The 104,048-nt window shown below is 35.5% G+C and overlaps 10 protein-coding genes, 2 long non-coding RNA genes and 1 pseudogene across 30 annotated transcripts; 6 read left to right on the forward strand and 7 right to left on the reverse strand.

Annotated features, from left to right (window-relative positions):
- Window positions 1-2,716: 2,716 nt before the first annotated feature.
- Window positions 2,717-3,801, forward strand: LOC140020935 (protein ARV 2-like; annotated as a pseudogene).
- A 94-nt stretch (window positions 3,802-3,895) lies between these two features.
- On the reverse strand, window positions 3,896-6,995 carry LOC140003765 (uncharacterized). 3 transcript variants are annotated; one of them, XM_072071589.1, is made up of 5 exons: window positions 6,430-6,995; window positions 6,326-6,359; window positions 6,154-6,191; window positions 5,746-5,920; window positions 3,896-4,666 (listed from the first exon to the last, which is right to left on the reverse strand). In XM_072071589.1, exons 1-4 carry the CDS (start codon window positions 6,479-6,481, stop codon window positions 5,769-5,771), a joined length of 276 nt encoding a protein of 91 aa, XP_071927690.1. In that variant the 5' UTR covers window positions 6,482-6,995; the 3' UTR covers window positions 3,896-4,666; window positions 5,746-5,768. The 3 variants fall into 3 exon arrangements, with proteins under 3 accessions (XP_071927690.1, XP_071927689.1, XP_071927688.1); XM_072071588.1 differs by having other exon boundaries at window positions 5,746-5,928; window positions 6,430-6,991; XM_072071587.1 differs by lacking the exon at window positions 6,326-6,359 and having other exon boundaries at window positions 5,746-5,928; window positions 6,430-6,987.
- A 1,793-nt stretch (window positions 6,996-8,788) lies between these two features.
- On the forward strand, window positions 8,789-13,653 carry LOC113717185 (uncharacterized). The gene is made up of 5 exons (XM_027241885.2): window positions 8,789-8,989; window positions 9,937-11,367; window positions 11,586-11,708; window positions 11,928-12,080; window positions 13,027-13,653. Exons 2-5 carry the CDS (start codon window positions 9,943-9,945, stop codon window positions 13,162-13,164), a joined length of 1,839 nt encoding a protein of 612 aa, XP_027097686.1. The 5' UTR covers window positions 8,789-8,989; window positions 9,937-9,942; the 3' UTR covers window positions 13,165-13,653.
- A 276-nt stretch (window positions 13,654-13,929) lies between these two features.
- LOC113716234 (cytochrome P450 CYP749A22-like) lies at window positions 13,930-16,297 on the reverse strand. The gene is made up of 5 exons (XM_072071586.1): window positions 15,979-16,297; window positions 15,513-15,736; window positions 15,189-15,421; window positions 14,725-15,103; window positions 13,930-14,598 (listed from the first exon to the last, which is right to left on the reverse strand). The coding sequence occupies exons 1-5, from the start codon at window positions 16,241-16,243 to the stop codon at window positions 14,170-14,172; spliced, it is 1,530 nt and encodes a 509-aa protein (XP_071927687.1). The 5' UTR covers window positions 16,244-16,297; the 3' UTR covers window positions 13,930-14,169.
- Window positions 16,298-22,569: 6,272 nt separating this feature from the next.
- Window positions 22,570-25,301, reverse strand: LOC113716465 (cytochrome P450 CYP749A22). 2 transcript variants are annotated; one of them, XM_027240800.2, is made up of 5 exons: window positions 24,742-25,301; window positions 24,392-24,615; window positions 24,061-24,293; window positions 23,555-23,912; window positions 22,570-23,290 (listed from the first exon to the last, which is right to left on the reverse strand). In XM_027240800.2, the coding sequence occupies exons 1-5, from the start codon at window positions 25,031-25,033 to the stop codon at window positions 22,862-22,864; spliced, it is 1,536 nt and encodes a 511-aa protein (XP_027096601.1). In that variant the 5' UTR covers window positions 25,034-25,301; the 3' UTR covers window positions 22,570-22,861. The 2 variants fall into 2 exon arrangements, with proteins under 2 accessions (XP_027096601.1, XP_027096600.1); XM_027240799.2 differs by having other exon boundaries at window positions 23,555-23,915; window positions 24,742-25,299.
- Window positions 25,302-34,813: 9,512 nt separating this feature from the next.
- On the forward strand, window positions 34,814-37,353 carry LOC113716499 (cytochrome P450 CYP749A22). 3 transcript variants are annotated; one of them, XM_072071691.1, is made up of 6 exons: window positions 34,814-34,918; window positions 35,113-35,321; window positions 35,496-35,719; window positions 35,869-36,101; window positions 36,290-36,665; window positions 36,789-37,353. In XM_072071691.1, the coding sequence occupies exons 2-6, from the start codon at window positions 35,159-35,161 to the stop codon at window positions 37,218-37,220; spliced, it is 1,428 nt and encodes a 475-aa protein (XP_071927792.1). In that variant the 5' UTR covers window positions 34,814-34,918; window positions 35,113-35,158; the 3' UTR covers window positions 37,221-37,353. The 3 variants fall into 3 exon arrangements, with proteins under 3 accessions (XP_071927792.1, XP_027096666.2, XP_027096667.2); XM_027240865.2 differs by lacking the exon at window positions 34,814-34,918 and having other exon boundaries at window positions 34,928-35,321; XM_027240866.2 differs by lacking the exon at window positions 34,814-34,918 and having other exon boundaries at window positions 34,928-35,321; window positions 35,547-35,719.
- Window positions 37,354-38,937: 1,584 nt separating this feature from the next.
- Window positions 38,938-42,780, forward strand: LOC140021790 (uncharacterized). Of its 3 annotated transcripts, none has more exons than XR_011825772.1 (5): window positions 38,938-39,536; window positions 41,150-41,266; window positions 41,474-41,687; window positions 41,949-42,061; window positions 42,153-42,477. It is a non-coding gene; the product is annotated as an uncharacterized lncRNA (long non-coding RNA). The 3 variants fall into 3 exon arrangements; XR_011825771.1 differs by lacking the exon at window positions 38,938-39,536 and adding an exon at window positions 42,537-42,780 and having other exon boundaries at window positions 39,543-41,266; window positions 42,153-42,432; XR_011825770.1 differs by lacking the exon at window positions 38,938-39,536 and having other exon boundaries at window positions 40,301-41,266.
- A 4,495-nt stretch (window positions 42,781-47,275) lies between these two features.
- LOC113716526 (cytochrome P450 CYP749A22) lies at window positions 47,276-49,759 on the forward strand. Of its 2 annotated transcripts, XM_072071695.1 has the most exons (6): window positions 47,276-47,829; window positions 47,945-48,168; window positions 48,262-48,494; window positions 48,683-48,807; window positions 48,955-49,052; window positions 49,147-49,759. In XM_072071695.1, the coding sequence occupies exons 1-6, from the start codon at window positions 47,544-47,546 to the stop codon at window positions 49,573-49,575; spliced, it is 1,395 nt and encodes a 464-aa protein (XP_071927796.1). In that variant the 5' UTR covers window positions 47,276-47,543; the 3' UTR covers window positions 49,576-49,759. The 2 variants fall into 2 exon arrangements, with proteins under 2 accessions (XP_071927796.1, XP_027096707.2); XM_027240906.2 differs by having other exon boundaries at window positions 47,280-47,829; window positions 48,683-49,052.
- A 1,221-nt stretch (window positions 49,760-50,980) lies between these two features.
- LOC140021733 (uncharacterized) lies at window positions 50,981-51,844 on the reverse strand. The gene is made up of 2 exons (XR_011825678.1): window positions 51,618-51,844; window positions 50,981-51,530 (listed from the first exon to the last, which is right to left on the reverse strand). It is a non-coding gene; the product is annotated as an uncharacterized lncRNA (long non-coding RNA).
- Window positions 51,845-59,390: 7,546 nt separating this feature from the next.
- LOC140021132 (uncharacterized) lies at window positions 59,391-69,356 on the reverse strand. Of its 3 annotated transcripts, XM_072071899.1 has the most exons (15): window positions 68,999-69,353; window positions 68,711-68,845; window positions 68,413-68,569; window positions 67,355-67,434; window positions 66,846-66,905; window positions 66,546-66,758; window positions 65,954-66,082; window positions 64,639-65,280; window positions 64,092-64,284; window positions 63,768-63,961; window positions 63,531-63,635; window positions 63,114-63,253; window positions 62,478-62,756; window positions 62,056-62,381; window positions 59,391-61,816 (listed from the first exon to the last, which is right to left on the reverse strand). In XM_072071899.1, the coding sequence occupies exons 1-14, from the start codon at window positions 69,215-69,217 to the stop codon at window positions 62,117-62,119; spliced, it is 2,811 nt and encodes a 936-aa protein (XP_071928000.1). In that variant the 5' UTR covers window positions 69,218-69,353; the 3' UTR covers window positions 59,391-61,816; window positions 62,056-62,116. The 3 variants fall into 3 exon arrangements, with proteins under 3 accessions (XP_071928000.1, XP_071928001.1, XP_071928002.1); XM_072071900.1 differs by lacking the exon at window positions 68,999-69,353 and having other exon boundaries at window positions 67,355-67,429; XM_072071901.1 differs by lacking the exons at window positions 59,391-61,816; window positions 62,056-62,381 and having other exon boundaries at window positions 62,677-62,812; window positions 68,999-69,356.
- A 2,707-nt stretch (window positions 69,357-72,063) lies between these two features.
- Window positions 72,064-73,489, reverse strand: LOC140021626 (uncharacterized). Its single transcript, XM_072072897.1, has 3 exons — window positions 73,020-73,489; window positions 72,823-72,908; window positions 72,064-72,480 (listed from the first exon to the last, which is right to left on the reverse strand). The coding sequence occupies exons 1-3, from the start codon at window positions 73,342-73,344 to the stop codon at window positions 72,193-72,195; spliced, it is 699 nt and encodes a 232-aa protein (XP_071928998.1). The 5' UTR covers window positions 73,345-73,489; the 3' UTR covers window positions 72,064-72,192.
- Window positions 73,490-79,155: 5,666 nt separating this feature from the next.
- LOC140004014 (E3 ubiquitin-protein ligase At3g02290-like) lies at window positions 79,156-82,360 on the forward strand. The gene is made up of 5 exons (XM_072071793.1): window positions 79,156-79,288; window positions 80,035-80,083; window positions 80,490-80,883; window positions 81,086-81,195; window positions 82,129-82,360. The coding sequence occupies exons 1-5, from the start codon at window positions 79,215-79,217 to the stop codon at window positions 82,150-82,152; spliced, it is 651 nt and encodes a 216-aa protein (XP_071927894.1). The 5' UTR covers window positions 79,156-79,214; the 3' UTR covers window positions 82,153-82,360.
- A 1,562-nt stretch (window positions 82,361-83,922) lies between these two features.
- LOC113716486 (agamous-like MADS-box protein AP1) lies at window positions 83,923-100,180 on the reverse strand. 9 transcript variants are annotated; one of them, XM_072071792.1, is made up of 15 exons: window positions 99,658-99,851; window positions 99,244-99,460; window positions 96,031-96,109; window positions 95,680-95,741; window positions 95,016-95,115; window positions 94,483-94,524; window positions 94,369-94,410; window positions 94,117-94,244; window positions 86,403-86,481; window positions 86,130-86,194; window positions 85,916-86,015; window positions 85,758-85,799; window positions 85,053-85,094; window positions 84,645-84,760; window positions 83,923-84,293 (listed from the first exon to the last, which is right to left on the reverse strand). In XM_072071792.1, exons 1-15 carry the CDS (start codon window positions 99,785-99,787, stop codon window positions 84,194-84,196), a joined length of 1,344 nt encoding a protein of 447 aa, XP_071927893.1. In that variant the 5' UTR covers window positions 99,788-99,851; the 3' UTR covers window positions 83,923-84,193. The 9 variants fall into 9 exon arrangements, with proteins under 9 accessions (XP_071927893.1, XP_027096636.2, XP_071927890.1 ...); XM_072071789.1 differs by lacking the exons at window positions 83,923-84,293; window positions 84,645-84,760; window positions 85,053-85,094; ... (3 more) ...; window positions 86,403-86,481; window positions 99,658-99,851 and adding exons at window positions 93,439-93,927; window positions 99,858-100,180; XM_072071788.1 differs by lacking the exons at window positions 83,923-84,293; window positions 84,645-84,760; window positions 85,053-85,094; ... (3 more) ...; window positions 86,403-86,481; window positions 99,658-99,851 and adding exons at window positions 93,439-93,927; window positions 99,858-100,142 and having other exon boundaries at window positions 94,117-94,247; window positions 99,244-99,432.
- Between the last annotated feature and the right edge of the window lie 3,868 nt (window positions 100,181-104,048).

Consider the following 104,048-nt stretch of genomic DNA (forward strand, 5'->3'; position numbering starts at 1 on the left):
TTTTTGGATTGTAAAGTTTTCTAAACAAAAATTTTTACGTTTTCCAAGAACATACGTACATTTTTCTACAAATATTCTAAAAATTAGCAATCCAAGTGGGAAGTGATAACCAAGGCATTTTTCAAGCTCAACACATCTGACAACTATATGTTAAAGAGCCTAAATCCCTCTGGCCACTTCTTCTCTTGAAATCTGTCCATTTTCATTACTTTTACACATTTTTTGCCTACGTTTGTTCCTTAACAGGATGGTCCGTATCTGTGGTACGGAAAGGGGCCGCACTAGAATAGGAAAAGCAAGCTAATCCATTTCCTTTGACCGAACAGTAAAGTGAAGTGCAACTTTGGAGAAGAGAACACAGGAAGAGGAGGAAAAGAGAGGAGATTTGCATGCAATTCAAAGTTCAAACAAACAAAATATAAGAAAGGGGTTGTTGCTTTGCCTGAAAGGGTCCTCTTTTCAGTATATTTTGAGTCACATAGGGCCCTCCTCCACCTCCACTCGCTATCCGCATCTAATTTAATTTCCTGTTGTTTCTTTCAATGTGTCTGGGCTAAAATTTGTATCCGATTCAACGCCTATGTGATTGGTATATTATCATTATTGGTTAGTGCTGAATGGTGATGATGAAGTGGGGTGCTGCCACTTGCCTAGTTGTACATGTGGTGCCACCTCAGACTTAGTGGCAGATAGATAAATGACAATGGGAAAACACCCATTGTTCCTAACTCTGAGTATTTTCCTAGTTCGGGACTTCTGGGTACATTTCCAAAGCAATATTAGCACCATGCACGCAGTTGAAAAATAAGCATAGTGATGAGAAAGGTAGGTGAGACTTGAGAGGGGTAAAAGCAAATATCGTATCTGTTAAAGAATGGTATGATGCCTTTGAGAAGTTGAAGAAGTTATGGTATGCCATGTTTGAGTTTTGAGATTTTTAATATGATGGAAACGCATTGGGTAAAAAAACGAGGATGATACAAATAGATAAATTAGTAATATAGGCTAACAAGCAGCAGATACATCACAGACAGACCACAATTATCTGCTTAGACTAATCAATGGTCAAATTTTTTGCATATTAAAATGGAGATTCTCCTTGCCATTGCAGTTTCTGCAGAGGCTCAAACTCATAGATGGAACAAGCTAGTAGATCACAGTCATTCATTAAAAAATCATTTTTAGCAGATGCCATGAATTGTTAACCGTGATAGAGATAGAATGCTTGCATTTTGTGTTTGCTAATAAGCATTTTCATAGGTAGATAGCTTCAGTTTTCTTATCATACATTAATTTGGTGGGATTTTTGCGTTGTGTCTTATGAACATAGCTAGACACTCGAATTTTTGTCTTAAGGGTTTATTCAGGGAAGATAGGATTTACGTTCTCTTTCTCTATGCTGACCGTCACCTCTGATGCTAATGCAAATAGTACTACTATTTTTTCTTTTTTAATGCAAAAGGTTACTAAAATTTGGCAAAACATTGCACAGAAATCGTAATTGAGCATGGTCATGTGCAAGTTCTGGTTTTCTGTCACTTTAATATGCTAAGATAAATACATAATTATGCAGAATGCAGTATATACTGATTCCTTGCTCACATGACATGCAAGATATCCTAGCCTTTTAAATGGCAACAGAGCAGTGTCCAGTCTCCCCTCACATGAATTGAAGATCAAGAGCTGTTCCTTTTTTTTTGGTTAGCAAATAAAGAAATGATGGTGCAAATTTAGATAAAAGATACCAAACACAAGGGATCATTCGCATTCGCAGGGATTTCAAGTTGCTATATGCTTCAACACAAACTCATGGGGCCATACAGGCTGGACCATGTTCTTATCTGATTAATTTGTATCACTGGATAACAGAGTGCATGAGCAGATAATTGAGAGTTATACAATACTAAAAGGAAATCTATAGATGGTTCTAAATTCTAAGTTAAACAGCCAAAAAAATTAAGCACCAAAACGGTGGCAAAGTCAGTTAGAAATGGCATATAAAGTAGTGCTTGTTGAGGCATTATTCAACTAGAGAAGCAAAAGCAGAAATGGAGGGCTCTGATGATAATGAGTTTCCTGGATTCCAAATCTTGGTTCCTAAAGAAAAAGACGAGTATTTGAAGATCAAAAGGTCTTTGAGTCGACTGCAAAGGCGAGCACCGCGTCCTCTTCAGCTAAAACCTGCTGCTACTGTTGCTAGCTCCATGCAATGCAGTGGTGCAGCAAAATCCACTGCATATACTGCAAATTCTTCAGCATTTCCTTCATCTTCATTTGCTTCTTGTTATCACAGTAAAGATCCCATCCCTCTTCTTTCTCCCCTAGTGTTGCCTTCTTTCTCCCCTAGTAAAGAACATGGACATCATGTTCAAGGGGAAAATACTGCTACATCTAGTTCATTTTCTTGACTTCTCGGAGGAGTAACATGTAATCAACATTGAGGTGTGGTTAACACACCGTATTAAATTGAGGTGTGATTAACACTTCTGATTGTTCATAAGCTTAGTTTATTAGCAGGAAAACTTTTCTGTTTCTCTCCTTCTGTTTTAGTTAGATGCTTTTGAGGTTCAGGGAAAATCGCTTGTAGCATTTTGAGAAGCATACTAGGAGGCATGGGCCGCGCGTTGCGCGGCGACAATTTATAATGGATGCCCATAAAGAATATATAGTGGGTATATAATTTGAAAAATAAAAACGTGATATTATTGTATGTAATAAGTGGGTGCCATAGATTCTTTCGGGTGGCATGATGCCATGAACCCGGTTAAATCTTCCTCTAATTCTTTCAATTATTGCACCCGTAAGAACAAGGAGACACTCCAGGACAACCAAAAGTATAAAGTGCAATGGAATAGTTCTTACTTTGAACCACCAATGCCAGCCCTCAACACACCTTTAGACAGCATCACAGACCAAAAGGATGGAGGAGAAGAGCGATTTTAGATGTGTTGAATGTTCTTTTCCCATCAAGAGTCTCTACATTCAGTATTCTCCCGGAAACATCCGCCTCATGAAATGTGGGAATTGCAAAAAGGTGGCTGATGAATATATTGTGTGTGAAGTCATGATTATTCTAATTGATTTGATTCTGCACAAGCCTAAGGCATATAGACATTTGTTCTACAATATGTTCACCAGGGACATTCTGGATTCTGAGTGTTTAATGTGGAAACTACTATTGGGTTTTTTAATGCTGGATTCTTACAGAAATTGGGTGTTAAATGCGAATGACTCAGAAAGCACTTCGTTAATGAGCTTTGCTGCAGCCTGCAGTATTGCGGTTCTGTAAAGATCTTGATTGATGTTGTTTTGGGAAATTTCTTGTTTATGTCTGTGGTACTCATCGGTTCTGCAAAGTTTCTGAATGCTTCAGTTGGAGTTCTGAAGGGCAAAGATACAGCCCTTACCATGCTTGTTTCCAGTTACTTTAAGATCTTTCTTATCGCCATGACGGTATGGGAATTTCCTTCTTCCATGATCATCATAATTGATATGTTTGTTCTGTCATCAAATACAGTTGCTTTAAAAGTGATCGTCAACTCAGCTACCATTAGATGCTTTGGGGCCTGCGTCGCTGCGCATGCTGTGAAATTTTTTGTCAGTGAAGGGCTCAGAACACTGCATTTGAGCTAATAATATTCTTATAGGGACTCTATTCCATCTGAACATTTGGATCCTTATTAGATTTGAAACCAATCGAGAGCAACCTGCTCTGCAATCTGATTTGAACACATCAATGCCTCAGATTGTTGACCACAGTCGTACCTAGCAGTGCTGGCTTGCATCCGTTGCTGGTCATGAGGGCATTATTTGAAGACACTACAATTTGGTCCTCTCATAATCTGCTTCCCTGTAGACGTGGTTTTGATGATGAATTGAAAGCGGGAAAACCATATCCCAAATTCTCCTGATTTATATGGTAACTCAAAACTTACTGAAAGCGGAAAAACCATGAAGGGTCTACTACAGATTTCACTAACAATATAAATATCAATAATCACCATGAGGTGGTATAGTTTCTTAGTATATATTTTTTTTCCGAAACGATATTAGCCATATATTAATCATCAACTAACCTTTACACTTGGAGCAAAGGCCCCTAATTCTATACAAAAGTGCTCAATAGCACAGAGGATTTATCCATTCCTCATCATGCAATATACCTAAGGCATACTCCCCAACTGTAGTACTAACATGATTATCATTTTTAGATATATTACCAAAAGAGCACATTTGAAACAGCACTCTCAAGCTAAGAATATCCTCCACAAGAGTATGCAGCTTGATATTTGATGCACTCCCCGCACTAATTTGCTGATGCAGGTGTTTGTTGCAGCTTTGGATCTTGACTTTTCTCCAACCTCTGACAGCCAAGTTTCTTAGTATATAGAATCTGACTAAAACTAAATTTTGAAGCTAAAATGCAGGGTCGAAACTTTTCTATGCCTTTCCAAGCTAAATTTTGAAGCTAAAATGCCTGGGTTGCAACTTTTCTATGCCTTTCCTGGTGAAGATAATAATAGCAAAAGTTGTTCTAGATTGGGGAATCACCAACTTTGAGGGAGTGATTAGTAACAAATTTGTCCAGTTTTGCTATTTCCTCTTATAAGAACAAGTGAAGGAATCCTTGTTTCATGCAGTCTTTATCTGCATACTCCAATACTTCCTACAAACAAAGGATGCACAAATAGCAATTAGCTTTGAAATGAGTACTAATCTTTCAACTACTTGTACACAAGAAGTATGTTCTCACAACTTCCAACATCATAAAGGAAAAAGCTATGGGAAAATGAAAATGAAGCTTAGATCTGTACCAGCATAAATACTTCTATTTGCTATTTAATCCAGTTTTTTTTTCCTTTCTTTGCCTTACACTTCCCCGAGTGGGTTAGTTTAGAAACATTGATTTTCCAGTTACACATTTTAACCAAGAATATGACATAAAGTCCACAAATAATATTCACCTCCCAAAATTATCCAAAAAAACATTTTAAAGGTTAGCGTCTTCTTAATCCCAATATGCACCAATCCTCAGTGAACCTTAAGACTAAAACATTCTAAACTTTATTGAAGAATTACACTTTGGTAAAGCTTTTAAAAGCATGTTCAGTACATCCACAAATTCTGTCAATTTGGCGAGCACAAACTGTAAAAGTTACTTCGCATACAAGAAATCACTTTCTACCACAAGCAAAATGCAAAATCCTAAGTCAAAGTGAGCAAGGAAAAAAAAAGCACGAGATCAAGTGCATGAGAATCCAAACCACTAAGCAAGAAAATTGTATATTACTGGATTAAATATACTTCATCCTGCCTGACCCAAAACAATGGTAGAAAAACAGAGCATAATCAAGGCTTCAATTATTATTAGCCAAGGTAAAAAGGTCAAAAAAAAAATAGAGTTTGAAAAAATAAGAAAAGCAGTTAACTAAAAAGAAAAAAAAAATCACCCCACCACAAGACTAAAGCAAACACAAGCTTCAAACAAATCAGACATCTAGCGGAAATGCATTAAAGACCCAGACAAAAAAAAAAATTTTTAAAAATTAAAAATAAAAGATCAGTCGAAAAATCGTCAATTTAAATAAAAATAGAAAGGGACCCATACTTCATTTCCGCTGCGCTATATCAATTGGCGATAAGCAGGACAAGATCAGAGGCTAGGATGAAAATTCCCCCAAATTATATACATAGAAGAGACAGATTATAGATCTGGTGGGGGCGCAAAAAAGAAAAAAAAATTACCTGGAAAACAGGATAATTCGCGGCTATGGTCGAGAGGACGATCGGAGCGGCGATCGACGACGTCGAAAACACTTGATGACGCAGCGGAAGCAGCCGGACGGAGGAGGGGATTGAGAGACCGGCTGAGAAGGCTGCTCGATGAGACCAGCCGCTGAAGAGCTAGTGACAAAGCCATCTGATGATCTGAGTTAGCAGCTGATTAGGTAGTTGCTCGAACTCCGGGAGCAAGAAAGAAGGAAAGAAAAGAAACAATAGATCTGGGGAAAAATCATCAAGGTGTTCTCTCAGGCGAGACATAGGTAGAGCATATTGAAAGAAAGGCATAAAGAGACCGGTTCAAAGGAGAAGGAAAAGACAGCTCAAACGAAAAGGCGATTGCCAAAAAAAAAAAGGGGGAAAAGATAGTACCTCCACGCAGATTTGGAAGACAAATGCACAAGGCTATCCTGAAAACAACAAAATAACGTAAAACATAAAAGGACAAGAACAACATCTGTAAAATTCAGCATGCAAGCGAAAATATAACAAAAGAAAAGAAAAAGGAAAAAGGCACAGAAGAAAATTCCGACAAAAAATCAACCTCCGCAAGAACGCAAACAGCTGGGAGAGGAACCCTAGAAAAATATCACAATCATAAAGAGGAAGAGCCAAAAACTGAAATAGGAAGGAGAAAAAGAATCGTACCTCCAATTGTTGGGTAGAAGAGAAGAAATCTCAGGTAAAGGATGGAGGCCATAAATCCAAAGGATAAAATCCATTGTGTGATACGCCTTATTCCAATTAAGAAAGATTCTCAGCCCACCCATTCATAACCAGAGCAGACGAAGGAGCAAAAATGGAAAAGCATGTGCGTGCATTAATGAGATGAGATGAAAAGAGGTGAAAGGGAAGATAACGAAATTTTGGCTGCTATTGTGAGATGAGACGAGATGATGAGAAGAGCCGAGCCGAAGGAGGATGGCGAGCACGTGAGGACGACGAAAAAGCTTGTGAACAGTAACCCTCCTTCGGCTGTTAGTCTTATATGTTGATGATGGTTTGGAATAATTAGCTAGCTTTTAGTTATCCACCCTTATTTCAACAGAACTAGATTAATAGGCCATGCTGCAAATATTTGATGAAGTGAAAGATGAAGAAATTGATTTCATGATGAAATTCTCAGCATTAGCTTGTAGTGTGTTCCCACAACCACAAGAGTTTCAGCAAAAACTTTTTGTAATTCCTGATACCTGAAAAAATGGTTCTTCATATAAATGAGACTGAAGCCTTAAAACGAGCAAGCAATTGGAATTTTGGGTGCTGTGTAAGATGTCTTTTTTTTTTTGCTGACGGAGTGGGTGTCCGGATCAAGACCGTAAAGGCGGCCCGACTAATCCCACTCCGGCCCGGCCCAACGCCCCAACCAGAACCAAGCACGATAGATGCACGGAGGTACTGATGTTGCTGCGGAGGTTCGACCCCAGGACCTGACGGTCCCGAGGAAGAGGCACCAACCACCAGCCCATTCACGTGGGGGCGTGTAAGATGTCAGGAAAACTGAAAGTTGATGTTTGGGAAAAAATAAAAACATAGTCGAAGCGGCAACTAGTTTGCTTATTGGGCCCAAAAGGCCTAAAACTTCTTGACTCGCGGGCGACTTAACCTGTTGACTACCACATTAGGATATGAGGTTTCTTTAGTAGCTGAACTTCTCTATCAATGAATGTTAAGCCCAACCAAATGGTTTAGTATTTGACAACGGGCTATGAAGCACTTGCCTCAATGACCCAATTTAAATAGGAGAGACATATTAACCTTAGCAACTCAATTCAGTGCTTAAATTTATTAGATTCAAATACTAATACGTTTAGATGCATTTGATAATGTGTTCAGATCTTAATATGTTAAAAAATGTTTGATAAAAAAAAAATTGAATTAATTAAGTGACGCTTTATTACACAAAACTTGCTTTCTAAAAATTAAGTGATAAATTATTTATCATTTAATCATTTGATGTGATACACACTCAAATATATCAAATTTAGTAATTAATAATTTGATAATTTAATAGATTCAAATTTCATATCTCAAACACATCAGCCTTTAGATTCCGATTTCGGCTCTCAAGTTTTCTTAAATAAATAAAAGTATATGTAAAAAGTAACTTTTAAAAATAAAATCGTGAAAAATAATCTTTTAACATAGGCAAACGATTCTTAGGATGGTGTTGTGACTTATGACTTATGAGTGAGGTGAGGGGTTGATTCAGTAGATCTACAAAGAATGACGAAAGCACAAATTTATCCTTGAATTTAGCGGAAACAATGGCGAGAAGCTTACAAACCTTTTCTGGGAATCTACGAACCATTTGCGCGGGCGGCCCCAAGTCAACCAACGTACATTGCCAAGTTCCTTGGAATTTACAAGAGCAAATTGTATATATTTTTTTCGGCTAGTAGTCCTTTATGCTTAGTATCAATTTCACAATTTAGTCCTTTATGTTTGACCATCAACCGAATTGTTTCCCCACCCTTAAAAGTTTCAACGCGCTACTCCTTTTTTTGGTATATATATCCCTTAAGTTTATAGAATGATTGAACTTGATACCAATGTAAACAATTCACATTTGGATAATCAAGACACTAAATGTGTTAAATGCGAAAATTAAATTTGAAGAAAAGATGAAAATTATAGCAAGTCAAAATGTATTAAAGATGTTATATAAAAACTCAAAGTGAAACTTGTAATTGTAATTGACTGATTAGTTTGGTGAAGTGATTAGGGACTAATTAAACATTTATTTCCAACAAAAAAGTCGAAATACAAACTAATCAGAGATTGAATATCAAGTTTTCAAATTTAATTTCATTCATTAACTGATCATGCTAAACCCCAAGAAAATTTAGATTTCATTAACAATTGATTTGATAAAATCTCATTGGACCAATTTATGCAAAGAAAAAGAAAGGGCAAAAAAAAAAAAAAAAAAAACTCCGTGACCTACAGGACAACTCCCCATTTACGTCATGACCGTGTCCAACCACCGGTTGATTTGCGCACGTCAACACCCCCGCACCCAATTTCATTTTTCTTTCTTCCCCCAATTTTCGACATTCCAATTTTAGCACACCAAAAGATTTTCAAACATAAAAATCCCCCTTTTTTCCTAAACCAAACAAAACATCAAATTTCGTTTACGAACCCGCTTTCTCCTTCCCCCTCCCCAAAATTATTGACGAGGGTTTTCCTCAATTTTGTTCCGCAGGTAATTTTTTCCAACAAAAGCACTGATTTTTCTGAAATTAGGGTTCATATCTAGTAGTATAGCTGCTTTCGTGTTATGTTGATTTCGATGATTCTGACTTGGGTTCCATTTATCTGCATGCGAGCTCCGATTATGGATGGTTGACTTCGGAAAGATTACTACTTTATCAGTGATTGTGGAATTAGTTGATTTTTTTTCTTGCTTTTCTAGCTGCTGGATAGGGATTTTTTTTTTTTTTGGCTGCTATTTGCAATATTTGATTGGGGTAACTGATAATTCACTGATAAAATGGATATGTACATACCTAGACGTGTGTATGGGTTGGTTTTGATCAGTTGTGCGTTAATGAGTGTCAAGAATTCTATGGGCAGGGATCATTCTTGGATATTAGTTAGTTGACTTTTAATTTAGTTCTCGATATCGAATAGGCCTATTGATTGGTAGGGGTTTGTGTATGTGCGTCTGCGTGTTTTAGTGTGGCTATTTCATCTCTCTCTGTGAGTGTGTGTTGTTCAATGTGGCTTTTAAGTGGTGCAGGGATCATTCTTGGATATTATTTAGTTGGCTTTTTCTTTTTTAGCATCAATTCAGTTGGTCGAAATTGAGTAGGCATATTCATTGGTGGGGGTATATGCATGTGTGTCTGCGTGTTTTAGCGTGGTTGTTTCATCTGTGTGTGTGTGTGTGTATGTGTGTGTCTGTTGTGCAGTGTGGCTTTTAAGTGGTGCAGCAATTCTTATGTGATTGCTGTACAAACACACATTTGCTTGTGTTTTCCTCTCTGTGAGTGTGAGTATGTGTGTGCTAGTATGGTTGTCGGTTGGTGTATTTCCTCTGTGTACGCTAACGTTGTAATATGGTTGTGAAGTGATGCATTTGCTTTCTGTTCAGTTGTGAATGATGTTTTAAAGGAAGTTAATTTGTGTCCTTTGTTTTTGCCATTGCAGTGACATATGAGCGGGGCATCTGTGGGTTGTTCTCAGCCTAGACCATGTTCTGGGGTGAAGACTGTGAGAAGGTGTAGAAATAGAAGAGAAACAGATAATGTTGTCTTGATTGATGTTGATAGTGATAGTTTTCCTAATGTTATTATCATTGATGTTCCTGAATCTTTACAAAATAAGCTTCGAGGGTCCAGTGTGCTAAGAAATGATAGAAAGGGTCCTTGGGCAACAGTTATCTGCTTAGATGATGATGAAGGAACTGATGGCAATAACGCTCATCCTGGGGTAGAAGTGGATGAGAATGTAAAGAATGGTGCCTCTTCTAGCAAGAGGGATTTCTCTGCACCTCGTAACTATGCAAGCTCCTCAAATTCAGTTGCTGATGATTGTCAATTTGTTCGAGAAAATTTATCTCCAGTGAAATTGTCAAAGGGCAAAAGAACCTATTCTAGAAAAGGGCCTGCCAACCAATATGGCCTCAGTGCTGACTCAGAAAGTAGTTCATCTGACAGTGATTATGTTGATTGTGAGTTGATGGAAGGTCCTTCTGGAAGGCTACGAGAGCAGTGGGAAAAAGCCTCTTCAAAAAGGAAATGTGATACTCGCAATGGTCGGTCTGATACTAAAGATCCTGAAGTGGTCTTTAGTGGAGCTCATCGAAATGGTAATTTAGCTAATGGACATGGTGAACCTAAAAAAACTGCGGAAAGTAAAGAAAAAGAACCTCCAGCTCATTCAATTCCGAAAGAGGATGGTGATTCGGGCTGCAGTTATTCCAATTCCAAGCAGGCAGTGGTTGATGATGATGATCTTTTAGAGTCAGTTTTAAAAACTCCATTTCCTGGCAGCAAAGCTGATCCTCCTTGTAGGAGAGAACCTGTAAATGGAGAACGTCCATTTGACAATGCTGAACACCATAGTGGCCAATTTTTTGAGAAAGGTGGTTCAAGTTTTCATAATGAGGAAGAGCAGGTCCCTCGTGGAGCGGATTCTGTTCCTTATTCTGACTGGGGCAGCAGGAAAGTTAATCATGTGGAGAAGGTTTTGCAAAATAAGAAAGAGCCACATGAAATACAGTGTCAGAATCCAGTGAACCAGGATTATGGAAAATCTATTTCTGGAGACAAAGGAAATATTTCTCAGGAGACTATAACTGAGAATACAAGCAAAACCACTAATGATCTCATTAACAAAGTGCAACCTGTACGATCCCATTCTTGTTCAGTGAGTGCAAATGAAGAACCTATGAGGTTGGTTTCGAACAGTCAAATGGAGGACAAAGGAGTTGATTTAGTGCACAGTATGGATTGTGATGTCACACTTAATCTGGAGGGTTGCATCCTTAGTGAAAGAGAAAAACTTAAGGAGACAGATGAATACAAAAAAGCAGTGGAGGAAGAATGGGCTTCTCGACAACGAGCGCTGCAAATTCAGGTTTCTCATATATTTCTTGTGTGGCGATCGAGGGTTTGAGTGAAACTGAATTTTGCTGATATTTCCAATTTGATTCAGATGGCATTTGGCTAGTTTTGGTTTTTGCTAACGCATTAACTGTTACCACTCTGTTTTTCTGGCTGATTACTTCAAACTAGGTTTCAATTATGAACATTAATTGGATATTCCAATGTAATGTTCTTTTTCTTACTTTCCAGGCTGAAGAAGCACAAAACTTAAGGCGGCTGCACAAGAGAAGGAAAGCTGAAAGCTTGCGTTTACTGGACATGGAGAGAAGACAAAAACAACGTGTGGAGGAAATAAGAGAGACTCAAAAGAAGGTTCTGGAGATATATTTCATTCTCTCTCAATATATTGATATAGATACCTGTGGTCTTATTTTATAACCAATTAATTATCTTCTATCTCCATCTCTTCTCTGGCTATCTTCTTTGCTTTCTTCCTCCTCCCACCCTTTCTACCTTTGCTACTTTTATATCCCTGTTTTAAGGAAGATGTCAGTCTTAAATTGATGATAATTCTCCTTTGTATCTTTTTAGGATGAAGAGAACATGAATTTGAAGGAAGTCATTCGTGCTGCAGTCAGAAAGGAGCTTAATCAACTAGAACTAACGTGCCATGATATGGCTTCGCTGCTGCGGGGCCTTGGAGTTCTTGTTGGTGTTGTTGGGCAATCTCCATCATCTAATGAGGTTGGTTGCCTTTTCAAATGCCTCTACTTTTTACCTAGGATGACCTGAATCACAGATCAAGATAATTATCTTTCCCACTACTTTTGGTTGAGCTTTGGGACAAAAATATAAAGTGAACTAATGTAAATTTTTCATCACTTCACGGATATGTGGAGACAAAAATGATTACAAAAGGCTAGTTGGATTATAGGAACAAAATTTGTAAATGGATTTTTGTTATTATTCGTAGAATTATGGACAATATGAGTTAGATAATTCAAACTGTACCATAAATATAAATTTAAATAGAATGTTCCTAAATTAGTTTGTTAAAGTCCAAAGGAACAATCATCTTGCAAATAACATAATGCATTAAAAATGGAAGCAATCAGACATGGCAAAGAAGCTGTCAGCTCTAGTGCCTCCCTGAGATAATTATGTTTTGCATGCTTTTTTCTGATTTTATTATCTAAAATCAAGAAAATGATGGCTTAAGACAACAATTGTAAATTAATTTTGTACAGTACTAACCCAGTATGTCATCTTTTCTAAGCAAAAATTACGCTTGAAGCACATGCTTTGCTATGCTTAGTAAAGGAACTATGCTTTAGATGTCGTATAGCGTGACCCATTCGTTGTTCTGTATGGTGCATTTACTTCATTTTCGGTAACTTGTTTGGGTGATATATTTTCAGTTTTCTGTATGTGATGCTCAATTCCGTGTTGCTTGAGTAGGAAATATGATGGAGAAAAACATATTTAGTACTGCTAAACTAAGATTTTCTTTTGAAAGGTTACTAAGATTTTCCTCTAAAAATGTAGTAAGGTATTCTAATTCAGTTTTCTTATTTTAATTAAACTGAAGGAGGGAGGATATTTATCTTTGCCTGCTAATTTGCCAGCTAAATTTGTGTAGTTGGTTTAGGATTATCTTGATTTTGGTGCTCAAAGTTGGTGATCATTTCAGGTGCGCTTAGCTTATAAAAGAGCTTTGCTGACCTTCCATCCTGATCGAGCTTCAGGATCTGACATCCGTAAACAGGTGGAGGCTGAAGAAAAGTTTAAGCTCATATCCCGCATGAAGGATAAATTTTTGCTGACTTGACAGACCTTTTAGTAATGGCTAAGTTTGATATTCCTGTTGGAACTCTCTCTTGCTATTGGGAAATGCTTATTCAACACCAGTGCTTTGGGGTTTCTTAAGACAGAGAGCTTTGAGCCTTTGATTAGTCCGCTCGTACAATGGTCGGCCAAAATTTTTTTTTTGTAAAGCACAGTTCTTGTAACTTAAATGGTCTAGGCTATAGGATTTTGTAATCAATAGGCTTTTCCTTGACATTACCTCCCCCTGTGTTGCATAGGCAACTCCTCCGCCCCCCAACCCCAAACAGAGATAGAGAGAGAGAGAGAGAGAATGATGCGAGGGGAATGGATCCTGTTTTAATTCATCAGTTTATTGGGGAACTCGTTTGACTTTTTTGGATTTGCTGCTTGTAATATTTTAAGAATGATTAACAAAAAGAAATCTTGAATTGTCGGATACCGTATATACGGATTCTTGAAGTTAAATAAACTGTTTGTGAATCATGACAAAGTCAGAAGGTTCTTCTTTCTCGTGAATCATCCTGCAAAAACAGATTTCATTACCATGAAGTAGCCTGCAACTTGCGAACCAGGTTGCCCCCTAAACACCTATTTCTGTTTGAGAGATGTCCAACAATGAAGAGATTGCTGCATGTTTGGTGGGAGTTAATGGTGGGAATGTTTATGTCGACCTCGTATCATGCTACTTTTTTTCTCATCAAGTAGGATCCGTAAACAAGTCACCCAAGATTAAGTTGCAGATGATGACAAGAATAGAGAGGTAATATGAGGAAGAAGAACCCATCATTATACTTACAACTCTTCTTCTTGTTGCGTACACATGTATGTATGTCAACGGATGGCTTCACAACCGCCACTATTTTTTAACATAATGAAGCTTTTTGTCTACATGACCAACATTGACGCCTTCTTATGTGCCCAGAAATGTGGGAGAAATATAACATAAGAGTACAATTATTTGCACTATATACTCGGAAAGCTTAGTGCCGTTTTGAGTTGATTTGCGTCAGAGTGGATTCAACACAATCGGAACTCCTCGCTCGGGGCGAAGTGTAAGAACTGTAAAAGGCGAATGGACGTAATTTGGAGAAAGGGTGAACTTGAAACGCTGCAACATCATTGAGAGTGCGATCTTGACTTCATTAGTAGCAAAGTTCAACCCCACGCAAGTCCTCGGTCCAAAGCCAAATGGAAGATATGCCATGGTATTGTAATTCGTTGCTTTAGCTACCCCTTCTGCAAATCTCTCTGGCTTGAAAAGAAAAGCGTCTGCTCCCCATATCTCTGAATCACAGTGGATTGCACAAGGTAGAATATTGATATCCATATCAGCTGGAAGTGTCAGCTTTCCGAGTTTCACTTCACTTCCGACTCTTCTCACAATATTCGTTGCAGGAGAGTACAGCCTCATAGTTTCATTGATGATCATGGTCATCTGCAAGAGCATAATTAGAAATACAAAGATTATAAGTTAGATTGAAAGGTTTAAAGACTAAAAGAACATTAAAATCCAAACTGAAGTGTAAGTTGTGACCTCTGACTGTAATATAGTTTTGCTTACATTTCTTAGTCTAGCAATGAAGTCTGGTTTTGGTTTTTCGTGGCCAAAGAATTCAAACACTTCGTTTCTTGCTTTTTCTTGCCAATCTGTGTGGATTGCCAAGAGGAAAATAGTCCAGGTTAGGGCAGAGCTTATTGTTTCATGTCCTGCAAGGTAAAATGTCTTGCATTCGTCCACAATATCGTCTATTGTAATCCTGTATTTTATATCTGCAGCATGGTGAGCTTTAAGAAGTGAACCAAGAAAATCGTTCCCGTAACTGTCTGCTTTTCCTGTCTTTACCCCTTCTTCTCTCTTATTTACAATCGACATGATTGAGTTCCGAAGCGATTCTTCGATTTTTTCTGATGCAATATCATCAGCTGAGCGGAAAATTTTCCTGAGTTGTTTGACGCAATAGATAAGCTACATCATCTAATGAAAGTTGAGAAAAGTAGAGAGTACTGAAAGCAAGTTAAGCATACCAATCCTCGAGGAACCGAATTTTGGCATCATTTTTGAAAATGAAGAAACCAAGCTGCATCAACATTTCAAATATGTTCTTGCCTTCTAAGTAGCTGCTTCCAAAAGCTGTCCTGGAGATAACCTCTGAGGTCAAATGCCTGAATTCTTCATATACTTCAATTTCCTTGCCATCATGACATCTCCACTTTTCAAGCACAGTTTCCACACTTTCGATCATTGCTGGAACCATATCCTGCATACAAGCTATACTCTTTAGGCATTGAACTTTTAGAATTACTTGTAACTATGATTAAATTTTATACGCTCAACAATCCGGGATTTACCTTTAAGCTTTCTGCATGGAAAGCATGATTTGCCAGCTTCCGAAGCTTCAACCACTTCTCTCCTTCTGTCATGACGAGCCCATCCCCTATCAGCTTTTTGACAAGGCTGTTAGCTTTGATTTTTGGGTAGGCACCCTCTTTATTGCTTAGAATTTCTCGAATTAACTCTGGTTCAGTGACAACCAGTTGAGGTTTATTACCAATCCAGATGAGGAAATTTTTACCTGTTCAATTAGTTTGAGCTAATATAAGTGAATCATTTACTAATGTGTAAGTAATTAAGTCTATCATAGCAAAAATAGCCCAAAAAGAAAAAGTAAATGCTGCTTCCTGTTTCTTTCATTTGTCTTGGACTGGCATCTTGCAGACAACCTAAAATAGGAAACACTGATATACGAGGCTACCATTTTGACTATGTTTAAAAAGTTGAAAATTGTTAAAGTTAGTAAAAATAACAACTAGATACCATATAAATTCCTCCACGCATACACATGAGGCTGGATTCTGGGAAATATGTCATGTGAAATATCGACCATGGGGCAGCTCATGGATTTGCTTTTCATGCTAAGGATTTCTTTTGTGTTCCCATATAAAAACTTGTAAGGAGGACCTTTGATTCCCTGCGCCCTCATGACATATTGCATATGAATTGGAGCCCAGCAAATCTTGTAGAAAATTCTAAAAAGAACTAGTAAGAAAAAGCACAGAAAACAGGAGAATATGATTCCCATGGTTCCCAACAAAGTCAGAGACTTTTGCACACTATGATGTAGTAATTTGCAAACTAAACTATGCTTCTCGGGTGATATTTATTGTAGTGCCTCAGCCGCATTGGAATCTTGGGACACAACTATATTAGGGGGCATAATTATAGGCACTAATTGCCTGCTATATGGGGTTAAACTTGCAGGCACTGCCTGCTTAGTTGGAAATGGTGATAACAGCTCTCTACGATTTTTTCAATGCCGACAGCATGAACGTTAGTGCATAGAATATATTTTAGTTTGTGTGTGCATCAATACTGTGCAACTCTGTTAACTTCTTCCATTGTCGTCTATACAGATTGTATATCCAACCATCCATAGGGCTCCAACATTGTCAAATTCTTGGAAATATAAGCCAGGAATTGGGCGTTATTAGCTGGACATATGAACATAGATTTCTCGTGTTAGAAATCCGACCTAGCCATCATTAATTTCTTCGACAAAGACAACTTTCCCATAAGAAAATACTGGATTTACCCGTTTGTTGTATCAACTCTTTTGTCTGGCACTTTTGGCATAGTTATACATGCAAATGGTTCTTTGCCTGGAGAATATTGCATGTACATATGAATAATTCAGTAAGTTCCTTTTAATTGTGTTCTATTTGAGCAATATCATTCAGGTAAATTGCACTACGACTCCCGAGACACGCACATAAAGTTACTTATACTATTGTAAAATTTTGCCGACCAACAATCTGGAATTGAATTGTAGAACATCAGAGGGAACGCAGGATTACTTGAATCCCGGTTTGTGGAGTGAGGGAAAGGATATGAACCGGGGAATGAGTATATATAGGTAAAGTTCAAGCCAAGACAAGCTCGAGCTCCCCGATCAAATGGCAAAAATGCTGCTATGTTGGTATTGGTGGATCCAGCAATCCCTCCTTGAAATCTTTCTGGTTTGAAAAGATGTGAATCTGCACCCCATATTTGGGGGTCATGATGAATTGCCAAAATTGGAATTAGGATGTCTGTATTGGCTGGAAGAATGAGCCACAACCCAACTTCAGTCTCTTTGTTAGCTCTTCTTTCAGTGAAAATCACAGTAGGACTCATTTATAATCATGGCCATCTGTTTTAGTCTTGCAATGCCTTCTGCATTTGGAGTTTTTTCACCAATGCTTCAAGAACTTCCTCCCTTGCCTTGCCAATCCTTGCCAATCGGTGTAAATTCTCTAATGAGCTCTGGCTCGCCAACAACTATCTTTGCTTTTAGGACCATGCCAATAAACAAAATTCTTACCCAGCAAAATACAAGGGAAAGAGATTCTATCAGTTAATGTTTCCTTTAATGATGATATTGGTTTGTATTTGAGTATTTGAAAATATTACAATTCAAGGTTCAAAATACTTATTTCACCATCCAACTATAGATTTAATCCAAGACTATGATAGTCAGAAGAGACTATAGGTCCTCACTCCTAGATTTTAATGAAACACATGTAAATGTTCTATCAACTCTATTAGACTATTACTAATCAACCACCAAAATGGACTGACCAAAAAAAAAAAAAAAAACCACCAAAATTGGGAATGGCAATTGGGCATTTGTGAGCCAAACGCACCTAAGCCCGAGCGCGGCTACCGCTAAAGATGGCCTAGAACGTAGCTCGGCTACCAAGCTTCTTGGGCTCCAAACCTAATTGTGGTCAGCTCAAACTCAATTTCTTTGAACACATTTCTCAATTCCGGGATGTATCATGTACGCTCCCTCTCGTCGTATCATCCAATCTATCCGTCCACTTCTAACTCGTTTCTTGCTTAAATTATGCTTTAACAGAAATACTTGTTAATGGTATAATTTATAGTAAACAAAAGTTGTCGCAGTAACAAAATAGATGACTGTTTAAACCTCAATTATCGGTTTGAGTAAAGATTAGCCTATTCAGTGTGCTGAGCTTTCTAGATAACTAATGACAATTTGAAGTGAATTGTTTTTTAAGTTGGTTGTCGTCTTTGTACCCTTTTATCTGCAAATACCAATCTTCCTGCAAGAACTAAAACTTTTTCAACCATTTACGTCAATTTAGTAGGAGGAGGATGATAATGTTTAAATTTTACATGGGATCCACGATTTATGTTATGTGCTTATTAGCTATGTTTTCAGAACCGGACCGGATAGCGACTCGGCCGAGGTCAGAGGTCAGGGGTCAATGGGTTCGACGGGGGGTCGATAGGGGTCGAACCGGATGACGTCATAAATAAAAATTATTTAAAAATTAAAATATTATATATATAATATCTAATAATATATTGATATTAATAAAGGTATATCCATATATATTTGATGTTTCAAATATATTTAACAAGAAAATACAAAGAAATTAGAACAATCAAGTAGCAATTTATATTATTTAATAAATATTAATAAGTTTAGAATTAAAATTACGAATTTAATTGAAAAATAACATCAAATTTTAGGACAATATTTATAAAGTATCAAATATTTGAGGTATATCAATAAATTTTAACAATTTAGGGGGTCAAAACATAATATTAAAAAGTTTGAATTTTTTTAAAAAAAATTACTGTTGAACAACCGGAAAAACGATTTTTTCCCAGTCAAACCCGATTTTTGACCGGCTTTGACCGGATTTTAAATTTCCGGTTTTTTAATGTGACTCGGACCGGCTGCCTGGCCGGTTCCCGGTTCGACCGGCCGGTCCAGTCCGAGTTTGAAAACAGAGCTTATTAGTGGTGCTTTGATTACAGTTTTCTATTAGAAAATTCTTACGTTCTTCCAGTAAACACATCTTTCAATCATCTTTATACTTTACATACATCAAATCGGTATGATATATTTTTCAATAGAAACTCTGCAAAAATACTCCGGCAAAGGATAAATTAAAAGATACTACTGTGCTAATGGTAAGACTACAAGAGTGCAACTAATATTTACCATATATCTGAGTCCATGAATATATATGGGAAGTATGTGGTGTGATATGCCAAGGGTCCTTCGTTGAAAATGCTCCCTCATCTTGGAAATCTCTTTGGTGTTGCCGTGAATGAATCTGTAAGGAGGTCCCTTTATGCCCTGTGAGAGCATAACACACTCTCCTTGGAGTCCACCATGGCTTGTGAAAATACTTGATAACAAGCGAAAACAGGTACGAAAACAAACAGCTTAAGAAAATGACTTCTAAGGTTCTCTCAGTGGACATCATGGACCATACTAGCTTGTAGCCAGCGATGTCCAGCTGGGAGGTACTAATATTTTGGCTTTTAGGGCACTATTTATACATGTGTTGTGGAGGAGATAAACCTTCGCTTCCATTTAAGACATTTTCAAAATAAAAGAAAAATGCAGTGCCGCATGAGTCTGCTACTTAAGAGTTGGAACATTTGCAGAAACAAAAAAGAACAAATGTAAAATATTCTGCATTTTCAAGACTTAATTACGAATGCCAACATTTCATTGGCTTTTTAGTTAGAAAAATTTGTTTAAGATGGGAATCCAAACTAAACCAAACAGACGAGGAAGGTTCAAGCATTACGTGGAAGGCATATGATTATTGTTTGTAAACTTGTGGTTCATTCCTCAGTTGTCCCCTCCATCCCAATGTTCCTTCTATCTAATGATTGCACGTCGTACTAAACAGGAGTGATACTACAGAACTACCACTAACTACTAATTCTTGTCTTTAGTGTTTTTGTTTACTATTTTACTTTTTATTCGGAGACTACCAGGTATAATCAGTGCCTTTTCAGCGGATTATTTATGACATTTTTCAAAGAATTTGATTAGTGAAACCTACTTATCTTGTGGAGTAGCTAGAAAGACCTTTATTATTAACAGTATCAGTGGTACTTAAGCTGATTCATTGATGCTCTGTTTCATGTTATTGTTCAGTAGTAATTGGTCATCTTTGCACAGCGGAAAATGAATAAACATTTGTGGTAGTTTCAAGTTGACTCTGGATTATTGCTTTAATTTTTTCTTTAGAACATCTTATGCATCATTAAACAGCATCTTTCTTAAAGGCCAAGTCCAAGAGAGTTGTAATAATAAATCTTCTTTCTTGTTCAGGGTGCAAATACACGAATTTGGCAAAAAACTTCGTCATTTGTTGTCATCTTTGGTGTATTTGTTCAGTAATCTTAGGCTAGAGCTGCCAAAAAAAAACGGCTAATTGATCAGAATATAGACGAAAAAAAAAAGGTCAGACAACTACGGTTCTGACATTGGATCTGTATAAATCTATGGGTGCCGGGCTGTGTCAGCCCGGCACCTGACACACCAATTTTTTTTTTTAAAGTTGTCAGGTGCCGGGCTGTCAGCCCGGCACCTGACAGCTTTGGAAAAAAACTTCATTGTCAGGTGCCGGGCTGTATCAGCCCGGCACCTGACAGCTTTTTAAAGCTAATTCAATTTTCTGTCTTCTGATTCAATTGTTAAGAAGCCGCAGAGTTTTTGTATTTATGAGATGTCGACTAATAAGTGGTGCTTCTTAGTTGGTGGAATCTCACCTTAGTATCCAGTTGTTTAAATTTGTTTAATGGATTAATTAAATTAGTTTAACTAAAATTGATGTATTTAGCATAACTTAAGTATAGATATTAGTGTTATTAGTTTAATACAATGTACTTTATTATGCAAATTAGTTGATAATTAGTTTATGTTATTTAGTAAACAATTATTTGAATTAGTTTAGTCGATTAATTAGTTGAATTAATTGTGGAATTAGTTAAATTTAAGAGGTTCGATTAAATGAATTTAGATGTATTTGGCGAGGTTAGTTTATGTTATTTAGTATATGTTATTAGTTTAATTAGTTTAAATGAATTTCGATTAAATGAATTTAAATGAATTAGTTTACTGTTTAGGGTTTAATGTTTAGGGTTTTAGGGTTTAGGGTTTAGGGTTTAGTGTTTAGGGTTTAGTGTTTAGGGTTTGGGGTTTGATCTTTTGCATGATGCAACATGTCACAAATTGGAATTGATAATTACTAATCATATCACAATTTCAGCCTTACGATATTTTCTTGAGAATAAAATGAGAAACTATAAATGAAAGAGGAAAATTCAAAATTAAAAGAATATGGATACTAGATAATTGTATTTCAAGTCAAGTGATTTGAATATTTTTTAATCATTTAAGGAAAAGATAGAATTCTACAGTTTCTCTTTTTCAATTTCAATCATTAAGATATCAATTTTTGTGAAAAAAGAAGAAAATTTAAAGAAACAATAAAGTGACAAAGAAAATATAATACCACAAAAAAGGAACAAAAAAATGCCAGAGAAAGAAGAGTTAATAATAGTATAGGTATAATTGTGTCCAATGCAAGATAAAGCGAGACAAAAAAATTGCTAGGAGCTACCGTGAAAAATGATATATATTTTAAGAAATTTAATTACGACGCCTGGATTTGCTTGGATTGTAAGTTATTTGGGATATTTTTACTGTAACACTTTTTGTGATGTGATGTATATGAGATAAAAAGGTAATTGGGAAGATAAAAAGGTGTATTGAAAATTGTAATGATGTTGTAAACAAATAAAATTGAAGAAATAATGCTCAATCCAAAATATTATAAAAATTTTTGTCAAGATGCCTTGACCCAAAAAATTTTTTTTTTTCACCTTTTGCGTGTTTGTAAAAGTTGAATGTCAAATGTGTTTTTTATTTTTATTTTTCTATACCGATTCAAATTTTGACTCATACTTATAGCAAAAGTTACAAGCACCATTCTCATTGATCTAAACTAAAATAAGCCCAGCTAGTAATTTTGTTTACTTTTCCTATTTGCCTCTTTTTTTTCCTGTGTATAATTTCCGGCTACCCCGTTTCCTGAATCAGCAGCAACATATGCAACTTGAGTTGGAATCCGTCAATACTTAGTTATGCTATAATAATATTGAACTCTGCAAGGGTACATACTAGATTCAATTCCATGCCAATTTTGACACTTTCTTTGTCAAATTTTTTATTTTGGTTGACCTTTATCAGATTATATAGTGCCCTATTCAAATTAATCTTCATGCAACACAACTTTTCGAGTCTCTCTCTTTCTCAACCAAAACACAAAATGGATATCTTTGGTTTGGGATGCTTTGATGGGCGCCGGGCTGTGACAACTTAAAAAAAAAATAAAGTGGTGTCAGGTGCCGGGCTGACACAGCCCGGCACCTGACAACTTTTAAAAAAAAAAATTGGTGTGTCAGGTGCCGGGCTGACACAGCCCGGCACCCATAGATTTATACAACCCCCATGCCAGAACCGTAGTTGTCTGACCTTTTTTTTTTACGTCTATATTCTGATCAATTAGCCAAAAAAAACAAATCGGGTTCCAAGTCAAAACTCAATTAGGTTCGACTTCTTGTCAGCATACACGAATAGATCTAGTGTTGCTCTAAAAATATGTCCAACCAAGTAATAATTGGGTATAACATCTAGAAAGATTTTTTTTCCCCCCTCAAAACTCTTATTGTGCTACTAAACTATAAATCAGATCATGTGAAAATCAATGAGACACATAATACCTTAGCATATTTTACAGAGTTAGTGACCTACCCGACCTCGATATTTTATCAACAATGTCTAAACTTTATGATTGGTATTTGGAACCTTGTATACATATTACCGAGGACGAATCACTACTTGAACTCCATGCTGGGGTCGAAGGGATAAGATTTGTACTGGTGAGTGAACATAGTTTGGGGAGAGTGTAAAGGTGTAGCGTTGCAAAATCATTGACAGTGAGATCTTGGCTTCAAGAGTTGCAAAATTTGCTCCAACACAAGTTCGAGGTCCCAGACTAAACGGCAGAAATGCTGCTGGATTGTTCTTGGTTGCTGCAGCAACCCCACTCAAGAATCTTTCTGGATTGAAAATATGTGCGTCTTTGCCCCATAGTTTGGGGTCATGATGAATTGCTAGGATTGGAACATGTACATTTGTATTTGTAGGCAGAATGAGCTTCCCTAATTTTGCTCCCTTCTTAGCTTTTCTTTGTATGTAAACTGAGGGAGGATATAGTCTTAAAGACTCATTAATGATCATGCTCATCTGTACCACAAGTGGAAAGCAGAAATTAGAGAAGGATCCCTCATCAGTTTTAGCTAAAACTATGGAGGATATTCCATTTGGAATTGCATCCAATGCAGAAATTCAAGCCTTAAACAAGTAGAAATGGCTGAAACTGTTTAGCTTTAGGGTGCAAACTGCAGTTAGTCCAATAACCTGCTTAGCAATTTGTAATTCTGACGAAAAAAAGAAAAAGTACTATTTGATCAGTATACCTTGTTCTTGTAGTAGTAGTAATTTGCTTACCGTTTTCAATCTTGAAATCCCTTCTGGATTTGGAGGTTGCTGACCAAACAATTCGAATACCTCCTCCCGGGCTTTTTCTTGCCAATCGGTGTGAATTGCTAGAAGAAGAATGGTCCATGAAAGCAATATAGATGCTGTGGTTTGTCCAGCGCTGTAAAAGGTCTTGCATTGATCAATTATTTCTTGCACTGTAATTTTACTGTTCCTATCGGAAGCAGAATGAGCTTTTAAGTGTAATCCCAGAAAATCTTCTCTAGAGCTGATCTCTTTCTGTCTTTTCTTCACCATCTCTAAAACAGAATCTCGAGCCCTTTTCTCTAGTTTATCTGCTTCCAGATCATATCTATCTTTGAAGACGCTACTGCCAGAAGAAGAATCGAAGGTCGAAAAATTCAGTTAGACTCTGGGCCTTAGTCAATAACCTATCGCCCCATCATACAATCAAGTCTATTAAGTTACTGATACCAAAACAGGACATTGTTCGTACATTAACGTTTGAAAGTCACCTGATGATTGGAAGCTTAGTTTTGTAGGAATTTTTGCTAGATAAGACCACCAACTTCCTCAACATCTGAAAGATATCTTGGCCTTCTAAATAGCTGCTCCCACATGCTGTCCTAGAGATAACTTCAGCAGTCAACACCCTGAATTCTTCACTGGCATCTATCTCCATCCCCTCATAATTCTTCCATCTTCCAAGCATCAGCTCAACGCTTTCAATCATTGCTGGAATCATATGCTGTAACAACAAATAATTGTAACTCTCGGACCATCAAGAAGGTTGATACAGAAAAGCTAAATGTCAAGTCCTATATACTGAAGATTACATGCTCTTACTCTTAAGCTTTCAGCATGAAAGGCTTGACTCGACAGCTTCCGCAATTTCAACCATTTTTCGCCATCAGATGTCAAAATCCCTTTTCCTAGTATCTTTTTCAAATGTCTATCGACATCTGATCTGCAGAAAGACTGTTCGTTGTCATACAGCAGTTCCTTTATAAGCTCTGGCTCTGATACAACCAATTCAGCTCTAGCACCAGGCCAGTGCAGAAAATTCTTTCCTAACCCAAAAAAAAACAACACCGCGCATGTAAAAAAAATTCGAGGGTTTTGAAGAAAATTCCATCCAGAAAAACATATATTTCTATTCTTGAAAGATGGAAGTAAGAGAAGACGACATGTAGTACCATATATTTTAGTCCACAAGTAGATGTGTGGCTGGAGAGTTCGGAAGATGTCATGTGATAACTGCACCTTTCTGTTCATGAAATTCTGCCTCATCTCAGAGATTTCTATGGTATTGCCATGAAGGAATCTGGGAGGAGGGCCTTTGATGCCTTGTGAAAAAAATACATGCTGAATCCGCCTTGGCATCCACCATACTTTGTGAAGAAAATTAATCAAAGCTACCAGCAAGCAAAACAGAATACTTGCAACAAAAATTCTCAAGGTTTCCGCCATGGAGAACCAGTTCTTCATGTTTTAGTTCTACCAGCTTTTTATTCATGCCAAAGTCAATAACCCCCTCCAATTGCTTATTCAACTAATCAATGCACTCAAAACTGATGTCATTCTCCTTGCTCCAGGCTTTTATACTAAGCGTCCCGCTGCCGTTGAATTTATCCATTGTTGGGCCAAAGTCAATTGGTCAATAAATTAGCAGTTAAACAATCATGATAATGAAGCACACCAGCGCTTGACCTCTACTTTCTTGATTGGCAAATGCTGGTGATGTATAATCTTGGTTGAATGGGTTAGCGGTCTAGTCAACAAGAAGTAATAACATATAGCCATTAGTCCTTTGTGGTGGGCTGATGATTCAAAGAAAGTGGAGTTAGATTATCCACGTTAGTAATTACCCACAATGACATGGCAGTTGACGTTTAAACCATAAGCTGCTCTTTTGTTGTTTTTAGGTGGGCTGGTCATTTGATTTCACCAACCAGTTCCAAATAGAGGTGCTATCGAGGCTAGGGCTAGAGCGGAACCAAGTAGCTTGGCTCGAGCTCGCGAGCTACTTGGTCAGCAGCTTGAGCTCGAGCTTGGTTGACCAAGCTCGATCTCGAGCTCGAGCTGCTCGTTAGAACTATCGAGTCGAGTTCGATTTTGGAAATATGATACTCGAGAGCTCGACGAGCTCTATCGAGCTTTTTATAATATATATTTTTATTTTTATTTTTGTGAAATGTCAATAATATCCTTTATTTAAAATTATATATAAAATATTAATTTTTATTACTTGAGCTTGATTAGCCTTGATTGAGCTCGAATAAGCTCGATTGAGCTTGATTTGAATTAATTACATTTAATTAAACTCGAGCTCGAGTTCCATAAATTGATGTCGAGCTCGAGCTCGAGTTCGAATTTTAAAAGCTTGACGAGTTCGAACTTAGTCATTTTGCCTCGAGTCGAGCTCGAATAACACCATATTCGAGCTTGAACTCGACCACAATTAGTGTTACTCGAGCTCGAGCTCGAACGAGTATATAAATTTGGACTCGAGCTCGACTCGATAAAATAAAATTAAACTCGAGCTCGAGTAAATATCATGCCCGATCTACTCGAGTTCGAGCTCGTGTTTTGAACTAAAACTATAAATATTTTCTCAAAATATATAATATAAATATAATATGAATATATAATATAAATATAATATGAATATATAATATAAATATAATATGAAAACTCGATTAAACTCGTCGAGCACTCGAGTATTTATTTTTGGAATTCAAACTCGACTCGTTGAATATAACTCGAGCACTTTTGACCAAGCCGCTCGCAAGTTACTCGTGATCGGCTTGACTTGATTGCACCCCTAGTTCCAAAGCATAAAAAAGGGGGAAAAAAACCTTTTTTTTGGTTCTGTTCCCGTTGGGCATAGGAAAAAAATACACAAAAATAAGAAGTTAGGAACTGCCATAATACTTTGATCTTATGAGTTATAATCCACCCCTCAATTGTGTTCACTTCCGCATTACCATTTCTTAACTATTCTCTGACAAGAATATACAATGCTCACCTTATCCCCTGCCCTTAGCGAGGAGTATAGAAGAACCAAAAGAATAAAAGGAAGAGAACCATTTTGGTCCCCTGCCCTTAGCGGATATTGTAACTGTCAGATTAAAGAGCAGACAATTTTTGTCTATCCCTTTAGTTTAACAGTTTAAACTTTAAATGTCCATAATTTTAGGATTACTTGCATTTGACGGAAGTTTTGAATTAGGAGCTCTAATCAAGGATTTACAGAAAATGGAAGAGAGACATTGGTAGAATTGCTATTGCAACTTATACAATTTGTATATTTGGATCCATTTTGTATCAAGAGTATCCATATGTTTATATCAATATATAGAAAAACGTTATTTACACTCTCACCGTTTATTTTCACGACATCACTTGGTACATGAATTAGAAAGGCCTTTATATATATATTGACATAAAATTTTCTCATTGATCATGGACCAGCTACTACCATGACCAGCAGTCAGTTGGATCGACATAAAACTTCACTTCTCCACGGCAGGAGGACTGGTTGTTGTCCATTGCGATCTTGCTGTCGGTGTCAAACACCACTTGGAAGCATTGGCTTTTCCACCGATCAACAAATTCGCCAAGAGTGATAGATAATGGAGCCATTATTGTACATCTCTTTGAGATTACCTATCTATCTAGAACTGCAGAAACGTTAAAAAGTTTGACGAAGACATTCACAGTAATGAATCAGCAGACGCATAAATGAATCAGCTTCATGTGACAAAGACAACAAATGAGAGTGAAAATTCAACCAATAATTGATTCTAGAGGGATAATTAAAACTGACTACTACATGGCACAATGCTTCTAGAATAATTTTTCCAACTAAGTACGACAAAGATTTGTTAATATTCCAGTATATATGTTAAGTTCTTTTTGCCACAAAAATAAGGACCAAGATATGATGGCTCTTAGTGCAACAATATGCTGTTTAGTTAAATCTTTAGTACCAGCCAAGAAAACGAATTTTTCTAGTTAGCCATGCAATTTTTGCTTTCTAGCTCACTCCGGATACAAAGGACTGCCTATGAAAATTCTGATGCAATTGTTTCATTGATCATTTATAGGAAATTACAGATATTGTACAGAAAAAAAAAGGCAATGCTGCTTGTCTCAATCTTGAACCCCGACAAGAAAGAAACTTTAATGTTCAGACCAAATTGACAGTCCCCGTTTTGTAAAGATTTCAGTGCATGAAGGAAGCATTACTTGACCACCATTTTGGGGACGAAGGCTCATAATTTGAGTTGGTGAGTGAACATAGTTAGGAGAAAGTGTGAAGGCAAAACGTTGCCAAATCACGGGAAGTGCGATCTTTGCTTCAGTGACTGCAAAATTTAGGCCAACACATGTTCTATGTCCCAAGCTGAAAGGGGCAAGATTGTTGTTTGTAGCTCTAGCAAGTAGCAACCCCTTGTGAGAATCTTTCCGGTTTGAAACAAGTGCATCTTCCCCTCATATGGTGGGATCATGATGAACTGCTAAGAAGGCGACGTTCATCTCCATATTAAAGGGAAAGATGAGATTCCCTAATCTGGCTCGCTTCTTGGCCTTCCTTCCTATCTTAAAGACTCGTCAATGATCATGCTCATCTGTATCAGAAGTGCAAAACAGAGACAAAGAGAGGATTTCAGCTATTTAGTGCAGCACCTATATGGTTTGTTATGAACCTGCAGACAACTGATGCGTTTATGATTTGCCTACCACTTTAGTCTTTAAATTCCCACTGAATTTGGAGTTCATCTTAACTCGTTCACCTCCTCTCGCACTTTGTCTTGCCAGTTCTTATGCATTGCTAGAAGGAAAATGCTCCATGAAAGCAAAATTGTTGTTGTCCCTTGTCCAGCACTGTAAAATGTTTTGCATTCATCAATTATTTCTTCTGCTAAGATTCTCTTAGACTCGTGAACTTCAGCATCATGATGAGCCTCTAACAATAGCCCAAGAAAGTCGGAGACTTGGAGCTGTGCTTTTTCTTGCTTTTACCTTTTCTCTTTTCTCCACAATTTGAATAATGTAGTCTCGAATTCCTTTCTCAAGCTCATCTGATTCTTTATCATTCCTACTTTTCCAAATGGTGAATGATCAGATAGCAACTAAATACTATTCAGCATCGAGCCCAAGCAACAATTTTTGACGTTCAAGGCTTTTGTAAACAAGATTTGTTGATCCCATTAAATAACTGTATCAACCATCGATTATTAGTACTACACTGATTGATCCATGATCAAAGGAACAACAGAATCAAGAGAACACATACCTGATGTCAGGGAACCTAATTTTTTCCATATTTCTGCCACATATAAATGTCAACTGCCTCGACATTTGGAAGAGTTGCTGCCCTTCCTCATAGCTACTCCCAAATGCAGTCCCTGAGATGACTTCTGAACTTAACATCCTGAACTCCTCACAAACTTCTATTTCCTTGCCATCATTGCTTTTGTACTTTCTAAGCATCATCTCAGTTCTTTCAACCATTGCAGAGGAATCAGGATCTGTGGGTGGCACAAATTATTTTATATTGAAGCAACTATTCAAAATGAAAATTTGTAGAAATCTCCTTAAAATCCGAAATAGTAGTGATAGTTACTTGATCTACATCTGGTTGTGGCAGAGCTTACTTTCGAACTTTGGGCACGGAGAAAGTTCCAATGTTGTTAAACTCGGATCGGATAGCGCCTCGACTAAATTATTGGGTTAGGGGTCAATTGGCCGGACCGTTTTCAAGAACCCGTTGACATCAACATGATGTTATAATATTTTTGTAAGTTTCAGAAATATTAAAATGGTTATATTTGATCAATCGTGAAAAATGTTCCAAAATATTAGACTTGCAATCAAATATACACCTAATAATTATATATAAAAATGTAAATTCGTGGTTAAAATATATCCATTCTCCAAAACTACTTAAAAAACTAAATTAAAACAAATTAATGCAAGTTGGAGTCAGTGATGCTAAATTAATGAGATCATATGGATGAAAACATCTTGATTTAGAGATCATTTAAGAAATTGAGTGATTTTGATATTTACACTAAGGGTCCGTTTGGTTGGACTGAAAATATTTTTCTAGGGAAAATATTTTCCATCGAAGTTATTTTCCTGGAAAATCACTTCCTTCCCCATAATTTTCCAGTGTTTGGTTATTAAGTGAAAATATTTTCCGAATTCCTTTTTTCATAATTTTCTGGTGTTTGGTTTGTCAATGAAAATATTTTCTGATATGTTTGTTGATATATTGCAAATATTTTTCTACTCTCAAAACATTCATTTCATTACAAGTTAATTTTAGTTTCTATCCATTATAATCATATTATCATTTTTATAAAATATTTATTCATATTACACCATGAATTCTTAAATTTTCCAACTCGAATTGGTAATAAGCTGGAACAATTCAATGCATACAGAAGCAAATATATGCCAAAATATAAAATATTACTCAACAAAAACGAAAATCCATCTCCAAATGGAAAACGGTCCAAAAAATAGCAAAAGAATCATTTTTTCTCCAAAAAAACTTCTAAAAGGCAAGACTCACTGTATATCTAGATTTTTCTGTATTTTCATAGATGTTTTTGTGTGAGAGTGTAGAGAAAAGGAATAAGATAGCAAAAGATAAAAAAGAGGGGAAGGTCGCCAACCATTATTACTTAAATTCCTGGCGGTTCACCGTTCATGCAAGGCATTATACGATTCATACTCCAGAAATATCAGTAGACTTGTGCCAAAGGAAAATCCTTTGTCGTTACATGATGCTTCTTGCTGATGATGGCATTGATGCAGAGGAGCAAACTGATCACCTTTTGGCTTCCCAAATGTGGAAGCATGGAAAGAAGCAACAAAACAAATGAGCCCCGAAGGCAAACATGCATTCAAAAGTTCCACCCCTCATTTCTCTTCGAACTTGAGGTAGAAGTGGAACACCGTAAGCAGGATTTGGCACCATGTATTGCTGATAGGAAGTAATGCTGGCAGCAGTTGGCATTGTAGGATATTGCGGTCTGGGTTGTGGAACCGAACCGAAGTCTTGTGGACCAAATGTGGGATCTTGAACTTGAGCTGGGTTTGATGAGGTAAATGAGATAAACTTAGAGTTTGCATAGACGGTGTCTTGAGCCTCGTGATCGTACTCAACCCATGACGATGAAGATGATGATGTTGGTAATGGTGGGGCAGAGGGCTCATACGGCGGACAGTAATATTGGTACTGACAATGGCATGGTAGTGGTGGTGGGTTATCAATGAACAATGCCTTCTTCTTTTTCTTCTTCTGCTTTCTTGACCAGAACTTGAGCTTCTTCACGGCCTTCATCATCTTCATGGCTGGCCTTCTTGTTTTTCGTGAAGAAAATGAAAAAAGTCCACTGGTGCTGTATTGTTCAGCAGAATCTTGTAAGTTGATTTATTCAAATAGAAGAGGTAACTTGGCTGTGGCAAAGTACGGATCTGGAAGTGGAAGTGAGATTTGATAGTCTTACGGAGGACAGTAGGACACTTGACAAAGCATTCAAAGACAGAGAAGTTAAAAAACTTCTACAACTCTCACCAGCTCCTTTTTCATGAGTCCTGAAGCCGTCGGAAATTAACTTCAGGAAAATTGTTGTGGAAGTCATTTTCCACCCGGTGGCGTGAAAACATTTTCCAGCTGAAATAATTTTCCAACCTCTTTTGCTTCCAAACACCAGAAATTCTGGAAAACCTTTTCGGGAAAATATTTTCAGTCCAAACAAACATACCCTAAATGGGTGATGTTTTCCTATTAATAAATGAAAGTGTTACAATTTAAGTAATTCAAATTATGTTTGGAAAAAAGAAGAAAGAAAAATTTGAGAACTGGGTCAATCAGTCGAATCGGATAACTAATTTAGTCGGTTTTTGATGGTTTTGACTGATTTTTGACCAAAACTGTTTTATAGTACAAACCAGTTCGGAAAGAAGGTCGGTTCACGGTCGAACCAGCCTGTCCGGTCCGGGTCTAACAACCCTTCCATCGCCTGTTACCCTTTTTTTTTTTTTTTGGAGATACTTTTCAGATTCAAACCTCGAAAATGAAACATCCTTTTTGTTCAACATTTGTTTGATCTGTTATAACTAATCCTGCTTTATGACCTCGCCAACGAAGAAAGTTCCTTCCTGTCAACGGAACTGCAAGAAGAAAACTGAACAAAGGAATTTCTTAACAAATGCAGCACAATAAATGCCAGAGGCTGATTGCTCTTGCCATATACGTTGATCCAGGAATAGATGTGAGGCTCTGAAATCCTGGAAACATCTGGTGGGACAATTCCATTTTTTTGGCTTATGGACCTCTCCCTTACCTGAGATATTTCTTTGGCATTTCCATGGATGAATTTGTAAGACGGGCATCCAGTGCCCTGTGACTGCATGAGATACTCTGTTTGCGAATTGGATTCCACCATAGTTTCTCAAGAAATTTGACGAAAGCTAAGAAAAGAAAGAAAGATATAGCGGTTAGTATAGAATGAAGTAGAATTTCCATATTTAGCATATTGACCACCGGTGATAATCCTGTAATGCTTTACCAACAAATTTACTATAAACAGAAAGAAGATTCACATATGTGTTACGCATAGGCCTGTCAACGGGTCGGGTCTAGACCCGGATCCGGACCGGATCCGTGAAATTATTGCGGGTATGGGTAGGGATTTAATTCCGTTTTCCGGATCCGGATCCGGATCCGTTTTGTCAAACAAAAAAACGGGTCGGATACGGAATATAGTATTCCGACCCGTATTAGACCCGGATCCGGATATAAATGAATTAATAATTTAAAAAATATATATTTATCAATATAATTTGATTAGGGTGATGTATCTTAATAAAATTAATTTGATTTCTTTTCTTATTTGGTTTTTTCTTTGCATTAGTTAGAAATTAATTTACAAATATATTTTTTTCTCATTTTTATTAGAAATTATAAAATTTGGTAAATTTGTTCGGGTAGACCCGGATCCGGATCCGGGACCCGCCGGATCCGGATCCGGAACATAGAATAAAAGACCCGTCGGGTAAACGGGTCGGATCCGGATCCGGTATAGTAATTCGGGTCCGGGTCCGGAATAATGAATTCCGGCCCGGACCCGACCCGTTGACAGCCCTAGTTACGCACTATCATCGGGGCAGAATAGAGAACTCTAGGTATCACCATGTTTTGATTATTCAGGGAAAAAAAGGGAAAAAAATGAAAGAAGATTTCTGTGTAATAAAAAGAATTTGGAGGTTTAGGAAGTGCATTTCCTTCAAGTCGATTAAACCATTGGATTGGACAAGAAAAGCAATGAGCTGTAGTACTTCATATGAATTCTTTGATGGCACAGAGCAAGAAAGTAGCAGCTAAATTTTTCTTTTGACTGCAGGGTTCATATAATTTTCACTTACATTCTAGGCATTAATGCCTAATTGTGAGAATACCCCAAAACAAAATGCTTGTATTGTAATACTGCAAAACTCGAATGGGGGTAAAAGCAATGGACAACAAATAGCATTTGGTACAGTTTTGGGCCTCTCATTGGATTTGGAATTGGCCCTGAGGTTTTGGGGTCATCATAATAATAACTATGGTTAAAATCTCCAATTTATTTTGTCTCATTCAAAGTGTTATATTTTTATTTTGGTCTGTGCTAAATTTTTGTCACACTTAACTTTTTATCTACTTTAAGTTTTTATAATGTCATCAAGGATATGCAATTTGATCCATAGTGTTGAGTAGTCCCACAATCATTTTAACCCACAAACTTGACACATGACTAAAGGGCATATGTGAAACAAAAGCAAGTTTCAAAGTGCAACAAAAATTATGGGATGGAGTGAGTAGGAGTTTTTATTTAGGACACTTACTATAAACATGTAGGGTAATATTATTTGCACTTCCATTATTCTATTTTTATTTTGATGATACCATATTACCCCCTCCCTAATTTTATCTTCTTGCCTATGAGTTAACTTTACTAGATTTTCTCTTACATTTTAAAACCAATTAATTATTCCATTACACATTAAAATGGCTAATATAAAATTGTCACTAATATGTATTATGCATTTTTCTACAAAACTTCACGAAATTATATGATGCCAAAGATCAATCTAGCAATGTAATATGAATAGATTCCAAACTTCTAGTCTAAAATAAATAAATAAATAAATCACAAGCTTCAGAGATGACTAAAAACTGAGTATAACTGCAATGTCTCATAAATAGGACAGTAATACTTCAAAAAATCTACAAAGAATAGTTCATATAACTATCATGGAGGGAGTGAAACTTTCTAGTATATTTCAACAAATGCATAACAGCATCTAGTATCTAGATGATGCAATGCAACCTCAATTGTGCTCATAAAAAATCTACAAAATTGAAATTGAAATAAGAATATGAAAAATAAATTAAAAACAATTATGTAGGTTTAGAAAAAGAGAAGCAAAAATTAAATTTTTTTACCTTTTGAATATGTACGACAATTGTGCCCAATTTCCTTGCATGTGAACACACGATAGGATAGGAAAAGAAATTAGGGTAGAAATAATATGGTCTCATCAAGATGAAATAGGATAGTGTGAGTGCAAATAACATTACCCATACATGTAAAACATGCATGTTTAGTGTCACAAGCACTAGAACAATGGGAAAACGTTCTCTCTCTGTCTCTCTCTTTTTTTTACCTCAATTTGGGAATCCGTGATAAAAAAGCATAATAAAAGGCCACTTTTTTTTTAGTAATTATTCATACAGACTTATGTAATAATTTGAGCGACATGGAATACAAATAGTCAACTCTTATCGTTTGGAAAAAAAAAAAAGGAATACAAATATTCATTTACCATATCAATCTGGTCTTGGAGTCTACCTAATAAGATTATCACTACTCCTAACACTAAAACACTCGAGATCATTGATGCATTTATGTCTAGTAATTTGTCCTCTAATACATATAGGATACAACTAATGAACTAAGCAATTCAATAATATGTGTGATCATGAGGGCGACCAAAAGTATATAAATTCTAAAACATATGTGAGGGCTGATGATGCATCAAGGTCTAGCATCTCGAACACCTGCAAGTCCTTTTCTACCAACAAAAGATTCCCCAAGTTGATTTATCTTGTTTGAAACAAATCCCTATCAGCTCAAGCCTTCCAGTATTTTAGTAGACTAATATATCTTATCCATTCATGACAAAGGTCAATTTAGCATTAGATATCCGCATTATATAACTAGTGTATGATTTCATCTCCAAAGCTAGGAAATGTCTCGAGGACCCCCAGTCCAGTAAGCATTAATAGTGCCCAACTGAAAGACAAAGCTGGTATGGACTTCTTATAGGCGTGTCTTCTTGTAATCATAGAACACTGATTTCCAGCTCCATCACAGTATAAAAAGCTCAAGAAAATTTATTTAGAGCTGATTATCGGTTCATAACTGAATCATGGGTATCAATGCGGTTATCATGTTCTGTCTCTTTAGTACTTTTCTAATCTACATCCTCTGGACTTTCTTTAGATTCCTTCATAAAGTATGGTGGATTCCTTGTCGAATTAAGAGGATCATGAGTTCACAGGGAATCAGAGGCCCTGCTTATAAGTTTCCCTATGGAAATACTGAAGAGATCACAAACATGAGAAATCAATCTATGAGCAAACCTATGGAGATATCTCATGATATCTTTCAAAGAATTCAGCCTCATGTTTACTTATGGACAAAAATCTATGGTCAGTATAATTTTCCAAAATTTCAACACGTAAAATGTATATTTGCTGATTTCTTGTTCCTGTGCTACAATAAGATTCGGTTAGCGAGCTTGTTTAAGTTCAATACTGATTTTTCTTCTAAAAGTAGCTCCATTTTTCTTTCTAGTTATGATGTTTATTCCTTTCTGGTTACAGGCAAGAACTATATCAGTTGGCATGGCTCACAAGCCCAACTATTTGTAACAGATACAGAGATGATCAAAGAAGTATTGACCAATAGAGAAGATGCTTACCCAAAAATGGATATGGAAGGCATTGCTAAGAAATTGTTAGGCGAGGCACTCATAACAAATGAGGGAGAAAAATGGGCAAAAGTGCGCAAACTGGCTAACCACACATTCCATGCGGAGAGCTTAAAAGTAAGTCTTCCATTATTCACATCACACGAATCAAGAGTATGAAAGTTTGTCGTCATCCTGTGAAAATGGGATTTGAATTTGGGACATGATATTGCTTGCATAATACCCCTAACAAGATTTGCTACTTATAAGATAAGCTTTTGGTACAGAGAATGGTTCCAGAGATGAGTGCGAGTGTTGAGGTGATGCTGGAAAATTGGAAACACCATGAAGGGAAAGAGATTGATGCATTCAAAGAATTTGGATTACTGACCACTGAAGTAATTGCCAGGACAGCTTTTGGGAGTAGTTACAGGGAAGGGAAGCACATATTTGAGATGGTGGCAAAGTTGACAGCAATAGATGTCAGGAATGTTTACAAAGTTAAATTTCCTGGCATCAGGTAAAACATGTTTTTTTTTAAAACTAAAATACTCATTTATTGAAGTATTTTGCATCCTGAACTCTATCAAACAGGATAATTAAGATGTCTTAACTAGTTCTCCACTCATGGTTGTGGGGTAAATCCACAAGAATGTAAGAAGATTAGTAGTTCTGCTCATCTATCTCGCCACTCAAACATTTTTGCAGCATGTTAATGAAATCCAGTGATGAGATTGAAGCAGAGAAACTTGAACGAGGAATCAAAACCTCCATTCTAGAACTAGTCAAGAAAAGGGAAAAAGGAAGAAAAGGTGAAACTGAAGATTATGGGATCGACTACCTTGGAGAATTAATGAAATTGACTCGTGACACTAACATAAACAAGAGGATCACACTGGAACAGATGATCGATGAGATTAAGGCATTGTTTGGTGCCGGACATCTTACAACCACCAACCTGCTTGGGTGGTGTGCTTTCGTCCTTTCAGTGCATGGTGATTGGCAAGAGAAAGCACGAAAAGAAGTCTTTGAAATATTTGGAAATAAAAACCCAAGTTCTGATGGGATTGCAAGGCTAAAAACAGTAAGCACATCATCACCTGAATACAAACATACTGTATTCATCAGATTATTTTCTAGTCCTCAAACAATCCTTAATAATGACTATTGATTCGATTCTAACTGAGTTCCTTCCTTTTGTGTACAGATGAACATGATCATTAACGAATGCCTCAGACTATATCCTCCAGTACTTACAATGACTAGAAAAGTTGGAAGGGAAGTTAGACTAGGAAACCTCAGACTTCCTACAAATATAAACATATACCTCCCAATTCTAGCACTACACCACAACCCTGAAATCTGGGGCAAAGATGTTCACCTCTTCAAGCCAGAAAGATTTGCAGAAGGGGTGGCTAAAGCAACCAACAACACCGCTGCAGCATTTTTCCCATTTGGTTTGGGTCCTCGAACTTGTGTGGGATTGAACTTCACCACCAATGAAGCAAAAATTGCATTGTCAATGATTCTGCAACGTTACAAGCTCACGTTGTCACCAAATTATGTCCACTTCCCTGCCGACATCTTTATTCTTACCCCAAAATACGGGGTTCAAGTGATCCTCCAGGCAATTAGTTAGTGGTTTGCAGCTTCAAGAAATAGATGTGGGGTGTTGATGTGTGATGTGTGATCTTATTGTAATTTTTACTCCTTATTATGATTGTACGTAGAAGAACCACAAGATTAGTACAAAGTCCTCATTATTTATTTTATCAGCTTGGTCATGCCCATAAGAACCCAGCTAAGCTAATGGCTTAACAAGCTGCAACTGATCATATGCCCTCAGAGGTATCTATCTATATGCAATTGCACGCAAACTGCTACTTGCAAAGAGATTAGAGGACCCTATTCGTTTATGAAAAGCAGATTGATTTGCGAAGATGAGGCAAAGGGATTTGGAAAATAGCTCGAAACAAAAGTTAAAACACAGTGAAGATGCAGAACTAGTACCGTCATAAACAATATATTTAAACAGGTTAAGTGAGTTGGTGTTTCAAGTTTATAGGTCGGCTGCTTTCAAACCAATCTTTTTCTAGAACTCTTTAATCAATGGTGGCTTTACACATTCAATTATTTTGTTTATCATAAACTGATATTGATGTAAAATCAAACTATTTTTTTGGTAGGTGTAAAATCAAACTATTACGAATGACATATCCTCCTCCGTGGTCCAGGAAAAAAAAATACAAGAAAAATATTACTATTTCGTACACAAAACTGATTTGTGATTGGACTATTGCAGTATTTTGCAAATATGAAACAGATGTTGGAAAGCAACAGGGCTTTCTGAATGTTCCTACATGGTTCTGTCCATCAAGGAAAATCTATCATCAACTCTACTGAAGTAATATACTACAATCTTTCAATCCAGCAACGAAACATCTTCTGTGAAATCATCACTTTCTGATCCAGCATCAAGTCCTTTCGGGATTTATGGACCACCACTGGAGAAAACGAGAGAAATGGTGATAATTAAGTGCCATAATCTCGTCACGGAGAATATGTCTATTAATTTATCTGATCTTGATAATGTGGATGAGATCATTGATGGATGAATCCAGGTCTAGCATATTGACATATTTGTCTTTTGCTACCGACTAAATATTCCCCAGGCTTATAGCAGGGCTTTATTAGAAGTAAAGAGATAGTTCAGTTTATTTGATGAGCTGATTAAGTTGGTTTTAAAACATGGTAGCGGTGTCGACAATAATTCTCGTCTTTGCTTGCTTTCCACTTCCATCTAGACGAAAGAAAATACTGAAAGGATAAACAACATCAGGTCGTGGTTCATGATTGAAATAATAAGAACGTAATGGACAAATACGCTGCCTGCTAATCCATCGATTAGGTGGCTTTAACCTACGAATTTCAGGATTCCCCAATGATCACGCTAGTTTATGGTTATCTTTTCAATTGTTTATTTGCTTTTTTTTTTTTTTGGCTATAGAAATTTATAATACGAAATTGTTACAGAAATTATTCACTACATTCAAATTGGCAACGTGAGTACATGAGTGAGAGATGCCTTTGCCAATTTCTTGTTTAGTTAAATATCAAATAAAGCCAAAATTACATCATCAATCACTTTGATGCCTACATAAGTAATATGGTGGTCCAACCTCAGAAATTGGCTCAAATGTTAATATTGATCTCTGAAAGATGCATCTAATTTTGGCTTTGGGTAGGAGAGGAACAACTAACAGGAAAACTCGATGCATATAAGCCTGCAACTTGAATAAGAAGATATTCAAGGGCATTTAATAAAACTATAATCATTATCATTATCATTAGGACAGTGCTACAGTGCCTATAGTTATGGTAACGATATTAGGGAAACCTGCTATTATAGGTTTCTATTACCTTTAGTGACAGATCAAATCTTTTAGTGACTTTTTAAATATTATATTAAAATAATTAATATTAACTTTAGTAAGTTTTTAATTAAAACTAGTAAGTATATGCCTGAAAGATAAGATTTAGTCAGAAATAGAAATTTACACTTTGAGTAATTTAATTTACTTATTATTTGACAAAATTTACTTATGTTTAAATTAAACTTACCAATACTGAAAGTAAAAAATGTACATATTTAAGTAAAAAAACGGTTTTGGGTATCACCTTTCTTTTTAAAGTTATCTACCTTCTTCTTATTCAGTTCCCAGTTCCAATGATACGATTGAATTCCCAGGCAAAGGTTTCCACTTTGATCCACACTTTCTCTTTGTTACAATTGAATAAATCTTCTCACTTCAAAATTTTCATCTTTAGTTCACACTTTGCTTCTATCCTTTCTCATCGTTCGGTTGGGTTTGAGTGCTGCCATATGCAAACACAACAAAAGGGTTAGCGACGGTGGTAGCCAGCCAAAGAGCATATGAAAAATAGCAGTGACGAGGTTAGATCATCATGTTCTCTTGAAATCGTTTGATTATATTGCTGTAATTTATTTATATTTCATTTGTTTTGTTTGTCAAGATTTTCTTGGGAAATCAAGGCTGAGAATTTGAAGATTTTATTGCAATTTTGGGGCCGAAAATGTCCGTTGAAACATCTAGGAAATGGTTGTAGTTTTGATTGTCTACGGGTAAAATATGTTTAATAGCCATGTGAAACATCTAGGAAAGGACTTGAGACCAGGCGTTTAAGTTAAATGTGATTAATTTGTGAATGCATATAAGATGTTTGGTGAAATGTCAAAGAGAAATTTGTATGTTGTGATTGCTACTCTGTGCGGGTGAGAATTACTAATATATTAGTAACTCAACATGAGCTTTATAACTTGAATTCTTCAGGCAAGAGAGGTTTCTCCCGTTTTGGAATTCTAAGTTGATACGCTTGATGGAGCATATGTTATTGAACTGAACTGATCTAGAATCATTGTTGCGAATCTGTTGTTTCTATGGAAATTTATTATCAGCCTCTTGAATTTTTTACTCCATTGTAACGTCTGCAATGCCACGGAAATTTGGCCATTATTACTCTTGTAAATCTGTGTTGCAGAAGCAATTCTTATTACCATCCTATGATACATGTAGATTTTGTAGAATCACATCTTCCCTCTTCTTCAGTCAGGAAAGGAGAGAAAATTCATAGAACAGTTTCCGACCATCAATCAATTATGGTGTTATACATACTTCATTTTTTTGCATTTTTTTGTTTATTTTTCTTTTGAATGGTGTTGCATGGGGCAAACCTGCGGAATCCAGTGGTCTTTGAGCAAAGGATTGTCAAATGCTGGTTGTTGATACATATAGACACAATCAATTATATCACCGTCTTTGCTCTGTCATGAGAAAAAATTTTGAATTTCATTGTAAAGAGCCAAAGGCATTCAACATAATCTAATCTACCGACCCGCAAATTTGTGACTTTCATTGAACTAAGGATTAGATTATGCTGGTTGTTTCGATATTTTGGACATGTGAATAACTCATCTTCCTCCTAAAAAATTACTAATACGTAAACCCTTACCGGGAGAGTCAAAATAGCTTGTTAATGCCATTGCTATATCATAACGATTAGACTGGAACATAAATCTGTTGAATGGGTTGATTGGAACAAAATTCAGATGAATGGTTTATATGAGAATTGAGGTTTTCAATTAGTTTGATGATGGTTTGTAATATAGAGAGAATGGAGTTCTAATCATAAAATACCTAGAAAAGAAACGGGTTGCCAAGTCGAGAAGATAAGTAAGTTTTTAATTCAAACTAGTAAGTATATGCCTGAAAGATAAGTTTTAGTCAGAAATAGAAATTTACACTTTGAGTAATTTAATTTACTTATTATTTGACAAAATTTACTTATGTTTAAACTAAACTTACTAATACTAAAAGTAAAAAATTTACATATTTAAGTGAAAAAATCACCGGGTTTCTAAAAATGATTTTGGGTTGCTGAAAATGGTTTTGGGTTCCTGAAACACTTTCGGGTATCACCTATCTCTTTAAAGTCATCTGTCTTCTTCTTATTTAGTTCTCAATTCCAACGATACGATTGAATTCCCAGGCAAAGGTTTCCACTTTGGTCCATACTTTCTCTTGGTCCAATTGTTGTTGCTACAAAGGGACAAAAGGCAAAACAGTCCACTCACAAGCGAAAGCGAAGACGATGCAAAAATTGCAAGTAATCACCTACTCTTAAAATTGACTTATTCTACGGTTAGAATAGCTTTGCAAAACCAGATATGAATGAGCAATGCTAAATTTCATCCACTCATTGGCTTTATGTTAGAAGGCCAAAAATGTTAGTTATATATGTACACTTCATATACGCCTTTATAAATTCAATCTTATTATTTATGGATTGTGCTTGGCAATTTTTTTCCCGCAGGTCATTTGGACATGATAGACGAAAATGTACTAAAGTGTGCACAGATGCATATGAAACTCACAATTATGATCATGTTGGGGCACCCAATAATGTTGAGAATGTAAATTTGAATCTGATAGGATCATCCGATGGCCTATTGCAATCAGATTCACAGCATGGATGCAATAAGGAATTAATGGATAGTAATTGGTTTCAGATCATTCCTCCTGGTCAGGTAATGTATAGCTTGCTTTTATTTATTTTTGTGTGAAGGCATGAAATATAATGGTGCTCTATTTGCATTTGTATAGGCATTAATGTGGGCATGCAATCCTTCATTAATCCAAAGTCATGTACAAAACACTAGCTTGTTAGGAGATGAAAAGTATTCAGGTACATTTTTCCTTCTTCACGCCTAAGTTTTATGTTATTTATTTGCTATGATTACGTGTTGTTGTGGCCTTTTTTTAATACAAATCTTGTGATGGTTTTGTAGTGAATGAACCAGATTTCAGCCAAGACCATTAAGGAATTTTATTCTTGAGAGAGTACAAATGTTTTTGCACGTCTTTGCTCAAAGCTTTTAGGATGATTTAAGTTTCTTCGAAGGTAGTTTAATGCGTTTTGATTTTAAATCTGAACATAATCTCCTTAGTTTGCAATTTCTGGTGTTTACTTGTTTTAATGTGAATAATTTCAGCTTGCTTGGAAAAAAGTTTGGTGATCAAATTTCAGATATTGTTAGCATCCAAGTGCTCTTGGGTTTGTAAACCAGAAATGTCAATCCAAACTGAAGCTTTTGATAGTGATATCAGAGCCCTTGATGCTGGTGATCAAATTCTCAAATCAAGTTACTAGCCTTTTGATTGCTTCAGATTTCTGAAGCCAAAGTCTTTGTGCTCTAAATTCAGTTCTTGGCCATGTAATCTTGTCATGCTTAGATAGCTATATCTAGTGTCCTGCCAGCTTAATTTTGATGCGTAAGTATCAATTATTAAAAGTTAGATTCATTCTGATGCTCAAAATGAGCCGTTTTCTCCTATTTTGAAATTCCAATTTCATATCAAATGTCTTGTGCATGTAGATTTTGCTGTTTACTTCAAATTGGACTGGCTTACTTGATGAGCAGAACTCGAAAAGCAACTCAAATACTCATGTTATACAATACTCAGCACACGGTTTTTTAGGCTTTAAAACGTCATTAATGAAAGTTACCCATTCGGTTGTTTAGGAATGTTAGGAGATTCGTCAAATTCAAATGACGATGCCTGAAACTTGTACTTATCCCCAAATTTGTGTTGTAGTACAGTATCAAGATCTTGCACCTATTCCATTCACCTATAAAAATTATGATTATCATAAAATGACATTTTATAATAATTTACATACTATTTGCCAATTAAAAGCAAGTTTCATAAAAAATGTGCATGTAAATCCATATTGTGAATGATACGAAATATATTTGAAACTCACGAAACTTAATATATGGGTAAATTTACTATAATTTTAAAAGATTACGCTACATTAGATACGATCACTTTACCTTTTATACTTGTGACCTAGAAAATAAATTTATTAAAACACATAAATTTATAAATGATGCATACATTTATTAAAATGCTTAAAACGCAAAACATTTATGAATGAAACATACAATCATTATTATACATTTATGTTACCAACAACTACTAACTATAATATTAAGTTTCAACCATTAATAAAAAAATCTTAGCACTAGTTTAAATAAACTTTTTAATACTTGTTTCATATAAGTTTCTTTAAGTAATATAGTAAATTTATGCCACAAACTAGTAAGTTTTGATGATTAACCAAATTATTATTCTTTCAACAAGATTTACTATTAATCTATAAAAACTTACTATTACTTGAACTAAACTTACTCCCCACAAAACTAAGTTTCGAATGTAGAGTAGTAATTTAATTTTTAAAAAAAGTAACTTTCATTTTTATTTCGATTTACTTTTTGAAACATAAATAGGATAACACTTATATGACCATTTTCGATTTATTTTTTATTTACTTTTAGCGGCCATTTGATTATTTGATAGGCCTATCCACCTAAATAGGATAACACTTAAAAATAAGAAAGTAAGTTTTCCATCTAAAATAGTAAGTTAACAGTAATAAATTAGTAACTTTTATACTTCAAAATGTAAATTGGAATAAATATTAAACTTACTTTTTAAATAAATAAATTACTACTTTATATCCCAAACTTACTTTTTATAGTGTAAGTTTAATTCATGTAATAGTAAGTTTTAATACATAAATAGTAATTCTTACTGATAACATGGTAAAATTGATTAATAATCAAAATTTACTGATTTATGAGACACATGTACTATTTTACTTTAAAACATATTTCAAACTAGTGTTAGGGAATTTATTTGAAATAACGATAAGATGTTTTATTAATGATTAATTTTTAGTACCTTAGTTAGTAAGTACTCATAATATACCTGTATAATACAAGATTATAGTTAACATTTAAAAAAATTTATTTACATATTTTAAAATACTATGGAAAAAAGTTTGACTTTTCACATAATCTCGTAAAATATGTAATAAAATTTTGTCGTATTATAAGTTTTTAATTATTTTCAATTTTTGAAAAGTTTGAAAGTTTGGATAATAATAACAACAAATCTTCCTAGTTATATATAGAATATTACTTGTTTATATATCAAAATTTTTATAAATTAACACCTATGAATATAATAAGATGATAAAGTTTTAATAAATTTACATCTGAGACACAAGAAATAATAAGAGTAAAAGCCTAAACAAAATGAGAAATAATATAATAACAAAAATTATAAATTTAGTATAACAATTAATATAAGAAAATTAAATTAAATTTAGAAGGTAAATTAAATAACAATGTCAAGGTTAGAGGTCATGGTAAATGTTACAAATTTTAGGAGAAATTATGTACTGTAAAAATGGTTTAATAATTTTCTATTAAGCATAACTATTGCATACAAAAGGAAAAGATATTTGATTTTATTTTGCTTTGATTAGAAGAACTTGTACTAGTAATAAAAGAAATTTCAATTCAACAATCAACGTGTACATGATTACAGTAATTTTTTAGTCATTTAGACTAATATGTGTCATAAAGTAGTCAGATTTAGTCGTTTGTGAATTCATAATTTTAACAGTTTACATAAAATTCATCTATTAAAAATTATGATTATTATAAAATGCCCTTTTATAATAATTTACTTACCATTTGCCAATAAAAAAAGAGTTTGATAGAAAACATATGGATACAAATCCATAATGTAAATGATACAAAGTATGTTTGAAAGTCACAAAACTTAACATATAGGTAATTTTACTATAATTTTCAAAGATTATTCTATGTTAATACAACTTTAATTTTTATACTTGTGACCCAGAAAATAAATTTATTAAGATTTTACCATTTTATTAAATTCATAGGCATTAATATATGAAAATTGCGTACCATTTTATTATATTCATCGGTGTCCATATATGGGAATTGTGATGTATAGATAAGTGCAATTCTATATATAACTCAAAAGATTTTTTTTTACTGTCATCCAAACTTTTTAACCTTTTACAAATTCAAAAATAATTCAAAATTTATAATATGACAAATTATTCTTACATATTTTATAAGGTCATATGCAAAAAAAAAGTTTTCATAGTTTATTTAAAATGTTTAAAACATATAACATTTATAAATGATACGTACAATTGTGTATCATACATTTACATTACGAGTAATTACTAACTATAATACTAAGTTTCAATTATTAATAAAAAATCTTAGCATTATTTCAAATAAACTTCCTAATACTTGTTCCATATAAGTTTCTTTAAGTAAAATAGTAAATTTATGCCATAAACTAGTAAGTTTTGATGATTAACCCAAATTTACTATTCTATCAACAATATTTACTATTAGTCTATAAAAACTTACTATTATTTGAACTAAACTTACTCTCCAAAAAGTAAGTTTTAGATATAGAGTAGTTATCTACTTCAAAAAAAAAATAAGTTCCATATTTCTTCAAATTTACTTTTTGAGACATAAAAGTTACTAATTTCTTGAGTTAACTTACTATTTTTAATGTAAAACTTACTAACCATATTTTTAGGTACTATTTTATTTAGATGACCAGTATAACAGGTAATCAAATGGTCGCTAAAAGTGTTTTTACCTGTTATATCAGGTAAAAACAGTTTCGTTATCATAACGCTCGTTACTTCAGACTTTTCCTTATCCATTACTATATAAAAAGTATGAATGTTGGTATTGGGTAGTGCAAGTGTAAGCACTTTTTTATCTTAGTTTTTGTTATTCCTAAATTACCCTCATGTCTTTTAATTAGAATTATTGCATTTTAATGTGACACTAATTAAAAGAAATAAAACACTCCAATTGATTACATTTTAATGGTATTGGTAATTATAATTAAAAATTCCTCATTAAAAACTATTTACCTACCCTTGAACTCCATCTCCTATTATTACACGTATCAAAATTTCTTAAGTGAAGCATGAAAAATTTCTCATTAGTCATTAGTTGAGATTATTAAAAAAATCAATTTAAAAAAATAGATACTCTCTAGAAATGGAGAAACATACAATGACAAGAAAACCCTTATTCATCTGTATATCTTCACACAAATATCACAAGTAAATTTTACAATTATGCACTTTTACCAATATGAAGAATTTTTCATGTTGCACCCAATGAAATTTCAATATACAAAAAATGATGACACCTTTATAACTGAAATAGCAGTATTAAACTAGAAAAAAGAAATCTAAAATAGCACCATACAAATTACTATTATCATTAATAGCAACTGATCAAAACAAGAAAAACTGAAATAAAATTGAAAACTATTTATAAAATAACATAAAGTAAATAGCAAATGAATTAAAAAGCTAGAATACAATTCAAATAATACCAAAGACAACATCCAAATCACTGATATCCAGGGGAAGACAAACATTGTTATTAACAATAATATAGTAATGCTTCATTTGTTTTGGTTTGAGCAAACCAAATCCATCCATCAAGTCAGAAACCATCTCCAATGATAAAATAAGGATTATAATAAGAGTAGATATAAAATGAAGAATGATAAAATGAAAATGATATCCAAATTGTTTTTGGTGATATCCAAAATACCCTTATTTTTCTAATGATTACATATATTTATTGTATTGCAATATTAGTGAATAATGGAAGCGATTATCAAATGAAAAGCTTTAAAATTAAGTAAATTCCATTTATGGTGACAATTGTAATTACACAGATTTAATGCATTCCAACAATTGATAATAATGATAGCGGTTATGGATTAAAAGTGGGCAATTAAAAACTAAAACACTGCAATATACAAAAAATTAATATTAAAATTATTAATTAGCCACAATTCTCATTCCAATTTCATGATCATCAAAAAAACCAATATTAAAACCAAAAATATTGTCCTCGTATGAAAAAAGTAGACTTGTTGCTCTTGCTTCGCATTGGATTGTGCAGAAAACATACTATATTATGATGTTGACAATCAAAATTTCATAAAAAATTTTTAGTATCTGAAAAATAATATATTTTAAGATATTACAATCACGTGCAAAGCACGTGATCTATTACTAGTGTTATAAATGGCATCAAAAGTTTTTTTATATTCAGACGCATCAAAAGTTACCAAACTAAAAGTTAATTATTTAAAGGGGCCAATCAATATCCACATTCATATATGTTCTAGAGTTTAATATCTAGTTGGGGTGTCTGTTTTTATGAGTGTTTGTGTATACATAAATGCATGTATGCATAAATTAGAATTACGAATTTATGCAGTAATTTGTCCTCCAATACATATTGACTTAATTTATAAGGTTACGATGGGCACCTGAATTGATACTATTCCACCACATGATATCATTAATGCATTCAGTTCTAGTATCTTTAGCAATATTGGTCTTTTTCCACCGACTAAAGATTCCCCAAACTTATTGAAACGCTTTAATAAAAATACAGAGATAGTTTGGATCATTTCATGAGCTAAGTTGGTTGGAAATCATGGTATTGGTTTGGAAAATGCTTTTGGGCTTTGCTAGCTTTCTACTTGCATATTTCCTGCTCATCCTGGTTAGGTTCCTCAAAAAAGTATGGTTGAATCCCATATGCATACAGTCCTTTATGAGGTCTCAAGGAATCAAAGGTCCTTCTTACGAGCTCCTTCATGGCAATACCAAAGAAATCATCAACATGAGAAGATATGCTACAAGCAGGGCCATGGAGGATATGTCACACGACATATTTCCTAGAATCCTGCCTGATATATATTCATGGGTGAACATATATGGTAGTGTATTTGTGAGAATAAATTTTTTTTCCTTTTGGCTTGTGTTTATGGTAATTTCTGAGTTTTAAATCATTCTTATTTGGATATTTATGGTATCTTGTCTTTCTTTAATTAGGGGCAACTTACCTCAATTGGTATGGTCCTCAGCCTCAGCTGGTTGTCACTGAACCAGAGCTAGTCAAAGAGATATTAAACAATAAAAATGGTGATTATCCAAAAATCGACCTTGAAGGCTATGCCAAAAAGCTTTTAGGAGATGGTCTTTCGGCATCAAAAGGTGAAAAGTGGGCAAGGATGAGGAAACTAGCCAATCAAGTTTTCCATGCAGAGAGCCTGAAAGTAAGTTGATTATTTGATTTGGCAGGACATTAAGGCTTTATTCACCTTCACTGAACTTCCCCTTAGTCAAAGAAATGGATCCTGCAAATGCAGAATACGTTGCCTGCAATGATCACAAGTACTGAAATTATGTTGGAAAGGTGGAAGGAGAATGAAGGAAAAGAGGTTGAGGTGTTTGAAGAGTTCAGGTTATTAACATCAGAAGTTATTTCCAAGACAGCCTTTGGGAGCAGTTACTTGGAAGGAAAGAACATATTTGAGATGTTGATGAAACTGACCCTGATAGTCTCCAGAAATGCCCGTAACAATAGATTTCCTGGCATCAGGTAAAATTGCTCATCACTGAAGGGCCACATGTTTCATTGTTTGTCCAATTAATTAGTAAAAAGCAAAATATGTTTCTAATTGTATCATGCTAGCATTAAAGCTTTCAACTTTTGAGGAGTAGTTCAATCAGCACAGTACAACTTTTCTCAGTTCTCTTAGTTACTAAACACGATCATGTGTTTCGCAGCCACCTTTTCAAAAGCAGTGATGAAATAGAGTCAGAAAAACTTGAGCAAGGAATTAAAAACTGCATAGAACGTATTATACAGAAGAGGGAGCAGGAGAATTGTAAGGAAAACGAAAGCTCCAAAGGTGATTTTCTTGAGAAACTCCTAGAGGCTAATGAAGGAAGTAGCAAATGGATTTCGATAGATGATATGGTTGATGAATGCAAGACTGTGTATTTTGCTGGACATGAAACAACAACTTCTTTGCTTACTTGGAGCATTCTTCTTCTAGCTGTTCATAAAGAGTGGCAAGAGACAGCAAGGGAAGAAGTGATTGAAATTTTTGGCCAAATGAAGCCCAATGCAGATGCTATCCCTAGACTGAAAACTGTGAGCAAATTCTGTGGTTAGACTTCATGTATCTCTTCTAAAAGCATATCCAGTTTTCATGAAAACTTATAGATATATTTTGATTTTCGTGTAGATTAACATGATCCTTGAAGAGTGCTTGAGACTTTATCCGCCAGTGCCTGCAATCATGAGAAAAGTTCACAAAAAAGTTAAGCTGGGGAGGCTAACGCTCCCGGCACATACTGAACTGTTGATTTCACCTCTTGCACTTCACCATGAACCTAAGATATGGGGAGAAGATGTTCACCATTTTAAGCCTGAAAGATTTGCAGGAGGTGTAATTAAGGCTACTAACAATAATCCAGTAGCATTTCTGCCGTTTGGCTTTGGACCACGAACTTGTGTAGGCTTGAATTTTGCAATGGCCGAAGCAAAGATTGCCCTTTCAATGATTCTGCAGCATTACAAGTTCAGTCTTTCGCCAAATTACGTTCACTCTCCAGTTCAAGTTTTCATGGTTCGACCACACCATGGAGTTAAGATCATTCTCAGTAGAGTTTGAACTGATATTAGGACATATGCACTCTGCTGCAGATCCATCGAGGAACGCATGAAAATAGCTTGTACTACAATTTAATGAATAAATTTGTAAATTTTGGTTAATGCAAATGTTTGTGTGTTTGTGTTTGTTATTATGACAATAAATTAATAGAGAAGAGTGCATGAAGCATGCTGATCGTTTGCAATGGAACAAGTCTTTCTTTCTTTCTTTCTTTTTTTTTTTTTTTGTTGAATTCAAGAAGTTGAGGGGGGGAAGGGGGATTTGAATCTAGAATCTATAAATTTTGGGATCTCAACCTTAGCCAATAGATTCAAAGCTTCTATAGGAACAACTAAATACGTGCTATTTGTCATTTGTTACGAAAATTTTATCCAACACAAATATTAATCGAAAATAAAAAAGAAGAGAACACCTTATATTTATTTGGCTTGGCATGTTGCTCTTCCATTCAATTACTTTTCATTCCTATATTATCTTTGAGAAATATGCCGTCATCTTAATCAAAGAATCAATTCTCTGTTTCAATTTTCAAGAACTGGGACAGGGGAAATGTAGTCAATGGGAGAGACCAAGTGCATTGGTTTGTTGGAAAACTAAAACAGAGTTTCTTTTTTTTGGGATAATTTCTCCAAGATTATCAGCACTAAGTCGCATCGTTAACCACCATGGAAGATGGAACATCATCTCATTAACTACATTCATGGTCAAGAAAATAATCTTATCCCTTCATTAGTACCTACGGTATCCAAGAGTCGAACAAATTTTGTCCATAAATAGGTAACAGATTGCTGCAGTGTGCAGCTAGTTTATAAGATCGAACAGTTCTAAACAGAATAACATAATGGGTAGTTGTGAAAGCACAGAGAATTCCGGGCATGTTGAGAACTCTACCGAGACAATGACTGAGGAAAGGGAAGAGAAAGCAAAGGAGATAGTCAAGGCAGTGGCTGTTGTTGCAGCTGGAGTAGGTCTTGTGGCATGGGGCATTTGTAAGATCCTGGGAGCAGCGGAAACATCCAGTAACAGGAAAATGATGAAAGCACCAGGAAGGGACTACTACATTTTCAGGGATGAGTTCGAGCGTGACCCTGCTAGTCATTTTCGCAGTCTGCGCGAGTGAATAGGGGAAAGACTAGATTAATGGTTACTCCTAGTAGTGAATAAAAGTTTTCTGTTTTGGTTGTTCTGTTGGCAGGAAATGGTAGCGAGTCCTATTTGGACGAAATGGTGAAAATTGATGGTAAGGCCTAATGAAAAATGTTACAATTATGAACTTAAGTCATATTTGTTATTGTCCCAAGAGGCAGCATATCAATGGATGGTAGATGCCGATCTTTGCAATCTGAATCTTCCCATTCCAATTTACGTACGAGGAAAGGAATCCATACAAACGGCTGAAACTCCATAAACAACAGAGGACAAACCTCAATAATATAAATTTCAAAGTTGTAAGCACAAACGCATTCCAAACATGAAGTTCACCAAACAATTACAAGCAATTTAAAAGGGCAGAAAGAAATTTAGGACAGACTTCAGAATTTAACTTTGCCAGCATGGAGAGCGCGGAAGTATCCTTTGGGGTTGGCCACAAAGACATGCCTAGGAATCCGAAAATTCGCTCCAGGGGCTTTCATCATCTTCAATGCCTTGGCTCCGCAACAGCAACGAATGCAGCGGCTAAAGCACCAATACAGCACCAGTATGACCAATCCTGCAAAAACAAAAGGTGCACCAACACGGATCCAGTGTTGTAGCCTCTCCTTTCTAGTTTCTGGTGGGAAGACCTCGTCCAACCTGCCAACCAGAAACAGACTAAAGTTTTCCAGCATCATGAACAGTTGCTTCAGCTTCTCTACCAGATTGTTCATCATTTCATCTGCCCCCACTGCTTTCAACTTTGCCTGTGTGCTGTTCATCATGATCGCGCTTCCTTCCCCAATTCCCTTCATTTTCTCCTGCAGATTGCCGATCATAATATCAGTTCTAAGTCCCATCTTTCCTTGCTTGATTCTCAAGTGAAAAGAGCAAAGATAATAACAGACCTTTGAAGGGTGGAAGTGTTATTAAAGGCGATTGAGTGCTTTAGCTTTAATTGCGTTGTCCAATAATTAAGGTAGTGGTAGCTGCCACATTCTTTTTCCCCGTGATAGACTAGACTTTATTAAGAGTAATTAGAGTACTAATACAAGTAGGTAATAGGCTAATAGGTGCTACCCAATTATCAGTCTAACACTAGTTGATTTTGATTATGTTAATTGGTGGGGACTGAACGGATTGGGAGCAGGGCAGGGATGGTCTAACAAGGTAGCATTTTTTAAACGTTTCGTAACGTTACGTAAACTTCTCGTACATCCTTATCACAGAAGTATGATATTTTATTATTGCTCATATGATATTTTATTATTGCTCATGTGGATCTCATATATAATAATTATATCTCTGTTGTTAAATTTTACAAATAGTTCACGTAGAATTACGTTTTATTCAAAAAATATTACATCATTCAGAACCGGTGCCATAAACAACCATTCGTGCCCTTGGTCTGCAGGGATTGATCATCAGTTTAACAGAAGTTATGGATTGATCATCTCATAATTACTGTTGCTATCAACCTGTCAGCTTACCATTTCCGCGCGAATTGGGAACCGTAGAGTCGAATATTAAAGCGTTTCTATCCATCCTTCCCAAGGCCCACTAATTGCCGGTAATGGAAGCATACCCAAGTTAGGCTGCTAAGTGCAGTAGAATCCAAATTCAAGTTACCTAAACCAGTATAACTTCTTCCAAGGCAGAGAGACGTTCGATAGAGATCAACATCATTAAGTAATTTCCAGGACCGCCCCATGGGATGGGAGCAGTAACGCGGAAGGAAATAACACATACTTGGGCATGCATGTTAATGAAACTGACTTTGCTATTCCTATTTCGTAGTATATTAAGTTATTGGCCAAGTATATCTATGCATTCTAGAAATGAATCTTGGATTTTTTATTTTTTTTTGCCAAAATAACCTTTTTTTTTCAAAAATATTCCCACAATGATTCAGCTCCAAATGTTATTACTAATCTAATCTTCTGACTTTATCCCCTAATAAGGTGCAACCTCCTCCATTCTTTCTAAATCAAATTCTTCAAACTCAATCAAATTCTCGTTACCACTATTATTAACATAAGAGGTTCCAAACTCACGAGTATCCATCTAAAATAAAAGCATAAGACTCCTTTCCTCGGCCCTACATGCAATTCCCCTTGTATTGCCACATGCACAGTGAGTTCCCGTTCAATGAAGTGTGACAAAATCAAAACTAAAACTCCGAAATGAGTTAATTGAATGAACAAGTGACGGAGAGTTATGTACAGACATACTAATAATTCCAATTTCGCTAGATTTGTAGTGAGTTTTCTTTTTTTTTTCTTTTTTATTTTTAATAGGAAAAAGAGCATCAAAAAGAGAAAATTACCGCAACTGGGATGGGGATAAACAATCGAAATTTTAAATTTTGCTTTCCATGTTTGGTGATAATTCCAGTTTCCTTGGATTTGTAGTGAATTTTTCTTTTTCTTAATAAGAAGGAAAGCAAAATTATTGCAACTGCAACGGAGATGAACGGTCAAATTTTAGATTTTGTTCTCATCTTTGGAAATATCGTCAGGTTTATGTTAAGTATTCAAGACTTTTTACTCTCATCTTTGGAAATATCGTCAGATTTATGCTAAGTATTCAAGATTTTTTTGGAAAGTAAAGTGACAAGTAAAAGCAAAGTAGAGTACTATAGTCAGAAAAGAAAAGATAGATTCAAAGTAGAGTATCATAGTCATGTAGGGAATTTTTAGACTATATTAATGGCTGATGAAGGGTTTTACCCTTTTTCTCATTTCCATTTGAATTTGATCCGATGGATAATAGATAAGGTTGCTATGGGAATAAAGTATGAAATTGAATCAATATTTTTTGTGAAGGGAGTTATACAGGCAAATAACTCCGAATCTTGGGCAAACTGCATCCATCTTCCCATTCTTATTTTCACTATTAGGAAAGTAGTAATTCATACAAAACAGTAGTGATATCCCAGAAATCACAAAGTTCGGAAACAGCTTTGTGAGCTGGGTCACATTTGAAACATAAAAATCCCAAAATGACTACAAACAATTGATCTTCCAGGACACAGAGAGGAAAGCAGGACAAACTTCATGTATATGCGCTACAACTAATCACGACTAGTATTTTTACGTTTACTATCACGAAGGCCCAGGAAATATCCTTTGGGGTTGTCCTGAAAGGCATCCCTACGGATACGAGAGTCCCTTCCAGGGGCTTTCATCATCTTCCAGTTCGATGGCTTAGTGCCGCCGCCGCCGCCGCGGCGAAAATACAAAAACAGCACAACTAACCCTGCTGCGACTAGGAACGGTGCATTAACACGGAGCCAGTGTTGTGGTGGGAAGACCTCTTCCAACCTGCCTAACAAAAACAAACCAAATTTTTCCGACAGCAAAAACAGTTGCTTCAGCTTCACTTGCAGATTGTTCATCATCTCATCTGCTCCCATTGCTTTCAACTTTGCCAGTGTGCTGTTCACCATAATCGTGCTTTCTTCCCCAAATCCCTTCAGTTTCTCCAGCAGATTGCTGATCATACTGATCATACTCTCAGCTCCCATCTTTTATTCTGTGTGCTACCCAGTGAAAGGACCCGGTAAAAATCTGCTTCGACTTCTAATTAAAAGCTTGAAGAACCTTTTGTGTTCGGCAAAATCCAATCAAGTGAGGGCGCTAGCCATAATAAGCTTGATCAAGTTGTGATTTTCTTTATACCCACGTGAAGGTGAGAATTTTCGGTGCACTAGTCGTAAAAGCGTTTCACTTCACTAGTAGCACTCACTCCTCAGTACTGCCACCAAAAAAGCTTCTTTATTCGGCACAGCAGTGTAGCTAGCGAAGCAAGCATTATTTATTGGATCCGCACATTAATCCGGGACCCAAGTGTCTCCTATCATTCATCGTCTTTGTTTATTTTATTCCCTAGTCACTTCTTACTTTTCAACCAAAGAAAAAGAAAAGGATTTAAAAACTAAGAAGACCAGAGAAGTCTTTCAAAATTCAAATACACGAGGTAGATGAAGAAAAAAGGCAGGGGGGAGAGTTCAACAATATGAGGTCCCATCTCAAGAAGAAGGAGAGCAGACTAATTTGTCCCCCAAAAAATTCTTATCAGATTATTAATCAGCAACCACGATAACCCAAACTACTATTAAAGTTAATTCTTGAGTATTTGGTTAGGGGTCCTTCCTTTTCTTTCTTTTTCTCTATTATACTTAAGGATTCTTGAGTTGCACCAAGATTTGGTTGGATAGCATAATGGAAGGTGATGTGACTAAGGTAGATTTATGGTGGCCAAAATCTTGGGTTCAGCCTATTGGTTCCAGTTCCACCCATAGCGAAAACGGTGACAATAAAATGGATTTAGATTAAGAATCAGAAGCTCATCAGCAATGAAAAGAGTATACATGCAATACAATGTGTGGAATCAGAAGATGTAAAAAGATGCTCCAAGAGCCGACCTGTTTTATTCATCATCAGGATGGCATCTGCTTGCCGAAACTATAGTATATATCCGTTGAGGTAGAGAGAGTAGCTTTTACTTTTTTGATACGTTGAGTAGGACTACAGAATTTGGAAATTAAGGAAATTGATCGATCCGTGAACTAAAAACCATTGATGGATTTGCACTTTGTGAACATATTCCTGGGAAAACGGCTCCTTCAAGCCAAGGAAATTCTGTAGCATCGACAGCACATTTTGGACCCAAATAATAATGAAGTGGGAATACGATCATAATCTTTTTGTCTTTCAAATGTTATGTCAATCTAAGTCACAAGTAACTAAATTCTGTATGACCATTTATTATGTGTTTAAAGATAGATAACGAAAGGCCAAGTCCTTATTAGTTTTGTGCTTCAACACGCTAGCTAGCACTTGCAAACCAGCTGCCGCTACTATATAATAAACAAACAATCTCAAGTGAACAAACGAGAATACATATTAGCAATAAAGCTACACAAAAAAAAAAAAAAAATTAAAGGTATGTCTTCCAGCCCAGGGGATGGGTCTAATACAAAGAAGAAAGCAGCTGCTGTTGTGGCAGCTGGAATAGGTCTTGCTCCATTAACATCGGGTATTGCTGCATTAGCATGGGGATCAGTTTCGGACGAACCAGAGCCGCAAGATGACAGAAAGAAGATGAAGGCACCAGGAAGGAATGGCGAACTCATCTACAAGGATGATTTCCAGCGTGACCCAAGTGGCTATTTCCGTCAGCTTCGCGTTGACAAAAAGAGCAAAAAATAAATCAGGGCTCACAACTATTACATATTATGATCATGGAATTGTTGCAGTGTGATTTGATGTTTTCGGGATCTACTGGTTGTGTAATTTCCCGTTTCCTAGTTGCTAATGATATTCTGCATATTTGTGTTTACTAGAGTTTGTTCAATACATATGTCAGATCAGAGGCATGCGTGTTCTCTGATATATATATACACACACACATATAATGGATATAAAATATAATGGAATTCTGTCGATGTTACAGAATTTCTTGGCTTGAAGGAGCTGTTTTCCCAGGAACATGTTCACGAACTGCAAATCAATGGTTTTTAGTTCAAGGATCAATTTCCTTAATTTCCAAATTCTGTAGTCCTATTATGAAGTGGCAATACAATCATGATCTTTGTCTTTCAAATTTTATGTTAATCCAAGTCACAAGTAACTAAATTCTGTGTGAACATTTATTATGTGTTTAAAGATAGATAACGAAAGGCCAAGTCCTTGTTAGTTTTGCGCTTCAACACGCTAGCTAGCATGGATAATTACAATTGGAACGAGTATTTGAAAGTCAGCAAGCCCGTGTGGGTCACCAGGGAAAACTTAAGGTGCAAGCGTGACCATAACTGTCAAATGATTGATGGCCACCATGAAAAACTTTTAAGTCTTAGTGGACGATGGAAGTTCAAGGATTCGGACTTTATTTTTCATTATTTGTCACAATATGTAATTTTCTCAAATTCATACGATAATACATCCTTTTAATTTGATGGACTGCAGTCCACCGACCAACCCAGCTGCCACTACTATATAATAAACAAACAACCTCAAGTGAACAAACGAGAATACACATTAGTAACAAAACTACATTAAAAAAAATTGAAGGTATGTCTTCCAACCCAGGGGAGGGGTCTAATACACAGAAGAAAGCAGCTACTGCTGTGGGTATTGCTGGAATAGGTCTTGCTGCATTAGCATTGGGTATTGCTGCATTAGCATGGGGATCAGTTTCGGACGAACCAGAGCCGCAAGATGACAGGAAGAAGATGAAGGCACCAGGAACGGGTGGCGAACACATCTACAGGGATGATTTCGAGCGTGACCCAAGAGACTATTTCCGCAAGCTGCATCGCGATGAGAAAAGGGGCAAAAAATAAGTATGGGCTCGCAACTATTACATGTTATGATCATGGAATTGTTGCAGTAGTGTGATTTGATGTTTTCGGGATCTACTGGTTGTGTAATTTCCCATTTCCTAGTTGCTAATGATATTCAGCATATTTGTGTTTGCTAGAGTTTGTTCAATGCATATGTAAGATCAGAGGCATGCGTGTTCTCTGATATATATAGACATATAATGGAAATAAAATATCTTAGCAGCTTGTGTTTTAAGTTAATTTATGAGTTCCAAAATGCATGTATAGACAGGAAACATAGCATTATTGTTTGGTGCTGGAAAACAAAAAATTCTCAAGGTCTCCCCATCTTCCTTGCTTGTGCTCCCTACTGAAATTAATCAATTTAAAAAGAGATGAGCTTCTTGCTAGTCATTACACTGTTCAAAAAACTTTATAGATGAAAGAGTAGTACGTTTTCCTCCCACAGACATACATATATGGTGTTACAGACTAGTTGAAGTAAAAAATGAACAATATGCATATGTTTAGAGGAGGAGAAGAGTCTCGTTCCATTTCTAGGTCAGGGCGATATCCTTTAAGATAACGATCGTTTCAAGTGATACTGGAACTCGAATCTAAGTACGTCCATTACTGGTCAAGTCCTTCCTACGAAGGACAAGTCGTTGCTGGTACGAGACAATTGCAGTATACAATCACTTCACTGCCATAAGAAAGTCAGTATACAATTTGGACTCGGGGCACGGACGGTTGCACGTCAATTTTAGTCATTATCAACTGCGCGTAACTTTCTTTGTACATCGTGTAACTTTTTTTTCACAGGATGTATTTTCACAACAGATAGTGGTGGGCCCCACACTTGACGCGGAAATCTTGTTACATGGTGTAATCTCAGCCGCAGAAAATTTTGAAGGCCAATCTTGGCCCTTAACCGTGCAGGACGGTCATACTGATTAAAAAAGTCCCTGCCCCAAATCCTATATTTCCGCGAGCTGGGTAGTGGGAACTGGGAACTGACAGCTATTCCTTCCTTCCCAATCTTTCACATTTACCCACAAAATGCAGTTGACTCTCGTTGACCAATTTCTTAAATCCCATCCTGCTTAAAAAAAAAATTTTTTTTTAAAAAAAAGAAGAGGAAAGAAAATAAATAATTTCTCGTAAGATTTGCAGATGTTTGTTACTTTATCCCCTAAAAAATTTGGCTGTGGGAGCTCCAAATTTGAGTTCTTAATTTTTTGACTGTGCAATTGGATTGTTATTTCTTGAAGTTTTCATAGAAAAATATACTATAATAATTTGATGCATGTGAAATAAAATAATACTGTAATTAAAAAATATGTTCATGAAAAATGTAAAAATTTCTTGAGAAAAAAAACCAATTCAAACAAGGCCTAATCGTTACGCACAGCACCAAACAACGCCAAAGTGACTTCTATCATCCGATGTAGTGCTTCTTCTTTTTTTCTTTTTCCTGTTTTACTAACTTTTCAAACAATGCCTAAATCGTACGCACAGCACCAATCAATCAGCGACAAAGTGACTTCTATCATCCGATGTAGTGCTTCTTCTTTCTTTCTTTTTTTCTAACTTTTTTCTTGATCTACTCTCCAAGGCAAGATGATTGATCAACAGAAGAACAAAGTTAAGAGAAATAAATAAATGAAAAGAAAAAGTTTGATAGCTAATGGTTACCTACTCACGAAGCTTCATTATAAAGAAAAATAGGAGAATCGATTGTAGTTTCCTTCCAAGGGGAACTTTTTCATGGTTGGATTCTCAGTATCTTTTGCTCCTCGTTTGTCCCCCCTACCTTCTTTCTACTTCTTAAGAGTTAAGAATCACAAAAGTAGAAGAAAAGGAATATGAGAAATGCAATGCTCCTTTTGACAAAAAAAAAAAAAAAAGAAGAAGAAAAAGAAATGCAATGCTACTTGAGTAGCTCCTTCAGAAGGTAGGGCCCGTAGGGGAAGCCTGATCAATTGCTTCCTCTGAGGTGATCAAGAATTATTTACATGAAGAAAGTATCAAGTCTTATTTACATCAAAAAAAAGGGAGAAAATAAAAAAGAATAATAATGTTCACCAGTTAAAGTTCCCGTGTGTTCATCTCCGAAGAGACTTCTTATATTTCCTTTTCCAAATTTTCATACTTTCATGGCTCTAGAATTTACATGAAGAAGATTTTTTGTTTTGCTTAAATGACAAAGGCTTGATCCTCTGATTTTTGCAGTGATCTGCAAGTCTAGTTTGTATTTTAGCTCGATGAAAATAGCAAATATCTTGCTAATTTTCTTGCCAATTTTGCAACTGATCAAAGATATGTACACAAAACTAAGAATATGTTTCTTCAAGAGTTTGAAGCATTTAAGGATCATATATATATAATCACGGACCCAAAGCAACATAATCATCATCATCATCGTCATCACACAACCATCTTCTACGACCAACATCTTGACGTTTGATGATATGAAAGAGTTACAGACACCAAAAGCCAGAAGGGATTTAAAAAAAAAGGCAAATCTGAGAAGAGAACCATAGCAAAGATTCCGTTATTGGTAGGAGGCAGGCTTTGTAGTTTATATAGTTGTAGTAGTGATCTCTTAGCAGAGTTGATCACCAGGATGTGCACGAAGATTTCTAAAATATGATTTGGGGTTGGCCTCAAATGCAGGTCTTGGCATCCTACAGTTTCTGCCTGGAGCTTTCATCATCTTGACTCTTCTCCCGCCTCCACATTTGCAACAGCACTTATAGCAGCAATAGAGCAACAGAGACAGAACAACTCCAGCAATGGCAATTGGTAAAGCAATCTGCAGCCAGTGATGCAGCTTCTCTCCTCTTGTTTCCGGTGGAAATATCTTGTCAAACCATTCCAAGAATTGCCCCCAAAGGTTTTCCATCGCTTGCCATAGTTCCTTCAGCTTCTCCACCACAAACTTTTCTACGCTCTCTATCCCCATCTCTGATCACTCCTCTCTATTCAGTACTCAGTCCCTGCTCCCTTTGATTGCTTCCTCACATATTTGTGTCATTAGAATAAATATCCCCCGTTAGTTGACTGCACTTGGACAATGGTCCACAAGGGGGAAAAATATTATATTGTAATAATTTTACGATGTTAATAGTTTACAAGCACAAAAAATGTTTATGAAATTTTGATCTAGTGACTAAAATTGTGATTTTCTTGGATTCAATTTTTTTTTAAAAAAAAGAAATGAAAAGATAATTACAAAACATACTTAAAAACCAAATTCCCAAAGGTTATATATTTTTTTTTTTCCAACCCTCTCCTCTCAGTTCCATACCCTTTTCATTTCCAATTATCAACCCAAGATTCAAACCATGAACCTAACAGTTCTAAGAGCAGAGTGGCTCCATATTAATGCTATATTGAAATGGGTAATATCCATTTTTCCGGTAGTATACGCATGAAAATTAAATGCATGCCAAAGTGGCTCCATATTTTCATTCGGTGATTACACAGCAATTTTAATGTAACAATTATAAATTTTGATATGAAATGAGAAAATAGTATGAAAGCATGCCCACCTCCATCATTCAAACACTTAAACCCCAAAAAAAAAAAAAACTCGAACATGGTAATATCCTTCTCGAATAGAATGTTTTCAATTTTTTTTTTCTTTACTACACAATTTATTTATTCTATTCTGAAACGATTTTTTCCTTGGATTCATTTTAAGTAAGTAAATCCGAAATCTTCATTCCCAAACATGAAAACAAGAGCCTGCACTTTCCCGATTAAAGTTGACGACTTGACCAAACAGTCTTGCTGTTCCTAGTCTTCATCATTAATCTTGTCAAAAACGAAAAAAAGTCTTCATCATTAATACGATGGAACCGCTGAATTTTCCCTTCCACAATTTTGTCGGGATATGTGGAAGATTGGGAATGATGGATTATTACTTCCAACCAAATTCCAAGAAATTCCCGTTTGGAAAAGTATGGGACTGGGCCCCAATCCATTTAGTGCACCACACTCCATTGACCCATAGGCAGTACGAAATTAGGAACTAATAATGAGGTTTAACAACCTCCCCAATTTTCCTAGAATTTTCCGTCACAAAAGCCTGGTAACCAACAATCAATTAGCTAGAAATTTCATGAAAAAACACGATTAGGAAACTTCGAAAGGGAATAAAAAAAAAAAAAAAATCTGCCATCCACAAATTCTTGCACTCGTCCTGACTACTGCCCTGACTACTGATTTCATGATCAGGATCCCAGAAATTAACTAAAAAGACTAGAGTTGTCAAAGAGCAAAATAACAGGAAAATTTCGATATTATTGCATTTGCATTTTAAACTTCTTTTTTGGGGAGTAACCACCCTCGTTTAGTATCTATGTATTGAGCTACTTAGCTCTCCTTGATAACCAAAAAAAAACTTCTTTTTTGAGCTCCAAGGGATGACAAAAAGGTGAAATCAAGAATTTTCCAGGAATACAATTTACAACAGCACCAGCTACTACGCATATGCATGGCATGGCACGGCGTGCTCTGTAATTCTGCCTTTTCAAGTAGAGACCTACAAATGGTAACTGTAACACAAAACTCACCTCCCATAGTCTATTTATGATGTGTCCTCAACATGGCATTTCTTCAATACACTCTCGCTAAAGCCCAGCAAGCAGACTAGTTTGAATTCTTGAGCTAGGCTTGGTCAAAAGACTCTGCACCGTTAAAGCTATTCAAAACTAAACTCGTGCAATCTATCCACATCTCCAACTCCAAAAAATGTTTTGCCACCTAAACGTTCATCTGCAAAAAAAAAGGGAAAATCACCATTAAGACAATTCAGTATATTTGATGAATAGCCACATGTAGCCCGTCATTTTTCCGGTCATATTCGATCAAAATTGTTTAGGAAAACCAGTTACTACATCACCAGGGTGTAAAAGCTAAACCAATGTGTGGAAAGGAGGGAAATACAGCTTTTCAACTCAGACCATAATATACATCCAATGAGAGACACACAGGAGGGAGAAGTTATAACATACCGTATTTGGGAAGCAATAATTTGGAAGCTAATAAAAGTTCTGACAGCTGAAAGCTAAAGTTCTATCTCCTCCTCTTCCTGCCTTTCCCCAATTGACCAGATTTAAATGCATGTTCTTGTTCTTGAAGGAAAGCCCTTACTTTACCATAATTCTCGGCTCTTTCATCCTCAAGTAGCTTCTTGTCCTTTTCCTTCACCTCAAACAAGAAGTAATTATCTTTCCGAAGTTCACGAGCAGCACCTTTAGCTTCGCGTTTTAAAAGTTTCTTCAACTTTCTCCTCTCAGCTCGTTCACGATCTGGATCATAATCTCTTCCCTTTACAAAGCTAGAGGATTGCGTCCAACAATTAAAAATCAGTCGGCAGCTCATACTAAGTATTATTTTTTAAGAGTAACAAAGACACAACTTGTCACAAACATACTTATCCTCAAATTTCGGATTAAGCATCTTGATTGGCACCGGCTTTTGCTTTCTCATTTGGAGTGGCTGACGCAAAACATGATGCTCATCAGCTTTCTTCTCAATGAATTGGGCCACATCTCTGAGCTTGTCTTTCAACATTTCTGGCATGCGATGTTGCCCTGCCAGCTTATGCAATACCTTTGATATCGGTAAAAATATTTCGGGAAAGGAATTGAATCCTTCATAGAGGTTGACAAATCCTTTAAGAGTTTCAGCAACTGCTGCGATAACACTAGCCCTGTCAACAAAAGCATCTGCCCTTAATTAATACTCATCAACCTCAAAAGGGAACATCTGTAGAAAAATATGCTGCATCAGAGGCTTAACAATCAGGAAAAACATGATTAAAAAAACAGCACTGAACAGGTATACACGATGTATCCAACATCAACATATAGTCATAAAGCACATATCTAGCTGCCACAATTTTGATAGCATTCACTGCAAGAGAAATGGCCCCTTTACACCAATTCTTTCTGAACAATTTATGCCTTTCCTTTGAGAAGTATATCAGTGATGTCATGCACTAGATAAATAGAGACGCTCAACTAACAAACACAGTGTACTATTAACTACAGCAAGAAAAAAGACTGACCTGAAATTATCAGAGTTGAAATGAGGAGAATCTTCTGGCAAGTCAATCAGCATAAGAAAATCTAAATGGTTGATCTCCTTCACACTACTCTTGATACAGAGCAGAGGTTTTAGGGTTTTGATTTCCATAAGATGGTGTAACTGCATTGAAAACAAATGCATAAAGTAGCCTCATCTACTGTACCTTAAAGGGAAATTCCCACTAATGATTGGCTAAAAGCAAGTCCAACAATAAGTAGTAAAAGAAATAGGCAAGAGTCCAAACTAACTTCCATGTTTGGGAGAAAACAAGGAAATCTTTTGCTATGTAGAAAAAATGCTTTCAACAGGAAGAACCCTCAAGGAAGAAAAATTATGTATAGGCCACATGGGAACTGGCAATATGCTATGAAAACCTAATATATTGATTGAGCCATACCTGATGGTCATCAGCTGACCCTTGAATCTTGTCAAAAGCCGCCAAGAGCAGAGTTCTAATGAATGTTAAAGCCTCAGGACAAAGTTTTCGGGATTGTTTCGTGACCTACAAACAATTTCACAAGCTGAAGAAAGTGTAGACTTACAAGTGGCCTGGGCGGTACACCCTAATAAGGTACATCTAATGGGAAAACAAAAAATAATAAAAAAAACACTAAGACAAGTTGAGTGAACCTACAGAGAGCACCATAGAGCATAAGAAGGAACCAACTACAATATCCCGACCAGACACAACCTGACACCGCATCAAATATTCACACATCAGCAAGATTGCTGGTGTCATGACCACATGACGAAAATCGGAGCACGGAAAGACCATGGACCACAGCCTCAAAAGAAAGATTGTTTTCAAAGAAGGCCAACAGCTTTTCCCTATGATAATGGAATAGCAGAAAATGTGAGATATATTGAAGATGGTCCAGATTATGCAGGAAAATCTTCGCAGAATACTAACAGTAATGCCAGAGAACTACAAAATTTAAAATGTCAATCACATCCAAACCTGTAGTTTTAATGTCCTCAGAGAATTGTGCCCGAGTATGTAATAGTCGTTGACGAGCACATATGGCAGCAAAGTATGGGATCTCCGCACTCATTTCCATTAATGGCTTCACAAGCAAATTCAGCAGCTTGAAGTTCAATGGCTTCTTACTTGCTAAAACAGCAAAGTATTGCAATAGAACACCATAAAACACCTGGCAATAACAATTGCATTGATTGATATCAGTTCATCTGGAAACAATATACAGAATGCCAGCTCCAACTTGCAAGTTCTAAACAAGAAGAATCACTACACGCATACTAGCACCATGCGATCTCTGTCACGGTATTTGACAAACAAACATATATGGCAAAGTTAAAAAGACAATTGATAGACATCACAAACATCAATCATACACTAATTTGTATATGGCTAAAGCAAATGATAGTCTCTTGTTTCAAGGGTCGTCAATGAGATGTTTCATTACAGAACAAGAGAGGAAAAAGAAAACAAACATTTCCAAAACCATAATCAATAAAATAGCAAATCAAGAATTAAAGTTCCATACTTGCATTTTCTTTCTGTTTTCTGCTGCAACATGGATCGCATTGAATGCACGAATTCTCCTTATTGCTTCAACAATTTGATCATCAGAACAGTTCTCCACCAATGAAGTAAATTCTTCCAGGTTTTTTGGAGCTTCAATAGTATACGGAAGTTCCCCTTGCTGAACCGTTTGTTGCTTGGCAATTGCTTTCTGGCCTTCAGTATCAGATAAGTTCATTTGCTTTCCCTTCTTTTCTTGTTCCTTCTTCTTTCTTTCCACCCTATCACCGTCACTATCTTCATCATCCTGCAGATTAGTATCAATTTTGTCATCATCACTCTGTTCCCAGTCTTTCACTGAATGAGTTTTGTCATGTTCATCATCATCCTCATCAGAATCTTCTTCACTATCATCTTCACTGCCCCCAGATTCCTCTGTAGAAGCAGCATCCTCACTCCCAAGATCTTCTGCATTTTCCCTTTGCAAGATCTGTTGAATCCATCCCAATTTAGTTTTTTTGTCTTCATCATGTGAAAATGAGTCACCAAGATCATCACCAGATAAAGATCTGAATTGTTTGGAGGATGCATCATTATCATCTGAACCATCAGGTTCTTCATCACTTAATTCATCAGCAGCAACCATTCTTTTCTGGCGCTCTTCCTGACATTGTGGAACAGCATGAAAGTTAACAGAAGTTCCTATAAGGTTTATTTTTCCAACTTCCTACAGTCTATATCGATGATTTAAAACCCTCCCTCCCCCAACAATTTATATATCCATGTCCTTTCCGATAAAGGAAAAGCACTGTACATAACATTTCCCCTTGTCTTCATGAAGTAGATTATGAAATCTACTGATATTCCAATCCAAGACATCTATATGCAAGCACAAAAATCACAATTGGGCAGGTGCTGGTACCATCATTGAGCAATACATACAAATATCATCAAATACAAATCATTACACAGCAAGGAAATCATGTAAACTACACTCTGTTTTACTCAAGTGCAACGAAAATTGCCAAAAGAGGATCTACTGCCAAATGGGAAGCCAAAAATGAATACAATACTATGACTGGTTTTGTAATGTTGTTAATTAAGATACAAGACTTCCATGACTTACTGTATTCTGAAAAGAAGAAGAAAAGGGCCAAGAGAATTGTATAAAGATAATTTCATCCCTAATTGAGCATATGCGTTGTGACATAATTTTCATCATAAACGACTCTCCTAATTGATAAGGAGAAAACATTTGTTCCCCTTTCTTTTTGGGCTCCCAAAAAAGAGACTTAGTATATAAGTAGTAAGATGATCTCATCAGCAACTAAAAATACCTCCAATTGCTCCAAGCGTTCTTTCTCCTCTTGTGCAATCTCTTCAGCTGACTTTGTACGGTCTGATGGGCGAGCACGCATATCCAGTGCCATCTCACTTACAAGTTTGTCATACGAATCAGGTTTTTCCTGTGAGGTCATTATAGCCATAATTATTCATATAAAGTCAAGTAAGTAATTGAATTGAACAAGAGATATATAAGAAAACCACACAATTGGAGGGAAAAAAATATGAGATTAAGGCCTTATGAAGAAGCGTGCAGTACAATAGCATCAGATGGACCAACATGACAAAGAAAATAGAGGAGCTTTAAGTTATCAGAAATTCATTTAACAGCAACATAAGTGAGGAACCAAAAATAAAAGACAGAAAACAGTACTGGGAGTGTTTGGATACAAAACTTATCCCAAATAATATTTCGCTTGCATCATAAACACATTTTCCAACCCACCTTTTTTTATTCCCAACCACCTTTTTATCTCACATACATCACATCACAAAAAGTGCTACAGTAATTATTCCAAATAATATTTCAAATAATACCCTATCCAAATAATACTCTACTTTCTAAGGGAGTAGAGATGTACTTACCAGTCGAGTAGCAGTTTTGTCCAGGGCTGGAGATGTGTCATGTTTCTTTTCTTCATTTTTAGAACTGCTCTTATTAACAAGGGCTCTCAATGCATTCATCTTGTTTGGTTGGGTCAACGACAACAGTGCCTCAGACTGCACCAATGATGTAAATTCTTGGTCCAGTTGATCAACCAACTGCTCATTTTCCTCCTTATCCTTAGCCTTCTCGGCCTGGAAGAAAGCAATGGAAATAGACATTATTGAGAAGATCAAGTAACCATGCTTTTAGACAGTAAACAAGTTACATAAAGACACAACCTTAAAGAATTTACTCTTGGAAATGATCTCCTCCATCACTTCTTTTTTGCTTTTCCGCCTCTGAAACAGAAAAATCACATGCATCAGGAGCACAAACAATTTCATAAATAATTTCCAAGAGGATGCTAAACTAACTTAGACGTATTGATGCCAAACTGCTACAAGTTAAATGCTTAAATGACATTTACATAACCTCACACCAAGCTGGCATGCATAAACTAATATGACAACCCAATTTAGGAATAACAGGAAGCCTCAAAACACATGTAGCCAAAAAAAAAAAAAAACATAGATACTTGTCTTTTTCTCATCCTCTCAACCCCAGGGGCTTCACACACACACAGAGTGTCAAGGCAATCAAAAGAGTTTATGGAAGAGAGCAACCAATCGTGATATTATGATTAATCATGAAAGAAACAAAATCTCTACTTTCTTGCATAAATCAGCTACTTGAAATACCATGTAAGAAAGGCAGCTAAAATCTATGAGATGGGGGATGAGAGTCTCACAGTTTCCTGTCCCGCTAAACCTGTTTGCTGAGCATTCTGCACTGCAGTGAAATTAAGCTCTCCCAAAATATCTGACTTCTCTGGCAGAAAAAGATTTATTGCAATTTAGTCATAGCATAGAGGATAAAAAATTGAGGAAGGCCAACATAGCTACAACTATCAAATTTATGGACTAAACAGTTTAGATGGTAAAACTAAGAACATCATCAATATCTTATCCTTCCCTATATCGTAGAACTGCAACAAAGGATGAGCACAGATTGCAGATGGACCAGCTATACTCCATAGAAGAACAGGATTGAACACAAGACAAGGTATCATATACTTAACATGATAGGGGCATGCTCAGAAGTAGCACTTTTCCACAAACATTAACAACATGCCAACACTTTTAAAACAACCATGCCACGCATTACTCAATACCTAAGATCAGAAAGATCTTGCACTTTAGATAAATAAAACACAAAAGAGTGAACATGTATTAATCACTATTATCTCAACAACCACATGAATCACTTATTACTAACATGCTCAAGTTCTAGACTTTTATCTACTGACAGATTTAAATCTGCAAGTTGAAACCTTTGCACAATTGAAATAGCTTTTAAATCAGGGATAAAAACTGGCCCAGGTTCTTCTGCTTTCACGATATTTAAAACAGGGATAAAAGCAGTGCCCTGATCATCAACAGTTATGTTCGAATTTTACATGTATTCACCTCCACTGACAAATGACACCCACAATCTTACAGTTGGAGATGTTCTTGAAATGAAAGAAACCAATAGGAAGAAGAATGGATAGACCTCCCACAATGGAGTTCTGAAAAGTCGCTCAGTTAGTGTGAGTCACATTATGTATTTGTATTCTCACTTGTGTTATTTTCTAAAGTCCATCTTATGCTCGTCTATCCAACTCAATCACAAGAGAACATTAACAAAACCACAATCCTACATTAACCTACTAGCACAAAAAAGAAGCAATTTTACTTCATTTACTAAAACATCACATGCATTTATACAAGGCATGCATTTGTAAGCCACTAAGGATTATATACATACTTCCATTTCCTGTTGACCCGTCATCCACATCCTCATCCCCATCAAATGGTATTTCGTCATCAAAATCATCCTTTTCTGGAAAAAGACCACCTTGAATCTCAAGTTCATCTTCTTCCCCATCAGATAAATTATACTTGCTTTTCTTGCTCAACTTCAGCTGCCATTGATGGGAAAAAAAGAAAAAAAATACCGGTCTTACACATACATAGAAGCAAGATACAATAACATTGTAGAAATTAAAAAAGACAAGCAAGAAAAACTTTAGGTTACATAACAAAACCTTTCTGATCCAACTCACCTGCCTTTCACGTTGAGACCTCATAATAGCCTTATCAAACTCCCCAAGCAATTCATTTTGCTCCCCAATTCGCTTATCCAGAAAAACAGATGACTTTCCACTCTGTTCATACTCCTTCAACAGCGTCTTCTTCCTCTGCATCCCAAATTAAAACCAAAAAAGGAAAATCAATAACAAAACATCCAAGCACAACACAATTCAATCCAAACAAACCAAAAAAATTTCTTTTTTTTGGTTTTGCAATTCACTCCTATTGAATTTATTGCCATAAGTTGTAATCAAATTGACCTTTTCAATGGCAAGGGACCGAGCTAGGCCTATACGACGTTGTTCGCCCTTGCGCTTTTTACCGAGGATATCGAATTTGCGACGGGACCAAATGGTCTCAAATGGGTTCGGTTGGGGGGCTTTTTGCTTCATTGCTACTGCATTTGGACCTGATCTTTTGCTGCTTTTCTTTTTATTTTTCTTCGTCTTTGTGCCGTCGGAGCTTGATTTCTTCGCCATGGGAGCTCTTCTTTACTTCTCAGAGGAATTTGGAACTGGATTAGAGCTAACCAGACGAAAAAGGGTTTAGGGTTTAAGGATTGGGGAGAAAGAAGAAGAAGAAGATGGCGAGCTGGGATAAATTGGGCTGGGCTCTTACACGCTATGGGCTATAAGATCTTTCAACATCCAGGGTTTTGTCCAACCATTTCCTTTAGTTCTTTTGTTGGGCCTTGAACGAAAGAAAGACCACATATTCTAGGCTACATGGATATCCTGTGGATATTCGCGTAGTTTGATTTGTTGTTTACGACGACTAATTCATATAATTTGTAGTTTTACTACTACTTAATTTGTAGTTTAGTGGGACTGTTCAAATTTTTTGAGGTTTAAGAGTAAATATTAGTCTTATAATCGATTTGGTATTACACAATACCAACGTTGAAGTCAAAATAGCTTGTTGGAATCTAATACGGTTCAGCCCGATTGTTATACTTTTTACATTAACTTGATATATAATTATATTACATTATTGTATTCGAAATAAAAGTAATGTACATGAATAAAATATTTGACATTATTTAGTACAATATTATGATGTATTTATATGTAAAAAAATTTAAACATGTACAAGAAGTGAACAGAACCGTACAAAACACAATTGTCCCGAGTCCTTGTCTAGCATTGAATGTGATCTTCCATCGCTTCGCGCACTATCTTAGTAATTTTTTTTTTTTTTTGTCAAAAAAAAGGACCTGGCCCCACTTCAGGCCCCAACCCTTATTCGGGTTGTTGGGTTACCCCATTTTCGTTACTGGGACTCGAACCGATGACCTACGGGATACTACCGCATGTGGTCACCGGCTGAGCTACCCAGGAAGGGCCACTATCTTAGTAATTCAATGGTAAGGTTCATAACATTGGTCTCAGGAAAAACATGTCATGAATGATAGTTTTATATACATGGTATAAAACATTCTTTTATGTGAATAAAAAAATTGAATTAGACTGACATATTAAGAAAAGTTAAATTCTGAATCTTACCCTATGAACATCATTTATTAAGGGTCAGGAAACAAAAAGTAGCCCTTTCATCCATGTACTCATGAATGCAATTATAAAGGTGTTGCCAAATTGCATTCATATATGGGAATGAAGAAGGATGAATGGTCAAATAGAAGTAATAGTCCAAAGGGATTGATTAATGAAACAAGTTAGGTAACATCTTTTGAGAGTAAAGGTAGAGAAGGAAATGGTTGAATGATTAGCAGACTACCAAACGCATAATCCTATTAGGGAAGTAATCCAATGTAAAAAAGGCTAATGTGCATGATTCTTTTTCTTTTTCTTTTTCTTTTTTTTCCCCGTTGCGGTTGCATGCAATATTCAAGCTCAAAGTCTCGAAGGGAAGAGTCAAATTGGAAGTAATTATTAGGATACGCAAAAAAGGTTGATGCCCCCTAGGTTGTCAGAGATATGTCGAGTCTACTTCTATTTTGTTTCCTTTCATCAAAGGTGCACCAAAATTATTCTAAAAATTTCCTACTATTTAATGTTTTATGATTCATGAGTAATTAATTACCTGACTGCAAGATATATTTTTTTTAAACATCCCAAGTTTAAGCTTGTGTTCAGTTGAAGTCATCCTCCATTTTTTTCATCGTATTGCTAGCTAATTCTGTCAGCCATGCATGCGCGATGCGCGAAGAAATTAAGAGAGAAAAAAAGGTCGTGTATTTTTTTTTTTTTTTCGACACAGGGGTGTCCGGATCAATGCTTACGGGGCCCGACTAATCACCTGCGGTCCGGGAGAGGAGGCCCCACTCCACACAGAACACGTTAACAGCGGGACTCGAATTCTGAACAAGCCAGGAAGGTCGCCATACCCTAAGGAGAAGGAACGGACCGCTCGAACTATCCCGTGGGGACAAAGACCAGCCCCGTAGGATGGCAAATTGTAGGAGGCAGGGATTGAACCCCTGACCTCCAGCATCCCAAAGAAAGGGATGGCAAGTTGTGTACTTGCTTTCAATATCTGTAGCTCGGAGCTGTCATTTAAATTGATCTCTCTTGCTCTTACATAATGCACTGATAGACATCTTTAGTGCTGTTGTCCCGTCTAGAGGGCAAAAATTTCAATACAAGGAGGGCCGAGATAAGTGGTAATGGTGGCAACTTCACCAGACACTGGTGCAAAGATTTATCTCAAAAATATATAATTTGGAGTCCCTCGTCATGATTTTGCCCTCAACAAGTGTCATTAAAGGATTCGAAGCTTTCTACTGCCATCAAAACATCTTACAGAAGATTTTGGAATGATCCCTCTGTTGAAATGATTCCATGGAATATAATAAGCTGTAAACTGATAATCATCTTTCTTTCTTTTAGAGGAATGTTGGAACCATGAATTTTACCGACGGTGGGCTACAGGCTGAGTCAAGATCACTTCAAGGTCACGTATTCATCAGTAGGACAACTTAAATATCCTCCGACATGTTTTCTGGCTTTCTCTTTAGTTATCCCCATGATCTCAAATAAAGTATGCCCTGGTTCAGCAATTGCACCATCCAAGGAAATTTAAAGTGGTCAAGGGATCCCTTCAACAAGATACCTCATGGCCTAGTTAAAGTTTTACAGTTGTAATGGGCTTTGTAAGTAGTTGTAAGTTGAGTTGAAGGGTTCAATTTAATCATATTATTATTTCAAATTGTAGTTCTTTTTACGTAATTTATATGTAGCCATAAGCTAGTTTCAATCTAACTCAAATTGACAAGTTGAGATGTTGATTTATGATGCAAAATTCTCTTTTTTTTTTCGCCCCCTTAATTAATTCTTTCCCTTGCCATCATAGTGCTTAATAATTAGTAGGATCGCAAAAGTTACATTCACCAATAAATAAATATTGCGCTACAATTACATGGATATTGCGAAAAGCAACTGTCCCATTAAGAGAAAAACTTCAAGAAATATGTATCCAAGTCCTCATTCAATCAGCATCAAGCCAAAAGCCAGAAATCTTTCTGTCGCTTAGTAGTAATCAAATATCCACCAAGTTTCTTGCTTTTCTTTCTTACAGCAAGGGCCATGCAAGTAGCATTTTGGATACAATACTCTACGACTCCACCTGCTGCCACCTTATTCCCTGCCCACATCATTAGAAGCCTCCATGTTGTGGAACGCTTCTTCTGCCCTAGAACAAGAAGTGCCACCCCCTGCTTTTTAGCCTCTTCTACGATTGCTGGACCTTTCTCTTTTCCTTCTGCCACTGCCACCTCTATTTGTACCTTTTCATGCATGGAATGTAACAAGAACTTTAAATAAGTAGCTAATGTCACCCCTAATTACGTACCCTCTTAATCTTGACCAGGAAAGTTAAAAGGGTCTCCTTCAGAATTACTTTTGTAGTCGATCAAATTTTGTACTAGAAAATCTCAATTTTATCATGTTCAAGTCTTATCAGTGTGTAAATTGTAATATGTCTATATACAAATTCGTCCCAAAAAGTGAAAAAAAGAAATTAAAAATGGGTTCCCATTATCATCATAAACCATATAACATATCGAATTAACCGCTCAGTTTTGTGATAAGAAATTGTGAAAAATAATACTAAGTTACTATTTATGTACCTCAGGTCTCTTCTGTTGGCACAAAATCTTCATGCAAGAAAGAAACTGGGAAACTCTTGGAGCCACCTCTTTGATGGCCTCTTCACCTGCCAAGAAAATGGAAAAATTCATTTACGCAAAACTATGCTCAATAAACATCAATGTAAAAGCTAAAACTAATCCTAGAATTACACAAAGAAAAGGTGAATAAGTGCAACCTGGATTTGAAGGCTTAGTTACATAGAGAAGAATCGCCAAATCTTGGCTTTGAACGGTATGAGTTAACGCCCATTGTATGGCATTCTTTGCTTCAGGACTTGAATCAACAACAATCATTATTTTCCTTCCAATAATCACACTTGCAGGCTTCACATTTACAACATCAACACATGACTTCTCCTTCTCTACATTCCCAGAATTATTCTTTTCTTCTTCTTCTTCTTCACTTTTGGAAAAATGTGAATGGTTCTTTGAACGAATTCGAACAAGAGGCCTGATCCTGTTTAAGCAAAAACTTGGCACTGTAGCCCCAATTCGACCCATATTTTCTTGATTGAAAATGGGACCTTGTAACTTAGTTCCAAACTCCTATAAGGCCAAGTGCTCAGCTTTATAGCAGAAGTTAGGAGAAGAAGAATCATGTATTCATGAGAAGTTGTTAGGCCTTTCGCCTGAGACTTTGCCTAGCCAAGTTCTTGCTCATGATGATCTGGGCCATTATTTCCCTTCTCTTTTCCTACTTTTCTTTGCTTCTTTTGCCGTTTCATCATTTTTCATTCCCTTTGCTTCTTTTAATTATTTTTTTGGTTCTGTGGGCTATGCCTGAACGTGCTTGTCATGAAGATGTAGGGCCTTGGCATTCAAGACCAGATGTTATTTAATTCTCGTGCGTATTTTAATTTGGTGTGTATATACATACATACATACATATACGCGTGCACATACATACAAATATATATGTTTTCGTGGGTCAAACTCATCAGATCAGACATTTTTCTTTTAATTGATCTGGTGGAAACTTAATTACCATGCTTTAATTTTATTACATTTATTGATTATCTTTAAAAAAAAAAGGATATCTAATATCTTTTACTCTGTTTCTTTAGCATAGAGTCTTGGTGTTGTATAGAATAATATTTTTCTCGTTTAGTATAAACAAGAGTAGGCTATCTTTTACTCTATTTCCATGGGATAGAGTCTTGTGTGTCGTATAAAATACCATTTTTCTTGTTCAGTATCTGATTAGTGATGCTCTAAACCGTGTTTTACTCTTTAAGCCATCTTTACTAATAACATTCACTTTAGTCTTTGATTGTTTTGAGGGAATATGAGTGAAGGGAAAGGAGACGACTAATGCGGAGAGGAGAGAAAAGGAGAATGGAGAAAAGCAAATTCTATCAATCATGTTTAGATTAATTAGGAAAGGAAAGGAAACATTGAAAACATTATTTGGATTAGGGAAGGAAAGGAAAGAAAACTATTTGGTGTTACCTACGTTTTTATTCATAATTTTAAAAAGTTTAATATGTAAAAAGATATGTTTTTTTAGAAAATTTTAAAATATTCACTAATTTTGATTTCCTTTCCCTTTGTTTCCACTCACTTTTGGACAAAAAACAATATGATAAAAAATAACTAAACCTTATCCCTATCTTTTCCTCCCTACCCTTTCCATTCCTTCCTCACAAACCAATATAAATATGAAAAACCATATCCCTCCATTTCCTTTCCTTCCCTTCTTATTCTATCTTTTCCTTTTCCTCCTCAAAGATCAATCTAAATGTAAAAACATCTATCCTTTCATTCCCTTTTCTTTCTCTCTTGTTCCCTCAAAACAATCAGAGCCTTAGGGAAGCAGGAAATACGATTGTTGGCACAGTTGTGTCAAATTGTAAATGCAAGATCTCTTATCCACAAAAAAGAATTTTATTGGTGTAGAAAACTACTTATTCAAGAATATTAATACAGATATATGGATACTAAATTTTGTTCAAAAAAATACACCACTTGAACACAACCGCTTAAAACCACCAGCCTTTGGGTTGGTGGCCACCACCAATGCATTAAAGCTTAATTGGTTGGCTCTGGTTAAAAAATTCAGGCGGGTGTGTAATGCATCTGTCTGATCTAGTAGTAGTTCAGTTCCCTCCGAGTTACCTTTGGACCTCTTCAGGTCCTTCCTCTCCTCCTAGTGTGAGATAATCTATCGTATCAACAAAAAAAAAAAAAAAACACAACCACCTAAATACAGCATTACACTGGCCCCAAGTACATGTAGTTTTTAATTTTTGTACAGATCCATTCTGCATGCCCTGAATGTCATCCTCTTTAAACCCTTTTGTTCTTTCTCCTTTTGAGTTGCGAAGAGGAGTTTACTTTTTAATCTCTATTGAGAAAACCATTCTTTGGCAAAGTCAGCCATCGTCATGATAATGTTAAACTAGGTACTTTTTTCTATGTTAAACTCGATACTAATTGGTGGGAAACACAATAAAGGGTGGAAAATTTTGTTCTAGTCATTTTTTGGCAGGCAAATTTTTTATTTCCTTTTTTTTTTGGGCTCAAGCAGAGACTTCAAACCTTATGATTATTTCCTGGATATATTTTTCAATCATTTTTTTGCTTCACATATATCAAATCGCTATGATAATTTTTCTATAAAAATTCTAGAAAAATGCAATCCAAACAAAGCCTATGATTTCCAATCTTCCACTTTCTTTTTCCCCCGCAGGGACCTTGAAACAAAAGTCCGTCCAAACTTGCATTAGCAAGATCACTTCCGACCTTGTTCATTTGATGGGCCGAATATCAGCTCGAAAGAGTCTTTGCCAATTCTCAGCCCAACCCAAGTTCCAAATTGGATCCTTCTAAAAAGTTTCTTGGCTAAAGGTTGCTAGCCTTTCAACAGTAGCAAGAAACACACACACACACACTAACCTAAACCGAATCCCAAATTCCACCTCAAAAGCCGGTAACCAATGAGGGGACCTTGGGGACTTAAGTAGTGAATACACACATAACTCACAACCGATGTGGGATAGGGAGTTGGGCTAAAGGTTGCTAGCCAACTCACAAAAATTTACGAAAAACATTTCCGTTTCCTCTTAAGGATACAACTCTTAATTATTTACGAGAATTGGTATTCGCACTCTCTCTCGTGTATTTTAATCCATTCACTAAATAAATATACCTTCAACGAGTGCAAGAGACCAATTTAAGAGTGCAAATATCACTTCACTTATTTACTACTTATTTTTTCAACAGCCTGAATCAGACTTTTGTTGTTTTATAAACCTAATCCCAGAATTAACCTCAAAAGCCGGCAACTCTTGAGGCAATCCCAGGGACTTATATCCCAACCCAAACCCAACCCCAACCCCGATGTGGGACAAATGTACCTATAGGGGGGACCTGCTGCTAAGTGGGATACTACCACCCAATACCCTTTCAACCCTGAGGCAATTTGTCTTTTTTCAACAGCCTGAATCAGACTTTTGTTGTTTTATAAACCTAATCCCAGAATTAACCTCAAAAGCCGGCAACTCTTGAGGCAATCCCAGGGACTTATATCCCAACCCAAACCCAACCCCAACCCCGATGTGGGACAAATGTACCTATAGGGGGGAACTTATTTACTACTTATGCTTGCATATTATTTGCGTTTTGAATTGTACTCTAATCTTTTAATGTTTTTTTTCCCATTTTGATACGCTCTTTCTCATAGTAAAACTAGAGAGAATTAAAAGGTGAAAAAGAAGAAAAAAAAAAAGAACCAATTATTGATATGAAGAAAGAAGTTATAAAAGTTATCCCCTTAGTGGCTCGCGGAGGGACCTACAATTGCAAATTTGGCTTTTTGTCAATTCACTTTCTCTAGCTCCTTTGTCTTCTTCACAAATGGCAAAGCTATTAAAGCTAAAATTGTTATTGTTTTCAATCCCAAAAGGCAAATAACTATCCATCTTCTTGTTGCATAGATTGACCAACTCAAAGTCATTAGCAAAAACCATCCAATAGAAAAACACTTTTTAGTGGTTAGCTATGGTAGGTAGGCGGTAACCATACTAATACACTAATATGAAGAATACAACTCGGTCATAGATCAAACATAGGCCACACAAAATGCTCAATATTTAATTAGGAAGGCAATTTCATTGAATTGATGATGAAGAAGGTTTAATTCATCTAATCTTCCTTGTAAGATTCCGTGTTATATTTGAAGATGTGTGTCCATTGGTAGGTCAACTTTGAATATATTAAAATCAAAGTCCTTATTTGGTAGAATATTTATCACTAGGAAGATAAACTACAACTCTCAATGGCGTACGGACACTACCATTAAAAAATAATAATAATAAAGTATCATGGAAGAAATGTATTCGATAACTCTGCATCTTAAAGAGGATAAAATTTACTCATTTTACATAATTCATGAAACCCTGTTTCGATTGTAATTTATTTGTCAATTTTTATTTGTTTGCATCATTAATATAATTTTCAATCACGTTTTTATCGCAAATACATCATATTAAAAAAAAGTATTATAGTTTTTTATCAAAAAAAAATTTCAAATAATCTACTATCAAAACACACTACTCAGTTTAAGAGGAACTTATACATAAAATTTACTTATTTTGTTTTCATTATTATTGATACTAGTATCAGAAATTATAAATTCAAGATATTCCACTATAGCTGATTTTGCATATAACAACACGACATCATTCATGGCGATTCCCCTCATAAAACAATCTAATATTAAGAGCACACCCAATGCACGTGTAATTTAGAAATGATTAAAATGTGCGTGCAATGTAGAAATAATTTTAAAAATTAAGTTTATATAAATTTATTTTCTACATAAATAAAATTTGTATAAAATTATCATTAAAAACTTTGATTTATATGGTTATATAATTTAGCCGCTACAATACTTAAGATGGTAAGGTTGAGGTCTCAAGATTTCTAATTTAGTGAGTTCATATCTCCCTTGCCCTCATCCCACTTCTTAAATCGCATCATTGCTCCACTAGAAAATGTGATTAAGAAAAATTTTAAAAAGGGGATTATGAGTAATTATGTTGGTAAAATGTGATTAAAATACAAATTAATATTTGTGAAGGTAAAATTATAAATTTTTTTTTTTAAAGACAAAAGGTGTTTACACCGAGTGCAACTACTTTGACTTTATATATTGAATTATTATTGTTTTAAACTGTTAGTGAATACACTAACAGGTTTAGATAAGATGTATATCACATATATAAGATTTGATGTTTAAATTTGAAAGGATTTACCTTTTCCGAAAAAAAAAATTTTAAAAGGATTTATCCATATACATTGTATAGATATTTAAGAAAAGTAGGATTAGCATTTCCTTGCCGGATTAGGCCGATCCTAAACGATAGACCTTCTTCCTTAAAGAAAAATAAAAATAAAAATAAAAATAAAAAAATTTCTAGTCCAAAGCTAAAAAAAGAAGATATATAATTCTATTGTCAGCTAATTCCTCGCCCAAAAATCCTAAACCCAAACGCCACACAAAAGTAAATAATATAGAAAATTGCCAAGCTCCGGAGGAGCAGTAGTCTCCTTTACTTCTTCTCAACTCAAGTCCCCACTTTGATCATTGTCGAACCGAAAACCCTGCTATGCACCTGGTACAGTAATCTCTCTCTCTCTCTCATTCGACAGTCTCATGCATAACTAATGGTATATGCATATGTTTGCAGATTTTGGTGGGCTATTCAGAAGTCTTATTGCTTTTTGCTGGAACATATTATCAAGAGGGGTCATTGTTTTCTGTTTGGAATGTTTTCTTTTGGGTTATGCGTTTTCTTTCTTTTTGCTGATTGGATAAGTAAAGATTGAGTCTTGCAAGTAGCAGCTTTAAAGAAATAAAATGAGTGTTGCAATGTGATTTTTCACAGAATTTACTAGTCTTTTTGATGCTGTATTACCATTTTTTTTGGTTTTAAAAACATGGGTTTTATTAACAAAAAAAAAAGTTCTGTTTTTTGTTGTTCAATTCGTGCTTTAATGTCTATTATTCTGTTTTATGAAAGAAATTTGTCCTCTTCTTTACAGGGTATTTTTTTTAGGACTTTATTAGTGCTAAGAAAGTTGCAATTTTGCTAATTCTTGCTGTTTAGGAGTAGGTTAGACGACTTGGCCCTACCTTGATGTTTGTAACTATATTACCTTCAATGAAACAGTAGAGTAAAGAGGCTTGATCGTTTGTATTTTTAGTAGTTTCTCGTTTTTTTTTCTCAGAATATCTATTTTAATTCTTTGCATTGGTTAGCTTCTGACAATGAGATTGAATTGTTCTGCAAAAATAGGTCTGATGTAGAATTGAAGCTGCATCATGGGTGCCGTTTGTTGTTGTTTCCCTGTTCCTAACATTGCTGGCCATGAAGATGAGAACGGCTCGAACCATGGAAACTGCCCTTGCCTCAATTGCTGTATACAAAACATTAGGGATAAGGTGCAACAAAAAGCTCCTCTTTCTTTGATTTGAAATCAACAGGATAGTGTCACCTATTAACGTTTCAGAAATATTTGGAAATAAATTGTGATGCCTATATTCTTTATCCCTTTTTTATTTAGATTGTTCATGGTCTCTGGCTTTTACTTCTGTCCTTATTCCTCCAGCACCTCCTTGTTCTCTGTTTGCTTGTTAATGTGCTCCATATGAAGTTGGGACATATACTTCCTTCTCGATTATGATTTCTATGATGGTTTTCCACTTGAGGGACATTTTGTAGGTTTAATTGTTCTGCAGAGTGTAAGTAAAAGCAGGCATTACCTGCTTATGCTGCACCAACTACAATATATTGGATTTTTGGCAAACAGTTTCGTTTCGTTAGCTGTACACATCTTTTAGCACTCTGTGATTCTTTAATTTGGTTGATTTTAGATGTCCAACATTCTTTAGCTCTCAAATGCTGTTTGAGTTTGATAATGTGACTTGGCAATAATGCAGTGGTATGAACACTATCCACCACTCCTTTGTTATGTATAGTAACTGCTAAAGAAATCTTGCTGCACTTAAAACACCAAATTTCTTGCCAACTATTCACATTAAGCAATTGAATATACAACTCATGGAGTGCTTAACCATGTTAACTTTTACATTCACAAAACAAGACACCTAGTGAGGATTATTTTGTCTCTTTAGCTGGCAGGGTATAACTTTTGAAACATCTGACATCATCGCACTGCTTAGTGCAGGAATTGGAGAAGAAGAAAAGGGTGGTGGAGACAGAGAGTGGGAAGGGGAGTAAGCGCAGAACATCTTGTTTATTGTCTCTTGTTTCATTGAGATAGGATCATATAGAGGAAACATGAAAAACTCAGTCCTCATTTCTGTTCCCTTTTTTCTTATTTAAATTTGGCATTACCCTCTAGGTTGAGTGGTTGAGGGGAGACATAAAATGACCTCACAGAATAAAGACTGTTTTGTTTTACTTCATCCAATTAGCCTCAACTACTTCTACTGACACTCTCCTCTGTGTTTGACTTTTCTTTGCAACCAAAGATATCATAATATTGTGTTTTGATGTATGCCATTCTTATACAAGGTCTAGTACTTTATTTGCTGCTTTTGTGTCTTTTTGGTTATTTCCAGATGTGAAATGATTCATTCAAGTTGTTGAAAAGTTGACCCTCAAGTGTAATGTTGACAGTATGGAGCTCTATTTGCAAGAGGGAGTGGGCTTCCAGCCCTGATATCTAATCAACGTGCAACCTCTCCAGACCCTGTGGTACCAACTCACAGTTCAGTTATCACCAGAGCATCTGATAGAACTTTGCAAATGAATCCCAATTCTGGATATTCTCCAGTGCCACAAGATGTTATCTGCAGACATGACAAAGGCTCAAACCATTCACGTGTAGAGCCAGAACCAGCAGGTGATCCTGAAGTTCAACTAACGCCAAGACCTTCAAAAGTAGGAGACAGATTAATTTACAACCAAAGTGAGTCCTCGGTGAAGGACTTCTCGTCAAGCATGCAAAAAGGAGTTGGTTATGATGTTACATTCTCAGAAGATGAAGATGTATGTCCTACATGTCTTGAAGGTAAGCTTCAGCCATCCCATCCCCATCCCCCACTTTTATTCTCTTTTCCAGTCAATAAAGTGAAAGAGATGACATTCTATTCAAAGAAGCTGTCTAGATTCAATTGCTGGTAAATTTTGATGTTTTAGCTTTTATTGGGTTCTAATAACCTAGTGCTTAATGGTTCTTTGAATAACATATTCACAAAAGATTTTCTGTGCAGAGTATACACTGGAAAATCCCAAGATAATAACTAAATGTTTTCACCATTATCACCTGAGTTGCATATACGAGTGGCTGGAGAGAAGTGATACTTGTCCAGTTTGTGGAATGGTAATTTCTTTCATATGATCTTTTTTCTCTTTGCATTTTTCTAAGGTCTATTATGAAATCCTTTTTTGCTATTCATTTACATGGGTTATTCATCTTGTCAAGTCATACACTTGTTATGAATAGATATGTCTAGAAATTTTCGTGTTAGCTTGTTTAATGGCTAATCTTAAACCATTCATCCTTCAAGATTCATAGGTTAGATTTTCTTCATTTTCATTTCGATTCTTCTGGAGTTCTTTTTCATAACCAGTTCTGTCTGACTAATTGTTGAATACTTTAGATGATTGAATGTGACATCATGAACACCTGAAAAAATGTTCAAACTCTGGGAGACATATAGTAGTGGGTTTGTGATGATCTTCTGCATGAAACTACTGCTAAGTCTGTTTAGCTAACCAACTTTAAGGCAGGTGGCAAATGCACACAGTTTTGATGCAGGTTCAGGTAACATACTCTATATACTGACATATTATTTGAAAGTGAAAAAAAGAAAAAGCTTAGGAAATTAATCTCCATAGGTGCTCTATATGATGTGGGATTGTGCGTTGAGGAATACGATTGGAAGTGAAGAGCTTGGCCCTTTTTGTTCCAAAGTCATTTTCTTTGCCTTTTAATCAACTTTCTCTGTGGGCAAAAGGTGTACTCCATGGTTGTGGTGCAAGTGGAGTTTGATCTTGACTTTCCTCCTTTCTTTACTGGATTTAGGATGTGCTGATTGTTTTTGTTGTTAGAAAATGTGGTTTGCTCCCTGCAAAGATGTCCTGTTGGCCCAATCTCTTTTCTAAAGACGTTTTACAGATGTTATTCTTGCTTTGGACATTGCCAGCATTCATTCATTGTGCTATAGCTTACTCATCTTAACTGCTTTAGCTAGTAAGCTTTATGAGATTGCCATGCTCATAATCAACCTGATTTTCTTTGTTTCTTTTCTAGTTGATGGAATTCAATGAGACATGACTTTGGAGTGCTGATGCCACGGCAAGGAGGGCTGAAGAAAGACAAGAATAAAAAAAAAAAAAAAAATCATGGGAGAAAAAGCGAAAATTGATTGTGCACATAGCTTATAGTGAGTAGATCACTGAAAGTTTTGATCTTTTTAAAGTTGATAAGGTTGTACAGGCTGTGCCACTTGCCACAATAATTTATTGGCCTCGTTTTTAGGTTCCTTTTCTATTTGATAAACATAGTAAAGCTAATAATAGGATCATGATGCAGTGGTGAGGGAAAAAAAAAATTTTTTTTGGCCTCTTTAGGAGATGAGATTAGTTTTTTTTTTGTTGGGGGGTGGGGGGGGTGGGGGTTGTGTTTGGGTTTTGATCTGTTGCTTCAAGGAGTAAAACAATCTGGTGCAGAATACTTGCCAAAACTTTAAAACTAAATAGTACTTGAGTCTCTTTCAGGCTCTAAGATTTTTGACTTCTAATGGTAACACCATCAAGTGATTAGAATTCCAGTATGTTCATTTTGTCTCCGATAATTACATGGTTTTTGGCAATTTACCTCGTGTACAAATATACCGTACCTAACTGGATCTTGAAGTAACATTTCCTTGATTGTTATTTTATGATTCCAATACTGAAGCTGCTAGAATTGATGTTTTCTAAGTAAACACCTAGGTCATCCTATGAAGCGTCTGGACAAGGTAAATTATCATGGCCGAAGCAATTCCATGCTTAAATGCAACCTAGATGATGAATGCCAGGACTTTGGCTCGATCACAAGATAGTTTGGAGTTTGAAATTCATCCCTCTCCGGATTGCAATTACAAAAGCCAAAATGTGCAAGTGACAAGGTGAGTTATATATCCCAATGAATTTTAGCTATTACTAGTTTCAAATATTAATGAAGGAACAAGATAAATTAGCTTGTTAACTCAAATTCTTTTCATCCCCTTCTGTGTAGTTGTTATTGATAGTAGACGCTTAAGATCCTAAAGTGCTCATATATATGTTACCACAATGGTAGATATAATACTATACACTTGCAGGATTGAACCCCCTCTACAAAATATTCACAAACCTCATCATCCATGGTCAAATAATGAGTGATGTTAATGCCACATCTTGAATTTTATTTCTACAGTTATTATTGAATGAAATGTCAAAATTGCTCTTCCAAGCCCAAATGCAATTTGATTTTCGAAAGGGGTTATTTTAACATTTTCAACAAGGATTGTTGTGGAAATAAAAATTCAGCTGTGGCTGTATCACATATCTCCAGGTAATTGTTGAACTATGACGAGGTGATTTTCGAGCGGACGAGCTGAGTCGGCAGAACGAGCTCACCTGTCAAAACAAACAAGAATGGTCAGGATTTTATCCTCCGATCTTACTCCGATGCTAAAGTCAATTATAAATTGAGAGTCGAGATGCACAACTAGTAAGTGGTTAGATAGCAGTCTATGGTGGCGGGCTCAGTCGTAGCCATGACCGCTAGGGCAACGGGTAGTCACGTCTACCTGGGGATAGCTGGCAACTGATCTGATAGGCCGAGGTGATCCTCACCTCGGAACAACGACGGCGAGGATCTTCACGGAACAAACGAGCTTAGGTAGCCATCCCGGCAACGACGAGTCGAGATGGTACCCACAAACTCAATGTCCAATATGAACATCCAATTTAATCTAATGCTTAGTGGCCCTAATTAGTTAAGAATTCTAACTTGCAACAAGAAAGCATCCCATAAAAAAGAAGGAAAGAAAGAAAGAAACAATTGGAGGCTACAAACTTATACAGAACATTAATATTTATTTCCACAGCTCCAATAGTGTCATTTTTCCATCATTCTAAAAATGCTCAAGAACTACAGCTTTAGAGACAGCTGAAAAAGTTTCCAGATCGGGTTCACAAAATACACTTAGCGCAGATAACACCAGCAGATAGTCAAACATATTAGAAATTTCCAAGTTGGGTGCAAATTTTGGTTTCTCCGCCTTTATCGGTGTCAACGTATGCAGTTACAAGTACTAGCAAGTATAGCACCCAATTTTGCGCTTTGATCAGGCAGTAAAGCATCCAAGATGGCAGGGAAACAGCGAGTCTAGAGTAAGCTCAAGCTCATTCCTTCTCGCTTCTTGGGTTTCTTCTTCATAGTTGCCACTGTTTAAAGTATGACAAAAGCATTAATGCAATTGAAAATCCGCCAAAAAGCACCATATGTGCAAGACTGCAAGTTGCAACAGCAACAAATATGCAGAATGGACAAGTTAAACTTAAGCTAATTACGAAAGTGGCTTCTAATTCTAATGCGTCCAAAACCTCGCAGTTTGAGCTTTGTTGTGCAAATCGTCTGGGCACTTAATTCTGCATTTAAACTTTATACTTTGTGGATTCCTAATATAGTTAAAATAACATATGTGGTTGAACTTGCCCCTATAGATTTCCTTAGTTCTCCTCTCTTATCCACAATGTAAGATCTGACGCGCTAGGATCAAATGAAATTTGGATTACCTGACATTGATGCAAGGAGGGAGTGGTTCTGGAATCAGGTATGGAGTTGAACTCGGGCCTTGATTTTGCTGCTCCCACTGTGCCTGTTGTGCCATTAACTTCTCTTTCTCCTTTATCTATTAGAGAGAGGCCAAAGGAAGTTAAAGAAGCAAAATAACCTTGATTCGTAAATAAGCTAGCCAACATGGTGGACTGTGTGGCAAATGTAGTTCTGGTAAATAATGCAGGTGAACGGCATGAAAGAAGAGGTTAAAATAATCATTTTGTTCCCATTCTTGGGGTTATAATTTGTTCAAGAACAAGAGATATCCTATTTCAAAGACAGGGTTGCCCTCCCACGAGAAGAAATTATTCGAGTTAGGCTGAATGACTTGAGCACTAATTAATGATGATAATGTATTGACTAACCTTCTTTGCGAGCATGCTGTTTTGCTGTTGAATTGCTTTTTCCTGTCAAAGCAAACAAGGGGTAGCTGAATGAACATAGACTACAAAATGAAAAAACTGATCAAATTGTTTCTGAAAGGAACAAGTTTCAAGATCACTTGAAAAAGTTTTAGAGGTTTAGACACCCATGTTTATCTAGAAAGTTGCGGGGGTGGTTTACAACTTGATTAACCTTTGGCTCAGGGTTTAGCTTTTGATATATATATGTTCATGAACTAATGATGCTGCAAAGTTTGCAGATACCGTTGAGCATTTCCTTTTTTCCAGTCAAATGTCACACAACAGCTAAAATTTAAGAAAAATGAAACCAGAAACCCAGGCAATAGATACTACAGTGCTATAATAACAACTACCATATGAATATAGCTTCAGAAAACTCAGTTATCAGATGATGTAGGACTAGTTTTGGACTTTTGGGTACCTATTGTGCACCCGGAACTGTACTCGAGTAATGTAGTCCCAAAGTCATCAAAGAAGATGGTAGTCCATTTTTGTTGCTTAGGTGTTTGTGTGATTAATAAATGGTAGTCCACTTTTGTTGTTAAGGTGTTTGTGTGATTAATTGCAGGTATAACTTGGCAAGCTCAAGAGCAGTACATGATTATCACGATGAACAATTACACCTGAAGAGGGTTGAATGCAAGTTTACATCCTAAAGAAGCTGACCTTTCTCTGCAGCTCAGAGATTGACTCGTACATGAGTTGGTTCTGTCAGGAAACGGACATTTAAGGGTCAGGTAAACGAAGTAAATTACTAAAAAAAGTTGAGTACTTAGCCCACCATGGATGGAAATTTACAAAACACCTAGAACACAAGAGCTTACCTTTCTAGTTCGGATTTGTTTCAGAGCCGTGTCAAGCTGGTGCTCCAAATTCTGGAGGTCTTTCGAGCTCATTGCATCAAGGTCCTCACCCATGTAGTGCCTGATGGAGCAAGAAAGAAAACTTCAAATACTCAAAAGAAAGAAAGAAGAATCAACCTTTATACTTAACCAGTAGAATATATATGGAAGGCCACGTCCAGGCCATGTCTTTCACCTATGATTTCTTTGCAACAGCTCAATCTTGGCCTTGAGTTTGGTGTATTCCAGAGTCCAATCTCCCTGCACAATTCAAGCATGCATGCAACTCACGTAATTTTTTTGGGTTTTGGGAAATTCTCATGTCAAATGATCAATCAGAGATGGCTATATATATATATATACATCTCTGTGACTAGGCAACATGCATGAAATACCACAAAAAGAAAAAGCGTGACATGCATGATCATGCCGTTCTAGGATATATATATATATATATATGTGTGTGTACCTCGGATTCTAGATCATTTGCAACTAATCGCCTTTCTGCATATGAATATCTTTCATATCGTTCCAGGATATTCTCCATGCTGTTGCATTAATTAGCACATTCAAGAAGTGAGTTTCAACGTAATACTACTGTATAATCTTTCAGAGTAATTATTTTATACCGAAATCGTAGGCATAAAATGTCACAATCTGTAACTTCATATTGACATGCAATAGCTTTGTGATGCTGAAATGCTTCATTAATCTTCACCACCAGACTTGTTATAGCTATTTGATAAACTATATATTCCTAAGTATTATAATACATGAAATTGGCGTTCACCCAATAACACTTTCGCATATTTGTATCTTCTTGATCCTCATCATAGAGACAATCATGAAAGTGCCAAACCAGTTTAGGTCATTCCTGTGTTTAATCAAGATTGGGGGTTGCTCTGTCCTTTATTCAAAATCATTGTCTCAACCCCTCTTAGAATTTTTTTTTTTTTTAAAAAAAAAAATTTTGGGTCAAAAGCGGCAGGATTTCATTAGATATAAACAATAATTACGATTATCGACTGTGATAAAGACCAGTATTAGAGCCCCTACTGTGCCAAGCACATCGATAAACTATCTATCCACTTTATATATCATGTTTCAGCTTAGCAGCACAGTGGTAACCTACTACTGTGCCAGGCACTTCTTAGTACAATGGTTCAATTCGTTGTGTGTATTATTATCTTACATCATTATCATTCGTACTTCTCCCTTTCCGCCTCTTCTACTATTATTTACCTTTTGATTAAAAAAAGATGTTGACAATTCATATTCAAAGTCCTTTATTACCTGGAAATATTTTATTCTACTTAGCCATCATATGTCCTTACAAAAAAATTGAAAGAAAACATACATAAGGTCAAAACATGACGTTATTTTATTCTAGTGATTAAGCAGATTTTTGGTGTCACGTCTTCTGATCGGATCTTCATCTCGACTTCAAGAATTCAGCAAATTAAAAGTCTTTGTCTTTTTTTTTTTTAACTTTATATTTCTGGAAAGATGGGGGCCGGGGAGGGAGGGCTTGAATTTGAGTTTCTATTATGCTTTATTGCTGAGCTGCTGCAAAGTAAATTGTAATGCAAACGACTTAACAAGTAAACAGATTGAAATAGGATAAGCAATACTCATCTACGTAGGCAACATTTTTTATCCACATATTTCAAGTAAATTTCAGATTCATTTGAGTAAAAATTTACATGAAGGAAGGAAGGAAAACGTTAGAGTGCCAAGAAAGGATACATGAAGTCAAAATGTTCATGCAATTAATACTTTAGAATTAGCTAAAAGATGAGTTTGAAAATTTGAAAATCCAGGTCTGGGGTGACCTCATGTTCGCTAGACTATGCAGTAAAAGCATACTTGATCAGGATTGGCATAACACAAGTCTATTTCAGAAAAGCAAATTTGAGGGTGGGAAAAGAAGATGAGAGAAGCAGTAATAGTTCAACATAATCTTTCCTGAAATAACAGAAGCAAAGATGTTTAGAATGTGATATCTTCTTTCCCTTTTATATCATTGCAGTAACAAAAATATTTTTACAGGTTAGATATGCTAGGGTAAAAAGCCTAAAAAATTGAAGAGATGATCATTGTCTATATTAAATGCCATAGATCGCGCGGGTTCCAATACAACAAGACGGAAATAAATATTGACAACAATGAAGATGTGCATGGTCTAGCTTAGAACTTTGGCGAAAAGGGAACTTAGATAACTGCAAAACACATATTGATAAATTCTTGATTTTGTTACCTTTTTCTCATCTTCTTTCCTGCTGATACATAGATGTCTAACGATATATAATTTCTTTCTCAAGTTGGGAAGTTGGCGAATTAATTTTCTTGTCGATCTTCTAGTTTTTCTAACTAGTTAAAAGAATGAAATACAAAAAAAGAATCGGAATAACAATAGCATAGCATAAATTGAGAAACCTCGTTTGATCTTGCAGTGCTAGCTGTGTAGTTAATGGATCTGATTTTAATTCGTGACATCTTGAATCAAGAATCTGAAATCCACTGCTAATATTTTTTTTGCAAGTACAAATTGAAGCTTTAAACTTGACATGGATAGCATTAAATCCTCCAAGTATAGACCACCAGGCTTTAACAAGATTAAATCTAGCTATCACTTGCAAACATGAAGTCCAGCTTAGACTTGGAGATTGTATTCTGACTGAACTAATTATATCCAACTAAGACCCTGAAGATATTAGCATCAAGAAGGGTGCATGGTAAAGCCAGATGCTATGTAACATAGAGAAGATTATGCTGAAGGAAGACGGGATGGTACGCAAACGGTTCAAAACTTAGCAACCGTCATGGTTTTGACCTCATCAGAAAACAAAAGGATGCCAACACGATTTAAGAAGAGGGGGCAAAAGGAACAACAACAAGCCTTATTTAATGTTTTCTGAAAGAAGTTTTTTTTTTAAAAAAAAACCCTTTTGAACCTCTTTCTAAATGGGGGTGAAAATGAAGAATTCATTATTGCAACAAATTTTAGTCCATGAGATAACTTAGCAGATCAAAGGTACGTACGTAGATACCTAGAATCAGAAGAGTATTCAAAGAGCTTCCCTTTGTGAGAGAAGACGATCAAAGCCACTTCAGCATCACAAAGTACTGATATTTCATGAGCTTTCTTCAACAATCCAGCTCTTCTCTTTGAAAATGTCACTTGCCTGTTAATCTTGTTCTCTATTCTCTTCAACTGTACCTTTCCTCTCCCCATGATTTCTCCTCTCTCTCTTTTCTTCTCCCCAGAAAACAAACGACCCTCTTCACACAGGATCTAAAAAAGGAAACCCTCTAACTCCAATTTATCATCCCATGCCCCTAGATTCTAAAATCACGACACAACAAAAAAGGGGAATATAAATATATATATATATATATATATATATATATATCCTTTTATTGCTTCTTTATAATCTGCAGGTGTAAAGAGGGGGATATTTTAGGAAATCACTGGTGGGTTCTGTGGTGCTCCAACTTTCTTGTTGTCTCTATTTGGTGAAATATATTTTATGATAACATCTTGTCTGAAAAAGCATGTACAGATTTGTGATGAGATGTGAAACCATTACAGCTAAAGGGATCCTGGGGAAGTTAAAACCAGGTGGTTTTTAAGAATGTGCTGTCGAGCTAGGATTTGTTTAAGCTACTGTATATTCGTTGGAGTCTAGTGGATATGAAGTTCACAGGTTTTTAACCAAAATTTGGTACAATTAGAAGTGTACGGATCTGGAATTTGGGTAGATCAGTGTCATTTCTTTGAAACTGTTGACGGCCGCCATGGCCATGTGATGAAGGGACTGTTCTGAATTTGGCCCAGCAGATTTTTGGAAATGGGACTATTAATGTACGGTTTCAGTAATTGAATTAATTAAACATGCCAGGTTTGTTAATATTGCTGTACTATCAGCAAACAACTTTTTGTATAAACATTATTTTTTTACATCATAAATACATTTTTAACTCTTTTGTTTGTATTTTTAATTACCTTACATATATCAAATTATAAAAAATACTATAATAATTATTCTAAATAATATTTTGAATAACACTCTATATGCGAACACCAGCAACTACCTCCAATACTATCTTCAAGCAATTAATGACCCAAATCTTGAAACTACCTCATTTTCTGCAAGAGTTTTATTTAGGGCACCGTACTGATTAGATTACATTTACCGTTGGAAATAGAATAAGAATTATCAACTCCTAAATTATTTTAAGAGTTTAAATTACTAAATGATGTGGCAAGATATAAGTGGATTAAAATCATGGGTACTGTATCCAAAAGGGACTATCACATTATTCCCATTTTTCAAAGTTGTACAATAATCTTGAGCATGGAATTTTCTATTCTAGGATGAAAATGCTAACAACATCCTTACCCTTCATTTCAACAACAATATTTGAAACAATGGCAACTGATGATTGTCAAGGCATTTCAATCTATTATTTAATCTCGATTTTCAAGCATAAAATAAAGATAACGAGTTGATAGCACTACTACTCTAGTTATTTGTAGTTTAAGTTTGTCTACGTGATTGTTATCTAACTCGATAAATTCAAAACTGAAAAAGTATTACCTATGCACACATCTTCTTTTTTTTTTTTTTTTTTTTTTTTGTAGATGTACAAAACTCAATTACTAAATGCACAAAATATTTTTGATATGCCTCCATTATTAAGGAGTGATAACTGCTCGTGCCTTAAATTTTAGTATAGTTGGATTTATCCTTCCTATATTAATAGTGTATATATTAGCGGGTTGTACATATTTTATGTGCAAAATTGAAGTTCAAATTCAAATTATAATGTGACATACATCCTGACTCGCTAGTGAATACTATAATGAAAGAAATTCTAATTCCGTTCAAGTGATTGTGCTCATAGCTGAAATCATTAAAAAAATAATAAAGGAAAGACAAAAATAAAAACATGTTATAAGCTAGGTTTTTTTTTTTTACCAAAATATTTAATCTAAAAAACTTTTTGTCTATCTTAAAACACTCTCTAATTTTTTTGATTTTTTTTATAAGCCCATTTTGTGGAATTCACATCGAAGATTATACGTAGAATCATCCTCTCATCACTTTCTCTACCTCAGCTGAGTGATGCTTCGCTCAAGGTAACGTATTCTCCACATTAATTTAGTCATGACTTTAGGAAAAGCACTTCCAAATATTCTCCAACGGGACAAGCAAACATTTTCTACCACAGCGGTAAACTTATTGGGTATTATTCCTTTCCAACGGCCTCGAAAGTTGGCATTCCTATTCCATCTCATTCATCCTGCCCGCCTCTCTACTCGGTCTACCCTCTAAAAGGTCGGACAGAACATTGAGCGCCTGTGCAATTGGAGTCCATTGGACCAATATGCAATAGGGATAATTACTGAAAACTTCCTTGAGATTTTTTATGGTATCTTTGTTTAGATTTTAGTTTTTCAAGAAAAAAGTTTTATTTTTTTTAAATACATTTCTCAATTACTTTTTTACTTTATACACACATGCACACACACACACACACACATATATATATATATATATATATATATATATATATATATATATATATATATATATATCAAATTGTTACGATAAATTTTTCTATAAAAACTCTAAAAAATAGCAATTCAAATGAATATTTTCAAAACTTAAAAAAATCACTGATTTTTTTCTACTTATAACCTTCTGCAATATATTGTTAACCATTTCCAGTATATAAAATTGAAAAAATCATTTTTGGAAAAGGAGACAATTATTCCAAAGTAGCTCTTCAAATTATTTTTACTAGTTTTATGTATCCTGTATAATCTTAAATATTTCTTCTTATCTAGACCAATAACACGAAAATTGTAGAGGGTCTCCCAACCCCCGTTAACAATTTGTAAATTTTTACTGAAGAACCCACTTCAACACGTTTTCAAATTAAGGGGTTAAAGTGGTTTGTTATTTCAATTAAGAGATTATAAGAAATGGCAAAGTGGTTTGTTACAATCCAGAGAATCTCTATGTTTTGGAACCTCAATCTTAGTCACTGAAACACTAAAAAACGCGAAATAATGATATGTCCAATATAGTGGAAAAGATCATTCAAACACCTATTCGTCCAACTAACCGAATTGGTAAAACTATTTAAGACGAAAGATGAAAATTACTGAATCGAGGATAGAGTATTATTTAAAATATTATTTGGAATAATTACTGTAACACTTTTTGTGATGTGATGTGATGTATGTGAGATAAAAAGGTGATTAGAAATATAAAAAAGTAAATTGAAAAATATATTTATGATGCAAGCGAAATTATTATCTTATCAGTTCTCTTTTTTTTCTTTTGTTTCCTCATTTTAATTTTGCCTCTTCAATTATTCGCCTTCTGTACCATTTTGTGCAGTGCAGTGCAGTACTATATCTTGTCGTTATAGTTGACATTCACTGTTTATGAACAGTGACTATTTGGTGTTTGTGTCCTTTGATGTGAACACCTTAATCAGTACACGCTTTAAATTTTGTACTGCTTCGCTTTGAGAACCTTTGACGTTATTTACTTCGTCGTGTTTTACTTTGCAATAGATGCCTTCGGATGAAATAGTTTTGGATAAAAAATTGGATTTTTATTTAATTTTATTCTATTCTAAATACTACTTGATATAAATAAGGCAGGCATAGAACAAATTATCTCTTTTATTTTTTTGCTGCAGACAATAATTTATTCTTAAGCCCTCCTCTTACTACATTTCACCACATAAGATTAATTTGGAATATCCCTCAAAAAAAAAAAAAAAAAAGAGTGAGAAGAGAGAGAAGCAAGTTCCACAGCTCTGCAAAGCTGGGCCTCTCTTTCTGCTAAATGTTTGCCGGATCTAAAATTGGAAAGATTCGAACCAAGATGGTACCAGATGCCTATTTGCTTTTCTTTCTTCCTCTTTTTTTTTTTTTTGGGTTTAATTATTAGAGAGCAAGTACCAGATGCCTATTTGCTTTTCTTTCTTCCTCCCTTTTTTTTTGTTTAATTATTAGAGAGCAATGTAATTTTTGTCCTCTCATCTTTTTTTTTTATTTTTTTACGTGTAAGTGGAATGACTCGAATCCAAGATCTCTGCTGTTTCGACGTAAATTTTGTTTTCATATTTTAGTCTTTCTTTTGTCCCAAATATCTTACTTTAGTTCTAACTGCATCCTCTGTATATGGCATGTTTCCTATTAACAAAAGCATCAACTTGCTCATTTTTATTACTTTAAAAAGGTAATGACAACCACTATTTTATAGTATGTGTTCTATGCAATTTCATCCCACAATAATTGTCTTACAAAAAGTAGAAAAGTCTATTTCGGATTGCACTGATTTTGCTATAAAAAAAAAAAAAATTAAAAAAGAGTACTTCTATCAGACGAACACTTTCTTTTTCCATTTTTTTTTATTACCAAAAGAAAGAGAGAGAGATAAAACATTTGAAAAAAAAAAAAAGGAATTATAGCTACTAAATGTTCCCCTAGTCCCTACAAAAGGGCTGGCCTGATTGCACATTTTGTTTTGCGTCATACAATAATATTTGTCCAAGCAAATTTCAGTTCAATAAAGATAGCCACTCCCCACCACAAGATTATAGATCCCATCTTATTACATTCCAAGTCTTCGGGGAAAAAAAAAAGAAAAAGAAAAAGAAAGAAAGACATTCCATGTCTTTATCCTTGAAAACTGTAGAGTTGGCAATATGTTAATGCTGCTATGGTACGTACATTACTCCAACAGGATCCCCTTATGCCTGTTGGCCCAAGAACATAATTTATTTTTATCTTCCCATTTCAATGGAAAATACAGCAAAATTAGGAACCTGTGTACCACACGTATTTGTTGGCCTTCCAATTCAAATTGTGTTTAATTGCTACATATTCTCAAAGCATCCATCCTGGTAGGATTCCACTGGGATTTTGTGTTGGCTCTGCCTCAGCATCGGCTACCACCATGTTGTAGCTGCAATGGAGAAGTACATGAATATATGCAAAAACTATAATCTACCGATCAACTTTCCCCTTCGCAGACCAAAAATTATCCTAAAGAGTTTAACAAAAGTAGTTTTTTTTTTTTCCCCACATAACAAGTCACATGCATGCAAAGCAAGGATAAATCTCCAAAGTTTTTTATGGAACAATAGCAACATACTTCATGATGGAGCTGTTGCATTCAAGGGGCTGGAAGAATCCCTCAGGATGAATTGTCTGAGATCTATGTCGTAAATTATGCTCCTCTGAGTCCCATGATAACTGATATGCTGCAGTGGTTTCTTCTAACTGCTATGATCGATGATTTTCATGCACATTCTTAGATGATTGTATTAGCAACAACTAATGCGAAATATCATGAGCATCAAAACTTTAAAAATATAGCCCAAATTTAATAGAAATTTTAGGCTACCTTGTTCCTCAAGGCCTTGTTTACTTCCATCAGTGATCTTTCCTGGGCAATCAAATAGTTGGCTTGGTCAGTAAAACGTTAAACAGCTGATTGGCAAGGTTAATAATACGTTACCTTTTGCTGAAGATCTGAGAGTTGATCCAGCATATGCTGAGTCTGCAACATTTTAGAGCCACTAATTAGACATGATATCTTTTTTTTTTTGTGGAAAGCAATACTCACTGAAAGTGACAATATATAAGCTTGAGCAGCAAAATAGATCGATGGCGCGCATTACACTTAGACATGAAGATAAAAAGATAATCCAATCTTACAAGTGACCTTATCTATTAATCTCCCAAAGAATAATGCTTCACTTAAATGGGAAAAGAATAGTTTAACAAGAAACTCTACGTAGTTGTCAAATTCTATAAGCATCTTAATTAACTTCTTATAAAGTACATCATGAAAGAAAACTACAAGCTCCCTAACATGCAACGAGCTAGCTGCAACTTTGACCTTATAATATGAAAATGCAATAACTAATTAGCACATTTTTGTCGTGTCATGTAGAAGTATCTTTCACTAGCTAGTTTTAAGTCATTAAACTTCATTCAGCGAATTGGAGGGCGCGTTTTCATCATCAAATGAAAGAGTTGCATATATACCTTTGTCGACCTAATTTGCCGCAAAGATGCATCAAGCTGACGCTCGAGCTGATCGAGCTGCTTTGCACCCAGCTGAGCCAAGTCTTCCCCCAGAAGATGCCTAAATGAATACAAATAGCAGCAGCATCAGCGAAAAATTACCATAGGAGTTGTCCAAAGAGCTAAAGCAGTACAAGTTAAAGCTTAGAAGTTAGAACACCAAAATTCTCGGTGACATCCAGGTACAATCAGGCGATGAGGACACAGAGATCGATGTGCTTGCTGCACTAATCGTACGGGAGGGCTGCTTCAACAACCCTTGTTGTTAGGGAAAAAAACAAATGACTCTAGTCCCTCTACTAAAAGGCCTAAAAGAGAAAAGAAAAGTTGAAGGCATTAGTGCTTTGATTGATCCAGGCCTCACAAGTTGAGTCCTATTCAGATCAATTAGCTTCGTACGTATAATTCTTCCAGCATTTGGTGTGAGGTCCCATTTCTGGGCTCGACGTGCGTGATGGATCCATGAAACAGTACTAGATAGTAATTAATCTCAGGCTACAAGTCAAGCTACTCAAGATTCTAATGACTTGCTCTCATTGCTTTATGCCTACAGACAACTTAATTAATCATTTTAAGTGCATTAGTCAGAGAATCATTGCAAGCCTGTTGTTGAAGTTCTTGTTACCTCTGAGATTGTTGTAATACCTCCACTCTTGCTTTAAGCTTCAGATACTCCTGGTAGTCACTCTGTTTCAGGAAAACCATAGTCAATTTAAGGGATCAAGAAAACAGTCACTCAGGTGCAAACTTATGCTGTAGTGATGGATTTATTAATACGCACACATAGACTTGTTTAGGACTTTGGAGAAAAAGGGATCTTTTTGACCCTCTACCTCTAGGGAGGGTTAGCCACTAGGTCATGAAAAAACGCACGTGATATCTTTCCAACTTGTGCCCATTGTTGGAGGGGCTAAATCTAATATATATGTCCCTGGTTAAGGGAAGGAGTCCTATAGTGCATTAACAACAAAGTTACCTGTGGATCCTTGGAGGATTGGTTCATTCCAGCATCAGCATAGCTGCATCTGTGATACCTCTCCAGCGTTTTGGACATACTACAGGAGAATTAGGAAAAGTGAAGTTAACACCAGGAGTACTAAAAGTTTCAATTTTTCCTCATCTTATGGTAGGACCAAGATGAGGAAATGGCTGCACTTAAATGAAATTCATGAGGTTTTGATTTGGTGCAATTGTGTCGGGTTAAATATATATACTTGTTTGTTATAATGTTTGATATGCATTCATATAACTTTATTGTACTTTTCGACAACATTTGATATATATGAACAAAATTCGAACTTTTATACACGAAAAGGATGAAATCCGTACGTGTCACAAATAGTAATATAAGTATCACCAAACCAAAACATGTACCCTATGCAATAAGTATACACTAAGGAAGGACACATTACACAACCGTAACTACCCATATTCATACATAAAAATAATCAGAAGCACAGAACTTTTCAGTTCAGCTTCTTTTTTGAAGGTAAACAACATTTGCTAACATGTCCGTTTGCGTATAAGGGTTCAAAAGTAGTCATTTAGTACAATCCATGGACAGAAAATAATATTAAAATAGTTAAAAAAAAAAAGAAAATATTAGAAGGAAGAAGGAAAATAAAATATAGTCGAAGTGATCGCGGGGGAAACATGATTGAGGGTTAAATTGTGATGATGATCACCCTTGAGAGGAAATTGGAATTGCATTAATTTGGTGGTTGAACTTCACTTCATATAGCTAGGTAATTTCATACAAAGCTAATTAATTTAATTAGTGGGGATCAGATTTTATCCAAAGAGTCTCTAGGGTTAACATGTATTGCTATGTCCAATTGTCCACAACAATTCCTATTCTACCGCCACAAACAATGGCTAAAGTAACTTCTCTCAATAATATCATGGGGCTTTAATTCACATCAAAAGTCTGTTTCAAAATTTTAACTCATCTTTTACTTTGCAAAAGGGATTGATCACCAAAAACTATAAAAGATATGACTTGATCACAGAATGCAGAAGACTCCACTTTACTGTCCAGCACATTCAAATAAAACCATCATCAAAAGTGTGTTTCAAATTTTTAACTTGTCTTTACTCTTTTTTTTTTTTTTTCCTTTTGAGGTGCTAACTTATTATCTTTACTTTGCTTAAAGTATTCACCAAACTTGGGATATCAAATTGCCAAACCACCTATATAAGATATGATTTGATCACAGAATGTAGAAAGTTTTACTTTACAATCCTGGATTTTCAAATAAACTAACTCCAGATCAAGATATATAAGAAGCTTTAAGATTTTTTTTTTTTTTGCCTACACAAGAAGAAATTGAACATGGAAATGGAAGAATATAAGAGGCATATATGTGTGATTAGTATCTAGTGTCACAATAAGAGGGGAAAAGTACATCCTCTTAAAATATGGATAATCTTCCTAAAGGACATTATTGTTGTTTCTTCAAGAGACAGTAACTATTAACCAACACATTTGACTTTCAGTTGTCAAAGAAAATTGATGTCACCCGCAGTAATTTAAGATTGATAGTCAAAATAGATCTTGATTTTCACGAGTTCTTTCTCAAGCTAATTTTCACGAGCTAGTTACTACTCATAAAGAACCAAGTATCGAAAGCCTAGATAATAGGAACGCACAATATCATATCAGTCATTACATTTCTAAGTCTATGAATGACAAACGTAATTGCGCTAAGACGTACTAAGTTGAATTTACCATAGTGCATGGAGATGTGAAACGATTCATGAATGATTTATTTAGGATGTAACAATAAGTATTCAAGAATTTAGACCCTTGCCTTGAATGTGCTTAAAGAAAACACCTATATTCTGAATCAGGATTAATGGGTAAAGGGACTAAGTCAAAAATGAAAGCAAACAGTATAAAGTTCATAGTTGAACAACACATAATATGAAAATACCATATAAAGTGATTGCAACTCAAGCAGATTACTAGACGAAGGAAATTAAAATGAACAACTTTATGTTCGACTGTGTGGATTAACTAATAACATGATACTATACGTTTGAGTGAAAACGCTTTATGTTGATCATATGCAAGGAATAAAAGGCACCTCTAGCAGAATGACACGTTTGATTGATGTGAATTAAATGCAGACAACCAAGGAATTGCAGCTTTGGAAAAAGCAACTCGATTCATGGCCAACAAAAACAACATTTCTTCCTGAAAAGTTTTTATTTTTATTTTTTTGGGGTTTGAAGAGCTGCATGATCAGAACATAATATCGATGATTGAGTATTCCGATGAAAGGAAGAAACCACAAGACCACATATGCATAAAACTAAGTGTGAATCTTATGATGGTGACACAAGAAATTTATCAAATATGAAGGCAGTCGTAGCAAGAGAAAGCAATAATTTCAACATGGCTGTTCTCAGTGCTCAAGCAACACATGTTATAACTCCATTCGAACTCATGAACATGATACCTAAATCTATGCACAAAGCACCACAAACTTGCAGCTTTGCAGCCAAAAAGCAAGCCTGAGTATTGTCTGGATGCATCCCAATGCAATGAAGAAAATGATATGCACATCAATTCTTGAGTTGGTAAAGTTCAACCAGAAGTAGGTTCATCATGCAGTGATTTATTTTCCTAATCAGATGATCCGCGCTACTAATATTATGACAACGATCTATGCTTTTCTATAGCATATTTGGGCAAATTCTCGATTGATCTTGTCATCGGCCTGTTGGTGGGGCGACTTTATCAACAATTTGAGTTAAAAATCAAGATTTTAACTTGCATCAGCTGGCACCTGGATTTCTTAAGAGTATCCCTTTAAGTACACTGACAAAATATTTCATAAACTCCCAGTTCCAGACTAGATCTCAAACCTGATTATGGGATGTCAAAATTCAGATCCAGAAATCACGATAACTGTAAAGCAACAAACTGCACTCTAGCGGCATATCAAATTGTGATAACTTGTCCGCACAAATCTAGTACTAAAAAATGCACTCAAACTACTCTCTCCACCGTCACCACCACCACCAACAACCCCACCCCCCACCCCCCCCCACAACACAAAAGAAAAAATTAATGAAGGCAATTCCCTTGCTTGATTTCGCACAAGTTCAAGCCAGATAATCACACAACATAGTACAAAAAACACACACATACATGGTGTGAGTGTATGTGGAAATTACAAGTTACCTAGAGCTGCTGCAGAACTCATAGAGTTTGCCACGATTGGAGAATACGATGAGAGCAACCTCAGCATCACATAGGATGGAGAGTTCATAGGCCTTCTTCAGCAGACCATTCCTTCTTTTTGCAAAGGTTACCTGTCTATTTATCTTGTTCTCTATTCTCTTCAGCTCCACTTTACCCCTTCCCATTATCCTGTTTTGTGTTAATTTATGTAACGTATCTGTAACACCGTATCAAAAACCAACAGATAATACTCAGAAAAGAATTACAATCCTTTTTTTCTTCACAAAAAAAGTGTTATGGTTCTATCAAAATCTTAACAAAAACAAGCAAACATGTAACAAAATGCCACCAAGATTGGATTTTTATGGGGAAATAAGGAAAACCACATATATATGGACAAGTACACTGCCAAACCGGTTGTCTCTTTTTCTCTTTTAGGGCAGGAAGAGTTACTCTTTTCTGGGATAGGTCTCATACAGCTATTATGTTTCTTGCTGCTAGTAAGAGGGGAAAAGAAAAGTATTTTTCTATATGTGCATTCCATACATCTATGAGTCTATAGACTGTATAATTCATACGTAGATAGACATAGATGGTAAAAGAGAGTTAGGTACTTTTGTTATCGCAGTTGGCTTTAGAAGCTTGCTTATGGAATGTGGAAGTTGGAACTGATGCTTTCCTGGCAATGAAGATAAGAGTCCCAGAGAGGAACCACGAAAACAAAAGAAAAAATCTGCCCTATAAGAGAAACACAGTACTTGTACTGTTATGTCATTCTTATAGATTTCTTGATTTGTTTTCCTTGTGTATCATACTTCAGCTTGAATGTTACCTCTCGACTCTTGTAGTCAAATTGAAAATCATGGTCCTGTAAGAAAGAAAGTTATGGACTCCTAATAAATGTTTGGAGGATATTTCTAGATATGCGGTACTTCAAGGTATAAAAATTTTCGATATCTGTTTTTCTCAATTTTATGATAGATTCTTCACACTCATGTTTTCAGACATTGAACTTATTCCGGAACAATATCTCTACCTAAACTAAAAAGGATCCATGTTGAGTTTTAGACCACAATTTTTTTATTTTATTTTGGAGAGATGGAAATGGAAATTGTAATTAAAAAGGCAATTAGAAAAAAAGATTAAATTACATCTTCAATACTAACTTGAACCCTGATCAGTTGAAAATGAGTACTTCAATGTCTTGATTAACATATTTTGGTATTACACATCCTTTAATATCTTTTGTTGGGCAACCAACAAGAAAAATGCCGAAGATTTACATACATTATGGTTCTACTAGCATCGTTACAGATAATATTTTTCAACTTCGATTACTTCTATGAATAGTTTTTTTCCCCATTTCTGTGTCTCTCTATTGGATATGGATTACTTATAATATGTATATGTATATATATTTTAGCGCATGTTTTTCAATTATTTTATCTCATATATATGACATTATTAGAAAATGTTACTGTCAATAACACAAATAAATAAAATTTCGAATCCAAAATCGGAGCATTTTTTTTCTTTTCAATATTGTACTATTGAACCTTCCCTCATTCCTTTTATTGGATATAATGACGAGAATCGGGGTTTAACAAGTTTAAATACATAATGTGAAGTCATTGCCCTTTTTCAGTAGTTCGAGAAATACATTGAAAGTGTTTGGATTATATATTATATTCACCTTATTTACATGCACTGACTTTCTTGTATTATCAATACATTTTTCAATCATATCTTTATCTCACATACATCACATCAAAAGAGTGTTACAGTATTTTTTTTCACAAAATTATCTCAAATAATTTACTATCCAAACTTACAACTCGATTGGAACAATAAGCCACTCTACTAGATTCAAGGTTCTTCCGAACGCAAATACAAGAAAAAGGTAGTTCTTTATACCGATGTGGACAAGATCCTTTTTATCATTATTTCCTATCCAACAAATACACAAAGTAAGTATTTTTAGTTTTTACCAAAATTAAATGTCTTTTTCCTTTTTTTTTTTTTTTGTTCGGATGAAATTTTGTTCCGTGGTTTATGCCTTTCTTGAGGATGCGTGTGGACGATATTGCAGCGTGCTTACTACAAAAAATTGACGGGTGGACGTCAACCTCCAACCTTAAAAGTTTAAAACTGTCAATCATTTTTCGCAGGAAACGTGTCGAACATTGAATGGGGCATCCCCGAGTTCCAACCCCAGTCAGAGTACTTTTCTTCTCTTGGACGGTTATGCCCCTGGATGATCCACTTATTGCTGAATCAGGATTCCAACATCTTTTTATTTATTTAGTAGTACAACAATAGCAAACTTTTTTCAATGAATGGGTTTCCGCGGAGAGATGAATAAAAAGATGGAGTACTAATAATGGAGTACTTTTGTTCTCATCCAACCGATTAAATACATGCACATAGGAAACTTTGTCTGACAAGGTTTGGTTAAGGGTCAAAAATACCTATAAGTTCAAATTTGAAAAATTTGTCGTTGGAAAAAATGGAAAATCATTTGAAACATTCTTCACATTTCGTCACATGAATTTTTTCTTCCTTCACTTTTAAAATAGTAACTTTATATTCTTTACAAAATCAAGTCGATAAAATTTAATTCTAACCTAGGTTTTTTACTGCTTTTTACTCTGAATTCATCAAGTCCATTGTTTTTTACACCCTTATAAAATCAAATCGATAAAATTGAGTCCCAATTTTAAAAATGAAGGATAAAAAAATTTACTTGTCGAATTGTGAAGGATATTTTGAACGATTTTCCTTGAAAAAACTAATCAAGCAAAAGATCAAATAATGAAAGGTCTTCCAATAAACATCAAGACAAAAACAACAAAACGTGGTACATCAATGCCTGGGTCATTTGTGTTCTGTGGGCACCTTTTAAGTTTTCATGCTGATAACGGCAGTAAACTACTTGCTATAAAAGGAAAAATAATAAACAAAGGTGTATACGACTCTAAAATTACAAAATAAGAAGTGGGTCTGACGTAATATGTTGCAAAAATTTAGATTTATGGGTCGAGTGATTACGTTAAATTTTTTTTTTCAATGTTTCCATTCTCTTTTTTAAGTATGCTAATATGAGGGGTGAGTGATGATATATATATTTTTACTGTACCTTTAGGGCACAAAATAGGAAAGAAACCGCTATTGATGGATTATCATCTGGTTACAGATACAGATGCTAGATACAGATGCTGTAAACTTCCCTAAGTCCTTCTCATCTTTTTGCAATATTTTTATTTGCTAATTAAAACTTGTCTTGCAAATACTACTTGTCAAACGTAAATGCTATTAAAATGATGTCAAACCTAATTAAGCACTTGTCAAATCCAACCTTTCCCTAAGTACGTACTTGTGAAACCCATATTTGCTTTTGTAACCCTGTTACAGTACTCCCACAACCTAGCTACATGTGAAAGGGCCTTTCAGATATTCCTTCTTAACATCATCACTTAATAGTTAATAGAGGCTCAGTTAGGCTTTCTGATAGTTCTTTAATCAGCTAATATACTCTTGTTCGTTGAGCAATTCCACAGATTAGCACGGCTTCTTTCTCACTAAATGCCAGATTTGATAGTTGAATAGGACAAGGCTGTTAATAATATAATGTTATTGCATGTAATAGAATTGGTCCGACATCCTGAGAGTTAGGTAATGGTATGCCATTATCTCTTTTTTCTATGAATAATTGTGAATATGACAGCATATGTATGTAGCTAGGCAATCAAATATGTTTTTGACTCTCAAGTTTATGCTATATTGCTGGCAGAATGACAGGATGGTGAGAATGGAAATGACGGGACGCAGTGAGAATGATGTAGGAAGGAGGGTTCCTCTTTGAATTACAATCTTGTGAAAGAAGGCTACATACATCAATTCTGTCAATTTGTTATGACAAATGAAAATGAAATAACTAGTAGGGAGATTAGTCATGTAGGTACAAGTTACTTGGTTCGATTCTGTCACTTTCAGTTGCTATCCTTTTTTCGTTTTCTTTTTCTTGTAAGGTTTGAATCTCCTTTTGAATAATTAAAAAAAAGAAGAAGTTAAAAGAGCTAAATGGTTTTAATGGCATTTCTCGAAAAGGGTTTTAAAAAATCTTCGATATACTGAAAGAGGATTTTTACTCCTAGTTAAATCAAATAAATGGTAATCGAAATATTTTATGAGATTTAAGAAAATGGTATCATTAGTGAAGACCATGCTAAAAAAAAAAGGTTATAGTTTTAGTGTGGTGTGGGAAATATAAAAGAATATTGACTTTGGAACATATTAGAGCTAGATAGGGGTTCAATTCCTATTTGTCAAAAAATTCAGAGACTTGTGTGGTCGGAAAGACTCACTTTCAACCTCATATAAGTCCGGTTGGGGGTTCGTCGTCCTCCTATAACATATGAGTAGAGTAAATTGATGATGTCAGATTATAAAAAAAAAATCAATAATTTTTTTTCTGACAATTTACAAGCGAGTAAACGTGTGTGTATGAGGTAAGAAGATGAGACATGAGAATTCTGATCAGCTAGTTATTCAGAGAAGCAACAATGTTAAGCAAGAAGCAACTAAATTCACCCCACGAGGGAATACCAAAAGGGTAGCTGACTTTTGGCACTCCCCATGGAACTTAACTACAACTCACACACAAAAAAAAAAAGTTATTCAGAGAAGCAAGAATAAGGAAAATTAGTAATCAATTTAGTCCTATTCAACAAGAGGCGTCTTAGCTCCTGAATTGGTTAGAGCATCTTTGCTCGGGCCATTTCTACTCCTGGCCCAAGAAACTACAA

The sequence above is a fragment of the Coffea arabica genome, chromosome 11e, assembly GCF_036785885.1.
Source record: "Coffea arabica cultivar ET-39 chromosome 11e, Coffea Arabica ET-39 HiFi, whole genome shotgun sequence".
Lineage (NCBI taxonomy): Eukaryota > Viridiplantae > Streptophyta > Magnoliopsida > Gentianales > Rubiaceae > Coffea > Coffea arabica.

Excerpts from the sequence above, each read along its gene's own strand:
- LOC140003765 (XM_072071587.1), bottom strand. The coding sequence starts at position 6,551 with ATGGGTGGGCTGAGAATCTTTCTTAATTGGAATAAGGCGTATCACACA. Across the intron at positions 6,192-6,429 it reads CTTCTACCCAACAATTGGAG|GATAGCCTTGTGCATTTGTC; the intron begins GTACGATTCTTT and ends TGTTGTTTTCAG. Across the intron at positions 5,929-6,153 it reads TCTTCCAAATCTGCGTGGAG|ATCATCAGATGGCTTTGTCA; the intron begins GTACTATCTTTT and ends CTGCTAACTCAG.
- LOC113716465 (XM_027240799.2), bottom strand. The coding sequence starts at position 25,033 with ATGAAGAACTGGTTCTCCATGGCGGAAACCTTGAGAATTTTTGTTGCA. Across the intron at positions 24,616-24,741 it reads CTTGTGGACTAAAATATATG|GAAAGAATTTTCTGCACTGG; the intron begins GTACTACATGTC and ends TTTTTGGGTTAG. Across the intron at positions 24,294-24,391 it reads TTCATGCTGAAAGCTTAAGA|CATATGATTCCAGCAATGAT; the intron begins GTAAGAGCATGT and ends TTGTTGTTACAG.
- LOC140021132 (XM_072071899.1), bottom strand. The coding sequence starts at position 69,217 with ATGGCGAAGAAATCAAGCTCCGACGGCACAAAGACGAAGAAAAATAAA. Across the intron at positions 65,281-65,953 it reads AACGCTTGGAGCAATTGGAG|GAAGAGCGCCAGAAAAGAAT; the intron begins GTATTTTTAGTT and ends CCACAATGTCAG. Across the intron at positions 63,254-63,530 it reads GGTCAGCTGATGACCATCAG|TTACACCATCTTATGGAAAT; the intron begins GTATGGCTCAAT and ends TTTTCAATGCAG.
- LOC113716499 (XM_027240865.2), top strand. The coding sequence starts at position 35,039 with ATGGGTATCAATGCGGTTATCATGTTCTGTCTCTTTAGTACTTTTCTA. Across the intron at positions 35,322-35,495 it reads CTTATGGACAAAAATCTATG|GCAAGAACTATATCAGTTGG; the intron begins GTCAGTATAATT and ends TTCTGGTTACAG. Across the intron at positions 36,102-36,289 it reads GTTAAATTTCCTGGCATCAG|CATGTTAATGAAATCCAGTG; the intron begins GTAAAACATGTT and ends ACATTTTTGCAG.
- LOC113716234 (XM_072071586.1), bottom strand. The coding sequence starts at position 16,243 with ATGGGAATCATATTCTCCTGTTTTCTGTGCTTTTTCTTACTAGTTCTT. Across the intron at positions 15,422-15,512 it reads TCCATGCAGAAAGCTTAAAG|GATATGGTTCCAGCAATGAT; the intron begins GTAAATCCCGGA and ends GCTTGTATGCAG. Across the intron at positions 15,104-15,188 it reads ATTCGGTTCCTCGAGGATTG|GAAAATTTTCCGCTCAGCTG; the intron begins GTATGCTTAACT and ends CAAACAACTCAG.
- LOC113716526 (XM_027240906.2), top strand. The coding sequence starts at position 47,544 with ATGGTATTGGTTTGGAAAATGCTTTTGGGCTTTGCTAGCTTTCTACTT. Across the intron at positions 47,830-47,944 it reads TTCATGGGTGAACATATATG|GGGCAACTTACCTCAATTGG; the intron begins GTAGTGTATTTG and ends TTCTTTAATTAG. Across the intron at positions 48,169-48,261 it reads TCCATGCAGAGAGCCTGAAA|AATACGTTGCCTGCAATGAT; the intron begins GTAAGTTGATTA and ends CTGCAAATGCAG.
- LOC113716486 (XM_072071792.1), bottom strand. The coding sequence starts at position 99,787 with ATGGAATGCACATATAGAAAAATACTTTTCTTTTCCCCTCTTACTAGC. Across the intron at positions 96,110-99,243 it reads GAGTTCTGCAGCAGCTCTAG|TATGTCCAAAACGCTGGAGA; the intron begins GTAACTTGTAAT and ends ATTCTCCTGTAG. Across the intron at positions 86,016-86,129 it reads CTGTTGCAAAGAAATCATAG|GCACTACATGGGTGAGGACC; the intron begins GTGAAAGACATG and ends TTGCTCCATCAG.
- LOC113717185 (XM_027241885.2), top strand. The coding sequence starts at position 9,943 with ATGAGCGGGGCATCTGTGGGTTGTTCTCAGCCTAGACCATGTTCTGGG. Across the intron at positions 11,709-11,927 it reads TAAGAGAGACTCAAAAGAAG|GATGAAGAGAACATGAATTT; the intron begins GTTCTGGAGATA and ends GTATCTTTTTAG. Across the intron at positions 12,081-13,026 it reads AATCTCCATCATCTAATGAG|GTGCGCTTAGCTTATAAAAG; the intron begins GTTGGTTGCCTT and ends TGATCATTTCAG.
- LOC140021626 (XM_072072897.1), bottom strand. The coding sequence starts at position 73,344 with ATGGGTCGAATTGGGGCTACAGTGCCAAGTTTTTGCTTAAACAGGATC. Across the intron at positions 72,909-73,019 it reads AACTAAGCCTTCAAATCCAG|GTGAAGAGGCCATCAAAGAG; the intron begins GTTGCACTTATT and ends TTTTCTTGGCAG. Across the intron at positions 72,481-72,822 it reads GCCAACAGAAGAGACCTGAG|GTACAAATAGAGGTGGCAGT; the intron begins GTACATAAATAG and ends ATGCATGAAAAG.
- LOC140004014 (XM_072071793.1), top strand. The coding sequence starts at position 79,215 with ATGAAGATGAGAACGGCTCGAACCATGGAAACTGCCCTTGCCTCAATT. Across the intron at positions 79,289-80,034 it reads TACAAAACATTAGGGATAAG|GAATTGGAGAAGAAGAAAAG; the intron begins GTGCAACAAAAA and ends TGCTTAGTGCAG. Across the intron at positions 80,884-81,085 it reads ATGTCCTACATGTCTTGAAG|AGTATACACTGGAAAATCCC; the intron begins GTAAGCTTCAGC and ends TTTTCTGTGCAG.